This window comes from Ammospiza nelsoni, chromosome Z (assembly GCF_027579445.1).
Source record: "Ammospiza nelsoni isolate bAmmNel1 chromosome Z, bAmmNel1.pri, whole genome shotgun sequence".
NCBI classification, from domain to species: Eukaryota; Metazoa; Chordata; class Aves; order Passeriformes; family Passerellidae; genus Ammospiza; species Ammospiza nelsoni.
Window position 1 is genome coordinate 49820928 of NC_080669.1, and position 144179 is coordinate 49965106.

The following is a 144179-nucleotide window of genomic DNA, read 5'->3' on the forward strand; positions in this document are numbered from 1 at the left end:
TACTATTGCAATGTCTCACTACTTCTAAGATGAGAAACATTTTAATCAGGGGTTTTCAAGATATAATTAATTAATTCATTGGCAAAACTTCTCTCTGAAGGACTACAGGCTTGGGCAGATGGGTGAGGTTTTAGCATACACTGGGAAGACGGAAGATGCCTCCTCCACACCAGGTTTAGTTGGGACAGTTCTCTGCCTGAGCAGGGCCGTGGTGGAATGCTCTACTCCACGTGGGAGAGACAGTAAAGAAGTGGTCTGTAGACATCTGCAGCCATGGAAGAAAAACTCAAAATGAATAAGCAAGTAGGAAAGACATTTTCTGGAGGAAAACCACAGGTTCAGAAGTGGCAAGAAAAACTGAAGAAATAAGTGAAAAAGGCATATCTCCCTCAGCATTGGTATAGTGAACAGTAAGTAAAAGGAGAGAGCTATGCAATGAGTTCTGAATAAAGTCCAGGTTTGGCTTTGCCAATATCCTGTGTGTAAAAACATCTAAATAATTTCATCTTCCCTGTGGTTTTTTTTCCCATCACACTGTGGTAATGTCTCTTGCTCCAGGTTTGCATGAGTCCTGGTTCCAGCCAGTATACAGTTAATTTTTTGCAGTAACTGTAATGCGGTGTAGGTGGAACACAGAGGTTATTCTATACCATCTCTTGTCATTGCCAGGAGCAGGGGAAAGGAACTCTCACTTCCAGAGAAAAGGGCTTGCTCCTAGTCAAGAAAACGTGGTGGAGGGAGCTGTCCAGTATTCTCTATTATTGGGGGTGTTTGTCCATGTGAATACTTTATTTTCTTATAGCCTTTGTTAATAATATTTTTGCCATTACTATTTGTTTTCTTATCTCATTGCTGTTTCCGGTAAATTGTTCTTATCTCATTCAGGCCACGATCTTTGCCTTCTGTGCCTCCAGTAGGAGCAGCATATGGTTGGGAGAGTCTCCATGGAGCAATGAACTGGGGAAGTACCATTCCTATGCCACAGCAGCATGGTTCCAGCACAGGAGAGCCTCAGGTTTCCTGGGGCCTCCAGACACCATGGCAATGAAATATTACCTCACTGAAACAGAAGTAACAGAACAGAGGCCAGGTCCAAGCACGGGCCTGGAAAATGAAGGTAGTAGAGAGGAAAAACAAAAGATATCCAGAAGCTTTTCTAGGAAGGAGGGGTGCTCATGGCCCCTGAAATGTCTGGATCTCCTTTTGTTCATCCTTTCCTTCTTGTCATTCCCCTTGTATTGTACCTTCGTTTTATAGTTATCAGCCAGCATCCAACAGCTGAAATCTACACGTGTTGTTCTCAACTAAGACTCTCACACTGCTAAAAACTACCTCTCTGTTTCCATGGAAATGAAAGCTAAGAGCTACAACAATAAAATAGGAGAAAACCATCAAAAGAGAGCAGTTGAATACCTTTATTTTAGTTCTACTTAGTGGTAGCAAGAAGGCAAATGCGTTCCATCTACAGCAATTTCCAATGGTGGATGTCAAAATTCTTTCCAAGAGTAACTACAGCTAGGCTCAAAATGTCCTTGAGGAAATAGTTCTCCCTTTTCCTAATGGACAAACAGGCTTTTGGGGCTCCCTTCCCATGTAGGTGTGAACATCCCTGTTTGAGGCTGGGCCTTTCAGACATTACATAGCAATGTCATACAGCATGTGACTTGACAGGACTATATCAATATGATCAGGAATAGTTTCCTATATGAGATGCCTATCTCATCACTTTCCCTCAAGAACAATCTTCTTCCTAGGTGCAGAAGGAAGAAAAATGGCCTTTCCTGGCTTTGTGGAAATACAGATTGAAATTAAATACCACCAAAAATAACAAGTGGGGTGTCTGACTTTTATTCCCACAACCATTTTCAGACGAAAATTAGATCAGGGAATAATAAAGCCTTTCAAGCTCCTTTAAAACAATTGCCTATACCATATGCCTGGCCTCCCTTCTCCCATTTCCATGGAAACAGAGCAGAAAAAATACAATAGAATGGGACAGAGGACAGTTATGCCAAATATATGTAATAGTTCTCACTAATAGTTCTCACTGCAATTTCAGATGGGGTGCATTTTAAAGAAGGGGAAAGTTAAAATCTGATGGGTATCTAAAGCTGGATCATTCACCAATATAAATTTTCTGCAGCTAGTCAAATCTCTTTTTCTTTATGATTCACATCACGATAAACTTTATTGCACTGATGTGAGAGTGACTGAGCAGTGGAACACAAGGCCTATAGAGGCTGTAGAGTCTCCTTCCCTGGAGATATTAAAAAATTTCTGGGCACAGTCCTGTGTAATGTGGGCTAGGGGACTCTACTCTACTCTAGATGTGTAGGGGACATCTTGACCAGGGAGGTTGGTCTAGATGGCCTCCAAGGGCTCTTTCAACTTTATCCATTCAGTGATTGATAACCCTCTTCAGCTTGGTTCTTGGTTAGACCAAAATTGGCCTTGTGGAACTAATGTATTAGAATAGGCATAAATAAAGACCACAGCCTTAAAATATATTTCAGACACAGAAATAAGCCTGTCTATCTATTTGTGGGTCCATGCACCTTTGCAATACCTATGCACTTCTGTGTTTCCACACAGGGTCAAGCCTGTAGCACTGATTTCAAATGCCAAATTCCATATAATTATCTTTGCTTTCTGGAGTGATACAAATGTTTTAATGAATTATATTAATCATTCTGGATTATACTGCAGCTTAATGGGAACACAGCAACATTTTTCCTGTTGGTAAAATATGCACAAACGACAATCTGCACATCCATCAACAATCCATGGGAGGCAGCAGGCTCTAGATTTTGGCTTCTGGTGCAAAAGACACTCAGCTTCCTCCTTTTTTTTTTGGTAGAGAGATGAGGAGAAATTGGCGATCATGGGTTCACACACACTTGTGTCACTTACAGAAGCAACAAAAAATTCCAGAGCAGTCATTAATATACAGCTGTAATATTTTAAATAGATCAAACTGACATTGGGGAAAAAGAAGAAGGAAAACCCTTCCAGAAATTTTTGATGTCATCCTGGCATGCAGGTGCATGAGATCAGACATCTGCATGGTCTGACTGTTGTGAAGGTCTGTTTGGGCTCAGAAGTTTGCATGGGGGAATCTTTGTTCGTTTTTCAAGTTAAACCAGTCAAGAGTTTTCCAATTAAACCCTCCTAAATGAGGTATATTCTCCAGAAAAGCACATTATCTTACACAGGGGAAGAGGGGGACATGGACTGTTAAGACTTTACCCAACAGACTCTGACTCTCATGAAAGACTCTGAGCAAGAAGACCAGGTCGCCTTAAACAAAAATCTTGTAAGATACTGTAATTCTTCATTACATCTGCTTCACAGCAACTTTGTACTCTCTTCTGTCCTTGCTATGGACCATTTGGCTTAGAAAATACAGGAAAAAATACCCTGAGACCAGTAGCAGCCTCAAAGTCTCTTGTTAAAATACCCAGTATTACTCAGAAAAGGAGACTGAGGACTTTAGTGGGAAAGGGGGACATGAGATGCAGAGTCTTGGGGAAAGAAGAGCCATTTAAGGCTCTTACAAAGAAGAGTCTGCTGGCAGGAGGAGGAAGGGAGCAGGTCACTGAGTATAGTCTTGCAACATACTCATTGGGAAAATGCAAACAGAGTAAGTGAGGGGGAGCTGTGGTCTGCTTATGGATATTCTGGAAGCAGACAAACAGGCTGATTTAACTGGATAAGTTATTAACCATGAATTGCTCTTTCCACCTGGATGATTAAAAACTCTGTTTATCTTTGTAGCCCATTTTGTATTTCTCCACAGACCTCACAGGCAAATTCAGAACTGGTTACTTAGGAAAGGCGTTTTGATAAAGGGACAAGGTAAATTAGTCAACTTGATTACAGTGGCTTCCTGCCCAAGGGCATTTGAGAAAGATTACATTACACAAAGAAATAATTCAGATTTGCCTCTGAAACAACCACATGACTAGCTCTGACCCTTTATAAGAAACCTTGTCAGTTGCTTACCTGCACAATTAAAAGTCTGTATCTCACTTTGGCCTGAATAGAGCTAGTTCAACTCCCCTTGAACTTTACTCAGAAAACTCTGAATTTAGACAAAGATAAAGCAGCTGTATCTTTACTGACGAAGCTGAGATGTTTTTGTAAGTTTGATCTGAACTGAAGAGAGCTGTTAAGTAATGGTGTCCTTTCAGTCCAGCAAAGGAAAGTAGGAACTGCTGGATAATTTATTTATCCTAAGATACTGCAAAGAAAAAAACCTGCTGTCCTGGGAGAGTCCTACCTTTGGTGCTAGGAAACAGTCAGAGCAAGGTAGGTTTAAAAAAAAAAGAAGTGCAGCATTAAAATACATCTTCACTTCAAACTGCTTAGGTAAGCTTTGCTTTCTGCCCCATCTAACTGTGCAATAAAGTGAGATCACAGCAAATCAAACAGGTTTTGCCTGGAAGCCACCCAGAGGAGTCTGCTGCTTCTGAAAAAAGGAAGACAAAACTTTGCTCTTGGTCTGATTGCCATGGCTATCTGCTTCTGCCCTGCTAGACCTGCCGATACATCTGTGAGGGACAACTGCCCCCAGAACACCCCTTCAGATCCGGTTTGTACTAGGGGCTCTCCAGGCGGCCTTTCAGCCTGAATAGCTCGTTAGTCCTCCTCCTCCCATTATCACAACTCTCCTGTGCATTGGCCTCCTTTGTTATTGTATCCCACACTGACTGCAGAATTGAATGTGTAGCTCCCGCCACCACCAGTGCTACGATTTTTTTAGTTGCTTACCAGAATATTTTAGGTCTGGTAACAAAGATTCTTCATGTATGAGAGGTGAGAGTAGGTGACTGATGTTAGCTCCTTTGCTTCTCGGCTTTCCCACTCCTTGCTCTATGCCCATTTTTCAGTTAAATATCTTCTTGTTTCATGGGCCAGCAGTAGTTTCCCAGTCACTTGTCTCCCAGCTGCCTAAGGAGGAAAGTGCAGGGAGTCGAGTACTGCAGGGAGGAAGGCTGATGTTCACCCTTTTGGGCTTTATTTTTCTTGCTCTTGGTTAATACTCAGGTGCAGTACTTATCTTCAGACCTAGATGGTGGTGTCTCTGCTCTCTTGTAGGGGAGCATGAACCTCTTTACCATGGATGGTTCAGGTCCACTCCTGTGGGAAAGGGATATCCTGCAGTGGGTTCTGTGCTGCAGAGTGAGGCTGCTTATGGCCCACTAGGTCACACTGCGATTGTGCCTTGCACATGATTCTGGGAACCTATGACAGGCTCCTTTCTCAAAAAATTCTCAGACATAAATTCTTTCTTCCAATGACCTGAAATTAATCCACCGAAACTTCAAAGAAGGCATACAGAGGATTGAGGTATGGTAAAGTTGAGGGTGCTTTTGCTTGACTCTATTTTGGAAGTCATGTGGCTTTTTTTCAGGAAATCCTTTGGGTCTTTTGAGGAGAGACTTGGCTACTTAGAGAGAGAATCCTGGTCATCCCTGGATCTCAGGGTCCCAGGAGCTGCTTCCAGAGCTGCCTCTTTGTCTCTGAGACCAGCTCAGTTCTAATCCCTCTGAGGTGCAGTGTCTCCAGACTGCCAGACTGATGTGGCGCAGTGTGGGGTGGTCCTGCTGGGAGGTGGCACCAGTGATGCCATGCTCAGAAATCACAGCTATCAGACTATGGTGAATGTGGGTGAGGGGCCATCTCCTTAAAGAGATATAACTGCAGCCCTATTACTTTGACTTTTCTGTTTATGAGCTCAGGAATGTAACCTTGGAAATGCTGTTCAGTTTTCCAAATATTACCTTTTGCTTCCAAACATTCATCAGTAATCTTATCAGCAGTGCTGTACTGTTTTTGCAGTGAGCTAGATTGCCAAAATAGTTTTAGTTGGGTTGTGACTCAAAAGATCTGGTGCCTGTCCCACACTCTGCTGCTAAGATGATCTGCAACTGTGAGTAAATCCCTTCTGGCTGTAATACAGTGAAGTGAACTAACAGCAAAGTGAGGGAATTTAATGTTTTGCTTACTCAGATGCAGTAATTATTATGCCCCCATAACATGATAAGAAGTAATGCAATGAGTGAAAAACACAGATAAGGTCTGCAAAGCTTCAGCATAGCACCAAAGAACACAGAAAAAGAAGACCCAACCTTCTAGAAAGTTCCATCTAGTCTTTCAGGTACCTGGAGCCTGTTGAAATGTTTTAGCATTCATCAGATCATGCTAATATTTAAATTTATTTATGAAAAAGCTGTATAGTTATATAGTTGTAATTATAAAAATAGGTTGCAGTTTTAAGATGGTTTAAGCCTCAATAGTTTATACATGCATGTATCTCTACACAAGCATAACTGGAGAATCACACACTCTCTTAGATGTGCATATCTGTTTCTTTCTGTTTTAAAGGAGTGAAGACCAGGATAATATTCTTGGATCATATTCTATATAGTCTAGTATAATAAAGATCTCAACTGAAAAAAACCCCAAACAAACACAAAATCAGCTCAAGTTTAACTCTCTGCCTTCTAAAGGTGGTAGAAATCAACCAATCTACTAAAAATATACTGAAGAGACAGCAGACCAATGTCATAATCTTCATTTAGAAAACCATGCCAAAAATCAAACTTAGATTTCCAAAGACTTTTATAGTCCTCACACTCTACCATTTAAATAAGAAGAATTAATTATTTAAAAACATTTTTCCAGAAAATATTCTCTATCAATTTTTTTACCTTTCTACACTCTAACTTCATAGTATATTTACTGTGTTTCACACTTGTCTCCAAATCTCTGCCCCTTTACTTTTCACTGTTTAAAACAACTTATGAAAGAACCCATTAAAAGTCAGCATAGCCTCAGACTCAGGTCAGTGAGACATTGGATCAGCTCCTCCCTACTTCCCAGCTTTATCTTGGTCTGCAAAGCAATTTGCAAATTAAGCTTGTGTCCCTGGCTGATCAGTGACTGTACCTATCGTGTGAACTGATTGTGTACAGCTTGTGAAAAGACTGCTAAGATCATCCACACACAATAAACACTAAGGCCTTTTGTGACATTGCCCGAAAAATCCACCAAAGAGTACCATGAAAGTTGAGCACATAAATACACAAAAAGAGATAGTCAGAAACAATGAAGAATATGGGAAAAGGGCAAAACCACTAAATGATTTTATTGTCTTGTTTTGACATAGAGCATTTATTCCTTCTAATTAATCCTCATTACAGAACTGTTTCGCATTATTATCTACATGGGATAATTAAATTTTTTCTTATTCTGAAGAAAAATGTGAACATATTCCTTGTTGTCACTGAGGAAGCTTATCCAAATTCTTGCTCAGATTCTCTGTGAAAGGATCCAAAGCTGTTCCCTCAGCTCTCCAAGCCTGGGCTGCTAGCATATCCTGTCCACACATTTTCAGCAGTGGTCATGGGACTGACTGCATTTTCTGGGGACATTCTCACTAAAGAGATACCCAGTAGTGTTACTTCTGCATTCCACTAAATTTTTATGGACATAACTCCCTAAAGTAGCCAAAGATGCAGGACTGAACTGTTATAGAGAGACTGCTTGCCATCTTCATGTATTCCTGAGCACTATCCTTGCCAGGGGCTCCAGCCTGGCTCCAGTGATATTACAGAATATTGAAGGAATTCAGCACCTTGTATACAGAGTTTGGCACAAATAAAGTATTTCATTGCCTTTGGATGAAACAGTTTAAATTGACTTTTTTTGGAGCATGAAAGACACATTCTAAACAGAGTGAAATAGATACTAGACTAACCAGGAAAACTGGGGAAAATTTTGTTTAGGACAATTTTATAATTTCAAATAAAAAAACTTTATGTATTCATGAAACCGTTGGTTTTGTATAATATTTTAGTGAACAGGGCTTGAGAGTACCTATTACTATCTTCAACAGGTTTACATTTCTTGCTACTTCTCAACCACAAGAGCCAGTGCAAAAGGTTCTTCTTAGTCCTACCCACACATGAGTACCCTTCCTTTTCTCTCTCCAGTCCTCATCTGTGATCCTCATTATCAAATACACCTTAATCTTCCAGGCCTTCTAATTCAGCAGCTACAACTCTAGAAATACCTTCTGTCTTAGGTAGTTGCTTATATGCTGTGCAGGTGCTGGCTTTTAGTCACATCTAAATCCTGTTGTAGCAGCCTTTGTGCACTTTGCCCTGCCTATTCCTCTTCTCTCCCTCTCCTCCAATATCCTGCCCCAACTCCAGTGAACTCTGTATAATGACAGAAAATATAGACGTTACAAATATTTACAACACCTCACATCTACTATAGATTAAAAAAAACAAGTACTTCGCTTGTTTTTTCCTGAATCCTATTTCTTTAGGTCTTTCTGCTTTTAAAGGTATTTCGCTAAACTTATAGTGATAAAGATGAGTTTTTAATTCTGGTTTTGCATCTTGTTGATGATAGTGGATTGTGTTCACAACAATAATATAGTAAGTTCTTAGTGAGATGACAATGGTTTTATACACAATAGGACAAAATGAAGTTAAATAGTGCCAACATGAAATAAACATCATGATTTTTGGAGCTTACTGGTAATCTCTCATCCGAAGTCATTAGTTGATCAGAACCACCAGAATAAATGAATGATCAGATTTTGTGGACTTCTCAGTGTTTCAGCAGCTGTCCTATCAACTGCAGAAAAAGAACTTTTGCCTGAAGTTATTCAGTTACATAAAGAACCATTAACCCATCAACATGCAGTCTGGACTACTGCAAAACAACCATGTGCCACCTCATTTTTGAGAGTATGTGTTTCTCTCCTTCTCCTTGGCTGTACTATTAGTCCTCAATCTGACAACATTTTGTAATCCAGTCCCAAGGGGAAAAGCAAATGAGGATATTTTTACATCGTGCAATGTTGTGAATTCCTTTGTTATAGTCCTGTTTCTCCTTTTTACAAGAAATCATCTGCTCTGATTCTGCTTATGAACACCCATTTAAATAGGAAAAAACCCCCAGTGATCTCTAGATTCAGTTTTGGCCTTTTCCATTATGTTCTGGAGGTGTCGGAGTATAGGTGGTCTTCCTTTTATTTAGCTATGGGCCTTATGGGGGAAAAATTTAACCATCTTTGAAATGTTGTGTGATATTAGATGGATTTAGGACCACAGTATTTAGTGAAATAAAGAATATCATATTCGACTATGTAAACAGAGAATGAGGAAGGGGAAGTGAGCACATTTTAACTTTGTAAAAGAAGTGAAACACCTCAATCACTGTGTGGAATAGCACACAGTGGAATCAGTGTGCTGTTGAAGAATAATTTTAGCAGTGTAGCCTTAGCCTAAAAACACTCTTCCTGCTGCTGCAATCTGAATTGGCTGGCCCCATATTCTTCAAAGAAGATGAAACATTGTTCTCTCACAAATTTCACGTTTATTAAAAGATTTCATCTTCTCCTGTGCTATGTTTGCTTCACAACACAAATCATCAACTTGCTTTGACCCTGACACCATTTTATAGGCTTAATAACAATAAATCTATGTCCTGAAATAGTTTCTGCAGATTACAGCAATCAATCAAAATTCAGGGAGCCTTAAACCATTAATGTCATTGGCAATGATCCAGCACCCTGGGAATCCATCTAAATCAGCCATTATTACTGAAAATGCTCCTTAAGAGCCCTAAGATAAAGGTAGTATTTGGGAGCATAAATTGCAGCTCTATTTTTATCAGCCACTGAGGGATGATTTTCATGGCAAAGTTTTTTGTACCTGTTTAGAACAAGACAAAGCCAGAACAATTCATTCTTCTGCCTCATGCAGCTCTTTTGGTTATTGTTACAGAAAAATAGAAGCCAATACATAGCAGATTGCTTTGCCTGTGTGAAATCTGTTTGTTATACAAAGGAGTCCCAAGATTTTTTTTGAAGAAAAAGGAAAGAGCTGCTGTCACAAGCCCTTGCTGTACTTCATGGAGACATTTCTAGTTCAAGGCAGTGTTACTAAGAGAAGCTGTGCCCACTTTGTGAGACTACAGACATCTACAGGTTTGGTAATTTCATGCCCTGAAGTTTTGTTATGCAGAGAAGCAATGCAAAACTTTGGGACAAAGCAAGTATTTCACTGCAAGATACATCTACAACTCTTTGTCTCAGGATTTTCTGTAGATGACCATTGGCAAAGTACCTGAAAACTTTTCATGTAAAATCAATGGCAATTGTGTAACACTGCAGAACTCACGTATATTTCTCTTTTATTGGTAAAAATGTTTACTTTCTACTTTGTGTGTAGATTTTTAAAAAGCAGTTTTCTTTTACCTGTTGTAACGTGATTTTTTAAACATTATTTTTTACTTAGCTGTTTTGATTGAGGGATTCTAGTTAAAAAGAAGGGCCATATGCTTTGGAACAGGGTCTTTTGAAATTGTCTAAACTGTGTCCTCCTAAATATTTTGCTTATTGTGCTCTGACAGCTTGTTCCCACTCAACTGTGAGCACACAATGCATCTCAAGCAAATCTATGCAGGCGCTGTGATCAGCATTGTTCTGAGAACTGCCATCATTTTATAAAGACCTGATGTCCATCACCAGTGGGAATGGATTCAAGGCACCATTGAGGACTAGGCTGGGCTCACAGGTTTGTTAGAAGCTGTCTGACTGCCCAGCAGCCTGACCCTAATGGACAGTGCTGAAGCAGTCCAGCAGTCTCCATCTTCAGCCATCAGTCTCTCAGCAGAGATCCAGCCAGATAACTATACAACATGCTAGCAAGCTAAAAGAAAAAATGCTTAAGTAATTTTGCAGAGGAGGGGATTGTTAATCAGATGATCAGACTGTCCCTAACACAAGACCTGTCTGAAAAGGAAAGAGTTTTTCTTCCCTTGATGGCCTAATTCATCCACAGGTACAGCTACACTGTTTCCTTGCTCATGATTTGAGCTTTCTGCAGAACAGAGCACACACAAACTGCATGGACAATTTTGAATCTTCATATCAATGAAACAAAATAAAAGATCACAAATAAAATCCTGTCTTGGAAACCATGTTGTGTGAGACTCAATGAAAAGCACTTTAAATTTTTATCTTATTCAAAGGAAATATATCTATAGACAGGTTTTAAGCTTCCCATTTCACACTGAAAAGTGGAATATGTAAGGCAATAATTTTCTGGTTCCCCACTCCAGTGTGACTGTTTTTGCAACTGCTTAAATTCCCTGATAAGAGGCCAGCTGAGTTTTGCACTTGAAATATGACATAGGTATTATTGTCTAATTATGGTTGAAACCAAACTTCAAGGTGTCAAGGCAAAAAGATTTCCACAGCTGACCCATCCCCCGTGAGAAATCTATAAATTTTGCTCCCGGTAACCAGGAGGTTACTGGATCTATAAAATTCTGGCCCCATCAGAAGCCTGACAAGTTTCTCTACTAGAATCTGGATTATGGTTTGCAGAGTCTATGCAGTAGAAAGAGGGTTGTAAGGAAAAACCAAACAAGTATTGTCCTTTCTAGCCTGATTTGGAGTTAATGGAAGAATAATCTATGAATATCATTACCTAAGGAGCATGCAGCTAAATCTTCTTCTCTGGTTCTTCCCTTAACCTTGTATTTCCTGAAATGGTACACTTGACCTTTTACATCTTTTAAATTTGATAGCAGTATCTTTTAAAAACAGACAGGCAATTGTGACCTTGTCAATGTCAAATAATTTTATCTACCATTAGATGCCAGTCCTTCTCATTTAACTGATTTACATTTGGGACTGCAGCTCTCCCTGAGCTGGGTGGCTGTTAATGGGGTCTGTTGCTGTGGTTGGTGATGCAATGAGCTATAAATGCTACCTTTTATCTTAGCTTTTACTATCCAAGTAAAGCCAGTTACTGGAAAAGCTGTTTGGTCAAATTTGGTCAAAGAGCCCACTTCAACTGAACAATGTAGTCCATCCTGCATCTGAAACTTTGCTACATGCGTTGCAGTTAGACAGCAAAGGTGGGGACTAAAAAGGCTCAGGTTCAATATTTGGAGATGGATAGCTGCTACTTTAATTGAGCAGTGGAACAAGCAGCAAAGTTTTTATTAGGTTATTTCTGAGGCAACTTTTCTCAATGCACTGAATGGAAGCATTCAGCTAAAAAGGAGAGGTACATGAGAAGGAGAAATTTGATTTCTTGGAGTTCAAGGTATTCCCCAGTATACAATTTTTGGCTGGTTTAGGTTATATCTCACAGCTGCTACCCACATGACAGGACAAATGCAGGTTTCTCTGAGTTCTTGCTCTTTTACATCTCTGTGTATAACACCTATCAGGCTGTATAGCACTTATTCAGGCTCTGCTCTTCAGTTCTTACTAATAGTTGTGAGATCAGTATTTGAGGTGGTGGCGTGGTGTAGGAATGAGCCATAACAGATACCCTGACAATGACGAAACCCATGGACCTGGCTAGTAACAGAGCTCAGGGATGTGTCAGGTGATGACCTAAACCTCAATTGAGGGTAAAACTAGCTTCTTTCTTAGTAGCATTTTATCTTCAGCAGAGCAAGCAAAGGCTAATGGAACCTGTATATATGCTGCAAGCAAATTTGGAAGATTAAAAACTGTGGTAAATTTTGGGATGAACATTTGAAATCTGAACATCTAACTCTTGACACAGTATCTCTGCTCTCAGAGGAGGGTTATCTTATCTAAAAGAAGTGCTAATTTGCACTGAGTTGTATTTCTATGCAATCTAAACAGGAAGAGGGTATTTCAGAACTGGGATGTCTGGTGTGTGTGGACTCCCTGTACTTACAAATGTTTACTGTTTCACTTAATGTTTGACCTTCTAGTTCTGACTGTCTCGTTCTGGAAGTCTGATCTGTGAACTCTCATCTTTCCTCTAAGCTGCAAATTAAGACATTGATACCATCACATCAAAGGTGAAAAGACGATCAGGATCACCTGCATGCAGAGTACCCTATATGGCATAGATGGTTTTTCTGGCAACTAACTCCACCTCAGAGATTTCTAACCCTCTTGGTTCTTTTAAGAAGCAGCCCAGATTCTGTCACGTTGCAGTCTGGTGAAACTACATAAAGGAGATTTGCTGACATAGTGACCATGTTTATACTACAGTAGATAACTTAGATCATAATCTTACAAGTCTACATCTGATTTTGACAAATATGTATGTGTATTCAAAAGAGAATTCCTTGCACTTAGTTAACCATATGCATAAAATATCTCTAAGAGCTGAACTTTAATTGTTGAATGTATTTCATGCTGTTCTATATTGTCACAGATTTATACCATCAAGAAAGTGAAAAACTCGCAGTTGTGGGATACTCCTGAAGATTAATAAAGACAAATTAGTATAGAAACACCTAGCTCTAAATTATATATGTCTTTCGAAGTAAATCAAACATGATCTTTCTGACTTCACATTAGGTCAATCTTAGCAGATTCCAGCTTTCCCATTTACAAGTTTTAAACTCTAGAAGATTAAAAACTGTTATGTTGCTTCAAAGAGCTTTGAGTCTGAGTTCTGATGGTCCCAGTGCCAATCAGAAGTTATGCCACAGGGCATCCCTTCCCTTCAAGTGCATGGCCTAGCCCCATGTCTAGTGCAGGGTAAGAGGCTCCCTAGGATTATCAAGAATCCTCTGTAGGAGCAGTTAGAGGCGTGAAGTCTTGGGGAACTTGAAATAAAGAGTACAGATCAGAAATGGCCCTGAGCTACCCAGGGGTTGTTCCTGCCTACAGGAACTAGGCCTTTCAGATCTGCTACAAAATAAAGCAATCAAGCCTACAAGTTGCCAGGTTGTGTTAAAGAGAAAATTGGAATGTGGGCAAAGAGCTAAGTATAGTAATGTGAAAATGTACATTAAAAAAATCTTCAGCATTTCTGGAGGCTTTTGCGCTCCTAATCTTCAAGCCTAAATCATGTCCTCGGTGAGCTGGTTTTCCCAGTACCTGTCTCAGTCCTTCAAATTATTTCCTCAGGGGATAAGGACCAGAGAGGAAAAGCAATAGGTGGAGGCAGGGTGGTGATATAGGAGAGAGCAATACTTACACTACTGGCTTCATTGAGAGGATAATTCAAGGATTAATGCTTACTGCTTATTGCTTTTGAGGCCATTTCTGCAGCTGAAGATGAAGGGAAGAATTATTATTTTAATTATTATTCTGCTAAATATTGTAGAGAGGCATTTAATAATCTCCAAACTGTCCATGAGGAGGTGTTGGTTCTCTCCAGATTCCCAGGAGGTAAGGCAGGCTATCTGGCGTCTGTCTATTGTTTAAGGCTTCCAATGGATAGGGAAATTATGTAATGAACAGTAGGATTACAGCTCTTTTACATTAAAAAATAATGAAGATCTTGCATTAAAAAGTTGTTAAAAAGTGTCTCTGAGTCTTTCATTTCTGTGTAGCTATGTGCTGTCATTCCCATGGGGTCAAGGTGGAGCCTGGATGAGGTAAGAGAAAGCCAAGAATACAAAACAATCTTGTCTGCACAGTTGTGGAGTAATGGTCTACGGTTAGAAATTATTTTAAGCATTTCAGCTTGATGTTTAGTGAGGATCAGTACACTCAAGGCCTAATGAGGCCTGTAGAGCAGATTGGTCATAATAGAGAAGCAGCTTTCATCATCTCTTTTTTCATCTACATTATTCTAGACATAATGGGAAACAACCTCAAGGAGTTACAGCTTTGAAGTGTCTAATAAAGACAAGTTTTTCCTTCTTTGAGAAGAAATGTCAAGTGGAAGCATCTGTATTTAGGATGATAATTTCTGAGTGCAGTGAGTGAGCAGAGAGCTGACAAATATGTAGTGAAGGTTTTCTGAAAACTAGCCATGGTTTTGAATCACCAATTGTACATTAAATCTCTACGTGGCCTGACATTATGTGCAGATCTTAGCAGAGGTGTAACAGAGAAATATATTGCATTTAGTGTTCCTCTTTTAGACCTTGCCAGCTGTTGTGTAATTCCTAGTGGTGACAAAGTCTTTAAATTCCAAGAAGTTAAAAGGATTAGTAGGTGCTCAGCATCTCTTCTCTGAGAGAACTTAGTCAACAGGCTCACTGCAAATCAGAACCCAGGGCAGTGCTGGTAGGGAAGTGATAACCTGCTGGTGGGCAGAGGCTGAAATGTCTATAATCTCAGTGATCAACACCTCTACATGTAGGCTCATATGCAGTCCCGAGACAATGCAGCACTTTGGCTCTGTGTAATAGAGAGCTGGACTTGTCTGGACAAGGAGTGTGTGATTGAAGTCCCATCCAGCCATGGTGATCCTATGCATGGCAGCTGCAAAACAACTTTTCCAAAGTCTTCTTCACTGCAGCATTACAAACTGTGCCACACTTCACTGGTTGTCTAAGGATATGGTTTAAGTTCAGGACTAGAAATCTCACTGGGTAGAGCAAAGAGCAAGTAGCTTTTGCACCACACCTATATGACAGTTATGATAACATTCACAAACCTTCAGAATCTGGCCTGATTATTTTGTTGGGCAGAAAAGTCAATCTCCAGCATAAGTTTATCTTTTAATTTTGAACTCTGTTCCTGCTTCCTCAGAGATTCGGTTTCAGCATTCTAAAAGGTAAAATTTTGCATTCATATTAGCTCAAGCAATGCAAATCATGCAGTTCAAAGACTGTTATGTTAAGCTGCAGGCTAATATGCTCAAAAACTTGTTAACTGCTCATATTTGGTTGGAGGGTACTTAGTGTAGGCTACAATTCATTGTACACCTTCAAACTTCGCTTTGCTCTTAATGTAGCATAAATAAAACCAAGAAACAATATAGGTATAAACATATTCCAACATATTCTGCATACATCTGTATGCAGACAGATGTATATTCAGGTTCACTATCTAACTTCTTTAGCAACTTTCCAGTGACATTCAAAACAGTGATATGAGAGCCCACACAAAAGTTACAGGATATAAAAGAGTTACTAAAATATTTGAAAATTTCATCTGTGTACTGCACTGGGCTTTTCAATCACCCTAAGTTAACCTAGCTACACCTTTTCTATTCCTAAAGAGGAATGAAAGACCCATGATCAAAGATACCTCTTCCTTATTGCTGAACTGTGATTAATGACATTAACCCGACTGAATAGTCAAATAGTTGTGTTTTGCTTAAGTAAGTTTATACAAGATACACATTTTCCTACTGGTCCTAAAGCACATAGCAGCTTGATGGAAGTAAATTTGTACAGGGATTTGCTTCCTGCTTTCTGATTTCAAACCCAGAGTAAGAATCAAGCCTCATTTTTCAAAGGGTTTAGGATCATAAAGTCATAGAATGGTTGGAATTAGGAGTGATCCTAAAAAATATCCTGTTGCAGCTCCCCTGCCATAGTCAGAGACAACTTTCAGTAGACCAGGTCGCTCAAAGGCCCATTAAGACTGGCTTTGAACACTTGCGGGAATGAGGTAATACAAAGTTCACTTCAAACTGAAGCTTTCCTTTGTGATGCTAAAGAGAAAAGGGAGCTCTTCGGCCCCACTCTGCAGCTCCTGCAGCTGCACAGAGTGGCGGTGCCGCCCCGCACTCCCGCCGGTCCCTGTCGTGTCTCCAGCTGCATCCTTCTCTGGGTCTCTTTAACTCTGTGTCTGCTTTAACTGGGGCTTCCTCTGCACTTGGACAGCGTTGGGCAGCACAATCCTGTTCGGTGCCCCTCTCTGGGTGCTCACGTAGCATCCGTGCCCGTAATGTCCTACAGCCAAAGGGAAGGCGGGGCTGTCCTTGCTCGGAGCTGGCCAGCCCTCAGAGTGCCCAGGCACAGAGTGTTCCCTCGGCCTACCTGCTGCAAGGAGGCTCAGGAGGAAGGGCACACTGCCCTCACGCTCTGATGAGAAGGTGTTGCTTGCCAATCAAGCCATGCTCTGTGTTGCAGCTGACTGCCACCTCGGTTCATGGACACGGGAGCACTAACACGGGGCTTCACAAAGCCAGGCCCGGTCAGCGCTGGCCCTGGTTGCAGGAACAGGACTTGCCTGGATGGTTTCCAGACGCCCCCTGAGAGGGCAGAGCCTGCAAGGAATGCCAGGCAAGTCAGGCTGGTCGGCAGTGCTGGCGTGCCCCGGAGCTCAGAGGGCTCACTGCAAATTCGGTCACAGAGTGGCTTCAGTGCCACCACAGTTGGAGCCTGGAGGAGCCACGGGAAGGATTCCTGCTGCACCGGGGACATGGCGCGGCTCACCAACCCTGCAGCAAATGGACACGCTTAAGCGTGGAAAGCTGCCACATCCTCAGGCTCCTTCCCACACAGTGTGTCCTCCCAGCTCAATTTAGGCACTTGATGGTTAGAGCTGCCCCAAACCACAGGTGGCTGCAGCCACGGGGCAGGACACGGTGCTGGAGGCTCAGTGTTGGCCTCCAAGACACCGGGCAGGGGCTGGGAAGGGACAAATAGAAAGGGAACTTTGGCTGCTCCCAAATGATCTGCAGAAACAGCAACACAATTACCATCCATGAGACAGTCATTTCATGGCCCCAAAGCTGCAGCCACACTGCTGTTTTTAAAAAGAGGACATAAATGGAAGATCAATTCATGATTTATCACAAAATGCAATTAGGTCTATTCCTTAGTTATAATGGCTCATGAGGTCATCATGGCTTATGCCATACTCTCAAATTTTGTCTTCCTTGAAGAGATGCTCTACAGCAAATGAAGTGTCTGAAGTGCAGAATTTTATGTGCTTATGACTGTGCATTTTTCCTGACAGAGACATGAAATGACCCTCTATTCTCCAAGTCCTTGCATTGCAGGGTTCTTGGTGGACCTTCCTCCCTCTCCAGTCCCTCCCTCCACCCAGCCTCCAACAGAGTTTAAAAGAACTACAGGAGGGGATTTTTACTGCTCTAATCACCCCTCATTTGTGCTGGAAGTAGCTCATGGTCAGGGCTGCTTTACATCAGGCCTAGCAGAGGTCAGGCTGCTCAGAAGATCAAGCAAAGCATGGCTTACCTCTCCCTGGTGCTGTCAACTTTCTGAATATTCTGAGTTGGATTCCCCTGCCCACTGCAACCACCACCATGTTTTAAAATTTTGGAATTGCTAATGCTTTTCTTTTCAAAAGGAGAGCACTGCTACAAACCTAAGCCCCACCTGCAGCATAGCCTGACTGTGGCGTGGTGTGACCAAGAGCTGAACACCGACTGGCAGTGGTCCAACAATGAGCATGGTGATGGTGCCCTTCCCATGCACATGGACACCTTGTTCTTGTCCTCTGAAGGAATTGATTCCACGCACATATCAGGGCAACAATTGCCACAGAGAATTTCATTGTCAGAGAAGCAAAACAGGGCTGTGGAGAGCCAGGGGCCCATGCAGCAGGGTGGAGAGAAGCTGGAATCTCAACACCTTGTGCATTGTCTCAGTTTCATCCGTGTAAAAATGAGAAGCAGAGCTGGAAAACTGAGGGCCTGGCAAGGCCCTGCAGTTTTGGACATCTGACTTGTGTGGTGTGGTAGAACTACTCTGGCAAAAGGTTCTCCACTGCTCAAATGAGTTCTTCTCAAAACTTAACTTACTCCCCGCCTGAAGGGAGTTTTACACTGACACTTAAACACTTCTTAGGGCGTTACTGAGGCCCAGGGCACAATAACCACCTTAATTACTTCTGATCACATATTGGGACAATTTGACTGCCATTTTTGCTGGCCCTTTTTTTTTGTGATCTTTTAAAAAAATAATTTTTTTAAATTTCTGCGCAGTTAAAGTAAAAATAATGATGACAAATTGCCTAGTGAGGGATGGATTGGAGTATTGGTACTGCTGCAAGCCCATTCCAAGCATAAAATATGATGCTGATTTTGCTTCCCAGTGGTATTTTGATTGCTGATAGGGCTTGCTGCGTCAGTGTTTCAGTTTCTGTTTGAGAAAAACTGCAACCAACATACGTTATGAAAACTAAGAAAAATCCCTTTCAATGCAAAACTATTTCCTAGTCCAAACTGGAATAACAACCCATGTGTACAGATAATTTCCTAAACTATACCCTGCCAAGCACCCTTTCCCACGAGAGAGACTCCTGTATCAGCCCTCTGTGGTTCTGTATCTGTGCCCAGTGCCGTGTGCTCATTACTTCCTCCTCAACACAGCCTTCGCCACCAGCAAATCTTCTTGAGTGCTTTCTTCAAAAATCTAACACAAAAAATAATCCAGAACACTCTTTCAGTCTCTCCTATTAGTCATAGCTTTAAAACATCTAAGCAGTTTATTTTAAGCCACTCCTTCACCTAATTCCATGTCTAACCAAATTATCCTGCTGTTAGCTGTTCTCTCAATAATCCTCAAAAAACTGTATTTCAGCTTAGCTGATTTGTAACAAAGTCTACTCCACAGGCCTTAGTACTGGGGCCAGAGCTCCACCCTGACCTAGAGTTTGCAGTGGCTTGAAAGTTTTCTCCTGGGTTTGTTTTCCCTGAAAGAGTCAAGATGATGCCACACTGCTGACTTGCTCCCACAAGCAAAGCCCATTTCAGAGGACTTTAAAATCCATTTACAACAGCTATTGACTTTGTGAGAAACGACTGCTCAATTTTAAAATTTTAAAAGGTTTATTAAACCTTAACAAAAAATACGACAAAAGGACTAAATAAGGAAAAAATTACAGTGCTGGGAATGGAGCCACGCTAAGCCTCACCCCCATGACTACCAGCCATGGGCTCATCTACAAAAGGAATGCTCTGCCTTTTATACCCTTAGCTCTGCCCAAAGTTTTGTCAGTCAACTCCTTCTCTGCCATCCACTGGTGGAGATCACTTTCTTACACCTTAATTGGAGGTCAGGTGTTGTTACACCGCGCCTCCTGGTAACAAGCCCGCCTTCTCCAAATGTCCTGGCAGCTGAGGCTACTACAAGGGCAAGGGGGAAAGGGAAAGGGGAATATGGGACGACATATTGCCATAACATCACTCTACATTTTAACATCCACCTAATATCTATCTCTTAATTGTGAGAGCCGACTGTTGTATTACTCACCTATAACAACTTCCTTATATGTTCCAGAAAAAAGGTATCAAATGACATAAGGAAACCTACCAGCTGGGATGCTTTTTTCTTGCCACAGGAATGGCATTGTTGTTTGGTGGGGGGAAAACCCAAGGGAAAGGAGAACAGTCTTCTGCTCACTAGAATGGCTAATTGCTAATGAGCTTCTGTTCCTGAGTCAGTTTAAGAAATCAAAAAGCAGCTTGTCCACAACGTAGTGGAGTACTCTCGCCATGATGCAGCCACATACTTGAAATATGACTTTTCCAAATGAAAACTCTCGTTAATATTATTAAAGTAGATAAATACTGTCTACTAGGGCTTATAAATAATTAAATAGATGCTAGAGAAGGATCTTGTACCTTGTCTCTTATATCCCTCAGTGAGAGATCTAGCCATTGTGCCATCATATCCCTCCTAATTGCCTATCATTGCTCTCGGCCAGTGAATGTTGAATTATTTCCACAGTGAAGAATAACTCCCACAAAAGAGGCTGGTATTGGTGGAGTATGGTAATGATATTACTTTGCTAAACATGGTGTATGATTATAATAGCACAACACTCTTCCAGAAGTACTGTGTCCTTGGTCATTTCTCCCAGACATGGAAAGTGGAAGCTCTGCAGTCACAGAGCCTCACCAAAATGCTTCTTTTAAGAGGTTTTTTTCACTTTTCATTTGTGTGTCTAATTTTTTACATTTTGTTCTCTATGGATTGAGTGTTCTCTCATGCCTTTCCTCCCTACCTCAAAGAAGCTTGTGGTAGAAAGCTAAGAGATAAGGCTCTGCTAAAACAGAGAAAAGAAAAAATGTGACCAATTGCAATAAGCTTGCACTGGGTAATTTAATACACTCACATGAATTCTGCTTTCCTAATATGCTATGTTAGTTAGTGCATAGTCAGATGGCCACAAGAAAAACATCACAGAAGAAAAAAGAAAGAATTTGAATAGGAAAAAACCCACCTATATTCCAACCCTCCCAGGGAAGGGTGAGTAAATTTTGGGGACTCAGATATTTTAGGTGAATTATTTCTCCTTCCCAGAGTCATCTAGAGGAAAGGAGACAGGCTGATGAGAGTGACTGAGCTTTCCACAAGCAGCCTGGTCTGACGGAAAAGTGTCCTTCCAAATAATTTCTATTAACATAAGGCCAAAAATGAAGTACAGTGGCTCTAAGGCTACTGGGTGAGACTGAGGAATTGAGGAATAGACAGAGTTTGACAGGCTTGTCTAGCACAGTGGATCCTCTCACAGGGCTTCATCTTGTGCCTGGAATGAATTCCAGATGTATCTGCATTCCACTGAACAGGAGGAACTGCAATATCTGCCTTGAAAATTAATCAGGATGATATAACTTTGTACTAGTATCTTCACAGCTGGAGGGAAAAATTGGTTTGTCACTGTGTTAATCTGAAGGTTGTTACTTTTTTTTTAGCTTTGTCTAAATGAGGGGTTTTTTAGTTTCATCTCTTTGTTATTGTTTTTTTTTTTCATTTTGGGTTTTGGGTTTGTTTTGTTTTTTGTACCTGCAGTGTCTGGAAATAGAAGGAGATTCTATTTTCCTCATACTTATTTGAGTAATGAAGAATGAGAAAGGAGACAAAGGGCAGGAGGGGATAAAAATTCAGAAATTCATCAGGTGGAAACGCAGTGACTAATCTATGATAATTCAGGGATTAATAGGCTTAATCCAGCATGATCGTAGGGCTTTCGTTTTCTCTCCTTTCACTTCAAGACAAAACTTCCCCTTACGGCTAAACGTAGAGAAAGAATGAAAAAAAAATCTTCATATTTTTTCTTCTTGGTGAGTGTTTTCCAGAATGGAAAGGAGGAGGAAGCCCTGTTTGAATGACTGAAAATTTAAAGGACTAAATTATCAGGAAGATGTTTCTAACCAAATAAATGTTATTTGCATGCAGCATGAGTTCTGAATATATGGGCAGGCAACTACTAAATGTCTTATAGTCCAATCCATTTTGGATAGCAGCTAAAGAACTCTTGGCTTCAACATGTTCAGATAGAGTAGTACCTTAATTCTTCTTCCCCTTCCTGTTAATGGGAAGAACAGCAGCTGGGAGGAACATTTGCTGTGGGCAGAGCGTAGACTGCATTAAGGATCAAACATTTAAGCAGAACATTTCAACAGGGATGCAGAACCCATTTAGATTTCAGCTGTGAACATGTTCCATCTTGTTTAAAACTGAGCCTCTTAGAATACCACTGCAAAAGCTGAGAAGTGTTAGAATTTAAGATTGCATTTACCCTTGAAGCAAAAGGTCATAAGAACAAAATAAGAATATTGTCTTATTTGTTTGTGTTAACAAATATGTGGCGTAGTTATGGTACTGCACACTCCAGAGTTTGAAAGTGAGTCTCACAGACTCTTGAGAGAAAACTCTTATAGATTTTTCCAGAACTTCTATTAAATTTCTCATGAGCTCTGGGAGACTTAGGAAGAAAAAAAAAAGAAAAAGTATTATTCTAAATGTGAACCAAAATTCTGGAAAAATGGCAAAGCATAACAAGACCTGACATTTTTGAATGTAGATCTATGTGGAGTTGATAACCACAGGTGACGCTATAAAGGGTCTAACTCTCAAAACCTTCAAAAATTTGGCATCCAGGTCTGAATGATTTCAATATCTTTTTGTTATACACTTGATTAGTCCCTTTATAATAGCTTCTGTGGTTTATCATTCCTTCAGTTCTACCTGCAGTCTACAGGTTTTACTGCCTCTAATTGTAGCAGCAGTTTTTCATTCAGTTGTCTGGCTGTATTTGACTGCAATGAGTTTGCCTTATCACCCCTCAGTATTCATGGTTTCCCAGCTAAAGAATTTCACAGTGCATCTATATATTATTTGTATTCATGTGTTTTAAGTTAACCACCTGTTCAGTTTGTTTGATGCCCTCGGACCTTGTGTTCTAAGAAGCAGTAACTAAATTTTCTGTTTGCCTTTTCTCTTTTTCAGAAGTGGTTGTACCTATCACACCTCCTCATCAGCTTCTTTGCTGAGCAAAAGCACCCTATGTCCTCTTTCAGTGAAGCTATGCCACACCTTAGACCACATTTGTCATGCTACCTCTACATTTGCTAGCTTTTTAATCTGCTTGTCATCTGCTTTTTTTTCATAATGAAGAAGACAGTAACCATATGTAGTCAAAGACTCCCACTATCTTTGAAGCAGCTGAGTTGTTTACCAACTTATGAACTGAGCCTCTTTGAGATGGGTTCTATATAAGGGCTTTCTCAAAGGTTCAGGTTTGATAAGGCAACACTGAAGTGTGAAGTTCCACTACCAGCCCATGAAACAATAGGTGTGTCTGTACGGGTCTTCGGGCTGATTGTCGTCATGGTGCCGGAGAGGCTCTAGCAGTGACATTTACTTGTTCACTTGTCCTATGTGCCTGAAGAAACACTTGCAAAAACCCACAAAAAAACCAAACCAAACCAACAAACAAATACAGCCAGAAACCCAGCAGCTTTTAGAAGCATTGCAATTTTAGAAGAGGAAAGGTACACCTCCCTTTGCCTTTATGACTAATGAAAAAAGCCACTTCCTCCCCACACCCCACCCCAGCTATCTCCACAAAGAAACAAGAGACAGAAAATATTGAACCCTCCAAAATAAGGTAACCACGAGACAATTTTCTCACCATCCCCTGAAATTTGCTCTTGTACCAACTGCTTGCCCCATCCTGAAAGAGTGGGGCTCCTGATGACTCAGTGAGACAAGCATCTGATCAGACTGGCAATTTGCTCTCTCTCCTTCACTCCCACCAGTTTATTTTTCAGACAGGGAGATGAACATGCAGAAGAACCTAAAAAGACAAAATCCACCTTGTGTGAAGAATATATAAACAAAATTTATAGTTCAGATTCAAAGGACAAAGAGATTAAAAAACTTGATCATCTGTAAGAACAGTCAAGCTCACTAATTAGGAAAGACAAGTTCTCTTCTCCATTGCAAATATTATTCAGGTGCAGTAGGTGCAATCAGTCAGGCACAGAAGGGGAAAAGGTTTCTATGACACTTGTACAAAAGCTGTCCACAGGAACGTGTGGCAGAAAAATTAGGTGAGACAGATAATTTACAAAAGCACTTACAAAAGCAGTATCATCAGATCTAGATAAATTATTGAAAAAGTTGTCAAATAAATAGCCTAATGGATATGATAACCATTTTGCTGGTTGAACAGCATTTGAATAAGTGCCCCTCCAATAATTTGTGAAAGGAACTGTCTGAGTGAAGTTTTCATGTGACTTTCCTTCTGCTAAACTTTTTGAAATTAATATCCCTGATGCAATTTTATCACTCACTTGTAAGTTTTGCACTTTGATACTGCTCCCTTGGAAATGATAGGAGAAGAGTTTCTCCTTAACAGATGATGCATGTTTTCAAGACTGGGAGGTCTGACCAGTGATTTTAGTTCAGCCACATTTAAAAATGTTAGTAAAGAAAGCAGAAACCATGTAAGAATATTCTAGTGTAGCAGATAGGCAGGGCTAATCACTGTAATTTAACACCAAGAATAGTGACCTGAATGGCAGCCAGATCTACCTATAGGGTAGGTAATTCTAGGGAGACATTTTGTGCTGGGATTAGATGGGATCAGTGAACCTAAAGAGAGTTTTGGCACATGCAGCTCCATCATGTATATTTGTCTATTTCTAGTTCACACCAATTTCTGTTGAGATGGGAGTAGTCTGGAGGGAAGAGGTCTGAAACAAATAGGAATGGGTCTTTTCTAATTTGGAGTTTCCAATCAGTGTAATAGCTAGTTATGTTATATGGTTAGTCTTATATGCAGCCATAAAAGATTCTAACGTGTTCATTGGCCTTTTTTTATTGCTATGGTCAAATGCTTGTGTTTCTGATCAAAAAGACTAGGCAGTATTGAGTTTTTCAGTACAATGGAGCCAAACCTTTGATTTCTAAATGGATAAGATATGGTTATGACTATACCAGTCCAGTCTCGTTTCTGTGTCATACTCAGATCCAGCTAGGTATGGTTTCCTGCTCTGTTTTTAAGTTACTTATGTCCAAAGCAGCAGGTCTGTTATTTCTGTGATTACATGAGAGAGCTTTTAATGGTCAAAAAATCTCCCAGACGTTGATACTTTGGTATCCAAAGCCAGACTCACATTGCAGACAAATTAAGCCTTAAAATGTGGATATTGATCTAAAAATACTTCTGATCTAGATATCACTTCTTGGTCTGTAATACTCAGTAAAAACCAAAGAACTCAAACTGCCTATAGAAAAACATCACCACCTTTATAACTATACAATTACCCATATCTACCCAAAGCCTGCCTAGTTTTCTTGCTCTAGACATGCAGTAATTATTGAAGCAGGGATGTGAATTCAATCTTCCCTTTTATCTGCTGAGTGACAAAACCAGGCATTATAAACAGTTTTCATTATCCAAAAAATATATTTTATTTTATTTTATTGGTGGACTAAAACCACCAATGAATTGAAACTATTTCTGTAGTGTGGTGAAAATTGCATAAAGCATTCACCTGGAGCACCTTCTCTCTGACTTCAGCCTCTGCTCACTGAAGACTCTCCTAGATCTCACATGGGCTAAGTGGCTACAAGGATGGTCACTGTTGGCTAAGAGGCTTTCTTAGATGGAAAATGAAGTCCTGCTTTTAGTTTTGAACCTTCATATGGGCCATTCACTTCAGAGTTGGACTTGATGACCCTTGTGGATCCCTTTCAACTCAAAATATTCTGTGATTCTGTGATCTGTAAAAGAGTTCCTCTAAATTCATAACTCTTTTGGGGATTTAATATAAAATAAGTGAGGTTTTAAAAATAAGAATTTCTATGGAAGAATGATTTTTATCAACTCTAATTTGTGCATACTGAGCCTTTCCTTCCTAGGGTCTTTCAAGGTTCATGACTAAATTAGTTTCTAGGAAAGGACAGAGAATTATGACATCTTGCTGCTAAGTGTGTCATTTATATCACACAGGAATATAACCTTGGATTATCAAATGCATCAGCACTAACAAATACACCAATAACTTTGAATTTATAAGGATATTGAGCTGGAAGACTTATCCTCTATTATCTGCAGAGCAAAATTAAAAAGATAAGTAAATCCAAGGTTTTAGAAGACTGTGTGGACACCTGGACATGTTTTCGTGCCTTCACTCTTCTGTTTGCATTTAAGAAGTTCCACCAGGAATATAATCTACTGCAAATGGGTAGCTCAGGAAAATTATGGAAGAAAACTTGGTTTTTCATGTCTTGTGGTCCTCCGCTTGCAATGAGAGCTAGTTCTCAGAACTCCAGAGCTAGGTTCGCATCAGAAAATGTAGATAAACTTCAGATGAAAATGTAGATAAACTTAGAGATGAAAATGTAGATAAACTTCAGATGTGAATTATGTGCTGAAACTCTGAAGATGTCAGCTCAAAGAAGAAAACATACATGTTGAATTGGGCATGGACGCATGCCAGTTAAGGGCTACATATGTGTTACCAGATGGGAGAGTATTTTTTGTAGTTTCTGGATCAGGCATGTTTTTCACATGCATCCTGATTTCATATTAGGGCATAAGTCAGCCACCACCTTCCCTCACAGCTCTGTTGCCACAGAAAACAACCCAGGTGCATGGGTGGGAGTAGCTTTGGCTGCTTCATCTGGTTTCCCAGTCAGTGGCCAGAACACTAAAATTTGAGAACAGTAAAAAAGAGCACAGCCCTTGTTTTTTGACTGGAGATAAATATATCAGATCTGGTCTAGAAATAATAAATATTGTCATGGTTTGAAAGACAGGTGTCTTCCAAGGAAGGTGGGAACCTCCCCTGGAATGGAGAATATGGTCCGCTTCCATCCGAATCATTGCAAATCTGAAAATAAGGGACTTTCAGGCAAAGATATGGAAAAGGAATAACAGTTCTTTACTGGTTGATGTATGCGTCTAACAAGGCAAACAAGTGATAACAACAAACAAACCAGAACACCCAATCAAGTCTCCTCCCGGCCGTTTATCCCATTTCCCCTCGGTGCAGTTCCAGTCACAGCCAGCAGAGGCGCTGCTGGCTCCGGGCCGGGCAGCGCAGTGATTCCCCCGTGCCTGCAGGGGGCGCTGTGCCACGGGCTCAGGGACCACGTGGGGATGGCGGCTTGGCCCAGATGGGAAAGGATGGAAAAAAGGTTTTCTTTACAAATTCTCAGGGGTAGCCAATCCAGGTGCCCCTCTAGATAGTGTAATGAGTTGTAGCTGGGATCTCAGAGCAGCAGCTGGAACGGCAGGGATCAGGAGAGTCCCAGAGTACTAGACAAGATAGATCAGAAACTCTGCGGCTGTAGCACCAGGTCTTGGCAGGCACTGGGTGTGGGGCTGCAGTGTAGTGGGGAAAAAACCTGGAGCAGTGGCAGAGGGGTAGTGGGGCTGGGCAGTAGCAGCCTATCTCCTGAACATGGCAGGAAGAAGTTCCCTTGGAGGGGGAAAGGGGCTCAGGCATCCTGGGATGCTCTGAGGGAGCTGAGCAGACGGGGAAGGCTCCCCTCTCTGGTGAGGTAAGGTGTTAATAAAGTCCCAGTGCTTTTTATGAGCAGAGTTCTGCTCATAAGAAGCATTGGGACTTTATTAACATCCTATCAATGCTTCTTATGAGCAGAGTTCCACTCGTGGTAGGAGGCAGCAGAAGACACAATCCCGCAGTTGGTGGCGAATTCTTCTGACAGTGACCCCAGCCTCTCTTACCCCCGAATGCTGAGAGAGCAAGACAGAGCTAGGAGCTGCAGCCAGCCCTTTCCCTCAGCCCCAGTCTTGTGGTATCTCTGCCCTTTGCAGGAGAATGCCCTCTGCTACCATAGTAAAGCCAGCTGCACTCCATCCCTTTCTCCATGGTTATTTCTTTTCTTTCTCCTAAGTAGCAATTGTTATTACTTTTTAGCAATAAAATGGGAGAAAATGCCCTAAGAGAAAGAAAACAAAAACAGAAAAATCCTAACCTCTAACAAATATGTACAATAGGGACAGGATCTATCAAGCTCCACAAGTGTCTGTTCTGGAAAACCTCTGCAGCAATGTGCTTCACTTGGGCATCACAGTTACTTCTTTACTTAGGCATTGACATGGATTTCTTTGGCTTCTCCAGAGGCTTTTCCTCAATTTTATACTAATTTCAAAGGATGTTTGAATTTCAGAAATTTGGGAAGAGTGGCATTTTGAAAGGAAGACTGTTCATTGGCATGGCTTGGCTTAAGAATCTGAACACACTTGCCATAAGTTAGCTGGTCTTCAGACCTAAGGTCACGTTATTGGGTGTATTTCACTAAGAAATGTCACCTTAGGTGAGCCTTAGGTCATGGATGTTACAGTCACTGTGTCTCCAACAGAGACATACTGAAGGGAGCATGTGCATGTACACTGGTATAGTGAAAATAAGGGAGAACTTGTTCATGTAATTGCCGCAGCTAGCTGCCTTCCCCAGTAAAAGGAGCTCTCTCCAACCATCTTCATGGAAAATGTGTTCTTCGGTATGTGACGCCAAAAGGAAAATTCTTACTATCAAAACTTTAATAACAGTCCCTTTCTTTTCCTGGCTGCTCTCATGTTCTGGAAATGGCTGTTTGGAGTCAGGATTACTCAGGAGTTGCCTCAGACAGCTGTCAGAAGGGCACACAGGCAAATTGTGTCTGGTCTCTGGCCACACCCTGCTGGAAGTACATGTGGCCCAGCCAGATAAGAGGCCTTTTTTCTACTGGAGAGCCATGGACAAGACCTAGCTCATCCACGCCTGCCAAGATTACAGTGCAAATTTGGCAGGCCATGACAAGATTTCAGTTTTAGTAACTCTGTTGTTGGTTATGGAGATCAAGACATTTTGAAATAACAATGTTATTTAATTGTGTGTATTTGTACACAATTGGCCTTTTTTTTATTCCTTTAAATCAGTTTGTCCTCTCATTCTGTCTGAAATACAGCTCTGCAGGAGAGTGGCTGTATAAATTCACTCACGAGCTAGGTCAGTCTGTTTTCACCTAGAAGCAATATGTTCTTGCCCAGAAATCTACAGTGCCTACCATAAAGAGGTGCAATGCTGTGAACCCACTCTGAGGATTTTACTAACATATCCGGAGAAATCCTGGTGCTCAAGGGTTGTTTATCAATCCCTGGCTTTCTTGTTTACATTGCCTCTTATCAGTAGAGCAACACACTGTTTGCGTAGCAGCTTGTCTTCCTTCATCTCAAGACTTCTGAAGCTTCTCCCCAAAATGTTCCTGCCTTTGACCTGACACTGGATCTGCTCTAGCCGCTGAAGCTATTCAAGGCCAGATCCTCCATTTCATTGGATAAGGAAACTCCCCAGGCTGTCTGCAGGCTCTTCCCAGTAGAACACTCTGCACTGAAAGGTTCAATTTAACTGGAGAAGGTATGCATACATAATGTACCCAAAAATCACTATAGGACCTGCCACCTTCTTGAATTTTTCATGTAGTAGATGCCTGGGGGATTTCACACAGTTCTCTTGCCCTGAGGTAGAACTCAGTCTGACTGGCAGGTAATTTGACTAAAGTCCTTCCTATCTTAGTTTTACTATCACAGCACCCCACCCTGTGGTCTTGGCTATGAGCCAACTGGAAGGAAAGAAAGTCAAGTTCCCTAGATTTCCCCTGGATAAGAAAGGAAACATAGATGTGGTGATTAACAAACTGATCTTACTTGGAGAAAACAGTAGCATCTTCTTCATCCATGTCTTTTCAGTGACCACATGGCTGGCAAAAGACCAAATTATTCCTCAAAAGACAGGTCTATAGCCCTCACAAAGACTGTTGGGAGGAACTGATAAGCTGGGTCTGAGGTAGTGCCAGGTTTTTCCCTGAAGCAGTCAGGGAAGGCGGTAGTATCATGGCATTACTGCCGGCGGTAGTATCATGGATTCCTCTGTGTGGAGTCCAGCATTACATCTCCAAGGAAGATATGGGCCAGAATCTCTTTGAACCTGTCTGTCACCCTTGCAATTATTATGAAAAACCCCAAGTTCTATGAACCAATTGAAATTCCAGACCCAAATTAATTGTCCTTTATCATTATGCCTAAGAGCAGAAGACATTGCAGCTGGTACTGGAAAGACTAAAACTGAACTGCCTATCAGCAGGGAAGAGACTGAGTTCATCCAGCCTTAGCCACATTAAAGGTGCAATCTAGCATAAGCGATTTGCCTGAGCTCTCTCCATCCAGTCAATGGAACAATTCCATAGAGTGATTCACTGCATCCTAGGAATAGTGCCTGAGGTAGGTGGAGTGAATCACTCTGGGGAATTGCCTGGCTCTCTCTGAAGAGAGTTTTGCCAGACAGCTTTGATGAAGAGCCTTTCTTCATGTGCTTAAAATTAGATAAGATGAATCCTGCCTCTAAATGTTCAAACTCACTGTCTTTCTGAAACAATGAAGAGCTGCAAATTGCATGAGAATGCACACAGCTGATGTTTTTAAGTGACAGCCTTCACCCAAGGCCAATCCTTCATGGATTTCACAGGCAGGGTGGAAGGCAAGTGGACGGTGCAGTCTGGGTGGGAGGTGCTCGCTCAGCCTGCAGTGAGAGGCACAAAGCTGCTCCTCTCACCTTTGCTCCCAGGTGTGGCTCCAGTTCTGACACCTCGAGATTTGCATTCATCTCGTATTTCCACATCATGCTCTAGGAGGTCTCTACTCCCATTCAGCCATACAGCAAGCAACCTATGAAGAGTTGCTATACCTCTTAGAGAGGTAAAGCTTATTGCTCATTGCTGTGAGTGCAGTGACAGGCACGAGGGCCCATGAAAGCCACCACCTGTATGAACCACTGCCATGGGTACTGTGCAGGCAGGGGTAATGGATGACCCTGTCACACAAACAAGACACACAATTCCTGCAGAATTGACTCCAAACATTGAGTCTCAATGTGTCTTTTTCACCTAACACCCCATGGATGACTGCTGGAGGACTTCCACTAATTACAACATGAACATGTTTTGAAAATTAAATTAATTTCACAAAATTGTGGGAATTATAAATCCAGCAATATTTGTTTTATACTGAGCACAAGATTTGGGGGGGGAAAGTAAACCATGTAGAAAACAAACATTTATAGAGGATTAAATGCTCTCAGGTATGAATTCATTATCTTTCTTCTCAGGCTATGACTTCTAATGAGCTAGGAATACCAGACACAGGTGGACAGTGAAATCATCATCTGAATTAACTATATTCATGTCCAGTTTTGTCAATATTTTTTGTTGAAAGACCTGAGAATGGTAGGCTTTAGATCCTTTTATATGCTCCCTGTTAAATTTTAGTCCTGTAAATATTTGCACATTTAAATCAGTAACCCTAAATGCCTCCATTTTTAGTATGCAAAGATAATTTCTTTGTAGAGGACAGAATGGCACCAGTGGTGTCCTTGTAATGCCATTCTGGCAGAAAACAAGCCTTGGAATAGCCATGGATAAAAGCCCTTTTTTCGAAGAAGGGCATTTCTGGTTATCTCATTGCTTGATCGGAGGTCAAAAAGCTTGTCCCTGCAAAGATTATCCAAAGTTTAAATAGTGGCTGATCAATTAATATCCGTTTATCTAGAAGGTCCCAACAGAATTTCTCTTTTTGGTGGTCTATGTATTTGAGGACATAGGTCCTCAAAGGGATTAAAAGAGACACCAGAACCACGTGGTGTTCCCAGAGTTCCTGCTTTTTGTGTACCAGAGGCAATAGGGAAGCCTGATGCCTCTTGCACAGCCCACATCTGTGTGGAAGCATGTCTGACCTTCCTCCCCTGCAAGCTGTTCTGCAGAAAAAGCAAAACCATTTATTTTTAGCCTTCTTTCCAGTCAGGGATGCTGGCAAGTCCCTGCTGTTTGCTATTCCCTCAGTTTGCACCCTCTAAATGAGGGAATGGGGCCCCTGTGGTAAATGTTAGATGTCTCCTAATGGCAATCACTTCAGGAGAGTCCATAAGAACAAGAGCAGCTCTTCCCCCGTGACAGCTGGGAGGGCCATGATGAGCAGCGATAGGTGGCTTCAGAGGAACTGCTCTCCTTGCCCCTGCCCTTTTGTGCCCAGCTGCAGCCCTAGGAGCACCTGTTGGTCCACGCAGAGCCACAGAAACAGCAACAGTGAGTTTCAAAACCTCCTCCCCTTTTTGGCTTCATGGCTCAAATAAAGAGATTTGTGTGAAGTTACTTGCACACAACTTTGCACAAGTCAAGCAACTTTGGGAGAAAAAGTCCCAGCCCATGAGCATTCCCAAGCCTTTAAAATATCACATCCATTTGTATCTGCACAAAAATAGATTTAAGCAGTTTTCCTATGATTCTGTGACCATCAAAGTTTAGCAGAGGGAAAATGGGGGAGCATTTGTCTGCAGACAGTAAAAATAGAATGGCATTTTTGCAAATTACTTTTCTAGTCTGCCAAGTAATTTCTATACAATGTGTGGTACTGGCAGGAAATCTGCCAGTCCATAGATTTTTCTGGATTATGATCCATCAGTCTTAATTTCTCTCCAATAGATGATGACAGATAACACATGATTCACTACTTACCTCATCTTATTTTTCAGTGATGACTCTGTGGCTGCAGAAGCGTTTTGGTCCCCAACATTAGTTCAGGGGGCAGGAGTGAGATAAACTCAGTGTCAGTATAAAAGTGTCAGTCTTCTGCGAAAAACTGCAACAGATGCAAGTGCTGGAGGTCTAGTCCCTCTTGCTATTAAACAGGCTAAAAAAACAGTAATAGCCCTTAGTCTAAGTTTTTTGTAAGAATCTCTAAGGGCCAATGACAATGTTGTGGTTGTTAAAAATTGTTCAAGTTGGGGCTGAATATCTCAGTGAAGGGTATTTCCACATTAATGTGAGCAATATTTAAGCAAAGTATAGAATGGAAACCTTGGACAGAATGGGAATAGGAATCTCTTTTTCCAGAATAGCTGGCTGTCTTCCCTGGAGGACCTCTCTTGGGGCAAGATATGAATGAACTCGAAGAAGTCAGATACCATATACCAATAATGAGGTGAAGCAAACAATATTCACAATTGCCCTTACCCAATCCCCTCCCCCCCATACTTCTTCCCTCTTCTTCACTCTTCTGCTGGGTTTCACAATTAGATGCAGACAGGAAGCTGGTAAATGACTTTCAATGGCAAATGCTGAGGGGCTGGCTTCATGGAAATCAGTGACAAAACTCACACACTTTTCAGAAGAACCATAACTTTATCTGCACTGCAAGAGTCAGATCACAGATCATGAGTATTGTACTGGTTTTGCAATAGCATGAGATGAGCAAAACCATCATTTTGTCACTGTTTGACAAGAGATTATTTTGGAGCTACTCAACTACCTCATTCAGTTCAAGACACAAAATGGCTGTGAGTCAGCTGAAACGATATGCTCCCTAGTTCCTCTAATAATAAGAGCATTTGGGTATCATTTTCAAAGAAGGCCACATATTGACAGGAAGAGTTAGGCAAGGATGCTGGTAAATAGATAGCACGGTCGTTATTGAAGCCCCAACAAATGAACTGCAGTTTCAAAACAACCTTTATTCTGCTTGAAGACTTATTACAATTTTTAAAGCAACTCAAAAACAAGACACAGCTCCATCAACTCTACAGCTTGAACAAAATTTTAAGGAGGCATGTTTTCACTGTTGCCTTGTAAAGGCAATTTACAATCTGCTTTACTCTCCACCTCCTCAACGACAATTTTGAAACAAAGCAATCTTAATGTTTTAAAGACATGTAACAGAACAGAGCTTTATTTTCAAGAAACAAGAATAAAAAAAAAAAATAGCAGCATCTTGGGCAGCTAATGCAATCTCATCAGGACAAGTGCAATGTAACCTTACCAACTCCTACAGTTTAGTCTCAACTGCAGTAAACAGAACATGACTCTACATAAAATGTTGCACTTTGTAACCTTGTCCCATGGGAGGCATTATGCTTTGAGCTGCCCATTTCTAAAGTGAACCTGAAAAAAACCAGTATCAGGATTCACTTTCCCAACTTAATACCATGCATAGCAAAAGCACTGTGTGAAAATCGGCAGTTTTCCCCATTAGAAGCATCTGAATGTTTTCCCAAGCATTATTATTTCATTGCCAATTACAAGACAAAGCCATTTTTTTTCACTACAGAACAGTTGACACCAAATAGAAAATCTGAAGATTTGGTTTTACAGATTGCTTGACAAGATAACGGAACCATACAGACAAGCTTTTTTTTTTTTTTTTTTTTTTTTTTTTTTTTTTTTAAAGAAACTATTCAACAACACAGAAACTCAGGTTTCTAACTGTATCTGGAAACATGCTGCACCCACAAAGGTCTAGTGTGCATGTGTGTGTCTTTAACAAAGTTAATGATATCACTTACTAAATTCAGCAAAATGATCATGTTCTGTGAAAATGCATCTATATTGGGAACTGTTCATACATAAACACAGCAAGTGTGTATGAGTATGCACAGATATGCATCCCCAACCTGCAAATTTGTACTTCAGCTGAATTAAATCAGAAACTCTTAATTTTGCCTGTGAGTTTTGGTTCTCTTTGCAATGTCTCATGCCTTTCAAAGGCCTTGAGAAAGAGATGCTGCAGTGCAGCATAACTCAGGGACTTAAAATAAAATGAAAAGTTACGCAAATTAAAAAAAGGAAAAAAAAGTAACAGAGTTAAGCCCATCCGTTGATTATATTAGATGAAAAAAACTTTGCATCAATAGAAATACAGAAAAACACTGTGTTTCTTTAGTTATATCCCCATGCTTTTTTTTCTGTATATAGTAGTCTGAGATCAGATCAAAACTGGAGTGAACAATGTGGTACATTAAAGACAAACAACTCTGCAGTGAATAGGGCCTTTGGCAGGACTTAGCTCTGTGCATTAAGGAGGGAGAGAAATGCAGAGGCCACACAATATGTAAGTACCAAAGAAAACCCACTTATGCCAATTTGAGGGCGTAAATGATCCCTGCAAATTGCACAGACCCTGTGTAGGCAGAACATCCCCTTAAGAAGCCCTAAGCATTCATCATTAAAACATAGAGCTTATTTCTCATTGTTGCTTGTGCAAGAAAAGCAAGTGTCAAATCTGCACACACACTATTTTTTTCTGCTACAGCCACACACAAAGAGAAGTTGCACAGCACACAGGAATGAATTATATTCCATACTGGGCTGGGCATGCTAAGGATATGGCCCACTGACATAGCAGGGATTTTCTTAATATGAGGAAAATTAGATCCAAATGCTTTAACTATGATAAAATTTCTTGACAAATGCTACGTGAAACATCAATTCAGATTACATATATTTTGCCTACAGAGAAAAAATACAATTTTACTCTTAAAATATTTAACATTCAGAAATTAATATATGTCCAAAGAATATCTTGGATTGCTATAAGCGTTAAACTGCTGTATATTGAACTAATCTGTAACTTCAAGCCCAGTAGTATAACTGGCATGCTAGAGTAATTGTTGGTGTTTTTTGTAGTATAAACCAGTTATTTGTATAACAGATTCACATGGTCCTACAGGCCTGAAAAAGGTGTGGAATGGGAAAGGGAAGGCATGAAGACTAAACTTCTATTCAGGAAAAATATTCAGAATAATTTTCTAAGTGATGACTATCGTGAAACAATATTTGTTGGATCTTGTTTCCTGATATAAATAAGAAAATACAACTACAGGAAAGCTAAGACAACCCACCAAAAAAAAGACCACAAAGTCAAAGTAAAATCAAAAATCTTACAGCCTCAGAACTGAAGTAACAATGTAAAAATGAAAAGATAATATGAAGATTAGTGGAGACCAGCAAATTTCTTATTATTATTTCCAATAGCTTATAAAGCATTGCATACTTTGAAATAAAACACAAGGATCTCTAACCAGAGCTATTATGAGAGAACTCCATGGGTCTCATTCTTTCGATTGTGTGTGCAACTCTCTTTAATAGTAATAGATCTTATCTTTTGCATCTTGGGGGAAGAATAATTTCATATGTTCACTTAGTCAAATCTTCTCCAAGATTTCTCTGAATGTCATTACTTTATTGATTTGCAACGTGTTAATTTCCTCAGTGGTCAGGACAATAAATAACCATTGCAAACTATTGACAGTGAACTATCTCAGGATTATGGGTAACTCTGTTTTAGTGAGATTTATGTATTTGTTTCCCTTAACTGAACCATGATTTTGTCTCTGGTGCCCTAAAATTATGGAAGTGTTCACTTTGATACTGCCTCAGCCTACAGACTTTTGAAAATACATATCATAGCCTAATCATTTTAAAAAAAGATATTTTCCAGTCTTAATTAGTTCTATATTGTATCCAAATGTTCTCTGTAGACATGGAATTTTTTTTTCTGCAATACTAATACAAAAAATAAACCTAGGCAACAGATTGGAGAAACTTCCTTCATGTGAAATGAAAATACCTTTACAGCCTGACAAAAATTCTGTCACAGGAGGTCAAGAAGTCATTTATTTACTGTGAAGGTGGATTCATTCTGAGATCCAAACTATCTACACTCTACACTGCAGTAGCAAAATATCCCCATTTATTTCTGCAGTCACTATCAAAGAAGGATACATTATTTTCCTTGTCTTCCATATATAAGACAATCATTATAGAAGTCCAAAATGCTTCAAGAAGCAAATGTAGCATGGTACCGTATTCTAAAGATATCTCTGAAACAGTATTGTTGGACTCAGTGATATTTTGTAATGTTCATATAATTTTATTGAACTAAGCAGCTTTGAAGCTTATCAGGCACTGCCCAACAAAGTATTTAGTCAAAAAAAAATTATGAACTTTTTAAACTTAGACCTAGTAGCTCAATATTCTATACAATGAAAATTGTCAAATATTCCACAGTTTAAATTTTCAAGCCAACTCTTGCTGGCTCCCTGTACATTAAAACAAAACAAAACAAAACAAAACAAAACAAACAAGAAAATTATTAACAAAAAGCAATCGCCAGGAAGGATATCCTTAGGGAAAAGAAATTAAAAAAAAAAAAGAAGACAAAAAACCAAGAAAAACAAGCTTAATCTGTAGATATGCTTGAGAGAAGACTACAGCCTAAAGAAAATTCAGTATTGCATAGCATAGTCTAAAAATTTAGCTTTGAGCGAACAGAAAAGGAAAAAACGAAGCAGTTTGGTATTGACAGTTTCCATCAATGACAGTTAGTCATCCAGTACTATGTACATTATTATACACTGTATGCCATTGAAAATCCTGTTTTCTTCAGTCTTAAATATATTCTTAAAACAGGATTTTTAATCATCTAAACAAAACACTTCCTGGCACTTTGCTATTACAATTACTCTGAGCAACATACTGTAACTGAAGTCCTTTTAAAGTGTCCCTTAGAAATGAAAGTGCCACTCTGCTACATATCATTCACCAGAAACCAAAACAGAACCACAAGGCTGTATGTCTGGATCCACTGAGTGCAGCAACACCATTCCAAGTCAGATTATGACCACGAAATTCCAATAACTGAATGACACAGACCTCTTATACCTTGTGTCTGCATAATCCAATGTTCTAGCTGGTAAAGCTTCAGAAGTGGTCGTAAACAAGCACCATGCTTAAAGGCCTCTATGTCCCTGCAGGGAGATCAGGTTTGGATTTTTCTCTTGTGTTTTTCTTTTATAATTACAAAAAAAAAAAAAAGCACTTTAGATTACAAACATACATTCACAGCATAACACTGTGATCTCTCCCACTGCAGTTGTGAAGGAAATCTTTAGTTCCATCTGAAGACAAATAGCTTTGATACTACAAATTCTTGAGTAAAGCTGAAAGGAGCCTTTTCTCTCCAGAGGCCTCAACGTTGCCAAGTAATTTCTTTAAAAAAACCAACAAACAACCCAGAGTATCAGGATCTTCATCGCCTCTGCTGTGCATAAACTGGGTAGGCTAGCGTGACATTGAGAGAGTCATTGTGCTGCACAAGTGATGTGTGTTGGTAATGTAGCACCAGTTCTTTGAGCGAGTTGTACAAGTTATATGGCTCTGCAAATCCATACCCAGTAGGTGTTTTGTTTATCACACAGTGCTTTACTTCACCATCCACCCTAAAAAAAATCAAAACAAAACCAAACAATTTTTAGTTTTTGAGTACAGTAAAATTAAGATAGAAAATAAGGTATTAGTTATACATCTTAAGATGCTAGTCAGTACATAGAATTCCTCTGTTTTGTGGTGGGATAATGGTAAAAAAGTATGTTTAGTCCAAATTTGTGAATGTCATCCTAGCTTAGGGAGGAAGGAGATAGGCAGGACTTAGCAGCTGCACAGAAAGGTGAGCACACATATTTTGGTTTCCCCTCTGAGTGAGGCTCCTCTGTGGGAGTGGCACAGGTTGGAGCTGTGTAGGAAATGGAGCAGCAGTAAGAATACTCAGGAGTCCCTGAGCTGCTACTAAGCCAAAAGGTCCAAGAGGAATTGTGCATATGCAAGTGACCATCTGCCCCCAGCTGAAGGTAGCCCCTTGCATGTGGGTTTTATCATTCACAAGTTAGGGTACATACACAACAGAGCAGGCATAGCAGCCTTGTTTGCTGCTCTCTCGAACAAGGAATGTTCCATCTCGTTTTCCCCGCAGCAGATTTTCAGCTTGGCTTCTATTGATATTTCCCACATTCCACGTTCTCTCGTCATGATGGGGCAAGTCCTCATCATCTTCTACCATAGAGTATTGGCTGTTGGAAAGAAAAAATATGTTTGTGAAACACAGAACAAAGTCCACTAATTAAGTAATCTTTATTCAGTATTACAGTGATTAGCAGGATACCTCCCAGGCAAAACTGGGGATTTAAACTAAGTAATACTGCACCATTTAAACCACTGGATAAAAGTAAAATATAAGCTCTGTTTCTTATTTCTTTGAAATGCAAATTTTAGGAAGAATACAAAAAGATGATGTGTTATTTTTCAGAATATGCTGTGAGCACTTTAGTACTTCTATCATTGCTCACTGTTTTGGTAAATAGCAAGCCCAACAAAATCAGTACTCTCTGAGTCAGCTTCATTTCCCAAGATCAGAACACTTGATCAGCAGTGAAAAATCATGCAATGTATCAACTGCAGCTGCTCCTAGAGAACCTCTGAGCAGTTGCACAGGGAGGCATTAATTATTTATAGGGGAATGGCTTTGTGAAAAGGTGCAAGAAAACAGTAGAGTGCTTTCTCTCTCCCTCTCTCTCTCTTCTCCGTCCCTCCTGCCCCTTATAAGGAGATTGTTAAAATAGCATGCAATACATGCTTCTCTATTAAATCAGCCACCAACTATAAAGCTGATTCAGAGTTACAGAGAACCTTCTGAGCTAGAGCCACCATGAAAAAAGAAGCATCTGGTGCAGCTGTGTGGGTATCACCTTGGAATTCTGCAGTTGCAGAGCTCCCCAATCCCACAGTCTGCAGTGGTTGGCCCTGCCTCTCCTGTTCAGCTTGCAGTAAGTCTGTGTTAGGCTAATGCATTTAGTCTCTCTGTAATAGGCTTTTAATTAGTTTTTCTTGGTCTAAGAAAAGATAACTTCTCACTCATCCATGATTCTGTTTTTCTGAAGATTCTCAAAGTAGTCTACAGAAACCAGCAGTCGCACAGTTCTATTTTTCATAAAGAGAAAAGGTTCTTTTTGTTTCAGATAACACTATCTCCAGGTCCCTTATCCCATCTCTCTTTTGACCTGCATGACATTCACATACGTTCAGTAGTAGCTCTGTTTTCAACCAGCATTTAGAGAAAGGAATTCTTGTTTTCATCCTGCTTATTATATTGGGGAATTTTTTTCTGCACTACAACTTCAGAAGAAAAGCCATATTCTAAAAGTTTAATTTTTCAGCAGTTATCAGACTTGCCAGCAAGGAGTATCAGAGTGAGAGAAAATTAAGATTTTCTTCAAACAGTTTGATTACTATTTTGATGCTACATTAAACTGACAGAGTGTTCTTTGTCTACTGTTTAAGTGATAGGAACACTAGTCGGAACAGGTGCCTACCTATTTTACAGTATCTAATCTTTGCTAAGACTGAGAAACCAACATGGCTTTAAAATGTGTATGTCATTTTATCTCCTGCTACTACCACAGTGATAAGCACAATTTCCAGGATAACAGTAAGAATTTCTTTATTAACAATAAACCAAGCCAAATGAAAATAGATATGGACAAGGCCAGAATGCAAGGCAGAATGCACTACAGTCATTGTCAGTCTGCTGCTTTCATATTATATTCAATCAGGCAACATAAAAGGGATGCATAAGAAATTACATAGGCAGAAAATGTTGATACAAATACTACTGAGACAATTTTGATTTTTCTATTTGTTCATTTTTCACTGTTACTGTGCTTCAGATATTATTCTGTGTCTTGCTTTTGTTTAAATTTGGCCTATGTTTACACAACCCAAGCACTTTTTGCCTTTTTTTTTTTCCCAGGAATGAAATTAAATGTATTCATCAGCCTAGCCTCTGTCAGAACCTACAGTAAACTAAACTGAAAGGACAGAATACTACCCTGCCATTTTCCAGAAAAACAAATCAGACCACAAAACTACAGGATATTCTTCAGCACATACAAATTTTTCATCTCCAACCGCAATGTGACACAATGATGTGGGTACCCCTATACTGGATAACATCATGGGACCCACAGATGAGATTTGGAAAAAGCCTGCTTATGCCTAAGAGACCTTCTGAATAATTTATCCATCCATATGACATCTCTCTAAAATACTAACACTTTATGAACTTAACTTTGCTGGGAAGATAAAAGACATAGGTTACATTTCAGTGCTTTGCTACAGTAACTTGTATATGCACTTAGCTGAAAAAAGGATGAGAGCAGAGGGTGAGACAGTATCCTTTCTAATATTTGCATTATGTAGGCTGTCATGTCTTAATAGTACGCATTGTTACTGAAGACCTAGGCTTGAGATTTACTCTTTGTGATCCAAGACTTAAATATGCCTTATCTCACTTCTGTATTTAGGTGATTTGAACAACCAGAAATATCTAAATCTTTCAATACTTACTCTTCTGCATTTTCATTTCCAAGCCATTCATTTAGCTTTTTTTGCCGAACGCCTTTTTGAGTCAGCCACCTGGACAATAATTGCAAATGAAATTAATTTTTAGTCACAAAAGTTGGAAACCATTAAAAACCACACAACTTAAAATTTTTTAATTCATGATACTCACATCAAATACTGATCTCTTGTCTTCCTCAGCTGTATGAGGTCTGGCTTAATGCTGTTCATACGCTTGTCTATCTCTCTATATTCAGCTGCTTGCTTTTTTAAGTCTTCTTCTAATCTACGCCTGCTGTCCACAATTTCACTTATCCGAGACTTCAGTTTTTCATAGTTGTGCATGATCCTAGATGGAACAATGTGGCAGGTTACACTCTGATTTCATAACTTTATAGTCTGCTATTTAGGGGTGTAGACTCCTAAGAGAACAGATTCTTTCTCTAGATATAGTTATACATTTTGCCAGTTCATGTCTACCCTATTCAAGGCTTCTTTGCTTACAGCTGAACAATTTAAAACTTGCCATCTTGCTTCAATTTTAGGCAGACCTATACTTGGCATTGTTTTTTCAAAAATCATACAATTTGGGACTCAAAATCAAATACTGACCTTTGTATTTCTTTTTCATTTCCTTCCCGTTTAAATTTTTCAATGTATTCCTTACTGTATCTTTCCTGTGTTTGGCACTGCTCTTCAAATATTTTTATTGTTTCATTAAATGCCTCAATGGCTGTTCTTTTCATTTGAATTTCCTGAAAATAAAATAATTGTTATTGCAGTTGTTATCAGATAAAGGGGAAGATTTATTGGCTTGTATCATAGAAACACTTCAGGATATTGTAGAAGAATTTCATCTCAATATCCCTTCACCAAAACATATTTTGTCTGCTGAGCGTCATGGCATAGAGACAACAGGCCTGTGCAAAAGGTTACCGTGATAAGATTTCCATGATGAGGTTTATCAAGAAATAGAACTGCTAAAAAAAGAATCACTTACAATCTTTGCTTTGTATAAATAAATTGATGCTTAGAACCTTATGGCAGTGCACTTTGCCCTTTGTATGAACTCAAGTCATTAGAGGCACACCTGGCTTTCTGAAATAAAGGCAGCCTTGACAGGTTTCAGGAGGTTATCTGGTTTACCCTCCTGCCCCTACATAACTAGTTGGTAGCCAGGTCTTAAGTAATAGTTCAAGTTGGCAGCAATTCTCCAATTTTCTTCAATTCTTTTTAGATGTATTTCCTGCACACTTTTAAGAAGCATTCTTGATTCTGGGACTTTAAAACTGGACTTTCAGAGGCACTTCAAGGCATGGCTAATAATTGATTAAGCTGAAAGAGGCAGCTTTTCATTCCTGCATTTTGTCTACACATGTCATCTCTTTATCCTGTATAGGTAAACCAAACACTTCAAAAACTCAAAACAAAATGCAATGCTTCCCTGGAAATGTGCCTTGAAAACTGTAAATCAGCTTGATGAGGTCAGTATGTAGAAGTGGTGTAAATAAAGACAGTTATGTACTTGCTTTGGATGGAGCTGTCAGACTTGGGCAGAGGGTGGCTTAGTTTACAGGTGGTGGCTGTTCAAACATGAGTAAGCAATTGCACTGTTCTGAGCAAGCACATCAGGGCAATGCAGTGGTGGTGGAAGAGGGGAGTAGGAAGATGACAATACAAATTCACAATAATATTCTTCAAAATCTGCAAAGTTTTCCATTCTCCCTTTGGTTCAAATCCAGCTTACCTGAGATGTTCTTGTGTAGTCTTCATAGAGTCTGTCATATTCTCTGCTTTTTTCTTGGAACTGGGTATTATATTCATGTAATTTCTTTCCTACTGCTTCAATGCTATCCTCTTTTACAACTTGATCCTGGAATGATGAGCAGAAAGAAAGATATTCTGTAAGGAAACAATTATATTGCCCAGTTTTTCTGGATAAAACTGCTTAAAAATGCTTAGATAATTACATGGAAATGTGACTCCTCTTTCACCGATATGGAGATACACTAAATGCATAATATGCAAATGAGATATTAATTACAAAAAGGAATTTTACATTGCAAGTGTTTAGCTTTATACTGAAAATTACATATTTCACCACTGAGTGGGATAATTATTAAGATGTTTATTTCCTAACAGTGCATCTGCATTATTTAAACTTTTAAATATTTACATGCAAAGCATGGAATTGATTTTAAACAAAAATATCAGGTTTTGTACCCACATGATTTTTTTGAACAGTAACAGCTGAAGTGTTTCATGTTTGGCAAGTTTGGCAATAATTTCTCTGTTTTTAAGTGAAATGCAAATAAAATAAACTAAATTACCTGCTGGTACTTAGACACTGGATAGAGTAATTTTACATCCAGTTTAGGATTATACTGGGCTAGAGATTCATTCCGGTAGTGGTTTATTAGCTCGACCACAGAGTTGAATGTTAATGGGTCAGAGAAGCCGTATTTTCCATCTCGGTGAAAAATTTTGATTAATTTGTTATTTCCTCCTTTCCTGCAAATAAAGTATATTGAAAAGTTAGGCATGCTTCAAGTACTATTTCCTAAAGAATACCCCGCATTAAGAGCAGTTGTTGCATTTTACTATCAAGTATTACAGACCCAGTGTAACTAGTCTTACCTCAGTGTCAGTGTGTAGTCCCCATGCATTTTGGTTGAAGCATCTCGTACCAAAAAGGTACCATCAGCTGTGTCTCGAAGCTTCTCATTCACTTCTTCTCTAAAATGAAAGCAAAAGTAACCAACATTTCAATCAGTTCTCACACACTTATTCTTCCACAGTGCTCTAAATTCAAAATCAAATGTTTTGAAGTGTGTTTTAGAAGCCTTCTATGTCTCCATATTAATATATTACCTTATTTAACATTTAGAGAGCAAGTGGGATAAAATATGGCATACTCTGTGCTCTCACTACTGGACAAAATTATTATTCATACAAAGCTCTTTCTGCTTGTTCATACAAGCCTATGCAAGTGGAGCAGTCAGTGCTGGTCTAATATAGCTATATATAGTACAGATAAAAATGTTGCTAATATATGGCACTTGTTAGTCTGACTTGCTGACTATAGTGCCTACAGCTGAGGTTCTGAATGAAAGACAGGAACAAAATTCTTTCTTAGTGCAATCTTTTCATGCTAGCATTTCATATAAGTCTTAAAGTAACAGAACAATCATTTTGCATACTACATTCTTAGTGACTGCCAGTAACTTTTTAGTCATATTTGGAATAAAACCAACTGTAATATGTTTATGGTGGAAACTATAATAAAATTGCTCTTAAAACTGTGAATTTTCTATACTCAAAGCCTAATACATATACAAAGAATAGCACAGCAAAAACAGCACAAAGCTAAACATAGGAAATACATGTCTTGAGGTGATTTACCTTGAGATATCCCCCCAGTACCATTCAGCGTCTTGTAATGACATGTTGTTATTCATGCTATTGTTAGTTACGGTATTAGGTTTCGGTGGCTTAGGAGGCAGTGCTGCAAATGAAAGGGGGGCAGAAAAGTTGTAACTCACTGAAAACATTACCAAATATTCCTTGAAATTACACATTATTACATAAATTTTAAAATTCTATGAGTGCGTTAAAAAAAGAACTGGTTACCAAATAGAGTTGTCCATCATTAACAGAATTTAAAAGACACTACAGGAATCAAGAAATCTGAAAACAAAATAACTCAAAATAAAGTTTTACTGTTTCAAAAAATGATGCTATCTTGCAATAATATTTTAAGGAAAATATAACACCATACTCAACTCCTGCCCCTGTGAAGAAAGCATTTGAGAAAAAAAAAATCTGAAGTTTGTTTTTACCCTCTTTCACCGTCTTTGGGTGAACACAAGTAATAAAACATGCTGCTTTTTTTTTTTTATCCTTCTGTGTAATGATCTTAGAGGAATGTTGCTATTTTCTTACCTAGAAGCTGAGTAATAAAAGATGCAAACCCATAGCAATATACTGTAGAAGAAGCATCAGGGTTTTAAAATCCTCAGCATTCTGTGCAATGATTTTCAAGAAAACAAAAAAAAACCAAACTCAACAGTTTAAGAAACCTGTCTGTGACCCAAATATCCGTTGTGTTAATCTTTGTATCCCACAGAATAAATTGTGTTCCAAATGCCAGGACTGATTGAAAAAACACCTCCCCTTCTTTTTTCAATGTCAAAGCTGCATATGTATACCAGTGGGTGCCAGAGAAGATACTGCAGCACTGACTTAGTAACAAGGGGGACTACACTGTAATCAGGATTAAAAATCAACTCAGCTCTTTCAGTTCTCCAGTAAGTACAACATTCCTGTCCTGTATATTATGACCAGGCTGAAAAGACAATGTTTTTAAAGTTGCAAGGAATATCAGGATCATGTAATACTTTCATATTATATGAAAAAATGATGCTACAACAGGCATTCAATTAGTATTGCTAGATTTTAAAAATGTTTTTTCTTTAACAATCCAAGCCAATGATTTGGAATTACTGTTTCAGGAAATATGAGTGTTACTACAGCATCTCCTTTTAGGCACAGTGTGGAACAGAGAGAGCAAAAATAGTAATAAAAGAAATACAATTTTTACATTATAAAATCGCAGGACTAAAACTACATTTGACATAATACAATCAAAACAGAAACAGGTCAATTCAGTAAAAATTCAATTAAGTAAGCAATCAGGTATTTTAACATGTTAAGATTCTAATTACTACGACCATGCACTAATTCACAATTTTATTCTAATTTATGAAAAAAGGAAACCTATTTGTATCAATAACAAAGTAAAGAAATCCTACATATCCAGTAAGAATTTTTCAGTAGCTATTGTAAAGACCAAAATTAATTAAGTCTTCTATAATAAGACTGCAGTTTTACCTGGTGGATCCATTTCTATGTAAAACATCAAGTCTGTGCCATAATTTATATCTGTCTTAGGATATTCTATATCCAGTTCTTCCATATTCCAAACAGTATTGTACATTTGTATGAGTTTCACTGAGTAAGCTCAGATACAAGAAAAGAGTCAGGCTGTCTTTGTAATGGTGTCTTGGAATTCATTTTAAAACCTATAAGGGGCTGCACTGTAACCTATTACATCATAATCCTCAGCCAATCATGTCAAAATAATGTCAGCAAACCACTCCTGCTTTCTCATTTTTTTTCCACATTAATCTTAAAACAATTTCAGTTTTGGGAAGAATCTCTATTTAGCAGAATTGCAATATAAAGCTGGTATTACATGCAAAAGGAGCAAGTGGACTCTCCTTGCCCATATTCCTGGCTCATTTTCCTGACTTTGCAGCATGGTACAGTCCAATCCTGGCAGGATGACAAAAGGCTGATATGCTGCAGCACGTAGCTCATAGACACAGGCGCACACAACACTCACACACAGGGCAGCTCCCTTCAGAAGCAGGTTGGTCACATCTCAGGTGCGTTGTCCTGCTTAAATGCCTGAAGCTTGTAATTCAAAAATATTTAAAAAGATTCTATAACTACTGCACATATTAGAGATGCATTAGAGAAGAGCATGACTGTGTGTGTATATCCATTACACACTCATTTTACACAAACACACAGAGAGATGTATATATCCACATAGTGAAATATGGATTATGTTTTTAAACTCTCCATACTTCTACTATTTTTATGGGCACATAGGTCTGATAGAGTTTATATTATGATATAAATGTGCTTACTGAAGAGATGTCTTCCTCTCTTGCTATTCAAATCAATCTATATTAATTAATTTGAAATCCAAACCCCAAATACTGTAATCTTACATTCAGCTGATTCACTCAAACAATGGAAGAAAGTTGTAACTGAGCAAAATCTTCAAAAATGGTTTTGCTGTACATTAAAAAGGCTGTAAGGACAAAACAAGATTTAGTCTGCCTTTTCACACAGTTTCTCTGCCCTATTCTCATTGATATATTTATCAAGTTAATTGTTTTTAAAAGCAAGAGTCTCTTGTCAGTGTCTCCTCTGCCCCTTGTCAGTGTCTCCTTTGCCCCTTTATGTCAGCAGCATCCTCCAACCATTTAGAAATATTCTACCTTAACTCTCCTCATCACTGACCATAACTCTCTCTGACCACTTGGAAGAAACATGGACAGAATAGACTATTAACTATATATTGCTGTGTAACGCAATATACTTGCTATAATCTATGGGGGGAGAAAACCAGAGACAAAAAGTAACTACAATGAAAACTAGCTGTAGCAACTACCTGTGCCTTACACCTTAAGAAATTGTGGAACTGCTGAACTGTGCTCTATTTCACATAAAAAAAATTACCACAATTTGTATGATTTCCAAATATTTCACCCCTGCCCCCCTTCACCCCCCCACTGTCTGTGCCTGTGAGCAGGTTACTCCTTTCAGACAAGCATCAGCATACAAGAGCATGTCTGGAGTACAAACATATACAAAAAGATGCAAGCTAGTTTGCTTTGTACATTAAGAAGCTTCATTTTGAAGTAGACTCTCCCCTTCCTGTTGAGGTAGATAAGCTCCAAAGATTCTTTCAATTTCCAAAATGAGAATCACCCCAGACACAAGTCTAAATGCTAAACTTTGGGGTTTAACCCACCTGCTGCCCAAACAATTAACTTGCCAAGGTAATTATTTAAATTAACTTACAAAGATTTCCTACAAAAACTGCATTGTTGTTTTTAGGTCTCATATGGGAGCAGTAATTTTTTTTTATTCCATTGAATAAAGACTTTCAGGAAAAATTACTTCCCTAGAGTTTCACTGGTGGCCAAATCTAGGACTGAACAAACTTGTATAATCAGGTTAGTGCTCAGTTCAGACTAGCCTAGCCTGCAGGCAAGAAAAGACAGAAGAGGCAGATAGGCTATTACCCATTTCATATATAACCTGGAGAGGTACTGAAGTGCTAGACTTGAATTCATGTATCTCTAAAACTTTTAAAGCTCTACCTGGTAATCAGTTGCAGTATAATACTTCCACAAGATGATGAAAAAACCACAGAAATTCAAAATCACTTACTTTGTAAATTATGCATCGCAAATGATCACTCTTGTAAAACAGTTGAAAATACAATCCAATATTGGTTTCCTCTTATAAAAATCTTGCTTAAAAATAAACGCGAAAATCTCCATTTACTAGGAAGCTTCTCTGAAGCAATGAAGAAAAACTTGCTCTGCTTTCCAACCAATGTTCCATAAAAACCCCCTAGTAGAGTTGTAATTGGAATTGAGAAAAGCCAAGCCTTCTCTCTCAACTGCTTAAACCTCTGTGCTGTGCAGAAGGTATCCACTTACTCTGGTTCATCATTAAAAGTGAACCTGACTTCAGTACTGTGAAAGAAAAAAAAGAAACCACCACCCTCAGTAGCTTGCATGTCCCTCTCAGATAAAGATCTCAGTTTCATGATTAACTTGGGTAGGTTCAAATATTTGCTGAGCCAGGAATTTCAGCTGGGGGATGGGAGCCATATTCAAAGTAAAAGTTGTCATCAACTAACAAGTGGCCAATGCAGAACTAACTTTCTCATTTTAGCTAAGTAAATGAGAAGACCATTGTAAGAAGTCTTAGAATAGTCCCTATCACTGGCTGCTGCATGCAGCATTGAAGATGAGAAAAGCACCATGAACAGCCAAATACAGGAAGTGGCTACTGCAGAAAAAAATAAAATAAAAATTTTCATTGAAAAGAGCTGCATCTGTAGAAGCAGCCTTGTGCAAGCAAAATAGCCTGCTTGCAAGCACAGCATCACTTTGTACATGCTCATGCTGGATCATAAATATAGGTGCTCCTTCAAGACCCTTAGTCTGAGGCTGTGAGACTGTTTATCAATTTCCAATATACTAAAAATATTAAAAAAAAAAAAAATCTGTCTGTATCCATGGTGGTTTCCAGTACATCCGGATTGTTCATTTCCTGGGCAGGCAGGTGGGAAAAGGAATGGTACGAAAAGGGAGTAACTTAGGTTAAATCTGTTTTCCTTGCCTTAGTGTTTGGTGGAGATCAAAATTGCGAAAGGAACATAGCAGCAATTGAAGAGCCCACAGAGGTTATCTATCTTCTTTGCCAGTTAAACTTCCAAAAGGAAATAAATTCAAAGTAAAAGGAGAAGCAGACACATTAAGAAAAGTGGAAGAGAGGACTAATATTTTCCTCTCCCTTCTTGCAAACAGTGAGAATTTCTAATAAAAACACTGAGAATTTCTTTGAGATCTGCTTGTTGCTCCTCAAGGCAGTCAAATAGTATTGAAAAGTTTTTGCCTTCTTCATACTTCACATACCAAAATCCTCCTACACTATGAAACACCACTTGTACCTAATAATGAAATCCCAAATACCTGCAGTACATTTATGTTTTGCACTTGATTGATTAGCTTCATCTATAACAATCCCTTGCTTCCCTACTTTTAGCCTCTGCCTACTCGAACAATTGTCAGTTCTAAATATAATTTAAATCTGCACAGTCATAAAGGTACAGCCTACTTCAAGTGGAGATGGAAACCTGTGTTTCTCAACTAATTTAGCTTCAGACTGTACTTGATATACTTCTTTACTGGTAAAATTACAGAAGGATTTGAGAACATTTCTTTGGTTTTAGGACCACAATACAGATGTATATAGTCAGAAGAGAAAAGACAATGCAAACTTCATTCACTTTTTATCTCTAAAAAAGCACAAATACCCACACAGAGATAATGAGTTCATCATTATCCTGCAGGAGAGATACAAGTGTCTTGTCAAAAAGAGATACTGGCATGCACACACCTGTATTTTCCTTGATATATTGCCAAGTCTTTTCTTTTTATCTAAATTTCAAAAAATTGAGTGGTGCCCATTTAATTTGCAGCCTGGTATTCCTTGCAGTCATATTCACAGTGTTCCTCTATTAACACAGCACATTTTTTTTTCTAAAATATTATGTCTGAAGCAGGAAAAGAACTTAGCAGTTTTGACACGCTTCCACATGTTTTGCACACACATACCTGCACAAGGACATAACAATCTTTAAAAACGCTAATAATGTTGTACACATTGTTTCACTTTTATAAAATTCCTGCAATTAGTTATTGAGAAACATAAAGCACTGGCTTGTGTGAAACCTTAAACCAAGGATACAGCATTCCAAAGCACGGTGGTTAGCCAAGCAGTGTGGTTTCCGTTAGGTCGGGGATAAAGCCTGGCTTTTATTAGCTTAGAAGGGGAGCCCTCTGCTGGGTAGGACACGGATGCACACGGTCCCCGCGGGCGCCGCGGGCACCGCATCCGCTGTCCCTGGCACTCGCAGCCCTCTGCCCGCTCCAAACCCCGCTCGGCGCTGCTAGCAGTCCAGCCAAGACTCTGACACGATGCAGATAAGTTCTGACAACTGATAGCATTCCTACACATTTGTTTATTTCCCCAGGACATTACTGACAGGACTGTGGTCTTAGGCTAATGCCTGTATCAACAGGCATTGTACCTTTGAGGAGGATCAAATTCCAGGAGGCACTGGATCAGCCTTTACATTGCCCTGCTCTAGCTATTATGCCACCACTCTTGTGAATATTTTTTGTAGCCAAAAGCAAAGTTCTGCACTTTGGTGAAGCAATCACGACTTTCACCTCATCCCCAACAAGTGAGCAGTTACATGCAAGGCAGCCTTATTACCTCACTCATTCTTGCATATGATGCTCTGAGTAATAAAAACTGCTTCTTCAGGCTGCAGTATTTCAGTCTGAGCTGTTATTTACAATGTCACATATAGGCCTGGGAAACAGGAATAAACTGGGATAGACAGCCCAGACAAAGCAGCTCAGCTGTAGTCAGTGTACAGGCTGCTGGAGGCTTTGATTCATTGATACAAGGCAGCTCCTTGCTGCAGCTCCTCTTCTGCTCTTCACCAGCAGTGCTATGAGCTCCCCACATCCCCTTGCTCTCTCGCCAAATCCCACTTCCTCCGTGCCTTCCTTAAAGAGATATTATTCTCACACACTCCAGCTCCAGAAAGGACTCCTATCTCTCTAAACTCCCCACCAAAAATTACTTCCCAACTTTCCCTGTGTGGCCTGCTTTCACAGCTACGAGTTAAACAAACCCTGTTGCTCTCAGCACTTACTACACCTACTATGGGCAGCCTTGGGATCTTCATCCAGGGCAAGTCGCCTCCACAAAGAAAAACCAGGAGCCTCTAAGATCCTTGACAATTAACTGAAAAACTACCCCAGTCTTCTATACCTACAAATATAGCCTAATATAGCCTATTTACCATCACAAGTCTGTATGATGTGTGAGATTCTGTGAGACCTGAGCAGCACTATTTGCTAAAATGTATATTACAATTAAGACATTTTCTTCTAATAGTACTGTTTTGGATAGCACACTTAGAGGCTTGTACTTTGTTTCTCACTGTGCTCTTTAAAGTCTGTGCAGCTGTACATCAAGCTGGGATGTTTAGATGGGATACGAGAATCACCTGCCTTGCCCACCAACACCATCTTTTTTCCTTTTGTACTGACAAACTTGAAGAATGAGACAAAAACCAGAAAATTGATCTAATTTTTTCCAGCCTTTCTCCTGCAACATTACTTTGTCTTCATCTGCTACACAAAAATCTACAATTCTATTAATAAGTATTGTTAGCTTTAGTATTCTTTGTAGGACTAAGCACTATTTTAATCCACAAACTAGAATCTATAGTTTGCTGATGAACACCATGACAGGCAAAATACCCCAATCCATATGTTCTGTGGTAAGTCAAGTAATGGTCTAGGAGTAATTATTTTATTCATGTTATGACATCCAAGAAGCACCACTCTAGCTAAAAGATGTCCAACTGAAGATGCCTAATTTAAGATACAGATTTTAAAATACAGTAAGATGTAAGGTCCAGCTGCTTACTTTCTAGTGTTTTCAGGTAACAAGTATATTAGTGGGTGATGTGGAAAGGAAAAAACCCACAGCTGTGCAAAGATCTGCCTGCTATTCAGATCGGTTATCTCTTAACACCACCTTTAATGTATTTATATACTGCATAAGATACCACTAGAACTTCATGCGCAGCTTGTTTCAGACAGAATGTTCTCATCTTAACAAAAAGAATTAAGAAGGAAGGAAGCCATCACTCCAGCCCATGTGAAGAGAAGAAACCTGGCAGCACTAGCTTCCCTGTTATCATTTAGTTGTCATGACGTTATTTTCAATAAGTAAACTTCTTTCTGCTTAAGACCTCTCAAATTCTCCACTTGTAAAATTCTATTTAAGATTGTAATTCTCAAAATACTTACATGATAAAGAAGGTATATTTTATTGGGATTTTCTTTTTATTAGAGTCTATCTAAACAGTCTTTATGGAAAATCAAGCCACTAAAAGCAGTAATCTTAAAGATGACAATTCTGAAAAACGCATCTTAGAGTGCTTTTTATAGTTCTATGAGAACAATAAAAACAGACCACTCCAGATGTTCAGGTGACTGAATGATATTGGTGTGGAAATGGACTCATGACATAATCCTGCAAACTTACAAACCATATTAGTAAGATTCAAATTTGGAAAATTAGTCAAACTCCTTACAGGCCTGAGGGCAAAGACTAGCTAACCAGCACTACAAAGCCTGAAAATTTGTATCTGTGGTTTTTTTTTCCAGCATATTTGTGCATGTGTTTTACTAAATGTTCTACTAAAAAACATTCTACTAGACACGATAGACTTAAATGCACAGGGAAGGAGTTCTATTTTTGTAACAGATCACATGAAAAATCCTAGGACTGTCAAAGTAAACTACTGCATCATGCTATATTAATTAATGCAGAAGTAATATTAAAAATAATCAGGTCTTCCATTATAATTATTAATGTAGTGTCAAATAATATAAATCTGGTGGATACATTTCTTCAAGCACTCTAATGACGCTCTCAAAATGACTAGATTCCTTGTTCTCTTTAGTCGTCCTAACATCAACACCTTTCACTTTTATACTTTCCTCACATGAAGCTACTTGGGCAGATAAGCAACCAAAGTGACCTCTTAAATGAAACTTCTGAAGTTCTTGCTTTGAAACTGAAGAAACTGTTGACCCTACCTTTGTAACCTCCCAACCAGCTTCGAGACATATATATTTACACATTCCAAAGCATTTGCAAACATGTAACTACAAAAAATGCTATTAGTATCAGACTATTAGAATCTGTTTTGCTTTTTAGGTCTTGCATCATGTGACAAAGACAATAATTCTTTAACAATTAGCAGCTATTTGCTGATTCTTAGTAAAACAGGACAAATACTGTAAGTCTGGACTCTCCTAGTTGTTACAAAGCATTAGGCAGAAAAATACACAGTGGTTCTGGAAATCTCTGTTAACTACTTCACCAAAATTGAACAAAACTAAATAGCAAGCTGAAAACAGATGTACACAAAATATTAGGGAAAGTTTCCTAACTAACAGAACTGGCAAGATCAGAAAAGCCTTTCAAACATAGCATTAGGAACAAAAATTGTAGCTATTTTAAATTAATCTTCATTAGCTGATGAAGAGGATTATACAATGTGCCTACCTGAAATACAGGAAATAAAGTACTTTTCTGCTGTGTTCTAGCTCTTCAGAACTTAAGTAACCCTACAAATCCTACTGCCATGAACTTTATTTTGTCCTTTGACTACAGAGGTGGGAAAGGTATAGGATGTCCAATGTTCTATTTGCCCTTCCTTAGATTATTCTCTGTTAATAAGCTGTGAAAGGAATTGCTTTCAGCTAATATGTAAAGTTGTCTGCATTAATAATTTCCTTTGCACATAGTTAGCAACTCTGCCTTGCTTCTACTGAATACTTGATTCAAACCCAGGGATTTTGCATAAATTACCGGTGTGTTTACTATTTGTTGACTTAATTAGATGCTAACTTACAGAAGCAATACAAGTAGGAACGAACTTTCCTGGATGGGCTCTTAATATTTTTTACATTATTTATTGATATTGATAAATACATATTTTGTGTATCTGCATTAAAAAATATGTATGTAAATATGTATGTAAATAATGTCTCCATAGGGTATAGCAAATCTAAGAAAATTTGCCTGGGAGTAAATTGAGAGCTCAATAAAATCCCAAGAATTAGCTTCCCCACCACTGTATGACATGCATTCTACTTGTTTACAGGTCTTAAAAAACTCACAAAATCCAATTTGCTGTTTACTGAAAGAGAACAAAAGTCCTAATGCTGTACAAACTATAGGCACTAAAATGATTTTAATGAAAAATGTTTTATTTCTTATAAAACAAACATTACACACCACTATAAAACACACAACTGCTTAGCTCTGTAATTGTGCACTTTTGTTTTGCATGAAGTTTGATTTATATAGAAAAAATTGCAAGCATTTACTGTCATTAAGTTGAATTTTAATATTTAAGAGAACATATAACTTTTAAAATTAAAAATATTTTTTACCTGGTACGGGCTGTCTCTCGTTCCATTCACTTGTGATTAAAACCTCTAGGATTTTTATGTGGTGTTCTGTATTATCAGAGCTGCAAGAGATGGATTAGGCAGTAAGAACTAGGAGAAATACAAAAGTTTACTTTAAATTATTAAAACAAAATAGTAAGAATTTACTACAATGCCCTCACATCAGAAATAAGGTCAGAAAATTATTTAATTAATCTTATTTTGCATGTAACTAATTCATATTTACAGTACAAAATATGGTAAAGATGACCCACATACCTTGCTATCTGGAATCTGAAAAGCAGAGGGCTGAAAATTTCAGCCAGAGACCTTGCATTCAAGAGATTTTTGCTGGAGGCTTGACAAACTCTGAGGAAATGTTTGAGCAAATACTGGAGTGTGAGCCAATACTGAGGAGGTATATTTGGAGATCTGATCAGTTTCTTCAGCAACTGAGCATATTCCTCTGAGCTCTGCACTTCTGCAAGCAAACAGATAAATGGTTCTTGAAACCAGCACAGAAACATTCAAGTAAAATGAAACTATATGTGGCTCCTTTAGAAACACCAATTTTACAGAAAAAAAAAATCTGTCCTGTATTAGAACCAAAAGATATCTTTCTTCTTTTAAAATATGAGAAACACTCAGGGAAGAGTAAAGAACAAGTATTTAAAAGTCAAATGGAAACAGATATGCATTTTTGTAAAAACCACAACGTGTTCAGAGTGTACTGGTAGAAGTCTGTCTTGTGTTTAGCGTCACACATGATTGGGTAATTCTGAGATGCACTAGATAAGTCTCACAGGTGCTGTTCTAACTTTGAAGGTTACCAGTAACAATATCCTGTCCTGAGATATATAACAGAATACTTGGCCCATGTGCTGAAAGCTTATAAGCTGTACTTGTTTGAAATGACCACTGTAGATGACGAATCTCACATTCATGTATTTCTCACTTCATAATCTGCAACTCCAATGTAACACAGCACTACATGACCTCTAATACATGTACTTTGTCAGCACTGATAAAAAGTTAAAAATTAGCTTTCTGTATACAGTCCTTGATTTTTTCCCCCAGTTTTTCTATAGTGTTTCTACTTACTCAAATGAAGAGAACTGTGTTATCCTTTATATTTTACATTATGTTTGCCTAAATACCAAATAATGCAGACTAATGTCTAAAACCAGTTTTCTATGAAACAGTTTTCATAAAAAAGGGTAAAGCTATATTTATGGCTTCTGAGATGCTGCCAGGTTGTGTAGAATTTTTGCTGTTCTGTAACAGCTGAACCACCACTTATCCAGAATTCTAATAAAAGGCTTTCTGTTTGACATTTGAAATAATGTCATAATCATACCTTGAGATACAGAAATCATGTCACTGTAAACAGCTGCTGGAATGATGGGATTTGGCAGGTCCAGGATATACCTCTTGAGAGCATCTGATAAAGTCTGAACATCAAATGTCTCTAAATCTAATGAAGAGGCATCTAAAGGGAAAGAGCAACATGCTTTTAAGACTTCAGAAATTGCAAAAAATATACAAGCTCACAACAAGCCAAAATTGCTAACTTACATATGGTTCATGGGGAACAATTCATAAGAACGTAAGACACCAAGAAATGTCTTTGAGAAGAACAACACACAGAGTTCAACACCATGCCCAGTCCCTTGGCATCTGATAAACCAAATGATTTCCATAACTGTGTGTGGCCTTCTGTTGCAGCATCTTGGCAATGTTATGGAACATCAGAATATTTTTAACAGGTCTCTGTTTTATGTGTAAATATTTTGTGTAAGAAGTAAGTACTAATCAAAGGTTTGGCCAAATGCAGCTTCTACACAGGGAGCTACTTCTATTATGACTAAAAGTTTGATTAACATCTTGGGGATTCAAGTCTGCAAATATTTATGAAAGTAAGTTGAAACAAATATACACGTGCAGAACAGTGTGCTTGGTGTTTTATGCAGCTGTTGAGATTTATCTTGTAAAACCTGATACCCTTCCAGGATAGTTATGACTTGGGATAAGGTTTGGCAGTGTCACATAAAGAACTACTTGTTAGTGTTGGAGCAAAGAATATCATCAGCAAAAATTAAAATGAGAAAATACAAAAATCCTTATTTAGTGAAAGCAAGGTTAGGGTTCATCCTATAACATGAAACTCTGGCACAGTAAAGTCCTAAGTGTATACAAAAAGATCCTTATTTTGTACAAGAATTTGGAGGCATTAATGCTGATCAGCCTTCTATCTAGCAATAGTCTTGGTAAAATAACTATTGAATCTTTTTGTCTACTTTAAACAAAGGGAACAGGGAGGTAGAGGACTCAAATAGATGGTGTGTCTACCAATACTATGAAATAAGGCAGCCAAGAGGGGGTAATGAGAAACTTAGTGCTCCTCCACCTCCTTTGTTTTCCTCAACAAAGAGCTTGCAGTATGAGCTCAAACCTTCTCAGACACCCAAGAATTTGCATGAGTGAAATGGCATAATAAATGTCTTAAATTATATAAAACTTGCAGTGTGGGAATATTTCTGCAAGATCAATTATGTGTCAGAGAATCCACAAATTCTTAAAGAAATACCTTTCATTAATTTTGCTGCTTACTGGCTGTTTTTTAATTCATAAGCCAAGTTAAATCATGCATTTTCACTGTTGACCATTTCTCTGAAGTATGTCCCAAATTACTAATATGAATACATGAGTAAGAATATACTTATTCTGCAACTCTCTGGGTGTAATATCATAAACGGACCCGAACTCTTCCAACTGCTGAGCTGACAAAATGTAAATCAGCTTTGATTTTGGAGCTAGATAGGATTGTGTTAATGCTAACAGACAGTTATACAATTAAAAAACGGAGAGTATTTAAACCACTAGCAGAACAGAAGACTAATACAAGTTCATAACTTTGAGACCAAAGCTGACTTTGCTCTCTGAATTAGCATTCTGCTAATTCAAAGACAGCAGGCAGAGGAAACAGATCTGCCTCTATCCCTGTATCTGGATACTCACTGCACCAGCTCTGAGCTGAAGATCCTAATCCTATTTTAAAGAGAAGTCAGAGAGAGACACTTTTACTAAAGGGAAAAATTCTATTTCTGTTACTCAAAACTAACAACATTTTAAGTAGGAATACATGTAAACCATGAGTTTTTAATCTCAAGGGGCAGATAAACCTTTCAAAAATTATAGCTCAGTTTAGAGACTTAAGAAAGGATTCAGATAAATAAGAAATGTAATCATATTGATGCCACCAAAAATCTGGATTCATGCAGACTGAAAAACATAAACACAACACTGAAGAGGTTGCTGGTATCATGAGGCTGCTAGCACCACATGCCTATCTTCTCTCCCTGCTTGTACACTTACAATTCTTCACTCCTACCACAATCAGCATAGGATAGGATGCTCTTTTATTTTGAAAAAACAGATAACTCAGAGTATAATTAGCTTTGTTAATGTTTGCAATTATTAAAAATGAGGAGACTAAATCACTGAGTGAGTTTGCTTTTTTTGTCCCTTTGGCAACAAGGCACGTAACCATTTCCATTTTCTACCCCTTGTACTTTTGCACTCTTTTAGGCAAATGAAAGCTCACGCCACACATTGCATCCCAGCTTGCCAAGTCATGGTCAAACTCTCCTCCAACTCTCATACTGAAACAGTGCTGCCATGCCACTATATTCTGTCTTGAAGAAAAAATTAAGTATATCAAAAAAAATAAGAGGAAATATATTTCAGGAAACTTGAACAGGTATGTGGTGTGGTCGCATTTTACTGTCTGAGAATTCAGCCTACAATATTAATTCAATTGTCTTTCTTCAGTATCACTCTGTAGCAGGTAGATAATGGGCTGCTATTGACACCCCACCTACTGGACAAAAAAAACGCACCACAGAACTGTATGTAAACAACTGGCCATTTGTTTACAAAATAAAAACCTGCAGCCTTTCAGGACTAATCTATCTTTATCTCGATTTTGAACAAAACATCTCATTTTTCTCAGTACAGCTAAACTGTCAGTCTTTGAACAAGCCACACAACAAGAGATTAAAATAAATACTCTTAGGAAAAAAAGGTGCAGCTGAGCCATGAAAAAAGACAACTTGTAAAAGTGAAAATTACTTTTCATATCAAGAGTAAAAGTTAGAAAACTTTTTTATTTATATATGTCTTTTTAATAGTATATTATTGAGAACCAGCACATATGTGTGAGAGTGGTCTGACCACAAAATCTGTCTAGTGCTTTAAGGAAGAGAACTGTACTTACCACACTCAAAAATTTGTCTTAATTCCACTGCGCTGCTTGAGCCTTGTGCTCCATACAAAGTTGAGTACTCCAGCCCTTCAAAACAAAATCAATAGGACGCGTTCAGGACAGCATTAATATTTTGGTGACTGTTGCCCTGATGCAGCATATTTCTGTTTTGTTCAGTAAGTTCTTACAGTATAAACTAGCAACATTCTTTCACCTACCACACTACAGAATGTGATTGCTTTTTTAAGGCTGTAAGACACCTCTTTGTGCACTCAAGCTGCTGTGTCTGCAGAAAGAGATGGCCAAAGAAGATCAGAGATGCTGGCATCATATTCTGTAGAATTGTCCGCTGGCCAACTACAAAAGGCCAGGACTAGGAAACAGATTCACACTAGTGTCAGAGAAAGTATCTGTATATATCGCATAATGTGATAAAATAATTCACCTGAATTGTTAGAGAAGACATCAGTAAAGTGTTTTCACATAAAAGATATTGTTTACAACTCTTCTACATCAGTGAAAATAGAGAAGACACAAGGAAAGAGACCATATGCAGAGCACAGACAATTTAACTCTACCAGTGGTGTCTCCTGAAAGCAGCAGCTCTTTATGCACACTTGTGCTAAATACTGGCCCTCCACGCTGGTATCAGCAAGCTTCTACTCTTTCAGGAAAGGCTTACAGTCTTTTAAAGTGCCAGAGAAGTATGTTGGAACCCATAAGCCCAATGACAGCAGCCTGATTCTCGTCAGAATACCACTTTTGCTCTTGTTACCCAGCTTAAGGCCTTAAATGAGCAGGACTCACAGAGCTGCTCCTTACCTCACCAGCACTATGAAAGACACATCAGTGGAGGTGCCAGGAAGATATAAATAGGGCAAAAGAAGTATGACATTGTAAGAGAAAGAGGAAAGCTTCAAAAGGATGGAGAGACATCAACACAGAAAAGCAGGTGAGAGAAAAAAACCATAAAAATAACACTGTCCGGCTCATTATAGAGCAGCAATAAGGAATTGGCTCCTGAAGAATAAAACCAGTTCTTGAAACCTTTTCATATTTTATTATTTTCTTTTTTTCCCCCGCTTTGGGGCAAAACATTACTTTTTTTCCCTGTGCCACCAATTCAATGTTATGCTGGCATTTACATAACCAACTAAAGGTGCTTACTCGTTACAATACCAAACCCTTCTCCCTTACTTTCCAATAATACTTATGTTAATTATTAAATGCCATTTGAGGCAAGCTTTGGTTTTGCTCCTACAGTCCAAATAGCCTGTAATGAGCAAAAACCTTAACAAACGTTAAGGAGATTATTTTGGATGTTAAGTAATGTGATGCATTATCAGTTCTAGAAAGAGGACATGCCAGCTCTGGATCCAGTTCTTCACATAAGCAACAGAACATTTTGGTAGATCATTCTTCAGCCTACCTTTCTTTTCAATTGTCTCTACTATCTTGACAAGAATTGGTGGAGCAACATCAGGAGGTGTGAACTGCTCTGTAAGGTCTGGAAGTGAAAAAGCTGCAAAAAAAAAAAAAAAAGAAGAGAAATAAGCCAAGCTGCAGATGAATGCAATTACTTCTATGAAAATCATGACATATAATGCAACTAGTTAATTTTTAATCACAGAACGAACATCCTGTTGTCAGTGCTGTACGAGAAAACAAGCTCCATACTTAATCAAAAAAATGAATAAAAATTATGACAACTACATTTTTTATAGCATTTTCTTTCAGGAACCTCAGTTCTAGATTCACTCTCCATATTGTCTAGGAAAAGAAAACACAATAAAAGTTTGCAGTCTATGGATGTGCAGAAATACAATGCAAGTAAGGAAAGAAAGTCTTTCTGTCTGAGATATTCACATACACTGTGCACCAAGTGAAGGGGCTATTAAACATATAACTGGCTGTGAGTGCCTAATCCCCTGGGTAAAACAGACTTTAAAAGGCCTGAGAGAGCAGTAGAAACAACTCACACTCATACACAAGCTCAGCAACTTCTGTGCATTTCAATTTTCCAACATTATACTATTAACAGTATAGTTTACTTGAAGCATGAATTTTCTACATGGACTGGTTAGGAATAAATAGCAGTATAATTGGAAAGGGACACTTTGCAAATTCAAACAAAACTGCACACAGGTTTTATAGAAAGTCAGCTTTCATGCAATCTGGTTTCTAAATGGAAAGAACACACTCTTAAAGGTATGTTCTGGCTCTGTGAGTAAAGATCTATCTCTAAATACACAATTTTCCCCAAAAGAATAATTCAAAAGTTTTAGAGTGGTGCTGTTTAACACCTGGAAACAAAAATGTTTACATAAACTACTGCCAGAACCATCTGGCATAGTTTGATGGATTATGATTGATAAACAAAAAATTAATCATTGAAGCAAAAATTGTCCTTTGCCTAAGCAATGGTGATCTCTGCTCAATTAAACTCACCATGGACAGAGAGCAATTCTTGAACACACATACACAAAGGTGCCTATAAGGATATGCATAAATATATATACGCACGCCCTCCACCCCTATTTTCAGAAGACTGAAACAAAATGATGATGATAACTAAGTAGAAGGAGAAAAAAACCCACAGAAAATTATGAACAGAGAGTTTTTAACTAAAAACTTTGAGATAACAACAACAACAAAAAAAATCAACTGAGAAAGAATATATATCAACTGAGAAAGAGAGAGCAGACAGTTTTGGCTGGTAATTCACCCTGTTTTGAATTACATAACTTCATTAAAATGCAAACAATTTTGCTGTGGTTTAACCCCAGCCAGCAAACAAGTCCCACACAACTGTTCAGGCACTCTCCTCTGGTGGGATAGGGGTGAGAGTCAGAAGGGTAAAAGTGAGAAAAGGTTAGCAGATTGACGTTTAGATAGTTTAACAGGGAAAGCAAAAGCCACATACAAAAGCAAATCAAGCAAATCAAGGTATTAATTCATCTCATTGGCATGAAGATGTTCAGCCATCTCCAGGAGAGCAGGGTTTCATCACTGAGTAATGGCAACCTGGGAAGGCAAACACCATCACTTTGTGCATCTCCCACTTTCTTATTCTTCCCCCAGATTTAGGGCTGAGCAGTGCTCTGTGGTATGGAATGTCTCTGTGTCAGTTGTGGTCAGCAGTCCTGGCTCTGTCCCTTCTCAACTTCGTGTGCACTCCCTGCCTCCTCACTTGTGAGGTGGGGTCTGAAGCAGAAAAGGCCTTCACACTGTATAAACCCCACTCAGCAATAACTAAAATATCCTTGTACTATTAGCGCTGTTTCCAGTGTGAATCTGAAATGCAGCCCAAGGATAGCTACTATTAAGAAAATTACTTCTACCCCAGTCAAAACCAGCACAAATTTAAAAAACAGCAAGGAAGGGACAGAAGTTTGGAAGTGTAGAGAGACGAGGAGTGAAAGACAATAGTAGTAATACAAGTGAAGCGTACTGGCAAAAAGAAGGAAAATTATGGTACCATAATGATGGAAATACTTTCCTAACCCATTCATAACTGATGGTATTAGAAAAACATCTGTTAGTCATAACAGTTTAACTTAGGAGGCCTGGAAGATAACCATTCAGGAGTTTAGAAAGAGTTGCCTATGCAGATCTCTGCCCTGCTGATGCTTTTTAATGACTTGAGGAAAATAAGAACAACTCCCACAGATCCAAAGAGCTCTAACACCTGATACCATACTCTGCAAGGACAAATAACATGCCTACATGCTAGTGTCATTATAGGTCCTGGACAAAATAAAGAAAAACCTAAACCCAGGTGCATATAATGCAACAAAAGACAGCAGACAGCACTGTAATGAAGGATAATCTGCGCAGTTTTTTAGAAGATAGGTTCTTTCCTTAGTGACACCTTTGTGAGCTGAAAAAGGCCTATGAGTAGACATAATAAACTCCAAAATTCTGCCAGATAGTTGATTTAGTATAACACTCCGATTAAGCTAAATTCAATGCAAGCATGTTATATAGGTATATTAAGGTAGAACCAAGCTACTCAGGGAGCAAATGGACTTTTCAGCTTTTTCCATCTTCAAATCATTTTCAGATTCCATTTGGAACATCTCTTTTGTATCTGCTTAATGAACACAAGATGGGCTCAAATGGAAAATGCTGCACTCTAAGTAGCCTCTGCTGAGGCATACTGAAATACAGGCCAACAGATTTGTAATATTCATATCAGATGGTTATTTTCAACTCCAAACTATGTATCTATCTTATGATATGGACAAATCTATTGAAATAATAAATGAAAGATTGGAGTGATTTCAAAGGGTATGCTATGAAATTTCTCAGAATGTGAGATACCAGTAGACTCAAGTGAATGTTAAGGGCTTAAAATGGATCCCTTACATGGTAGCAGAGGAAGAATATGTTTTAGGAACAGAGCTTACATAAATTGACCTATGAAAGTAACTTTCTGGTTCCTGAGGGAGCTAGTTACATTTAATTCCTCCCTCTTTCATAACATCAACAAAAGTGCATCATCTCTGAACAAAGATGTTCATTTTCTAATTCGAGATGGAGGCAACATGCAGCCACAGTCAACAGCCTAAACTGAAACAGAGGAAAGAGACAAAGAACGATAAATAGAGACAGAGGATGGAAGTCAAAACTGACAGACAGATGGATCCTATCAAGTGACAGCTTGATGGTTCAGGGATGGCCCATCTAGGCTATTGAGCAGCACAGTGCTTTCTTCCATTAACCAAATTGTGCTTTGAAATGATGGCAAGACATCAACAAATACCTATCAAGAATATACAGAAATATTAGAAATATACCTATTAGAAAAATAATTCTAATTTCCACTTATGTAGACTTTCTACACAAGGGGCAGAGTCCAAGGAAAGCAAAGAGGAGAACCCAGCCACAGGGGAAGAAGCCCCTTACAAGGTGAAGACAATACAATACAGAAAACAGCTTGTCTCTGCAGACTTTACCTAAATTACCTAAGCAGAGAGGGCCTCTTCCTGCAGCCCTTTAGCTTAAAGCCAGGTTTTTATCATAATCTGTTACAAATATCTTTGTTGTAGAGTATTCATCAATCAGTAATATTCTTACTTATTGAAACCCTTTTGGAAGCTATGCATTTCCCTTTATATTTACACAAAATAAGTAATGTATCTACAAAACATGCCTATGCAAACAAAATGCTGCATTGCTTAAAATGAAAAGTTTCCAAAAGTTTTCTGCTAGCATAAAATATGCATTTTAGGAGTTCAGAGGATTGCTGATGTCTCTTCCTTTCTTTATCCCATTCCTTTGCAAAACTGGAAACTTATATAGCCAAAGACATTGCTGAACTTTTAGATATGACATGAGACTTCAAGTGAATGACAATGCCTTCCATAAATACATAGTATGTAAAATACTTGTGTATTTGACTGAATACTCAGGATATTCATCTCTCTTTTAAGCTCTGCAGCAAAAAGACACAAACAGGTCCAAAACCTGCAGTTATCAGCAACTTCGAAGTTAAAGAAGAAAACATCTAAGTCACATAGTTACAATGCTCAGCAATGTACAAGAAAAACATTCACTTCATCAGCATGCTGAAGACAGCATGAACAAATTAAAATAATTTAACCTCCCACCTGTTCTAGGATTTTCCACTCACTGTGCCACCTTCAATATAATTAGTGCACAACATCATACTGATGCTCAAATTTTGCTTCAAATTTCCCAGCTTTCGCACAAAATAGAAAATTAAGTTTGTTTAAAGGCAAAAGGCTTTACAAGACACATGTAGTCAGAAAAAAAAAAAAAAACCAAAAAACTCAACAGTACTCAAAGAACTGAAGCCACTTTATTACATTTATAGAGAAGACAGCCTAATTTGGGAAAAGTGTGCTTCAGTTTCAAAATGCTGAGGGGAAATCTCAGCAGCCAAACTAAGAAAACTGCACCTAATTTCTGGATTTTTTTTTTTACTCCAGGAGTCAGAATAGAAATTATAATTAAAGAAGTCCCTAGATCCTAGATTTTCTCCTGTGTACCAGGAGAAAACACAGAATGCATGTTAAGATTTGCAGTGGGAAAGGAAGACTTTTTAGATAGGTCAGTTTTAGTAAAAGACAACTGAAAAAAACCTCACATGCAACCTGCATTTAGTACCTGATTTCAAAGTTGACTTTTTCTTTGAAGAATGCTGTAGGGCAGCAAAGATGTTTGAAGAACCATATCCACTCTAAAGAATTTGGGCAAATTTGTAGATGCCTTTGCTAAAAAATCAGTTTTTCATTAAAAGCAATATTTCTCCCCAAATGCCTCTGTTTTGTTACTTTTTTTTCCCTTCCCTTAATCCCAGGGTCTCCAAAACATAACGGTTCTCAAAACTGATCGTAAGGAAGCTTACTTCACATTGTAAGGAAGTTTCTGATGACACTTTATAAAAGCTGGGTTTTCCACTAGCTCTATTTTTACCTTGCAACAGTGAGAATCAATGAGATGAACCACAAATCAAGAGTTCTCTCCAACCTGCAAACTCTTCCTTCTCCCTGTTACAGACAGGACTGAACAGCTCTAAGGCAATGGCAATGTGTGGAAGATGAGAGCATACCTTAGATTCAAGGGTTGCCAGCACAGCTACAAAGTGCAAGATGAAACCAGCACACAGCTGTACCTTTTGGAAGGGTTCTCAGTAAAAATATATAGAGTTAGTACCTGGCAATGACAAGTGGAAATTTAAAGCCGCAATTTGGCTTCAGATGATTCTGAGACATATCTTTCATTACTGCTAGAAGAAGAATGAAATTTAAAAACATATATAATAAAACCCCTTAAAATGTACAGTATGTACCATGAAAGGGAATTTAATTTCTAAATAATTACAGGAACTATATACTAACTCTACTTGAATTTAATTTTGAATTAAGACTACTCCACGAATGTTCTTATTTTTCCAGAAATGGCATTAAAGTTTGTGCATGCATTTTGCGCTTTTGTTGACAATACAGCTCTATATAAAAGTCTACTATTTGCGAGCTCATGTCTTAAGATGATCACAATACTTATGCTGCATGCAGATATACTCTTTATGTTAGTGGATACAAATTATCCATTAACATAATGATTTTCTATAGGTTTACACAGGTACCTTGTTTGGAAGTCATACAATAACTCCAGACATGAAAGGTTTTACCAGTATTTAAATCAGCTATATTAAACATTGGCATATTAATTAATGCAGAAGAAGAAATGCAAAGGTAAGGATCATGGTCAAGCAAGTTGTGATAATGCTCCAACAAGATTAGCCAACAAACTGTAAAGAAATGATGCCTGCTCAAGCACCTAAAGTACTTCTGCCAGCAGCACCATCCATATAATGCATTACCAGCTGTGGACAATGGGGGGTTTCCTACATAGTTCAATACCCATGCTTGCTATTGGAATTTCTGGGAAACACAGGAGCTTACTTTCTTGATTGAAATACTATTATTTCAGCAGTTATGTACTCTACTCTACGTATGGGAAATGGAATTCAATCAATGTGCCACTGTTATCATCCATCTTCCTTGAAACAGAATCTGGATTTCAATAAGGATTCATACTGTCTGAATTTAACAGCTTATCAGTATACAATGTTGAATTCTAGTGAAGATGCATTGGAAATGAGGGCAGTTTGGCAGTTCTGCAGGCGTTTCAGGCAGTGGTATATATTAAGCTGTCCCATGTACCCCTCCAGGGTGCTGGCTGCTAGTGACTCCCACATCAGAGACACCAGAGCTTGAGGACATTGTGCTGGGAACACAGCAAAAGCCATGCCTGTAGAAACACAAATTCAGACCCGGGAAAGCACTAGGAGGTACGCCATCATACAGATGATGGCACAACCTGAAGCCTTTCCTGGCCCTGTGGTGTCAGCTGGTACAGATGCTGAGCCTCAGCCATCACCACCCTCTCAGCACCTGCTGTAATCAGCTGGAGAAGAAAAGGCCACATGAGCCTCACATGAGCCTGAGTGAAAGAAGCCTTACTGACAAAAAACTCTTAATTCATAGTGAAAAGGAATTCTGTGATCTACTAAATGTTACTTTAAAAAGTAGTGATTCCTTGCAAAAAGTTTCCGTACAATAGTATGAAAGGCTAAAAAATCCCTCAACTCTTAACTCTGGAGAAATTTTCCACAGAAATCTGTGCTTTGGTTCAGTGTCAGACCAACACAAAAGATAAGTCTGGTATTAATTAAATAACAAGGAGCAACTCATTTGATTTGAAGAGCTCAGCCTTGCCTTGACATTTGCATTTTCAGAAAACCTAATTGTATTTACCAAAAGAACAATGCTCAGAACTGCCCAATTGCCATTAGCAAAAGGTTTTCACTGGGTAAAGATGAAAGACAAAAAGGTGAGAGTGAAGAGAAAGTCAGTGTTACTGTGTGTCTCAAATAAATCAAGGACTGGAACAGATAGCAAATTCAGCTGCAACTGTTGGTAGAGAATACTTCTTAGTCCCTACTGAGATGATTTTGTTTGGCTATAGTTAAATGCTACTTTCAATGGCTGAAATCACCATTTAAAGTGTCAGGAGGAAGAGCTGTTTCTCCAGTACTGGTTTCATTAGAAAGATTTTTAAAACACAACATCATTCATGGAAAAATATGAAAGAGACTTAAGCATCCATGAATTTGATACATCATTACAAGCAACTTAATAAGTCTGCCAACTATTACTTGTCTCTTACTTTTGTGAGATGTCATCATTCAGGCAGGGTGCAGACTCAGAATATCACAGAAGCCTTGGCAGTAGAGAAGACTAGATTCAGGAGAACTGAAGACAGGTGAAGAGTATTGCAGCACTAGAAAAAGAAATGGTCATGCCCACCAACACTATGAGCCTTTGAGCTCAGAAGAAGTCCATTTATTATGGAGGCAAAAAAATGTCTGAGACTCAGGATTTATTGTGATATGAATGACCCCAGTGCTATGAAAAGAAATATGGAAAATGATGCCTGCTGGTGACTTTAAATTACTGGGGTACAACTGCAAAGCAGAATGAAAATACTACCACTTTATAATCCTTGAATATTATGTACCCAGGACAGCCTGCTTCTTCCACTAGCTAACAGGTGTTGGGTATGAACTGGAGGACAAAGTGGTAACTTGATTTACATGTTTCCTTTTAACAGAACACTGAAGATTTTAGCCAGGAAATACAGATCTGTCCTGAGAATACAATTTATTACATCTGCTGTCATTCCTCTTTTTTCTCTGTCTTCAATGATGGAACATCTGAATAAAGCAGAACTGAATAAAGCCTTTCAAGGGCTTTAATGGCAACATTTAACTCTCATGGCAAAACAGTACTCCAAGACTTTCAGACTTCAAATATCTTTGTAAAGCATTCATAGTTCTGATGTGATCCTACATCAGTAACACCGAGTGACAACAACTTATCCAAGGGGCTTATTCCAAAACGAAGACAACAGCAGTTCTCACAAGCATGACCTACCTACTCGCCAGTCCCAGTGTACTGCCCAAAACAAAGCCAACATCTCCAGATTCCTCTGTGCAAGATAGGTACTAACACATAACCTATACCATTGAAAAAGGGACCTCAAACCGACTTTTATAGAAAAATGTACAAAACTTGTCATAATATTATGACACTTAATAGAATAAGGCAGTCATTTTTTCAGAAGGATAAACACACATATATTAAGATTGGGCCATTTATAGTCCAACCCACTAAATCTAAAAGGGTCAGAAAAAAACCTGAATGTTACTTCATTTTATCCTAATTACACATAGTACGTCAAAAAGACAAGGTTACCTGCATAAATCAATGTTGTAACTGAGACCTACTTTGCCTAGATGCTTCTCAGGGTTATCAGCACACATGGAAGCAATGCTGTGGTTGATAAAGTATCATGTGCATGGTGACTATGCAGGGAATTTTGGGGACCAGGAGAACTAATTCCTCTCTTCATTCCAGTTTATGAAGCTGTGCCAGCTGCACTCTCGGGGCTAAAAAGGACAAGGGGCGGCTATGTGAAAAGGGGTGAAACAAACCCTGGTAAATATAGATTACAAGAAAATAATTTGTAAAGAATAGATGGCAGGACTAGGAAGAAAAAATGTCTGATTAGATATTGAAAGTCTTACTCAATAAGATACCAATTCTCTGAAAGAAATCCAGGATCTTTTTACCCTTCTCTGTCACAAAAATGAATACTTGTCCTAGAGCTGCTGCATTATCAACAAAGAATTCCTCTAAGACAAAGCAAAATTTAAGTAGGGAAAGGAAGAACAAAGAGATTGTGTCTGGCTTGAGGAAAGTTTAGTTGCAGAGATAAGCAGAAAAACAAAACCACAAAGCAACATAGTATAGAGAACTTTATACGTGTGTCCTTTATAACAGTTTAATACTTTCAATAGTGGCTGATAATCATGTTTCATACTTATTAATTTAATATTTCATAAAGCCCTGTTTCTATCATCAGTTGAAAGGGAAGTGATAATGTCTGTACTGGGAAGAAACTCTGTATGTAATATTCTATCAGATTAAACCTCAATAACTTTATGAATTATGAGCTGTCAGACATTTTTCTCATCTGCTACAGAACATACTTCTTAGAAATAGAAGCTATAATTAAGACAACAGATGTTCTTTGTTGGCTTCATCTGAAGCATGGATAATTTTTTAAAAGCAGCCCATAGTTCAGACAGTATTCTGCTTCCCTCTATGGGTGAGCTTTTGCAACACTCTTTTTCCAAAAAGAATTGAATTTAATGGCTGCAACTATTTACAACTATTATTAGCATGATTAGAAAACATGAGCAGTACCATTCTGAGGAAAAAAAAAAACATTAAATAAGTAAAATGTGCCGGCATCAAGTACACTGCATAATGCCATATATAATGCATACATAGTTTTGCCAAAGAAACTCCTTCCCCCAAAAAGCAAGCAAGAGGTGGGAAAATCACTTCCTTATTCAACTCTTTTTTCAAGGATCTGTGAGATAAACAGAAAGAAAAAAATAAGCAATAAGCAAGAATGTACTAAAAGATGTCTTCTTCTAAGTAGAGGAGGCACTCAAAAAGCTGAGGAGGATAGAGTGTGGGTCAGGATATACTTAGCTGGAGCTGAAAACCAAACAGGCTAGCACTGGAACTTTGACACTGCTGGCTGCCAGGAGAGGCACATCTCACCACCCTCAAGTGGTCTGGAGCATTGGCACAGCTTGAGGCTTTTCATGCTTTTCTCAGGCGTGGCAGACTGGTGAATAATTCCTTCTTACCCTTCACTCTCAGGGATCAACCTAAGCCCTGTGTGACATGCAGGAGCACAGCAGTAGTAGTGTTCTCACATTCCCATGAGCATCCCTTTAAATGGAAGGACAGGTTAACATCTCTAAATAGAACAAGCCAGCATGGATTTCAGTGCATGATTCCAATGACAGAGGAAAAAAAATTAATAAGCTAACACCTGTTTTTCCTGTCTTGTTGACATCTGCAGGTTCCCTGCCAGCAGTTTTCAGTCAGAGAGATACCAGCAGATGAGAGGTAAGCTCTGATGTAGGTACCAAGTTACTACATCAACACATGCAAGGAGATGATAGACGACAGAAAAGAAGGAACAGGACAGGGTCAACTAAATAGCTGAAGCAATAAAGTGCAGAACTGCTTTTTTCATGAAGTGAGGCTTGTTATATTCCCTCCCCTTCCTTCAGGATGGCTGTTCCAGGACTAGAAAAGAACTGAGATCTGCAAGAATTTGAGTAACTCGGCCTGCTTAGTTCTCCTCAGAGACACTAAATGACAATTTCAGCTTCTGACAGTGGTTTGACATGAAACCGTACATACTATCAAGAAGGGAAATATATACCACCAAATGGTCAAGAGTAGTATTGATAGTGCTGGTGAGAGAACAAACAGCACATTCCACCAGCAGCTGCATCTTGTGACTTATTTATCAAGTTCCCAGTGCTTCAATGTTATTGTTGCCATTAAACATCCAGATTTTAGTGGTGGTACATAGAAGTCCTTATTAGAAAAAATTTTGATAGTTCTCAAAACAAAACCTACCTCACTGGCACTATGATTAACTAAGTATTCCCTTAGAACTGTTGCCAGCTGCCTTCCCACAAACTACCTCATTATTCCCAAGGATATTTATGCCATGATTTCTATTAACTTCTGCACTCTAGGCTTTTTTTTTTAAACTAAGTAAGACTGAAAATTCACTAAAAATATAATTTAGTGTAAAGTGACTAGATGTATGCTAATACATCTAGTATGTATTAGCAAAATTTACATGGTACTTTTGCTATTAGTCAAAGTTTACATGGTACTTTTGCTACAGTCACTCCATAAGGAATAAGCAGCAAAGCTCCCTCTGATGCCTGCCATACCACACAGACACATTAACAAAACTATATTATAAGAGCGTCAAGACCACCACCACCAAGGTCAAGCACTCAAAACTTAAGACCACAAAGAACTAAGGCTGCATGTTAAATTTCAGATCATGCTTTTGTCTCTTTTCATATAATGACATAGAATTTTCTCCATTAAATTACACTGCCCATTTCAGTGCACAAAGACCAGAGCTCTCAAGGGATAAAACTCAGCTGAAGAACTGAGTACTTCAGTACCTGGAATATTATCTAGACTGTACAAGGACACATGGTCATGCAGTAGGCTTATATTCTCCTGTTTATTTTCCTCTTCAAACCTGAATTTTCTATCATCTCCTCTTAGAATGGCTTCCCATGTAAAAGTACTATGGTCCACAATTTGTTCTTGAGTTCTTCCTAGCAAGTGGGAGAGGAAATACGTATTTGGTTTTTCCTGAAAACATTTGACACATAGGAAAGAGGCAGTTGCCTATCTTTTTAAGGGAAGGAATGCTGAGGTCCATCTCAAAAGGCACTTGAAAATTGTGGTTCTGGCTGACTAGTGGAAAGCCATAGTGAGACTATTTCAATGACCTCTATCAGATAAAACTGCATAGATAGAGCAAGTTCATGTGCTGAAACCATTTTCATTTAAAAAGTAGTAACATGTATTTTAAAAAGCAGTATCATGTCTGGTGCTATCCTACAAGGACTACTAATATCAATTCCCTTTCCCCATATAAATGGTGACAGTTAGAAACTGCAGTGCTCCAGCAGCATCTGCTCTTTGTAGCCAGGACAGGTCATGACGGTGGATGAACCTTCACTGTGAGATACCATGGTCACTGCAACACTGTTGAGAATGACCTGTCCTATCTCTAAAGGATCCTTGTTCCTTACTGCTGTGTCCTTTTTACCAGTAACAAAGTTTCTTATGCAGGGCAAACACGGGTCTGCGATAGTATCTCTGCTTGAGAAGAGCAGAATTTAAAGCATTCTCTTTTTATTCAATAACCATAATACATAAAAATTCAGGGCAGTATGTTGTTTTGCTCTGAAAGAATGCTTTGTTTTGTTACCTTTTTGCTGTGAAGAAACTAATGGGAGAAGAATGACAACAAATCCCTGTCAAACTATCCACAGACAAAAAAATCTAGAAGAAAAGAATAGGCTCTTCACAGCTGCAAGAAAAGATAATGCATATTACTATGCTTGAGAAGTCAAGTTGTTTAGATCTGGAAGATTTACATAAAAGAACTGGCAGAAGCTGCTGACAGATAAAAGTCAACACTGCTCCTTCATCTTTTGGGAATTGTGGGAAACATTTGTAAGTACACAGAAAGTTAAAAATAATGAGTGTACAGCAGTCACCCAGAAAAAAAATGCAAACAATGGCAACAGCTCTCCAGCACCACGACTTTTATTCAAAAATTGAATGTGTTTCCAATCAAATCAAACATGTTTCCTCCTCTAAAAAAAAAAAAAAAAGAAAAAATGAAAAGCTTAGAGCTGTAGCTGTAGCAACAGAATACAGCAATACAGCAATGCTGAAAGGCAGACTTATAAGAAAGTAAAACTGGGTTAATCCTTACAGCCATTAAACCATTGGGTGATCTGACATAGTTACAGAAACAACATTATTAGGAAAATCCTGGACTGAATCTATAGAGAGGTAATCCCACCATCCTCTTTACCTTCAGATGAAGAAGAAAACTCTAAGTCTATATGTAATAAGATTTTTTGACCCATATCATACTCCCGTGGAGATTTCTCTGCATAGCAGTATCAGTGTTATTTTCTTATTCCAATATATTTCATACTACCAAGATCCCAAACAAAAAAGATGTCATACAATATCAAGTACATGTACTTAATGCATGAACCTAAAGATCTCTCTTTCATTAATCATTGTTTCTTCACACTTCTCTTCTGAGGTAGCTTTAATTCAGACCTTAGCACTTAGGGAGACAAATGAATTTCATGAACTTTTACAAAGCTGTCAGGGCTCCAACTGGTTAACTAACTCTAACTGGCAAAAAACCTTCATTTGTGTACTGACCATCACACTGTGTTATGAAATTCACATAGTGTAAAACCTGTTTATAGAAAGTGTATAAGAAAATTGACAATGACAACAAAGATGGTGCTCATGAAAAACTGGCTGTTTTTACATCACCATTTGCAAGCCAAGGATTAACTGAAGTCAGGGTAAGAAGGTATGGAGCAGGATTTCAGTCTGCAGTGGGTGCATTCATTTGCAAAGAGACCAAAAACAAGAGACAAAGCCTCTCTAAGAAAACCTAAACACTTCAAATCCAAGAAATCCTTTTCTAACCTTACAGTGTTAGAGTGCCTTGTGGTCTAAAACAAAAAAAAAAGTCTCTCTCTTGAAAACCAGTGGTAGATGAGTGAGACTGAACAGAATAGGATGAAATAACTGAAAGAAAGATTTTTTAAGTGAACTTGGAAGGTGTAAGCTACAGAAGGGCAAAAATAGAAAAACATAAATCTGGTTAAGAACTGACAACATGTTCCTAATGATCTTTAGCTCAGGTGAATCAAATAAAAGCAGCTCTTTCATGGAGTAAATGAGGAGGCAGAAGCTCTTTTTAGGTCCTCTACAAAGACCCAAGAGATGAGCAAGAAGCATTTTTGATCCACTGCTTCCATTCCTTACTTCTGCTACTCAGCAGATGCCCTACACTGACCTACTCCAGCACAGTGGAATGTGCTGTAGACATTCTCCAACTTTCTTGTAGAAAATTCATGGGTAACAGGATCAATGCTATCTCTGAACTTAGAGGACTACTAAGTGTATACATGAGAATGACAAGAAAAACTAATGTCTTGAATATTTAAGTACTGCTCATGTACCACTCCTCTAGAGGTCACCCACATAAAACATATAAATCAGTTTTTCCACCATCCTGTGCCTGCCAGGAAAGTTAGCTGGTCTTCTAACCCATATCTGAAAATACAGTGGCATTATCTATCTATATATTTATCTCCATTTCCACATATGTACCAAGCTTAAAGCAAAAATCACTCAATTGACTTGGAATGTTGCTTATAGGATGCAATAAAGGAGTAAAAATACATTCCTGACTTGAGCAAGATGTGATCAAACATGTGAAAAGGCCTTCTAGCTATGACTCACTAAGAAATGGGTGGGGGATTGAGAGGCTGAAAGGCTGCTGGCTGACTGGAGTAAGCCTTCCTCCACACTGGCCAGCAAGGACTGAGAATTGTCTATTCTGTCAAAATGCCAGGTATATATTGCTTGTTTTCCTGCTACCCTACCGGGTGTGGGGGCTGGGGGAAAGAGAGAGAGAGAGAGAGAGAGAGAGAGACAGAGAGAGAGAGAGAGACAGAGAGACAGACAGAGAGAGAGGAAAGAAAGGAAGTCTTACATTCTTACATTTATGGTCTTTCTGTTATTGTGCTCCAGAGGAATCACTTGGTCATCTTGCCAGAAGAAAGAACCAGTTACCTTTATTCAGCCTTAGCAGAAGGGAACACATTTTCCTCATTTTGTTTGCCTTTTCAAATCTATCTATCTATCTATCTATCTATCTATCTATTGGCTATGCCAGAAGGCAAAAGGGTATCTCACTTGACTTCCAGAAGGAAAATAATTCCAAAAGAACCAGCTCTCTGCTGAGAACAGGAAAAAGAGGGATACATTAATTTTAAACTGACCTGATTTTTCTAAAACGCACATGACTCCTTGTTTTTAAGCACAGTTCATATGAACTGCCTGCATGAAGCTGGAAAAACTTGTCTCCTAAACAGTTCACATGTGGCAACTTCAGACAACTTTACTGAGGATTTTACAATATAAAGCTCCTCAAAAATGGCAGCAGACAGCTAGTCTAACTCATCTAAACTCTGCTATGCCACCACCGTGGACCTTTTTATTGCAGGACCTATTACCTCTCAAAGGATTCTAGTCTTTCATGGTAAATGTGCCACTTGTAATCTCTAAAATAATTTAGATGTATCAGTATGAGCAATCATCTCAACTCTGGCCTTTTTTAAAGGGAAATTCCCTTTTATTTTTGCTTTTTTGGTGGTTTGGGTTTTTTCAAATAGCATATTTCTTGATCTCTCAGGGGAGTCAGCCCTTCTGCTTCTCTTTTTCTTGTTTCAGTACATCAGTCTGCTTTTCACCTGTCAGCTTCCCATACTTCAAACCTTGCTCTCAAACTGAGAAGTAAGTCTTAGGGGACAGAGCAAGGTGGCTGGTTATTCTATAATGGCATTCAGGTAGGAGTGAGCAATACAAAAAACCAAGTCAAAATGCTACTCTGTGTTGCCTTAGGTTGAGGAGCAAGACATCAAGAAAGTCCAATGCCACAGGTGTACACTTCTCTAGCTACACATACTCAACTTGCTCGTCTGCTGATTACAAAGCATTGCAGGATAGTTTCGTTCCAAACTTGAATGCATAAAGACTGGTTTGGTTGGGAGTTTATTTTATTTTTTTCCCAGAATAGCTACAAATTACATATCGCCAAATTAAATGCAGAAATTTAACATCTACTGGGAGTCAACAGTGGAGTTTTGAGTCATGCTAATAAAGAGAAGAACAAAGTTTCATAGCCTATTATAGCAGCCACCTATGTCACAGTCTGACAGTGCTCTGTAAAAATCCTAGACAAACTGTGATTTTTTTTTTAATTTGAGTCAGAAAATAAGCATGGATTAAAGATTTCTGACAAGCTGCAAATAGGTAACCAAATAATACTTAGCATGATAAAAAACACAGTATTTTCCAGAACATTAACTTCATACTGAAATAAGAGAATTTCATGTTTTTACTTCTGCATGGCTATCAACTTGAGCCCAATAGAACAAATTGGAACCATATTCAAATCTATTTTTTCCTGCTGGCTTTATAGCTTCCCCACGCTTTCTGCACATTACATGTTCCCTCTCTTTTGCTCTCAGCATTTGGACTCTCTCCTTCAGGCATTCTGTAATCCTGCCAGCCAAAGAGCTTTGCTTTTAGTGAGTAGATCTGCCAACTTAAACACCAGTCTCCTAAGGCAATCAAATAATGAAACACACATGTATGTACTTGCACATAATCTGTCAAATACCTCTCTAGCCCACTACAAATGATTTTTGCAATCTGGGGTTTTCAGAGGAGCATGCATACATACATAGTTTTCAAAGATCAAATGCCATGGCTCTCCAGAGTTCTCTCTTGTTTGTACACTCAAACCCAATGAGCCTGCAATTTCCATATTAACATCTAAAGATATGAAAAATGAAAAACTTAAAAACAAAAAGATCTTTGTGCAGAAAACTTCATAGGGAGTAAGAGCAGAAAACTTCATATGGAGTAAGTATACCCTTCAATTTCTCCAATTTGGCAGAAGTCTCCTGCAAGACAGCACAGATTCCTCCATGGCAGAACACTCTTTCCACGTTTCTAGTGCATCTGGAAAGTTAATGAATAACCATTCCAGGTGTCAAGAGTATTTTTCATACCTCCCTCATTACTCATCTGTCACCCACACTTGATGTCTTGACTTCCACTTTCTAAACTAGTGTTTCCTGAACGAGGAATCTAATGTATGATGCTAGCAACAGAGTAGCCCAGGAAAAGCTTTGAACTTTGTCATACTAGGATAAAATTGTGCTGCCACACCTCTTGATTAATTAAGGTTGCAGCTTACTACATGGCAAGATAAAGACGGGAGCAAAGGCATCTTTCAAGGAAGCAAGTTATTGATTAGTATTACAAGAGCAAAGATCTAGTTCCCAGAATGGTAATTTACTATGTAATGTCACCATTCACAAAATATTCCTGTATTGTGAATCACAACTATGATACAACAACATCTCAAAACTAATAGAGATGCACCATAAAAACCTAAAGTAAGAGGTGCTTAAAACATGTGTCACTGAAATGTTCTATTGCAAGGCATGTCTAACAGGAACAACAAACTACTGAGAATTTGAAACTCTGGATTTGCAAAGTCATGGAACAAATAAGCCAACACTAAATTATGTTACCATATATGTTGAATCTGTGCATTCACGTTCTAGTAATTATTTTGATTTTGATGCTTATATTTGGATTCCAGCTGGTGCAGGAAGAGGCATGCCAGGAAGATTTGTTCTGCAAGGAATTGTTTTGGACATCCAGTACATAGTAACTGAAGCCAGACACGGAGTGAGAATATGGTACTCACTCCTTGTGACAAATAAAGATTTGCAGAGTCAAACCTAATCCATTTCTGGTTCCTGGGTTTATTTATCTCAGTGAAGTGTAACTGCTAAGGTCCTCATATGTTAAGAATTTTTAAGAGTTACTTCCTAGGTTCACATTTTTGAAGTGAAATGTACATGGCATGAAGAGATTAACCTTAGACTATCCTGAAGCAATAGGTTTGTTTGTTTGGTTGTTTTTTTAATTGTCTGTTTTGTTTACCTTATTCCTTACAGGAACGATGATAGCACCTTTGCTCACAAAAGTGTCCTAAAGATGACTTAGTACTTGTCATTATGAAGTTCTGTGAAACACTAATTAGTCATGTCATTGGAAAGAGCACAAGTATCAATGAAAAAACCTGTTTCCAGAGAGAAGGTTGAAGGCTGTGAAGAACAGGTGGCTTAATACTAGGAACTGATCAACCTGAATTAAGCAATCTTAATTCAGTGAAGACCTTGGAAAAAAGAAAGCAAGAATAAATGGGGGAAAGGGTGAGACAACTATATCAATAAAAAAAATTGCATCAGATGGTATACACTGAAAGAAGCTGTACTTTTATGTATAAACACAAGATTTAGATGCAGTTTTGAAACCCTAATGTTCTCCTACTGTAGTATGCAGCTCTGTGTCTATACACACATACATCAAGGTGATAAAACTCTGTATTTATTCTGAGTATAATAATTTGTTACAGTAAAAGAATTTACAAATAAAACTGTCATCATATCACTTCCTCAATTATAAGAAACCCTATTACTATCACATTATTACCCAAACAGGCAGCCCTAAGGAAAACATCAGCCCTGCCAAAGTATCTATCACCCTAGAGCAAATTTTTAACAAGTATCAGTGAGGAGTTCTGAATATATAGGAAGAAAATAACCTTGTCAAAGCAGTTTCTATACTGTCATCACCAAATACAATTAAATTTATGTAGTTTCCTAAATGAAAACATTTTACTACTAAATTCACAATTCTTATCATGTGCTGGATACTAAAGGGATAAAAAGTTAAGTAATCTACACTAAATATGTACAAAGGAAGCAGTTTGGACTATTTAATAACAGGCTTTAAATTCATCTAGAAGTTAGGAGCTTCAAGCAGGAATAACAGGGTGAAATTACATGCCCTACATTAGCCCAGGACCTCAGAAGAGATGCTCACAAGTCCCTTACTTGTTTTCAAAATTTATGAAAGGACAATCAGACTCTGCTCTTTACACCAGTGTTTGTAGTGTAGTATTTAATGCACATTCATATTCTATGAATCTGGTATACTGGAATCTCTTCCAAAAAGAGATAAGATTTGTGCTCCAAACACTAAAAGTGTTGTGAATTTTGCCAAAAAGAACTAAGAACTATGTGATTTTTCCCAATGCTGCTAAATCTTGACTATAGGTCTGATCCTGTTCCTTCTGAAGTCGAGATGGGTTTTGCCACAAATTTAAGAGAAAGTAGCATAGTAACTTATGGCTTTGTGTATGAACAAGTTCTTGAAGTAAAGGAAAAAAAACCCTCAATCATGTAGAGTATTTTCAAGAACATCAGTACTTTACAATAATTTTATTTTTAGTTTGCATCCAAAAGGATTTTGAAGAAAGGATTTTAGTACTCTATTTAGAACAGAGCAGCTCACATTAACAAGCATGGGCATGTTCCATCCAAACTACTAGACAATTTACCACCGTATTTGATTGACTGGCTATTTAGTTCAAACAGACATTGAGAATTAAAAAACAAAACCCACACAAAACCCCCCCAACAAAACAACCATACTCATCTAATTGGCATGTTCTTACTGTGTCATAATAAAACTCTACATATTTGTCTTAGAGGAAACATCTGGAGAAAAAGCATAACAGTTGGTAACTGTCTTCCCCTTTTTTGCTAAACTGTTCATGCAACTCAAAGTCCTGCATTCTAAATCACTCTGGAAGTCAGCAGCAGCCCACTAGCACCTTCAGTGAAGGTTTTAGTATCAAAAATAGATGAGACTTTCAATTTGCTAAGAAGCAAGATTTAATGCTAGTTGCTCTGTAGTAAACATTGTTCAACCAGTGGTTTAATATTATTCCCAAATCCTGACAATAATGAGATTGTGAAAATCTCTTATTTCATGTAGGGGACTGCAGTTTACACAGGCTACCAGAAAGTTTTTAGAACTGTAAGCACTAAGTTTGATCCAAGAAGTAGTCAGAAAAACATGGAAGTTGCAGGGAACACTAATTTTTCAACCAACAGTAATTAATTATAAATACAGCAAAGAGAATTCAAACATTCATCACTCTGTGCCCTTAAGAAGCCCTCATTCAATGAACAGAGGTCCTATTTTTGGTTCTTTCAGAAGAAATTTTTGCTACTTGCTGTTTAGAATTTGTTCCTTAAAATTCTATCATTTGGCCAGGCCAGATTACAAGGATGACTAGAAAAATTTTTATGGCTAGAACAGGCTTGCACTGGAGCAAAAAAGGCCTCCCTTAATTTTCTTATTAAGGAAATTACTTATTTGGGCTACTGACTTATTTAGGCTATACTCATCTGGCTTCAGAACAATTGAGTAGATTTGGACTGGCCAGAATATATTGTTAACTGTACTTAAACATCTGTACAGATTTTACTCCAAAGTACCTAAAACAAGCCTTCACAGAATACCCATATACCAGCAGAGACTGAAAGGCCAAGCAACAGATCACACCTCGCTGCACCCCATGGTGTCCTGGCACCTCACAACTCTTGGCAGATCACATCAGGTCAGATGTCTCTCATGCATGTGCCAGTCAACTAAGAGCAAAGCAGGAAATGATGGAGGGTTTTGCCACAGTCTCTGTTGCTCCTCACCTGTGCCAAGCAGCTGTGTCTTGGCAAGGAGACAATTCAAGGGTAAGGTTGAAAACACAAGTGACGTTTTCCTGCTCCCTGCATCCAAGCGCAGCACATGAAAAATTGCAGTGAAATTTTCATGACAAAATAGCACCAGAGGACTGGAATTTGTGCTCACAGTGTCGAACACCATGTGCAAATATGAAAGCGACTGAAAATTTTTCCCCTTAACTGCTTATTTCTGAAATGTTCCTGGATAGAGAGATAATGAAACCACATACAGCTGTGCAGCCTTATCTACTATGATGCATAATTAGTGGTTTCTTTCATTAATTCCCTAATTTAAGTGCCTTCATCTACCTCCAGCAAAAAAGAGCTGAGGAAGAGGACTGGGAAATAAAAAAGAGTAACCTCACAAACTAAGAGGCTTCTCCTTGAGAGAGACAGCTGGAGAAGTTGTAACATGCTTTGGAACATTGATTTGCAGTGTACCATTCAAAAGTTTCTTTGCCAAGAATAGTCCTCCATGCTTATCTGCTTATCTACCAATGTTATCCAAGCAGGATGAAGAGATCTTGGAAAAATAGGTGATAGCATTGAAGTTTTCTCTCCTGACCCCAACAAATAAATTCCACTGTTATATCTGTAAACAAGACATACAAACCTGGTGCAGCCATGCCTTCTGCTAGGTTGTCGTTGTAACTCTATCCCAGCACAAACCAGCTCAGAGGTGCATTCCCTCTCGAGACTACAGATCTCAGGTTGCAATATGCTTCCTTTCTTCCCAGGTGGCGAGCAGGAGGCTATGGAACTGGAGTGTTCAAACATGATGCATCCAACAAATACAACTCCAGAGAGAAGAAAGAGCAAGGTAGAGACCACTTGAATTAAATGTTCTAGAGTGGAATAATTTGGCTTTTTGCCACTACCTTTACAACCTAAGGTGTGCATGTGTTTTACAGGAAAGCATCAAAATGTTCAAGGAAAGTAGAGCTTAACTTTGTTTTTCTAAAACACACACAATAAAAAGAAAAAAAAAGGCAAAAACCCACAGAGAAAAATCAACCCCATCTATTTTACTGGAAAGATACAATTGCTGCGTCGTAAATGGACTCAAAGTAACTGCCATTCCTGCAAGAGGTCTCCCTTCTGCAGGAGCATCTTCCTGTCCCAGATGCCACCAAGTGATTTGCCAGCAGAGATGGAAACTGGCATGTTTAGACCTACCAAAGGCAGATCTTACTTCTTGCTCTCAATGTCCACAACCTCCAGTGAAGAAATTATCTCAGATACTGACCTCTGGGAAATGTTCTAGCATAGCAAATGATGAAGAGCACATACAAACATTAGTGGATTGAATGAGAAAATTGTCTGACAGCTAACTAAATTGTAAAAGACATTTTTCACTATTCATGTCATAGTTTACATAGTAGTTTTGAAGTAAGAGACAGTCTCAAAAGACATTTTTGAAGTGTAGAAACCATATGCAATCACATCTTTCCCTGGATCAAGGCAGTAGTGAGTTTTTGAAAATCTGCCTTGTGAATCTTGTTACCTGAAAAGCCATCAGCTTAAATATAATTTTTTAATGCTGTTTTACATACAAACTATTTTATAAAGTGGGTCAACATGTGAAAATAAGGAACAAAATTTAGGTGCTACCCTTGTGGACTGCAGCATACAGCATTTATAAAAGACTGAACAAAAAGCAGTCTCATTAGTACAAAAGGTTACACCTGCTAACACTTTATGAAAAGATTTCAGGCAATGTGCAAGGGTGCAGGCATTTCTACAAGACAGTAGAAAAAAGAAAACAAACAAAAACAAAAACCCTAGCAAAAAAATCTACACAAGCACCTTCTCTTAATGAAACCATCATAAAATAGAATTGCATTTTAGACGTGTATTTTGATGAAGACATGAACAAAAGTTAGCAACTATTAACCAACTATTTTTTTAAGCCAGAAATTCTCTTTAAGTTCTCTCAAGCACTTAGATTCTTACCAAAGTATTCTCAGGACTTAATACCCTTCTCCAGTATGAAAATAAAGAAGTTCTTTGTATTCTAGACTTCAGATTGATTTCATGGATGTTCATCATGGAGAGTGGCTTTGGTAAGACGCAGATGTGAAACAGTGCACAGCCAGCTGCAGTTACAGACTTGTGTTCTTTCACACAAGAAAATCTGGATGCATATATGGCATCACACAACTATTTAAGTGGGCACGGTTATTTGCTCAGGGTGCTGAATGATCCATTCTTGGCAAACACTTAGTACCGTGTATTGCTAAAACTCACAAACTGATGTTATCACATGCAAGCCTAAGTAACAACTATTTGCTAACCAGTGAAGGTTTTTTCAGATGTTCCTGGATCACAGCTACAGGACAAAGATGATTCCAATAAGAGTGTAGGCCAATTCACCTTTGCCATGCTTTACATCTGCCCCAGTTTTCATGTCAGCACAAGGTATTAGCAGACTAAATCAGTATAACAGAAGGCTAAGAAAATGTAAGCAAAGTCACTCAACGTAGTGACGCCTTTGTAATCACAGAAAGGCATATTAAAATAAGTATGACACAAAACAGACAAATATTTGTTACAGCAGCTAAACAGGAGTGTCTTATTATTTCAGCTTCTTAATGCAAAAATGTGTAAAATAATGTGTTAGATTAATTAGATTGATACAGTCAGGGAAAAAAGATTCATTTCAGTAACACAAGCCTTTTCAGTCTAAGATCAACCTTGAGGATTAAAAGGGGGTTCTGTGTACTCCAAGCGATATATTTTTCACAGGAATATCTATTTTTCAATTCAAGAATAATTTTAAAAAGCTCTCTCTCTCACTTTAATTTTTATCCTGTGAGGATTAAAATGTAACATGGAAGACAGTGTGTTTGAAGGTCCTTCCTCCCTCTTGCTTCCTTCCTCCTGTACCAGCAGGTGGGGCCACGCATCAACCATGAATTTGCCCAGGCCCTCTCTCCACGTGCAGTTTGTACTCAAACTTGCAAAGCCTATCCCTGTGCTTCCTGTGGTGCTTATAAAGGCTTTTTTAGTTATTATCAACCCTGATATTATCGCTGTGAAAAAAAAATGTTCTATCTCACTTCAGTGGAGCTTGCAAAAATCTTTGCCATCATCAGTGATAAAGCAGTTGGCAAGGACTCTGTTTTCAGATGCATGCACTTATCTGGCAACTAGAAATTTGCCTAGAAGTGTTATCACAAGCAGCCAGCAAGGCTTTACAGCAGGAACTTGCCCCATTTCCCAGTGCAAGTCAAACTCAACTGACGTGAAAATTCATGTCTGCAATGAAGTTCTGACAACTGCAGCAGGGCAAAGGCTTATACTCCAACTGGTTCTAAAAAGAAAGAATTCAAGGGCTCTGGCTTGAATGGTAAATATATTTACCATTTGTATATGTCATGAGATAGTGGCTCATGATCTCATAATTTCCTTTTTCCATTTGCCTAAATCATCCAAGATGACTGTTTTCTTGCCAATGGAGGCTCCAGGTTCACTGCATTTCACTCACTCTTATGTCCCTCAATACACAAATCTGAGTAATTTTCACAAATGGATCGTTACACTTTAGAGCAAAATTAAAGGAACAAATCCTACAACACACTCGGTTAAACCATGCACAAACGGTTTTATGCCCTCTGTCAGTTTGGAACTCTATCAGATATTGCATAACCTGGTTGGTGAAAGGAAAGAGTTTCCAAATGTTATGTGTCATTATCTTTGTGTAACTTGATGATCTGTATCTATTCTAGAAGAAGAGTGAAAAAGAGTTTGGACTTTTTCTTTAAAAAAAAAATCTCTTTTATAGTTTCACCACAAGAAGGAAGAGCTTCAGATTATTTTTAGGCTCAAAATCAGCTGAAATAGTACAAAGTGTCAACATAAACAACCCTTTTAAGTTATACAGGAAGTTACAGGAAGTGCCAAAACAGCAAACCAGACAAATTATTCATATAAAGTTTTGGTCTGCCCTTCTGCAATCTGATCTTCATTTCAAAGTGAGAATTTAGCATTCTGAGTTAAATCTGTATTTCAGTCCATAAATCAAAGCTTAATGCTCCAAAGTATGCTTAAGATCAGCCTTCACAAAACAGGTAGGGAAATGATACTGTATGAATTAACTCTAAATATATATGGCCATATCAGATGAGTTGAATCAACGTTTGAAAACCGTATCTGAACTTTGTACAGCTTATGCACTTTCCATTTGCAAAGAATTGAGGAAAACTGGGATAAGCAAGAGGAACCAGCCTAATGTAGCTTCAATTAAAATAAAAAAAAATCATTCCAAGAGAAAAAAACCCAGTCTTGCGAAATCTTTACTGTTTCACATAAACTTCAGATATCTGCTGGGGGGAATAAAAATGACCCTCTACTGTGTCTCCACTGTTGCAAGTACCTCAATCCTCCCAGCAGCAGCCAGGCACCCTTGTCTGGGAAAAAAATGTGGCATGTTGGATCACTTGGAATCTCTCAACAGTGAGAGGAATTACATCTGCCTTGCCATAGCTCTGACACTACATCATCTGACACTGAGACTAGAAGGTGCTAGAGACTTCTTGGGGCTTTTGTTTCTCTTTTCTTTTTATGTCTTTTCAGATGCTATTTTAAAAAAATCCCCCAAAAATCAGACTAAATCTAATTCTTTACTGACAAAGAAAAGGGGAAGACAGGCAAAATATAATAGTCCTAACATTTCAGCCAAGGAATGCTAATTCCTGTCTTAACCAATGGTTCAAGAAACTTAAAATAAGTGATGAATAAAATAAAAATATGGGGAAAGAGTTAAGTGTTTTAATGGAACTTAAGACCACCAGCAAGGGGGGGGTTGTTTTCAGATTGGCTTTTAACATTTAGGAAGCTCTCTGTTTTTAAGACTGACTGCGTAAGACAGGTCTGATGAGCAGACCTCTTCCCATGTCAACAGCCTCCTTGACTGCAAAGTGTGTTCAGATGTCTATGATTATTTGTTTCTGAGCATTATGAGTACTGGCAGCATTGTGCTTAAATACTGCAAATTATACCCAATATAAAGCAATCTGGACATTGATGAGCAAGTGATCAGGCTTAATAAAGACAAGGGGGAAAACCATCCAGTAATTAAGTACCATTCAATAATTAAGTATTAAAGAGTAGTGAAAGTATTAAAAAGTTTTCTTCAAAAAATAAACCTAGGTATATGGCAAATTAATGGAACTTCTTTGATTATGCATATATATTCTTTGAAATCGCAAGTTTCTGATACTCTTATTCAACATATACGCAACAGGAGTACATACAGAATTCCCTCTTTACAGAATTAAAAAAGGATACAGATTACAAATAAATGAGGTACGTTTAAGTAGTTTTAAATTACAGTTCCCCATTAATTTGTCATTTTAATCCACAGTACTTTCAAGTAGTGAAAATGTAAACTTGACTGCATTTGGTCAAGCAACTTCACACTACACCTTAATTTATTTGAAATACACTCTAAGGGTGTAGAGAGAAGTATCATCTTGGGAAGAATCTCTTGGCCTACTGCCCATTACATTGGCTGCTGGACAATGTTAACTGTGCTATTCCCTGCCCCAAATAGCACAAACAAAAATAGTGAAGCCATCTGAAAATCAAACATATATTGCTACATTGTTCTTTATCTGAACTGTATTTCTGTCCTCACCTCTGATTTTACCCTAACTTTTGTAGCATTTTGCTAACTTAAAAGTCTTACCTTCATTTTGATTTTTATAATACTATTTCAGTAAATTTCCAAGTCTGCTTCTAAGATTCAAAGCACTCTCTGCCTCAGATCTCTTCAGGAAAAAAAGATCTGTAAAGAGACTACTTATAATTACTTTTCCTAATTTCTTTTAGGAAAGCATACTTTATTTAAACGTAATTAAGCCTGAAGTTCAAATTTCTATTCAGAAGGGTCTAATCCCTGGTCTTAGGGCATTATGGAGGTGTCTAGCCTCTTATATGAAGCTTAAAATCTTTAATTCAAAACCAGCTATGGGAAGTCCTTTTTTTTTTTTTTTTTAATCAGAAGAAAACAAGGTTGGACTGCAAGCTGATTCTTAAGCATTTTAGAACACAGCAGGATTATGTGCACAGGCTTTGAGATGAAGATTCTCAGTTAAATCAGAACATTCTCTTGTTTCCAATTCCCAGAGTCCGATGGTATTAAAAATAAACACATTGTATGTAAATAGTACTTTGTCTACAGGCAATAAATTTCACATAGAAGGTTACATATAAGCAGAGCCCCCGCAAATCTGCAGCAGAATTTCCCAAAGTAACTCCCAGCAGCTGAAACTCCCATAAATGTCTGTTACAAACACAGTCCTGAGGCAGGCTTGGAAACAGCAAGATTAACACCAGGACTTCCCAGTGCAGTGCTGCGGCCAGCTCACAGCATGGTGCTGCGAACAGAAGCATCGAGCAAGCATGAGCACAGAAACTAAAGAAGTTACAAAGTGCTACTTTTTAAACCAATAAACATCAAAGCCAGGACGCTCGTTGCTTCACCACACCGCAGGACATGTAAAGAATGGTATTTTCTTTCCATTCTCTGCTTCTCAAAATAACCTGTCAACTTTGAGGTGTCTATCCAAAAAAACATATTTCTTCTGCAGTTACACAGGATGATGATAACTACCTCCACAGGTGGGCTAAGAAAACAGTCAGTGTCACTTGAGCAGCATAATTAATATCCAATAAAAGAATGATCAAAGATATAATAGTTTTTCTTTTAAAAGGAAATACTCCATTTTCAGAACTATGCCAATGAAAGAGAAAACATGAGGCTCTAATGACTAGCAGGTAAGAGTTCAAGGACTTCAGAGATAGGGACAGCACAACTTAAAATCCCCTACAGCCTCATCTGCCCTCAGCTTCATCCTAACAATGATTTACATCTAGGCACTGCAGACTTGTAAGGAATACCTGCTGCAGTGCTTCAGAACACTGCTGTATAAACCACTGCAGATTCACTCTTTGTTAAGTCCCCACCAACCTAGAAATGCTTCTGCCAGGTTAACTTGGTTGCCACATACATTTTTGTATATTTCTGCCCTTATATTTGCTGGTTACCAGCACAGCTGAATATAAAGTTACAATATGCACAAAGGGATGAAAATTGATAAACTGATCCCACAAATTTGCAAGTGATGCTGCAAACATTTCTGTGTAGGAAGGGCAATGATACTGTTCATTACTATGGTGTCACTGTAGTGACACCATAGTAATGAACATGACCACATACTACAACTCTTATTACCTACAGTTAGAAACCCAGAGAATTTATGAAGCATTAGAAGCTGAAGAATTAAAAGCTAGTCTAGACTTCTCCAATAAGCTGTAAAGTCTATTCTAAAATGTACTTGGCTTATTGATCTGTAAAACCCAAATCTGAATGTCAGTAGGTAAAAGAGACAAAATCTCTTGGAGAAAGAATTTTTTTGGGGTTTTTTTGGTTTTTTACCCCAAAGATTTTCCAATTATAAAAGACAAGACTTGTTTCTTCTCTTAACAGAAGAGTTCTGATAAAATTCCAAGTTGTGCCTAGCATCCTGTTGCAAATAAAGCTTAAAAAGCAACTTAGGAAGATATTTCCTCTGTTTAACCTTTTTTCATATAAGGATATCTTTTTCTACTGTATGCCATACCCCAAATTATAAATCTGAATTTCTCTTTATTATCATTTCATTCTTAATTTTAAATTATTCAATTTTACCTTTAAGACCACAGGTAACCCCCCATGATGAGACTATTTATCTTCTGCTGGTAGCAAAAGATTTGTGGTAAGAACATGCTTTTATTTAGAATGCATAGTATTGGACTCACCAAGAACTTTCTCAATAGTGAGTTTGATGAACCACAAAAGGAAATACTTCCATCCATTTCTTAGAAACCTAAAATAAATGTTAACTGGCTCATTTTCCACTTAAGGTTTTAGAGTGGAGAATTAGAAACAGACTTTCTAACCTGTGAGATGTACCTCACAGTAAGTCACTGGTCCTTGTGCCTGAGACAAACCATACAAAACTACAAAGTGTGGGAGCTAAACATTACAATGTAGAAACAATTCTTAATTGACTGAAATGAGCTGTACACTAAAACAAGGTAACCAACAGGTGCCATATACATGAAAGTACACTCAGACAAGACTGTGAAACAAAAATACTTGAAACCATGCACCTTTTGAATACTGACCTTGTTGCTCACTCTCTGATTCAGCTTTCGCAGGACTTGGTGCTACTGGAAGAGGCCGAGGAGGACGAGGCTTTGGAGTGGGGGGAGATATTTTTTTTCTTCCAATGTACTCTACATAAGTTCCTGGGAAATCCCCCCTCTCCCCTGTGGTTTCATTAAAGCCGTTCAACCAACCAATTTCCTCAGGCTTTCCTTCTTCCCCTTCACTGAATCCAAGTGCTAGTAAGGTACCTTTATTCACAGTTAATATATCTCCTAAGTGCAAGTCAATATCTTCTTCTCGCTCTTTTTTGTAGTCATATAAAGCTCTGTATTGATATCCCTCAGCACTCATCTTGGCAAATGATTTAACATTCAAAAGTGTTACTAAACAGTATTGAAATGCAATTGTCCAGTTATAGTTTTATGTACAGAGAAATTCAAGATTAATTAAATGGGATGATGAAAACGTCTCTTAAGTAATAAAATCCAAAAGATATGAAAAAACAGTCTGCCTTTTCACTGCTGATGTTTTTACCAATGTATATATTCTTAGTCACTGTCTGTTGCAGAAGTTAAAAGTTCCAATTCTTCTGTGTCTAGCAATATTCTTCCAATTAATTCTTTTCCTGGGCTTCCCAGCACTTCTTTGTCTTCATACACAAGTTCAGACGACTCTTTAGCCAGTCACGCTTTCTTCAGATGTATTTGCCACAGACTGCCCACATACCTTAAATATTCTGCCACCAAACTCTGCACACATGCTTTTCCTGGAAAGAGAAGAGAAATGTCATGAAATCATTTCACATTCACTTGATGATTGTGAACTTGGGATTCTACCTCTGGCTTAAGCTTTCTGCAACCCTGGCAAAGACTCTGTCCCACACAAGAATCCTATGTGACAATAAAATCAAGCAAGAGCACAAAAAATATCTACAGCAAATGTTTGCATTTTTATAAAGGATATATGTCAAATTACTTGAACCAAATTTGTAACCCTGCAGTATGAGGCACACTTCCTTCTCTGTGACTTACAGCTACTGAAAAGCCTCAGAGTGAGAGGGCTAAGCCCTGGAGCTGTTCCTCTCCACTCTAGTGCAGTATCTAACCAGGCAGCAAGACTTTATATACTATCTCCAGAAGCCAGACAGCCACACCCCTTCTCCACAAAAGGTCTGTCAAGACAGAGGAGGAGCTTACTGTAATTAGCATTGACCACTGGGGTATCCAGTCTCCTCCTCTTTATGACAAGGGTGAGGATGGGCAACAATCCCCATCCTGACGCCTGTATTTCAAAAACCTTTTGGAGGAACGGGTCTTCTTGTAATCTGTAGAAGAACCAAAGACTCAAAATAACTTTTACTTGATGACTACCATATTTCCCCTTTTTCTTTTTTAAAGAGGGGCTTTAACCACTCCCCCATCTTCCAGATGTTTTCTAATGTGTTTATGGTATAATACTAGAAAAACAATCAGCAACTGAAACAGGCACACCCAGACCACCTAAGCAGCCCTAGCAGGAGTGAAATATCAGGGTACAGGCTTAAATTACATTAAAGGCAAGAGAACACAGGCCTGAACTTTTAGCTCAAGGTTGCCCAACCATAAAGTAAAAGAAAAATATGACTAAAACCCAAATCTATTTAGAGAACAGTTGCTTGAAGACATATAGAACAGTAAAAGCTTTCTAAATATTATTTCAACTGTTACTCATTTACATCTACTTAAAAAGACAAGCCAAATCATAATTTGAAATGCTATACTGGAAACCAGAAAGTACTAACTACACAAAGCTGCAATGAAAGTCCTAAACTACATCTGAATAAAAGACTTGAGAGAGCTGTGTAATACCAGCAGGTAAATATTGACTATGTACTTTGCATTCAATGTATAGAAAGCCCTTTTGTGTTTTTTTTTTTGTAAAACACTCTCTTTTTACACTGTAAAGAGACATCAGTAGACAGGGCTGGAACAGGGAACATCTGACAGCTCTTTTCCATACCATTTTTTCTAATGCCTCAGTCATCAAGTCCTTTGAAATGTGATTGACAAGCTAAGAAGTGTTTATAGGAACGCATATGGACTTTCTGTGCCAGTGAATAAACCTGATCCCTAATTTATATGTGGCTCCTCTTCAGCCCATCAGGTCCCTGAAGCATGTTGCACAACATCTCTCGTGACAGAACACAGAAGAAAATCTTGTTGAGTTCTAGAAGAACTTCCTTATCATCCCTTGCAACCAGTTTTTGTTGTAGGAAAGAATTATGTGGGCCTGAATTAGACTTCCTATTTCAAAAAGCTTGCACATAAGTATTTATTTTAACAAGTTGCAAATCTATCCACGTGTATTAGGCACCCAGCTCACACCAAAGTTTTAATTAGAGATTTCTGCAGCCACTTCTGAAAAACCAAGCTATGTTGCCTACCTGACTGATGCTACCAAATATCACAGACTTTGTAATTCGCATGAATAGTTTCACTTATATTTAATTTTGACTCTTCTACCAGAGAAAATTCTACCGACAAAAACTGTGGAAAAAGTACAGGTACCAGTGTATCAACTAAATAGCAGAGAAGCCTTTACAAAAGCATGGATTTCTCCTGTTTCATGTAGCAAGAGAAAAAAAAATGCACTTTAACAGTTTTGATCCAAGCATTATGATTAATACAAATGTTTCCAATCAAAACCAACCATGCATACAGCAAAGCCTGCTAGAAAATTACCACTTTGACTACTTTAAATACTCTGAAATATTTATTTTCTTTTTAAGGAAGGTTCAACAAGTGCTCTGCTACAACTACTTATTTAACTCCTACTGCCTGTGGGCATTTTGGCAGCCAACGAAGTCTTCTAAACACTGCATAATTCAACTGACTTGACCTACTCCTCTGATCTTTTATTATCAAATGTATGATAGCAACTTTATGGCCATATATTTAAAATGAGTACTTCTGTCTCTTATTAATCTCTTGAACATACAGAACTGGAAATGTTGTAGTAGAACTTCTTATGGCAATTTTAAAGCATATTTTAAAAACTCAAACCGTTAGAAAAACTCAATGAAGTTATGATAGCAAAGTTTCCTTGGGGCTCAGAGCTGCAGTACCTGTTCATGCTCACTTACCAGCACCACCCTCAGTACAGAGTACCCAGGATCTGCCCTCCTGATCTACGGTTCATGTACCTGGAGACACTCCTGTGAGTCAGCCATTGTGAACTCCTTGGATTTATGCCTTTTTCTATTGTTACTGTGTCTCAGGTTCAGGGATGAACTAAGACTCAGAGTTCAAGAGCCTTGCATATAGATCTAACACAGGGACAAACACCAGTTTTCCTCACCTCAGTAACACCACAGTGTATGCAAAATGCCTCTTAGAGTGCTTGGCTAAGATCCTGCATTAAAAAAAATTCCTTTTACTCCAATTGAAATTACACAGTCTCTACATTCAGGCATTTTGACTCAAGCTGACTGGTCCTAAAATATATAGCTTGAACACCATCTTAAATAGATTGAAACAAACAAACCAAACACTTCAGGGAAGAAATACTCCTATATTTGAGATGATTTTATTACTGGATTTCCATTTGGCTGGTCAAATGGAAAAGGAAGAAGAAGTACAGGAGGAGAATCAATGTTCATTTGTTTTTTATTTACTGTCTAAGAGCATGATGCCACTAAAAGATTCCTGAGTTCAGGCAGAATTCTGATCTCTTAGCAGAATCGTTTATATTGAGCATTTCAGTAGGGAAAAAATTTAATATTCAACAGAAAAACTCGAGACATTCCTACGAATTTAGGTGAAAAACAAAGGGGACATGAAATCTGCCCCTTCTCCCTCCCTTTCTTCCCCTGTTAAAAAAGACATCTGGCTCCCACTTCACTGGTACCCAAGGGTTTCCTCCCACACAAGCTATCATGTCTTTGGAGCTGGAGAATAAAAACTTCTACACTGCATTTGCATGCACAGTGATACCAGAAGGGTGGGCTGTTACTGGTACAGCATGCCTAGTATAAGACGCAAAGATTTTCTTCACCTTTATATTAACAAATTTAATAACCATATTTCCTGCAGTGCAATCTCTCAAACAATTTCCAAAAATCCCTAGAGAAATCCCTGCAATCCTACCTGCTTATCCATTGCAGGATAAGCTTGGTAGATAGAAGAGCTGACTAACATACTCAGGGGGACACTGAAATAATGAGAATTGTGGGGTAAGCAGGGAAATTTGCTTGGAGACCAAAATCTTCTCCCCACTAGGTGTCTACACACCTGTGACTCAAACTGCAGCTTTCTCTGAAATATACTCTCCAAGTGGAGACGACCAAGTACCACTTTAGAACACTATTTTCTGCAAGAAAGTGAGGTCCGTGATGTATCACGTAGTAATACCTTTATACCGTTTACAGTCTGAAATAATTGTTTTGAATCTGTGGAGATTCTATCACAAGTCTTTAAACGAGTCCAAACAGATACACATTGAATAAGTACTGTAAGCACTATACACCACATCTCGTTCTGAAACATCTCAAAGACCTTATAAAGGCTGCAAACTATGGACGAAGGGAGGTGATAATGAAAAAACTCAGGAAAGCAGTACAGTCTGAACTTCCGTCCCGTTGAAGAGGCCGGCAGGTTAACCACTCCGGAGCCCGCGCCGACACGCAGTCCCCGCCGCAGAGCAGCCGCTCTCCGGGGCCGCTGCTCAGTGCCTGCTGTCCCTCCACCGCCGGGGCAGGGCTGCACCGAGCCGGCACTCGATGGCGGAGGCCCGGGCACGGAGGACGCCGAGCCGACCGCTCCCGCCCCAGCGCTCCCTACGGACACCCCTTTCGCCGCCCGGGGGGGCTGTATCCCGGCGCGGGTACCAGCCCGGCTCCCCACGCCACCCGGGCAGCCCCGCGGCGGCCGCTCGCCCTGCCCGTCCAGGAAGCGCCGGGCCGAGCCGCCCCCGGCCGCGAGGGAACAGGCTGCCCCATCCCCGGGGCTCGGCCTCGGCCGCAGCGGACGCCCGCCCCGGCACGGGGGAAAAAGTTGCGCGGGGCGGCGCTGCCGCTCGCGCTGTCACCCCACAGGGGCGGCCGGTGCCCTGGCTCCGGGCGGCCGCACGGCCCCGCGCTGCCCCCTCCCGCCCCGCACCCGTGCCCCCGGCAGCCGCCCGAGGGCCAGCACCAGCTGCAGCGGACTCGCTTTACCTCAGCGGCAGCAGCGGTGGCAGCAGGAGCAGCAGGAACAGCAAGAGCGGCGGGGCCGTCACCACCTCCCTCCCACCGGCGGGCAGCAGCTACCGCCGCGACGCCCCACTCTCCGCCGTGCGCCCCTCCCGCCGCGCTCCCCACCGCGCTCGCCGCCTCAGTGCCTCGGCGGTGCCGTGCCCGCCGCCGGCTCTGCCCCCGCCCCCGGCGCCTTCGCCAACCCGCTCAGGCACCGCCTTCCGCGGCCGCTGACTGACGGCGGCACCGCCCGCCCCCCGCTCCGCGGGACCTCGGCACAGCCCGGTGCGGAGCCCGGGCGCCGCCGGGTGTCCCGCAGCGTCCCCGCCGTGGCCAGGGGCCTTTGGGTCGCCGTCGGCGAGCTTCGGGCGCGGCGCCTAGAGATGCCTGCAAGCCTCGGGCGCCGCCTCAGCCCGGGGACGCCAGTCCAGGCCGGGAGGCGGCAGCGAGAGGAGCACGTGCTTCTGGCTAGTTCCTCGTTGGGGATTTTCCTCCTCTCTTCTCCTTCCCGCCCCCTGCCCCGTGTTAAGGTGGTGTGTCACGCTGGTGAATTGTGAAATTGGTGAAGTCCAGAACAATCCAGCCACCGCGGGCCGCGGGTGCCCGGCTGTGTGTGGAGCAAGGCCGTGCAGTATAGCCGGCTGTCCTCCCTCGATAGACTGTCCGGGGCTCCCGCCGCGACACTGCTTGGTGGCCGTGTGGATTTGGGCCCACATGGGTGTGAAAGAGCCCTGCACGGCTGTGTGCTTGAAGGTCCCGGACCCAGACCCTGGAAGATGGTAAAAATGCCTTCAGTGGTCTACCTGGCAACCTAGAGACGCAGAATTGCTTTTTAAATTGATACTTCTTTTGGAGTAGAGACTGTTGTTTGTACACAAGTAAAAACATTGCTATAATTTAAATAGTGAACAGTAAATTTTTTGAGGAAAATGTCAGCTCATACAGGGTTTTTTTGGGGGGGGTGGTGGAGGGGGAGGGTGGGTTTGTGGGATTGAAAATGCAGGCAGAAGCAGAATTAAGAAATAATGTTTCATTTCTTCTGTCCAGACTGCTGTCTCTGGCATTTGCTATTGCTGAAGGCAAAAACAGCATGGATTTTGGAGGGGATTAGGCAGCCTGGCTGGTTGGAATGCCAGTCCTGGGCGCTGATCTAACAATGAGTATTTAGGGGAAATAAAGATCTCCAAAGTAGCATTTCCCAGCTGGTGAGATAGACTTGTCCCACAGGTGAAATGCAGGGCTAGAGTCGATGTCTGTGCTCCCTCCCTGCTGGCATGGTATCCCTCGGTGGAGGGAAAAAGTCCCTCTGGGAAGTTCCAGGATCACCTCACTTCCCTCTGCTTCTCCAGAGTGTGTGGGTCTGCTTTTTTGACGAGTTTTCTTCCCTGAGCCTGACTTTGGATTTCACCTTGAGCATCTAACTTGCTGCTTTCTCTGTCAATCAAAGAAAGAAATGGGCCCAAAAGAGGTAGGCAATAGCAGCATGTAACTTTGATGCTTTCCTTGCTGGCTTTGCTGTCTTGTCTGTTGTGACTTCAGTCTCAAGGTCACTCCAGCTCTTTCACGTCTCTTTCCCCATAGATCCCAGCAGTATCCCAGTGTTTCCAGGAATCATTTCCTATGTTTAATCTTGGTAGGTGAAATTTATACAACAAGGTTTGCCCTAGGAATATTGCAAAGCAGTACCCCAGGAGACAGAAAGAAGAATGCACAAATTGAAAACCATGTTCCTTCTTCTATCAGGTACTTTTCAGAGGGTTTTAAGGACTCCATAAAGCTTTTGCATATTAAGTTTACAGTGGGCTTTAATGCATGTAGATGTCTTTGATTAGTTCTAGGTTTGTTGAGGAGGATATTTTTGAGAAATTGGAAGGTTAAGTTATTGAGGCAGCATGTAAACAGGAAGGATTTTCAAGGCAACGGTCAGTGAAAAGCAGAAGACAAAAGTGTAAAATATAGGTGAGAGGGTGGGATCATCAAGGTACAAACCATACATACATGTATTTGCTAAGACAACTGTAGTCTCCATCTTTCAGGAGACCTTTTGAGCATTTCTGCTAGAAACTGCTTAGGAGAAGGCAATAAAAAAGTGAGCAGTTTCTTTTATCAGTACTAGTAGCATAGATATGAGCCTTTGCATCTTATGTCTGTGTAAACTTTCTGTGGTAAAGGTCATGCAGCACTGGAGAGGATCTACACTGGGAGCTCCCTTTCCTCTAGGAAAAAAGTTCAGCTAGATCTTACAAAGGAAATTTTAAAGTATGGAAACTGAGAGGAAAAAAATGTGCTCATCAGAGGATTTGTGGGGAAAGCAGAGTTTCCAGAGTATAGGATCTCTTCCACTTCAACTAACAAACTCCTTTTTTTTTCTTTACTGGCACATTTTAAGCAGGCAGATTTCCTTCTTTTCTTATAGGATGTCAAGGCAAATCCATTTGCGAAGTAAGATGCCTACATTAATGGACAGTGTTAAGTTCGTGGTTGGACTCAATGATCCTAAAAATCTTTTCTAATCTAAATAACTCTATGATTTTACCAGTGCTGGATCTGGTCTCCTGGGGCAGATAGACAAAGGTGGAAGAGACTGTGCAGAGGAGTTTTACTGCAATATACCTTAGGTGTGATGAATGCTAATGGCACATACCATTTACTAAGTTCAGAAGAGGGTCCTGTGACTTACTACATATTATCATACCATCCTACAGCAGTGGGGCTTTCAGGTAGCTGATTTCAGGGAAGGAATTGGAGGAGAATCAATGCAGACATCCATTTTACTCCCAAAGATGAAAATTATTTCATACAGTGTAGTTATACTGTTCTACTAGCACACATTGCTAAATGACTCATGTAAAATTCCCAAAGGAATGGGAGTCCCTGAAACAACAGGAAAAACTATCCATAGTTATTGTAGACATGAATTAAATGCAAAATAAGTACAATGGATCACAAGAAGGACAAGCATCAAAGACTGTGAATGGTGATGTTTTCCTGTCATAGCCAGGACAAGGAAACATTGCTCTTCAGAAATGTAGCTTTAAGTGTGTTTCAGAAGTCAAAACAGCACCATGAAAAGCAAATTCCTTCACTGCTTTTAAGCAAATTCCTTCACTTACATGCTTCTAGCATGTAAGGGAAAAGAATGAGCTAAAAATAAGACAGAGAAATTCAGGAAATAAAGAAGCAAAACTTGCTATCTCGTTACGAATCAGAGAAGTAGGCCTGACAACTTTCATTTTAAAACTGGAAGGAAGCTGATTAGCAGCATGCTAATCATGCTGGGCATCACAACGTGATTTGGTTTGAATTTATTTCTGTTCTGTGGGAAGGATAGAATGGTTTCTCTCTGGCCAAAACTCTGACATCAGCAATAAATTTGGATATCTCAGCTAATCAGACAAATCTGCCTTATATATTTCCCCTTTATATTCATGTCATGGTTGACATCTAAGGCTGTTTTCCACTATTCAAGATACAATGCACCTGAAGAGGCAATGGAATCTCCATCATTAAATGATTTTTAGGAAGGTAGTCATATATCTGCCCTGCTGAGACAATGGTTGTCCTGACTCAGCCAAAGAGAGGTGGCCCCTGGAGGCCTTCTGCGATTCTATAAGTGGACATATATACAAATTATCAGAAGCAGGCAAAAACCTTGAGAAATTATACTTTCTCTTAAATAAATTTTCCCATGAGAATCAAAGCGGCCCAAAATTTGCTCCCCCAGCTTCCACCCAATATCTGAAAGACGATGGCTGCAATTGTAAAACAAATAGGGCCTTGCTTCTGCAATATGATCTTTTAGCAAGGAATTTCTCCAGTCTGCTTTAGATCACATTTTAAAACACAAAAGTAGTGGGAAATAAGATTTTTGTGTGCTAATCACATCTAGGAAACACTTTGTGTTCATGAAAAGTCTTCAAAATATTTTGCTTAAAAAAAACCCCAAACTATTTTCAGCTATCTGAAAGATGACTTTTTGTTTAATTTTTTTCATTAGTCTCATAATTTTGACTAAGTGTATGAAAATATGCATTTTGTCAAGAAACTTTTTAAAATAGGTAAGGATTAAGAAATATAAATATACCAAGTTTTTCCATATCTGAAGCACAGCACAATTGATAAAATAATGTTATAAATATAATATCTGCAAATGCAACATCTGTGTTTATCTTTCAACCATATAAAATTACATAAACAAAGATTCTGCTTTTTATGAAATCTATGAGTAATTCCTCCTCTGCTCTTTCAGTGCTTGTATGCTAAATGATAGAAAAGTCAGGTTTGACAGCCATGTAAAACTCACGTCTTCAGTGTAGACAAGTGATGCAGAGTGAACAGAAATTTTAGGAGTTTTCTCAGGCACTGCATCATTTTTGCACTGACATCTATACCGATGTTTCAGCTCTGTCTGAGTAAGACTGCTAGGAATAATAAGACCTCCATGTGTAATAATGTACCTATATATCCAGGGTCGTTTGTAGCTGCATTTTCTATTGAGACTGTTTTCCTAAAGATGCCATTTGTAGTTTTTGATATTGACACTGATCACAGGGAAATTTTAATTCTGCAGAAATAAACTCAGACTAGGATTATGTTCCACTTGAGACCATTTAGTCATTTTGTATCAGTTTTTACAGAGTAAGAGTTGTGCCCTTTCTTTAATAACATCAAGGTGGAAGGTGTCACATATTGTTACAATTTTCTGAGATATCCTGGACCCTTAAATCAATTATTCAGAGTCACTTATCACAGTACATCTCAGTATGGGTATTTGATAGGTGGTACACTCCCTTCTCTTTCAAAGTGGATAAGATGCAAGACCAAGCATCAGAAAGCTTGCCAATTTAGATGTGTTTTTGTAGAGCTTGTGAAACCCACTGCAATATGTGCATGAATAATCCAGATTCTGCCAGGCAGGAACATGTGCTGTTGCTCCTACATAAAATGCATCTAAAGTGACATATCAAGCAATTACAGTACTAGGAAGCAAATGCAAAATTAGGGCTCATCCTGTGAAGCTAGTAGGAATTCAGGGTCAAAAGAAAAGTGTATTTAGTATCCTCTTGCTTTCTGGACTAGGAAAGGAGGTGGGTTTTTTGTTTGGTTGGTTGGGTTTTTTGTTTGATTTTTTTTGGGGGGGGGTGGTGTTTGTTTGGTTGTTTGGTTTGGTTGTTTGTTTTGTTGCAGTGATAAATAAATTATTTCTTGGTGTTTAAACTGATAGTCAGAGCTATCAAATTTTAAAATCGGAGAGAAATTTGCAATGTGATTAATTATATGTATCGATGCATTCTACTGCTAACTAAGGGTGCAGCTCCAACATGTCAAGCTTTTTATTGCAAATATTATCACACAACATGACAATTGTCATTTGAGCAAGCTCAAAATGATAATGCAGGAGCTGTGAGCTGCACCTTAGAAAGTCAGGCTTCCTTAAATCTCAGTTAGTTGAGAAGGCTGTGAACATTTCCCTTTCACTTTTTTGGGGGAAATGCATGGCAGCAAATTGCCTTTATTATTCCTACCTACTCCTCTTCCAAAGGAACAGCAAACAGAAGATTTTCTGTCCCACCTTTCAGCTATAGGACAGGATGATTCATCATGGTTCTCTGCAGTGCACAAGCATACCAACCAACACATATGCACATATAACTGATCATTATTTCTGCTGCCATCTGAGTAGGGCGTTTGTGTCATTTTATGGCAACAGCATAGTTGCTGTACTAAAAAAAGATATGTCTTACTGTAAAAATGTCACAAAGCTATTAAATTAATGTCACTGTAAAATAAGCAATTATAGGAACAATTAGTGTTTGGAACCTTTTTCTGTTTACATGATCTAAATTTGAAGCTAGCCATGCTTGGAGCAAATTACAAAGAATGGGCTGAATAGCCCCCAGTGGTCCTTTCCAACCTAAATTATTCTGTGAGTCAGTGATTCTATGAAATTTTAATTTCTTTCATTTTGACTTGGAATGTGAATACATTATATGTAACATGTCTAGAAGGGTATTTATTTGGTATATACTACTAGGAAATCTTTTTAATGAGATAAAAATAGGATTTTACAAATGCATGGGAGCTAATATATTTCAATATAAACAGAATAAATGTTTAAATTGTACTTTCTTTGAAAAAATAGGGAAAAGAATAAAATTTTTTTGAAAGGCTCATATCAAGAACATTGCATCTGGAATTTACTAAACTGAAAAGCCCAACCAGAGAAGCCCTCAGTTACTAGCAGAAAAAGAAAATGCTATCCTTGGTGTTCAGTTGTCATTTTCATACTATCAGCAAGCCTCAGAATAACAGAATTATTTAATGTTTTTTACATGCAGTGAAAGTGGTGAAACCTCCTCCTGTTCTGACTTTATCTGTTAAGCCACAAAGAAAAGCGGGGGGAGCCTTGGGGGAGGGAGAGCAAACCACAGTTTAAAGCAAGATTTTAGGTCTAAGAAAAAGAATGGAAATTCAAAGATAAGGATAGTAGTTGTCTACCCATTACCCACCAATTTGTACATTGTTGTTACAAGTTTCATATGAGAACAAGTATTTCACTTCTCTATGACTTTGGAAACAGAATGTATTTGGGAAAAGAAGCACCTCTTAATAACCTTCACAAGACAGGAAAATGAACCTTGAACAGAGCCATGTAGTCTCCAGCAGTATTTGTTACTGGTGTATGGGGTTTGTTTGATTTGTTGGTTTTGAACAAGTATAGGTTCAGATGGCAAATAAAAATCAGTGTCTGGTGCAAAGATACTATAATCTCCTGCAAATTGTGAAGAAAGTGAGTTATGTTGTTGCTCTTACCATCCTTGTTTGAGTGTGCCAGCTGCCTGAAGCAGAAACTATGTTACAAAGGGCAACGTATTCATGCAACTTTCTGCTGAAAAGTACTCCCTCGATGTGATGCAACTGGGGCTTATGGTAGGGTCAGCAGCCTCTTAAGAGACACTACTGCTCTCTGGCCTGTTTTCTTAAACATAGCTTTCTAAAGTAAAGCAATTTTGGGAACTTGTAGTTCATCAACTGTGTCATATCGTAAATCAGATCTCAGAGAGATCTTGTGATAGCCTTGAGGATGTAAGAACTAGCTGAACTCAGTACAGAAGTGGACTGAGACAATAATCACCATAAAATGTGACAAAGAAAAATCTTGACATTTTAAGACTTTCTTAAAAGAAGCAGAAAATGCTGATGGCTTGAGTTTAGGAAAAACCATGCAAAATATATAGGCTGTAGGAACAGAGGGATATGGTGAGGTAACTGTAGGAAACATCATGGTTAAATGCGGGAGAGGAGAATTGCTGCTACAGCAAAACATTTTCTTGGAAGATGATGAGAGGAAGTGCTATTAAAGCAGTGTGACATGTTCTGAAACTGTGGCTATTCTTGTATGAGTCTGAATTGAATTACTGACAAGGGTCTGAACTGTGGGAAGATAATCTCCTGTCTCAGATCTAGCCACAGCACCTGAGGACTACAGTCTACATTTTTTCTGGAAAGCCAGGAAGTAGAAAATGGGGGGCCAAGGAGGGCCAGCATCTCTGCAGGGTTGTCTTCTCACAATGCTCACTCAGCACAGATGCCTTAATAGATTCATAACTAAAGTGCCACACAGAGAAACTCCAATCTGAGTGAGCCCATGGTGTGCCTTGCTCAAATTTCATTTATGTGCCTTAGTGCAGCCACAACAATCTCTCAAAATGGAAAGAAAATGAAAGAAGCTGGAGAGCATAACTGTGGCTCATACAGATCCACAGGAAAATTGAAGTACAGAGGTAAGTGTGGTACCTTGACCTCTGAAAAAAAGTTGTAAGCAGTTGTCCTTGGAGAGCATTTCTTCTTTGAGTAGGGAGAGACAGAGGGAGGTCTGAGCGAACCACCGTGCATGGTGTTTCATGCACTGCTCTACAGTGTTAAAATCAGGAGAGCTGAAGGAATATGGGGCCTGTTGAATTCACCATCAAAAATCTCAGTTTTACTGAAAGCTTCCCCTATGGATTTTTTCTCTCTGTGTGTGCGCATGTTGTTGCTAATGGTTGGTAAAATGTTGCAAAGAATGCTGGAATAGCATTTCTGTGATGGAGTAGGGAGCCTTATTCGAAAGAAAAGTCAAGGAGATTATGGTTTGCAAGAAACTATAGGGTTTTTTTTGTGAGCTGGGAGTCCTCTTTTATTTCAAACTGGACAGTATCATATGAATTTTTTAAAGAACATTTCAATTCTCTGCTTTCATACAATGCAACCTTAATTTGCTTCCACTGCTTGTAGTAGGGACAGGGTCAGGCTGCATCATCTATGTATCAGAGTTCTATACATTAATGTAACAATTAAATGGGAATGAAGTAATTCTATTGAGCCTGGTAAACTTGTTTGCTGCACAGTGCTAATTTCATTTTTATGCCACTCCATGGAATCTCAGTGAGCCTCGGCAAGAAGGGGAGGCAATTTCTGGGGGTAGGCTGAGATAGACTTCCCTTTCAATAGGAGTTTTAATTCTGAAGCCTCAGTATTTCTTGAAGACTTCACCCTTCTTCCATGAAGACAGCAGGATATTCAGTTTGTTGCCCTGACTGTCTCTGTCAAAGGACATCTCATCATGTCAGCTGATGCTGGTGGTGAGGCCAGTGTGCTTATAGAAAAAGAAAAAACATTCTTTCACAAATTCCAAATGAGATGAAAGATATCTCTATAGTAGCTTTGTTGCAGGGGTGTCTTCACAGAAATATATGTGATCCATAGCTCTTAATTTTTGCTGGATTGTATCCTGTAGTTAGATGTATTAGTGGGATCCAGGCCCCTGCTATGCTTATATTTGAACAGGCATTGCAAAAAGAGGGTCACTCTGGAGACCTGTATGATGAGAGGTAGGTAAAGGGCTTAGGCCAACCAGTTCCTCCCTCTGTGGTCAGTACTGTTGGAGTGCTGCTTCTCTTTATGCCTTCATTCTCCATGAAAACCTCTGTTGGCTTGCACACCTTGACCTTGATTCAGTATTGCTGTGAGGCAGGGAAGGCAGGAATGGTAACCCTCAGGGCTGTTGCTATGACTGGACAGTCAGGCTTAGAATCAAGTTGGGGACTTTTATAATGAAAAGCCTGAGTCTCACTGCTTTCCCTGCAGTCAGATTCCAGCTAGTGGCAGTTACTTCTGTTCCATAATGCATCAAGGAATACACAGATCCAATGGAGAAGAGCAGTGCAATGCTGAGAAACCTGCTAGGATTCTGCAGAGCCTCGTCTTTGGCCAGTGAGTTCACACTTTACATATTAACTTTATCCTATAGCAGTAGAGTAGGTGTGCAAATTCCTTCTTCCCATATGTGCTCACAGAACATAGGCCTCAATTAGCAGATCTGCAGCTTTTCCAGTTCAACAGTCCTAATGTCTTACCAACCTTTATTTTTATTATAATCTGAGCAGAAAGCTTTAAGTTCTGTGCTTGCATTATGTCCAGCTCACCTGGCTACAGCTTATGTGGTAGAGTCTTCTCATCTGCAGAAGAGGTGAACAAGATCTTGGTGTGGTACTGTGATGGATCACTAATTCAGTCCATTAGGGTCTTGTTTCATGTATAATAAAGAAAAAAGAACATTCTCCGACTTTAATGTTCCAATACAATTTTTAATTCATAGATCGAAACTCCTAAGAAGCAGGTGCAGCCCTCTGTCATTTCAGAAAATTGTAAGCTGATCCTTTATTTACATATGTTCACTACCTTGCATGATAAATCTGGATGGTGTACATTCCACTGAATATTCCTTCTAATTTCAGAACCTACTTTACCTGTGTGAAAAGTTATTTTACTCCTTAGAAAATTATTGTCATATCTTGTCCCACAAAGGAATCAAACCACAGAGTCTCATGTCCTTGTGTTGAGTCCCATTAAAGCCTACTTGTAGATTCTCAACTGAAGTGAACCAGCACATATTTGTCGAAGCCATTAATTTATTTATGTATTTGAGTTTATTGCTAGCAAAACAATGCAGACAAATCTGTTTAAAGTATTCCCATTCTGGAATGTTATGAATTAAAGTGTTAAATATTCTTGGCATAATTATTAATCCAGTCAATAGGCAAGATTTAATTGCATTTTATTATTAAATTACCACACAGACCTATTAAATAATCACAAGTGCACGTAAACATATTCTCCGCTACAGGAAGTAAGAAAATACCTATAGGCACTAAATACCACAGAAATAGTATCCTAAACACTATGATCCATTTTTATACTACTATGTAGGAAAATGAAGTCCTCAGCAAATCTTTTTTGTTTTAAGAGTTATTTCTTTGAAGAATTATTCCCCAAATCTCGCCACTAAGTGCTAACATTGTTCCAGGTAGATTCCACTTTATATACTAGAGTGCTAAAATTTACAGTGCATTTTCTCATTTGTTTTTAAGCCATCATCAAATAGCAGTTAACTAAAATAGTTGATCTTGTAAATGGAGTATAACAGTAATTAATAATTTATTTTTTTCTGATTCCAGTGTGCAAGAATGTGAAAATGAATGACTAATTTGTTGTTGATATGGGAAGGAATTTTAATCTTTTATGAGAACATCTTGAGTGTTGGTATGCTTATCTCTGAGAGAGAGAGTTGGAATTCTTCAGTGGGCAGTCTGTGAATATTATTGAGACAATTTTGAAAGTAAAAATAATTGAACAAGGATCTAGTAAAAATTTCCTCTTCCGTATCTAAGATCCTTATCAAGAACTTTCTAAGCAAATGGCTAGCCCATATTAAACAGATATAAACCATTCATTTATTCATTTATTGATTGAACATTAGTTGCTTCTGCAATAGGAGACATTGTTATAAACAAGCTAAAAGAACAATTTGGCTCCTTTTTAATAAACATTCTCAAAAGGATGACTTAATGACAAATATAAGTGTCATTGCTACTTTAATTAGGATTTCAGAAGAGTGGTTGTCCTTTTGTATTCTGGGGCCACTTCCCTGTCCCCTACTCTTAGGTTCATGCTTCCACTGAAAGTTCACCAACGTGATTGAAAATCAGACCTGGTGATTACTGGGGCAAACAATCTGTCCTCATCACCAGCACTGCCTGCTGCAATACTTTAAGTATATTTTTATGCAGCCTCCCTTTTAATGAGTGTAGCTGGTAGACAGAATAAAGAATGAAGCCCTGGTCAGCTCCAGCAGTCTCAGCTCTGTTGGTGCAGATGTGTAATCCAGAAACATTCTTCCAGATGTGTACTTCCAAGAAATAACTAAAAGTCATTGGTACTGAATCATTACCCTCTGTATGCTCAGTGAATCAGAGCATACAGAGGGTAATGAGTATAAAGCAATCTCTCTCAAGGTCTTTTGGTACTACTGTTGATGATATAGTGCTCAATAAAGAAATAGTAAAGAAATATTCCTAGCAAAACCCAAGAACAGTGATGTGACTTGCCCCTTATACACATGCACGCTCATCCATACTACCTACATCATTTTCACACTCTGCCATTTTCATGATCTTCTCCTGTACAAGCTACTCTTTTTTTCAGAGAAGAACTGAAATGACTAAATGTGCTGCTAAGCCCATAGACATTCTAAGAAAAGTGCCCATTATTTTCTTAGGCAGGAACACTGACCTGAGACCTGTTTCTCAGCATCTTTCTTTGGTGTGCTGTATGTAGCTGCTGTCTCTCTGTTCTTCTCTTTCAGCTCACTGGTCACATTTTCAAAGCACTCATTTTACCTTACAATTCCTGCCCCAGTAGGAGGATACCTTTCTTTGTGCTTACATAGCACCTAGGATTGTGAAACTTCTGTCCACTCAAACCTTCTTAACGATGTTGTGGTATGAGTAAGCAGTGAGTGCTATCTTAGCTGGCCACGGCACTAACGCCAGGAGCTGAGGCAGATTTCCATTATTTTCATATCTTTGCATCCCTCCTATAGTGACAACTAGAATTCGTAGATCCCCATATATGGTGACTCATGAAAAGTAATTTCTTGGTCCTCCTCATTGCAGCTGTCTTCTTTTGTTTGAGAATTGGCAAGAGCAGGAATAGAGAGGAGTGTGATGGACCCACCGCTGGCCAAGGCCAAACCAGCCAGAGGAGGTGGTAATGCCTTTGTGATATCATACTTAAGAAGCAAAAGAGAAGTTACAGTGCAGATATAACTGGGCTCAGAGAAGAGCAGAGTTAGAGTAAGAAGAGCAGCCCTGCAGTCATCAAGGTTGGTAAAGGAGGGACAGGAGGTGCTCCAGGCACCAGAGCTGAGGTTCCCCTGCAGCCGTGGTGAGACCATGGTGAGGCAGCTGTGGCCCTGCAGCCATGGAGGTTCCTGAGGATGCAGAGATCCATGTGCAGCCCCTGGTGGAGACCTACACTGGAGCAGATGCATGCCCAAAAGAAGGCTGTGACCCTGTGGGAAGTCTGCGCTGTAACAGGCTCCTGGAAGGACCAGTGGATAGAGGAGCCCATGCAGCAGCAGGTTTGCTGGTGGGAGCTGTGACCCTGTTGGCCATGACCACTGGAGCAGGCAGTTCTTGAAGGACTGCACCTTCATGAGGACCTGCAGCCCATGGCAATGATTCACACTGGAGAGGTTTGTTGAGACCTGTCTCCTGTGGAGGGACCCATGTGGGAGCAATGAAAGGGCTCCTTTCCCTGAGAAGCATCAGAAACAATCTGTGATGACTTGATCATAACTCCCATTCTTCATCTTCCTGCACCACCGGAGAGGAGGAGGTAGATCCTAGAAATCAGGAAGGGGTGGGGGGGAAAGGTGTTTTTAAGATTTATTTTACTTCTCATTATTCTGCTGTGAATTTGAATTGTAATAAATTCAGTTAATTTCTCCAAGTCAAGCCTGTTTTGCCTATGACAATAATCTGTTTGTGATATTTCTTGGTTCTTACCCCATGAGCCTTTTGTTATGTTTTCTCTCCCCTTTCCAGTTGTGGAGAGGAGTGACAGAGTGGCACCTGTCATCCAGCCACGGTCAATCTGTCCCACACAATCTTGTCAGCTCTCTATGACTGACTTTGTTTTCTCTTTGGAAAACAATACAACTGGAAATTAAAACTATTTTAGTAAGAAAACTATAAAATTTTAACATTTGCGTCGGCATCGATTTTTATTCTTCCCTTTTTTGTTTTTTGGGGGGAAGTCTGTTCTTCCTTTCTTCTTGCAGTCTAACATGACTACTTCTATATTTGTTTGGCTTTAAATTTAGTGTTTCCCTTTACTAATTTCATAGAGTTTCACTTCTTTTACAGAAATGTAGAAAAATATTTTGTACCTTTGTTAGATTGTAGTGAAAGTGGGAATGGAAAATGCCCCTTTATAATTCTAGTTAATGCTCTTCATACCAAAATTGTTGCATATAGATATTCTCAAGAACCTTGAGTAATAACATTTTAAGTGGTTCTCCCATTCTTCTATGAAGGGTAGCATTTACATTCCTGTAGACTTCCCTGCTATACACCTTTATTGAGATGTCACAATAATTCAGATACACTTCTGAGAAGTCACCTATGTTTGTGCTTACAATAGGCAACTTTCTCTTTTTGTTTTAAGGAGTCTTATTCCAATAACTTTCTAGATTGGTGCAAAAAAGCCCTGAATGTGAGCATTTCTTTTTGCATGCTCCAGAAAATGGCATCAGAGCATGTAGAGTATACATGCATTTTATGCAAGTAAACTAGCATACAAGTAAGTATGAACATTGCTACTGCCCTGTTGATTTTACACTGCAGAGGAGATGCTATTATTGGCTTCAGACTCAAATGTCATCTGGGTTTGGAGTCTTCCAGATTATGATTTCATCTTTGTAAATTCTAGTTTTCATAAGCCTGTTTATATGCACTGTAAACTGAAATATTCCATCTGAAATAGTTACAGACATACAATGCTAATCAAAACATTTTATGGTTGAGTTATGCCTGCTTTTACTCTTTTAAAAATTCTGCTTGGGAAATCACAGCATTGTATTTTAGATTAGATGCCTAACATTTCCTTGTTTGTGTACTTTCTTTACCCAGACAAGCCACCATATTCAGTTGAGCTGGGCTTAGGACTCGAAAAGGGACGTTATTTTTGGATAAAAACCAAATAAAACAATGCCAATTTTATTCTTTCCAAGACTAGCTTATCACTACTGATTTTATTAGTTTGAATCATTTGCCCCCTTGAATTTGCTAGCTACCTTTAAAGATCATGCAATTCCTTCAAATTCCAGGATAAATGCCATTATAAGATGGTACAGAATGGGGATTGGTGAGCTTTTGTATGTCTCAGTGAGCAAAATAGGTGACAGGAAGCAGTTCTGCTTCTTAGACATTCATCCAAGTCTCGCTATAAGGACTGGAAGGACATCCATTGACTTCACTGGGAACTGGATGAGTCTCTAAGTGTCAATAAAATCAAAGAATTCTCACAGTGAATCAGCCTATCTGGCACGCATTAAAATAAACTATTGTAAATTTTGAAAATGACTCTTCTTGCAGCATAGGCCAATTTGTCAGCTGCAAATTTGGCACAGCTGTGCAGCATGTGTCCTGGGCAGTCCACAGGAACATGGTGTTCTTTTTCACTCCTGAGAGCTTTCGAGAATGAAAGAAAGGACTCAACCCATTGCTGAAGACTAAATGCTGAAATAATGGAGCTAAATAAAGAAATCAACAAAAGGCTTACAAAGGTAACATTTATTTTGGAAGAAAATAAATTAACAAAACCTCAAAAAATGAAACATTTAAAAGGCATGTGTACTGCTTAATTGAGTGTTCTGGAAAGAAAAGAAGAAAATTCTCTGGCAGAAGCTGATGGAATTTGACCTTTATATCAATGCACTGTAGAAATAAGGCAGAATTCCTGAAAAAAAAAATACTGAGCATGTAATTTTCATCCTTTAACCATCTGTGAGGGGAGTGAAACTCATCCAAAGCGAGGAGAAGCTACTGAGCCCTAGGCATCCACACTGCTATGAAGAAGTGCTGCTGCTGTCTTCAAATAGAAGGATGATTTTGCAGCACAGACTCCTAGGGGATGCATTTAAAGCCTTGTGCAGTGGGTATGAACTCTAGAAAGAATACATTTTCAACTGCATATAAAGACAAAAGAGCAAAAAATTACAGTTGAATATTGTTTTTCATGTAATAAAGCACAGCACATGCACACTTAGGCTTTAAAGCAGCCACTGAAAAACTGGTTTTGATTGCCCTGATTTCCCACAAAGGAAGCTTCTCATGCTTAGAAAGCTGGACAAATGTCATTAATAGAAAAGGAGCTTCACCACAATAAAAGAAATGTGAGATTTAGTATCTGTACCATGCTGTTAAACACTAATCTCAAAAGACCTTAAGTCTAGCTCAGCATTTTGCAATTACATAGTATAAGATGCTTTGGACTTCCTTATTTAATGTCTTTGGGGATAGTCTGCACTGGTAAAACAAAATATTACAGAATATATGATTAGTAAATAAATATCCCTGAAACCTAGAGATAACTATTTCTCTCCAAGATAAGTGAATTCCTGAAGAGTATTTTTGCAGTTGTTAAAAGGTATTAAAAAGTCACTCTTTAAAAAAACGTAATTTTAAATAAGCATTTTAATTCTGGGGGCTTTAGAACCCCAAAGTTTCATCTGTGTTTTGTTTTGCTTTTTACTTCCAGCATGTGATCTGCATGTGATCTGGAGTTCTCCTTCTCTGCTTCCCTGCTGGCTCTGAATGATTTCTGACTGCATTCCACAAAGATCCAGTGTGACAAGAGCAGAAGAATACATTAAAAGACTTTTTTTAGAGGTGATCTTAAAACTCTGGTTTTTGTTAATTCAATCTTTTTTTTTTTCAGTTAAAATATCTGACCACTAGTAGTTTAATTTGACTCATTGATGCTAATGGTCCATGTCCACCTCTGTTTCTATGGAAATTGATGCCAGCCTGAAGAGCAAGGAAAGATTTTAGATATATTCTTCACAGAAGCTGTTACTTATTGGATATCCTTTATTGCTAAAACCTGACTTAGAATGTATTCAGGTAGCAAAACAAAAGCACTGCTAAATAGTTTCTAGTAATGCTAGTTGAGGACCAAATTTACTGAAATACATTTTCAAGTATATACAGAAGAAAATCCCAGGTTCACTAGCTTCTTGATCTTGATTTGTTATTGTTTTGCATCAAGTACAGTAATTCACCAGATCAGAAAGAGTATATCAAATGCTATGAAAGTAGGATGGGTGAATAAATTATTACCAAAATGGGACAAATTTGCTTCATTGTTCTTTGTAAACAACCAGGTATGGTGAGAAGGAAAGAAGGGTGAAAAATGGGCAAATTTCAAATATCTGCTCTTAAAGGGAGCATAGACATTGTTCTCCCAAGGGAACATTGGCTCTCCATAGAGGTTTTGCAAGTAAGGTTTAATGCAACATTTCTCTCTGAAAGCTATCACTCTGCAGGAGTATTTCCTTAGGCTGAATAGGTTAGTGTTGTGTTGAGGTTTTTTTCTCATGGGTAAAATTCTGGTTGGTTCAATAAGTAGTATTTACAGCTGAGAGCAAATTTTTTTCTAAAGATATAGGCAAAACTTGAAAGTCTTTTCTTTTTCCCAGCAAAAGATTGAAAGACTTCATTGAAAATATCCTATTCATGTCTCCCGTCTGTATATACATGCGCACACATGATCTTGGTCTCATATAAAACAGTGAGGAAGGATAACATGGAATGAGTATTTACTCAGAGTAATATAATGAATACAAGTCCCTTCCACTTTTTAATTAACTTCTCTGGCACAATGTGTAAAGGCAGAACACATGTCCTGGCATGTATGCTATTTCAGCAGATTGTGGAATATTGTCACATGCTTGTTTTCATGACTTTTTTATGGGTTCTCCCATTGGCTATCACCTGGTTTTAGGTTATTAAGTGTAATCTAACATGCAGCATGTGTATTTTAACATCTGTAACTGGACATACTGTAGTGCCTCAACAGCATAGCCTCTGATAGATAGATTATTATTATCAATATTAACATACTGAGCATTTTGTATAGTGAATGACCCATGGATTCCATATGTGCTTCTCATCATCTGAGCTCTTGCCCTTCATGCCTCCCTCATTGTGTACTTTGTCCATCCACTCCATTGATCAAGTGGCAATGGGCTTCATTGAAAACAGTGCTGAACAGTTTGCCCCTGGTTTGAGCAGGTGGCTTAATATTGATCTTAAGACAAAGAAATATTTTTGACAATTTGTCCCAAATACTTTCTCTGAATAGGACTTTTGTCCTGGGACAGTTCCCACCTAGAAAAATGATGTATCATTATGTGACAAACTTGGATTTTCAGATTCACTGGATGGACTAGAGAAAAATTTTTTCCTTGTTGAATTTTTTATGTTTTCTGAAGTGGAGTAAGAAAAAGAAATGTGGTGAAGACTTTTTCGCCCAAATGCTATGGAGGTTGTAGGTCCTGTCACAAGCTACAGACCCTCATTTCCCTCAGTGAGCTGCTAGGATGTATTACAAGAATCCCTGATCTTATCACTGTGGAGAAAATTGAAGTCACAGGACATGAACATTAGCATATATTAGATCAATCAAATTTGGCAATGTTGATAGTAGAAAGATTCAGCTGAAAACCAACATTGTGTTTAAAAATTAGTTGAAAAAACAATTTTCTGTTGAAATGAAGTTTGTACAAAAAAACCCTACTCTCAACCAGTAATATCTGAAAGGCCAATACTCTGCTGATGGCAAAGTATTTGGTTGTTACTTTTGTACAGATGGCCGCATAACATTCACAGAAGGAATGATTCTAGAAGCCAGTTTTTCAAATGTCATCTTCTACATACGTAAGTGCAAATGGGTCCCAGCATATCACTTGTGCATGCAAATGATAGACCTAGCATTTGCACATCAAGCACAGATCATCTTTGGGCATTATCCTACAGATGGACAGATACAGTGTGAATCACATTTATTCAAAGAAAGGCAAGCTAAAATCCCTTTAGAAAGGCAGTCTCTTGGTTTGTCTACTCCCAACAACACACAGTTGCTGAGGTAAGCAGTTACTCCTCCACAATCTTGTGAAAAGAATTTTTTCATCCTCTGAATATGCTCTTATTAATCCTATTTTCCGAAGGTATGATACCATTTTATAAGGCTGTGCAGTGCAGAAAATAAGAGAATTTTAAAATTAATATTGGGTTGGGCTGTCAATATTACACACTTACCTCTGCACAAAAGTTGACAGAAAGAAAATATGCTGGGTCAATATCAGGAGACTGGATTTTTAAAAAACATTTTGCAATATTGTTGTCTTTAATCTGTCATGTCATTAATGATGCATCGTTGACTGAGGAGCTAAGGCACATTATTTATGGTTCTGAAAGGGGTTTTTTTCTCAGACTATTTATTTGTGAGGATAGATTTTTTTTACCAGAATAGCTAAGAATAAGAAATTTTGGTCTCATCAAATCTAAGCTGATTCCACTGGTTTCTATACCAATTATTTAGTCATAGATTGGAAATAAACACCTTCACAGTAATTTGGAATGGTGTTAAATTGCTAATAGTATGCTATGTATAGATGTACTAATACAAATGTGATAGCTGGACATGCATCATACATCATCTCATTGAAAGTTTTATTACTGCTTCAATGCTAGAGAAGAAACTAAGGTTTTACTCTGACTGAGAGTAGGAACAGTTCTCCAAACAGTACCATTTAAAATGTGCAACATGCAATAAATTACCTTTTGTCTGAAGGATTTAAATTGTATTTATTTTTCAAAGAAAAAATGACAAAACTTTTTCTTGTTTAAACATGATTCTTTCCATGGTATCTTTCTGAAAGAAAGGGAGGTTGAATATATAATTTTAAGCTTTTGTAGACATTTACTGAAGCTTTGCTTCAGTATTCTAGATATTTTTTAAGGAACTCAGTTAAAGGTGCCTTATTAGCTACTTTGTCAGCTGTTTGATGCCAAAAGTGTTAACACAGGTGAAATAAAGTTCATGGAAAATATTGTATTTCTAAACAACAGACAGCTTAGCACATTCTCTGTTGGTCTGGTCATTTGACAAGGGGGCCTTATCAGGACAGGCTTGGTTTTATTACTAGAGGTAAACCTTTTTGTATGTGGTGAGCTATTTGACTGTTAGGGTACTGCATTTTGGGTAGTGAGCCATAAACATGTTTGTGTGCTTTCAGATGTATAAAAAAATCGAGGACTTATATAATCACCCATGAAGAAGAAGAATCTAGTATGATTTTTGTTTGTATTCTGTAGGGAGTACAGCTCAGATGAGTGTTCCCTTTCTGACTGAAGACAACACAGGTTTTAACAGCTTTTAGATCTTTACATGTCTGTAGCTAACTTAAGAAGTCTTCAAAAGGCTTTCAGAAGATGGTGCTTTTTTTTTTTTTTTTGCTTAACAATGAACTTACAGCACTTAAACAATGTAAGGTGATGAACCATGTAAGAAGATACTGGAGGAAATCTACATCATCTGAGTCCAGGGAAAAGGGCCAGAAGACCCAAAATAGTGGACAGAGTGTGAAGTTTTCCTAGAAGTAGTAACACACCAACAGCAAAGCAAGATGTCAAGCTTGGTGTAGCAATAACTACATAAAATTAATATTTCCTTCCTCTTCTCTCCACAAATAGGTTCAGATAAAAGGACACTGTGACTTCTTCCCCTTTGAACTTAAATTGTTTTTATTGTTTGTCAATTTCTGTAGCCATCTGTAGGGTGAATATGACATAAACTCTGCTAAGAAAAGTGCAAAGAAATTGAGTGCAACTGAAATTGAAAAATCTTCAGTAATTAATAATTTTGAATGGGAAGAGAATGGACCGAAGAAGCATGACAGGAAATAAGACATGTGTTGACATGATTTTAATGTTTTATTACATAGTTATCTCCAAAGACAGGTATTTATAGTGGAGTTCATCATCTAAGTCAGTTCTTAGACAGCATCTGAGAAGAGCATTTCTCTCTGCTATTCCCCTTAAAGTCCCACCATGCATTTTATTGAACATGAAAGACAAACATCTGTTATAAATAATGAAATCATGTTTCTCCTAGTTTGAAGCAAAATACTGGACCACATAATCTACTGAGAATCCTTCCCTATTTCCTTTTCATTGATTCTATTGTTGGAGGCAACTTCCCTGTGTTCCTACAGCTTTCTTTGATGCAAAAGCAAAAATACAATTAATTAAAATTAAAGTACTATCTAATTTTCTGTCAGAAATTCATTAATCAGAAAGTAAAAAGCAGGAAAGAAAATGGTCTCTGTCTCTTCTTGGATCAATGTCACTCTATTGCCAACAAGTTAATTCGTTGGTGTGGAAATGCACTTCCTTCTTTCCTCAGTGTAAATCCTAGTTCAGGATTTGTATTGCCTTGCCAATAATAGGGGTCTGATGAATTGATATTTGATATGTTTTCAGCTAAGTAAATTCAAGACCAGTCTTAACCAATAATATGGAACTGTGGAGCAGATTTGGATTCTGTGCTGGGCGGAACATTTCCAAGATAGGCAATTCATTTAACTTTATTTAGTGTACCTTTTACTTATGAATTCTAGGCATCCTCCTGTCAAGTATCTACAAAAGATGGAACTGTATCCAAGAACTGACAGCTATTCAGAATGGGCAACAAACTAATGTGAATTCAAGTTTTTGAAGTCACCAAATGCCAAGAAAAGTTATCATAAATCCTGCCAAATTTTCAAATTTTATACATGTGATAAACAAAAACCAGACAGCATTCTGCGGGCAGATATGATCGCAAAAAGCAAAGTCTGCTCCTTTTCTTTCCAGTGCTGTTGCTCCATATAGTGGTAATTGGGCCACTGAACTCTCTGTCACCTTTCAATAGTCTTTCCACGTACTGAGTGCCAGCTTTCTCACACAGAATTCTTAAAATGACAGGTATCCTTGATCAATACTTAACCATCCAGATTTCTTGAACTCAAGTTCTTTGACTCACAGGTTGTTGCAGTTGAGATGGACATGACATGACTCCGTGGTTCACGCAGCAACAGTGAATTTTTATTGATTATAGCTCTCTTTTAATATGGTTTTCGAATAATCTCACAGTTGATCCCAATTGACTAAATTCTGGTTACCACTCAGCTCACTAGGCAATAGCTGCCTGTGTCCATGCTTGTCAGGGATTGGCTGGAGTTGTTTGAATTTGAATCTCCCAGCTTCTCAGTGCCTTCCTCCTAGGGATGTTTACTTCTTCTCTTTAACAGCATAGACTAGTTGAGTTATAGTTAGGGCCACCTATGACTGTGAAGCCTCCAGGCCACCTGTTGGCCCTTACAACTCCCCCTTTTTGTTTTTAAATACAAATGCAGTGTCTGTCACTCTCTGCAGGGCCCTTGCAGACAGGATGACAAACATGGCACAACATGTGAAATAATTATGATGGCACAAATGACAAGCCTAGTTTGAAGGAGGCTCTTCAGCCAACCCAACAAGCCTAGCCTTACCAGCCATTTATCTATCCCACATACTATCAAAAAGTTTTTACTATCATTTCCAGGAAATATCAAAAATAAGCACAGTTTTACAGGGTGGTACGCTGCACACCGTTCACATCTATGGCTGAACTGCTCAAACTAAAGTTACAAACAAGTCAACTAAAAAAACTGTCAAAGGTAACATTCAAAAACTGTAAGAGGTAACATTTCACTATCTTGTCTCAGTTTCATCTTACAGGTCATGTCCAGGTGTGTAATTAAAATTTACATGTCCTTTTACTAGTAATGTCCTTAAATTATTTCACTCTTCAGGTTAAAGTGAAGTAATAGGTAAATTGTCTTCCAATTGTTGACAACATCCAGTAGCTGTTGGTTTGTTAAGTCATATTGAATGTGACTGAGAATTTTAAGAATATCCAAGGCTTTTGTGGTGGGTATATACTATCCTTGCACTCCCCCTTCTTTATTTTTACAACAGTATATTTTAACATCATTATTCAATGGCAGTGGTGAAAATAATGAATCTTTTCACTTTTCAAACATTGAAATCTGAATGTCGACGTTGTTGAAAGGGCTTTTTTCTTTTGTTACAGCATAAGCTTCATTTCCTGTTGGTCCATGGATATAATAGTGATAGATATATGCCAGCTGGCTTGTCCAAAGATGAAAGTAGTTTTTCCAGTACTGCTTGTGATCTGGTTATGGAGCTGTCCAGGCAGGGCCAGCTAACCCATCAGGTCAGGTATTTGAATCCTAGTCCTGAGCACAGAGTATACACAGCTGCACAACCTTGGTCAACAATGTTTCAAATCTGAGAAAGAACGGTGTCTATTTCAAGTACTGTGAAATAGATGAAAGTATCTGAATGAGGAGGCAGGGCTCATTTTGTAATCTAGTCTTGCCTATTATACTGTTTAGGTCCCTTCAGACTTTGGAGTCCTAATTATTTAGCCAGACCATAGACCACATCCTTTAAATAAGTACCAATATCCATTTAACAAGTTCCTTCACAACTTAACAGTCAAGTGCCATTACCTATTTTACAAGTAAGTTAATTGAGATGTTGAACACAGTGCAATCCCCCTGTAAATTAAAATAATCCCTCACAACTGGCTCAGACTTGCTGCCCTTCAAATACTTGCACAGAGATTTAGAAGAGGTAGCATATTTAGTGAGGAGATGAAAGGGAGGGAGAGATGACTAGTCTCTTCCTTTGGCTAGTGTTTGTAAATTGGTCATCATACTTGACAATTTTATACATTGCACTGTGTAGGATACACTGTCAGGCTGAGCACCTGAGTGTCTCTTTCAGGCACATGCAGTTTGCACCCATGTCCGTTGTAGTTAATTACAGTGGTTTTGTGTGGATAGATATATGTACAAAGCTTTGAGATAGAAAATATAACTTCAGACTTTGTTAATTATTACTAGTAGATTAGGAGTGCCTTGGTTGATCTGATTTTGTGGGGTTGTGGTATCTCTTATTTTTAAGGCAGTCTGTAAGATACAAACTCTATCCCACACATAACGTCTTTAAACAAAGCAAAACACTTTAAAGAAAATTCTAAGTTTTTTGAGAGTTACAGCCATACTTGTTTATCTATGGTAATTATTTATTGAGTTAGCACTACCAAAAGGCAGATTTGGATCCCAGGCAAATGCATTAGATAATTGCTAGTCCATTTGCTCTTGTGCTGTTTTGTGGTATTTTATGCTGTGTTAATGGCATCACCTGAGATTCTTTGAGCACAAAATTATTTTAAGCTGTGGTCAGTAATAAATTTTCAGGAAATGCTTTTCAAATTCCCACAGAAAGAAGCTCTGTTGAAAATGTTGAAATGGCCAGTTTATAATTTTGAGATGGTCATTAGAGAATACTGAATTCTAGTTAATTTAAACTGTATTATATATACATATAAATTCAGCCATAATATATGGAGATATATGTAACTGTTGAGACTTAAGCATGCCACTGAGAGGTTATTAAATACAACACACATTCCAAGGACAGCAGGTCCAGTGGAAGTGTTCACACATTTTCAGTCTATACCAGTATGAATAACGCCAATGCTTGTATCAGCATCATAAACTGGTTAAATTGCAAAGTCCTGCTAAAGAGAAACATTGCTATGAGTACAGCCATGAGTGTGACCCTTTCTTGAACAGGCTGTAAATGAGTTCTGAGTAGGTGTGTGATGGCTGCTACCTGAACAGCAAAGAATGGCAGTGCCCAATTCTCCCTTAAAGGGATGGTGAATTCTACTGCTTATAGTATCTACTCTGGCTCTGAAAAGAAATCACTGTGAAGGTTCTGCAAGTTACCCATTGTTTCTGTACCTCAAATGATGTATTTCAGCTTCACTAACTGTAATATACCAGCAAGATGCCAACAACTCTGAAAGCCGTCTTCCACTGAGAAGCCAGCTTGTTACATACAGGACAATGGCCTAAACTGCTTGAAGTCCAAACAAAGTGTAGATATAAAAATAAACGGGCACTAGGTATTGCTGAATTGGAAAAATCCTAGACAGAATGCTGAGAAGTATCCCCTGGTAAACATTCATTCTTTCAAGTATGTTAATTGTCCTTAGATTCAGTTCTATTGTCACGTATGAAACCATGTAAATCTTGCTGTATGGAAGCAGCCTGAATCATCTGTTTGTAGTAGGAATAATAAAGTTCACACTTGGTTCTGAATGAAATTTCTCTTGATATTTGAAAACCACATGTCATTTTCATGCAGTGTAGCCACATAAAGAGAAGTAAGAAGTCCAGGAGGTTACCACCCAGCTCACTGGCCAATACCTGCCTTGTGTCCGTGCTTGTCAGGGATTGGCTGGTGCTACTTGAATTAGAATCTCCCAGCTCCTCACGGTCTCCCTCCTAGGGATGTTTACTTCTTTTCCCTGATGGCATAGACTGGTCAAGTTATAGTTAGGCTACCTATGACTGTGAGGCCTCCAGACCAGCTGTTAGCCATCACAACAGGTGGTTATAAATGGCTTAGGAGAGTTTCAGAATAAAACACTTGTGGTTAGGTAAGGAAGAATGATATTTTAAGATAAATAGCTCCAGAAGAATGGGTCTATAGATTGTCCATTTAAACATCACTGCTCTTCAAATATGATAAAGAAAATAAAGCTTTGGCCTGAGAATCTGAGATAAGCAGAAAGAATAATAGTTATTTTTTCTTTGTTGGGTAAGGAATTCTACCGTTGTACTCTTTTGACTGTATACTGAGAATTAAATACAGGTATGGAAATTTTACAATTGTCTCAGAGAAAAATTCAAGCATGGATATGTGGCAGAATGGAGATTGTTTGTTTGTTTTTTGTTTCTTTTTTTATTTTGATGGGGTTTTTTTTTGTTTGGTTCTTTTTGGGGTTTGGGTTTTTCTGTTTTGTTTGTTTTTGGGGTTTTTTTTTGTTTTTTTTTGTTCTTTGTTTTTGGGTTTGTTTTTGTTTTTTTTTTTTAATATTTCAAATAGGCCTAGAAGGTCCAAGAAAAATTACACGTTTTGTCCTTGAATTGTTAGGTGGATTTCTGCATATGGAGGAGAGAGGCAACAGCAAGAATGTTTAGCTTCTTATCTGGGATTGGGCCCACTCCATACAAGTGGTCACAGATGCCACTTAATGTTTTTAGCATCCACTATTACTACCTAATTTTGTGACTTGTATCTCTTATTCAGACCCTAGTTTTAATAACTTCTTGGTTCTTTCTCTCATGTACATCTTTCTGCATTTGTCTCTAATGGCAAAGTGAACAGTGGTCTCCGGTACTTGACATGTATCCTCTTTCAGAGGGTAGCACCACACATTTGGTGGCATGACTTCATAGCCTCTATAGTCAGTCCAAAACAACAGCCCCCTTCATGTTTTTCTGTACTGCTGGAGCTCTTTGGAACTTTTTCCTGGGAGTGGAATGCAGACTAATAAAATTCCAGAGTACATGAGGTTTATAAATAAATAAATTAAAGTGTTCTCATCTGAAACACTTAGAAGGGTATTTGTGAACATTAACTGTATGCGTGCACAGAACTATACCCTCGCTCTTCATCTCTTGTTGACTTTAAACAGTTCATCCATCTGCTGGTATACATGTGATACATGTGTAAAACACTTTCTCTCTTCACAGCATGCATTGCTCAGCATTTTAGCAAACACCATTTAGAATCCCACTGGCAGATGCTTCTAGAGCCACATAAGAAAGAAAATTCCGACAGTATACCTTGGCTTCTCCAAAGACTATTACAACTTTCAGGTAGGGAGTAATATGTAACTTCCCTGCCCTATGTCCAGTTTTATGAGTATTTCAGTAAAAGAGAACTAAAAGAAATACACTTATCCAATCCCAGTCGAGCATGTACAATTAAATCTATGCAAATCTTTCAACCAAGGAAAAAGAACTGTCATTTAAGGAGTGCTATATATCTCATCTTCTTAATGCTATCCCACAACTACTTCAGTCTTACAAGCCAGTTTACAGCTTTGGGGGAAAGGGAAAAAAAAGGCCAAATTGCAGATACAGTAATCACTGAGTGATAAACAGATGTTTTTAATGCATCAATGTTGGACAAAGAGAGAGCCTCTCTTCCTGTCGTAGTAGACTCTTTTCTGGTACCAAATTTGTGCCAAGGCTTGGTTATCTGTTTGGTTGCATTTTTCCTGTTCTAAGTCAGAAATGTCAAATAATCAGTATACTCAACTTGATTTTATTTTCTAAATATGTTTATAGTTTCTATTGTATCAGATCTTTGTGATCCTATTGGAGGACAATAGGTAAGGCAGAATGAAATCTCTGGACCTGGGAGACTGATGAACTGTACTTGTGCCCCACTGTGCAGGTTGTAGGCCAGGCTGGTTTCAGGGCATAAAGAAAAAGTTAAATCCCATGAACGTTCACTCAGGATTTGTGCAGAGAGAGCCAGATCTTTTTAAGGAGTAGATGTTGGCTCTAACCTGGATTGTTCAATACACCTTACCCCTTCTTCAAAGGTAAGGATGTTCTTCAGGTACAATGGAAGGACACTAAATCCCAGCTCTCACTGCAGAGCATTGTACATCTCAGTCCACCGCTGGCTGTATTTCTGTCTCAGATTTACTACTGCCTCTTGAGCAGATACTTCTCTGTTTTGATTTTTTTTTCTCATTTGGCTCCATCATCAGGAGTTTCCATTTTCAGTCTGTAGAAGAAAGCTGCTACAAAATATGTTCAGTTTTCAGAACACACTGAATGTTGAGCTTGTCAGATGGAAGATTGTGACTTCAATAGTTTTGATAGATGCTATAAATACCACTTATAAAATAAGCTGCTCTTATTTAACAAGTTTGTTTGAAAAATGCCTATGATTTACTGGCACTAAAAAATGAAATTAATGGAGATTTACAATTTCAAATCAAAATGGACTTTTGCCTTTTCCTTTCTGCAACAGGGTAACTGTAAGATCATGGAGTTTTATTCACTACAGAAACAGATGACAAAACAAGATGTACTAAGCAACCAACTAGAAGATGGCTTTTTAAGTGCTGACTCCAAGTGAGTTTGGAAACATCCCCAGTGAAAAAATGATGGCCAGAGGCCAGAAGAACAGCTCATCAAGAGAGGTGGGAATCAGGCTGTAGAATGAAATAAAATAAAATACATTAAATTTCTTGCGGAATGAAGTCTTAAACCCCAGATGATTGCTTCTATCACTGTGTAAATTTTGGTGTTGTCACAATACTTTATTATAATTGGGATTTTTTTTCCAAAAGTATAAAATAGTAAATATTAAAGGCTTAGTTTAAATCAAATTGTTACAGTAGAAAACTGCAGAAACTCAATGAAGTCCAAATAAAGTATTTTGCTTTAGTTGAATCAGCATGTTTTGACACAGCATATGTCAGTGAGGAAGCTTCACATCTTATGCCAATGTACTAGGAATAATTTTTGTCTTATGTACCCTAAAAGCCAGAAGGTACAAATGTGACCTTCTATTTAACATATCTCTTTTTTTTTCTGGATCAGACCACTTGGAAGCCTTTGCATCAGTGAACAGCAAGTTCTGAAAGAAATTATTTCACTTCATTTAATAAATTCATTTCTACTTTATCTGAAATAACTTTTGAAAGTCAATCTCTCTAGGCTTTTGAAATGTCTTCCAACATTGAGCTCTTACTGATATCACTAACAGAAGAGCAAATTGGTGCAGAAGGCAGCATGTTCCCTTGGCAATACTAAACCTGTTGGTCTTGTTGTTACCTTAGCCTCCCAAACGGAATGATTTTTGTATCAGTGAGCTGTCCTATATGGCATCAGCTATATGAAGTAATTGCTCCCAGAACAGTTAAAGTGTTCTACAGGAAATATCTCTGCAGTTATGGATGTTTCCAGTAGCTGGAATCCTGTTTGTAAAAGGCAAGGCAACTCTCATTGTCTGCAAAGTGTGATACATTTACCCTCCCTATGTATATTAATCTGAATGGTGGTTTAAAAATATTTAATCTCCATAATAAGGAAAAAAGAGTTGTCAACGAGAACCTGAGTTCTCATTTCTAGGTAAAGCTCACAAATTCAAATGAAGAAATTGGAACTGGAAAATGGGGATTTGGGGCGCATTCTCCATCCACTAAAGTCATTGGCACATGTCCATTGCTGTTGGAGAGCATACAGAAAGACACCATCTAGGGCACTTTGTATTGCATTTAACTTGCCCAAATGAATAACAATGAATGGCTTGAGTCCCTGGCTTAGTCCATTTTGAGGTAATGTCCAAAATTAGCTTAATCTTCCTGCATATCCATAAATAATTAAAGAACAGCTACATCAAATCTGGTCCCCATGAAAAACCTGGGGATTAAATCTGCAGGACCTACATGGCTAAGTGGATGAATCTGGCTATGCATCCTGAAAGTAAGCATGGATTGCAGATACTTATATAAGTTCCCATCACCTCTAAGAGTGTGAAGTACTTCCAGCTCTGGATGTCTGGTCCTAAGTTATCTAAACTGGGATTTGCAGCAAACTTTGCATATATAGCCAAGGCAGAGAACCTACACTAGGTTGGTTACTATACCTCCAGCCTTACTACAACTGACTTCAGTATTTGCACATCTACTTTCTCCTGATTGAAATCAAAAGAAGCACCTTTTTAAATTACATAGACATAACTGAATACATCTTGCAGCATGACCTCTGAAATGCTTTGTTGACACGCGGCAAATCCACATCAATTACTCTGTCCCTGGACAGAGGCAATGCTAACTAAGTGAAGTGATATGAAGTCCAGGTATAGAGCCCTTAGCTAGTTTCTATGTAAGTACCACATTTACCCTCATGCAGACTTTAGTCTGTGTGCATTCTTGCGTGTTTTAAGCTGTAACGGAAAGTGGCTTGAGCTGAAGTATTTTTAATCTTTTTAATACTCAAATTAAAAGTTCTTTGAAACACTTTTGTATCTTTCAATCGAACCATCCACCAGAGATGCTCATTGCCTAAAAAAAAGAAGGTCTTAAGTTTTCAAAGCCAGCAATACATTCACCAAGAGAGAACCTAGTTTAAAGTTTTCTATTTGTGTTGTTTTCACCTACTTTTCTAATATCTCTTATTAAAGAGGTATTTTTGTCACTCTTGCGCCGGGGTCAGGGCAGGAACAGACGAGAGTCAGGATCGTAGAAAAGGCAAAGAAGGCTTTATTCAAAAGAGCTGCATGGTTTTTATAGAGTGGTACAATAGATTCTATTCTATTGGCTAACTAACAGAAACATCTTTCTTACGCATTGTTTTTGAGAGGAACAGAAAAATAAAGTAGAAAAACACCACTTGCAGATTGTTTATAGTCAACATGTTATCTATCACATCTTTCTAGCTCTTTAAAACTTCTCACAAGCTGCTGTGAGAAACAAGTTGCTGTTTTTCTCTCTCCCTGTCCCATGGCATCCACAATTTTCAGTACTATAATTTACACAACTACAAGAAATTTTTGAAAGGTAGCTATAAGAAATTATACTTGAAACTTCCAAATTCTTTGGGGTTTTTTTCATGCTATGACATTTTAACAAGATCTTCAATGATAAGATAAGGACAGCATCGAAGTATAATTTACTTATCATACTTCTGTACCAACACTGATATGTCTAGTCCTTCTTCCAAATATTTGACTCATTTTTCTTACTGTTGAAAAGGTTAATAAATGTTTAGTAACTTAGTACTGTCAGCTTTTTACCACTCCTTCCCTGCTGTGTAATTTTTTTTTCTGCAGAATTGCAGAAACAGCATGAATGATGCATCACATAAGCCAGTCATAGTGTTATAATCTCTTGGTTACTTATTAATACAATTCATCAACTACTTAATGTTGCAGTGTGAGCTCATTTCCTATTTTACATTTCCCAGTCCCTTCCCAGGTGCGGCAATACCTCTCCCATCCCCCTCCCCCTCGCCCCCTTGCTGGGTTGTCAGTCAGTCTTAACATTCCAGCAAGGCATGTGGTTGTCAAGTTCGAAAGATGCCCCTCAGGCCTGGGGTCATTGGCATAGCCAAGTGTCGTTTATCCGCTGAGACCCTCCTCCTCCCACCTGGTTGGTGCTCACCTGTCCCTGCCCCTGCCCCTGTCCCGGGGCTTTAAATGAGCCAGGACCATGCGGTCAGCACTCTGTTGGAGCTGTTACCTAAGATTCAGGTGTCTGTGACCATGGAATAAAACTCTGGACTAAACCGTCTGCAGAATCTGTCTCCTTTTCCTCTTCACTGCCGCCTGAAGCCTTTCCACCAGAGGTAAACTGAGTTCCTCCATGCCTGGACCTCTTTCCAGTGCCCAGCTGCAACCTCCAGCCAGCCAAAGGTGTCTCTGAGGTGAAACACCACAGCTGCCGCCTTTGGCCCAGCAGCAAGGGTCAGACGAGCCCACGCATGTTCCACCTTGTAATATTGGGATCATATTCCAATAATTTAAATTCCTTAGCTTTGTTTTCATTGTAGTAACTGTAGGATTTTGAGTCTTCTTTCAGTGAAAAACTTTGGAATTTTTTCTGGGAAAGAAATACAGCTTCACTTCTCAGTGGATCCAAAAACTGGTTTTCACAAATGCTCTGAGCAATGAAGTTCATTGGTCATTAGTAATGCTTAGCATTTATTTTAGCAGGGAGAAGGATGACAACTTGAAGCTTGTTCAGGCAGAAGTGGATGGAATACAAAATGTTCTTCCTCACTTCATGTCACATATAAATTATTAACATTCCTAAAAATTTCTCTCCCCCTCAGTCACCTCCTGTTGTGCATGAAGAGTCAGATTTTTTTCTAAAACTTTCCTTTTTTATACAGGCCACAGTAAGAGACTTAGCTGACAAAATGGAGGAATTGTGCCAGCAAAATTGCAAGTACAATAAAGTTTCTTCATTTGAAGAATGACCCAAGTTCTCCAATCTCTTCTCTATTGTTGACTCCAGTAAACAACTCAGGATGCAATTCAGGAAGTAAAAACCATGCCCTAATAGTGAACTTTCATCTAAATCATAGATGAACTGTCCTGGTCCCTTCTCTTTCTGCCCATCTCCTGAAAAAAACAACCAAAAACAAACTGAATGGAAAAGACGGATTACTACTTCTCCATCATAACAGAAACTTCTGATAAGCACTGGTGATAAGTACTTGTGATAAGCATGTGCATCATTACCCCTTGACATCCTCTTATGTGGACAAATGTTAACCTAGTACTGGATGTCAGCTACTTGTTCTCCAAGTGACAGATCCATGTAGCTGAGCAGATACCTCTTGTATGGTAAGGGTTTCCAAGCCGGCAGTGTACCCAGTGGCACTTGTAAAAACCATTTGCTATTGCACTGTCAGTGCTTCTGGGCTGAACTAGCAACTGTCTTCCATGCTCAGTTCAGACTTAAACACATCACTGAACTGAGCATGGAAGACAGTTGCTAGTTCTGAAAACTACCTGACCTGGAATTTTCCCTACTGCCGTTGAGGTGATAATGCTAACCGCATGCAGTGTAGTTAAGCAGACAGTTTTAAACAGGACTTAATAACCCCGGAATCAGTCTTCACGTAGTTCAAGAACACGAATTACAAAAAGTGCCTTCATCAGGGGCTTGGATGCAGAAGATGAAAACCTCTACAGAGCCAGAACTGCAGCTGACACTAGCCTCAGGCGTATCCACCAAAGCTAAGGCAATTCTAGATTGAATCATTCCCTCTAAAATTTTGTTTTCTATCTGGCATCATGCTACTCAGACCCTAAAGCAATACTCCCGAAGATGTTTTTGTGTTGTGCTGTGATCTGAGTTCACACTGCACTGCTGCTCAGCAGAGAAGGAAACCCTCCGTGTTCCAGCTATGATGGTGTCTGCAGCAACACTTCTCATTTTGCGGGTTTCCTATCAACAGCTAGCAGTTACCCACTGGCCTCAGAGCACACCTCGCCAATTCTCAGCCACATGCCACCACATGAATACTGCTGCTTATCTCAGCAGTAACGGCAGCTGGTTTCCCAGTCCAGCTGCAATCAAATGGTTTGCTGATCAGGTGTTATAATCATAAATATGGCAGTTAAGGCTGACAGACACTGCAGATGCTGCTCCTTTTTTCCTGTGCCACAGGGCAAGGTAATTTTTTCCTCCAAACACTGGATCACCACATCTCCATCCTGCTTTCTTTACTTCACACTGCCTCCTTCTTCCCCTTCTTACCTTTGCTCTTGTTCCATACTAACCAGAGTTATTCTTTTATTCTTTCCTTCATCTGTTCTTGTTCCTTGAAAGATTCCTGTAGAATTGAATATATCTCTCTCAGTTTGTCATTAAAGGGTGAACAATTATTTTCCTGAGCAGTCTAATCTTTAAATAAGAAGCCCTTAATGCCTTTAAGTTAAGCATGGAGATCAGGTTTTCTTGCCTGACTAAAATTTGTCAATCATTTTTGGTTTCACATAAACTGTGTGAATCTTTCTGTACTACCCTTCTGTCCAGGTTCACAGTTTGCAGACAGACACCTGTATTTTCTCTGCTATAGCCTGAAGGCTCCAAACCAGGCCCCAGATGATTCACAGCTTTTTCTTGTCTGTGAGCAAGATAACAAAATCTTCTTGTTCTTACTTCTTATCTTTCATATATGTCCCCCACTTTGTTTTGTAAATAGGCTCGGATCTTGTTTCAGGTGTCTACAGAAGCATGTGCAAACGACTTGAGATGACTACTGCAGTTTTTGCTCAAGTCTTTTCTCAGCAGCAGGTAACTCAAAGCCAGAAAACCAGCCTGAATTTAGAAGGGAGTGAGTAAGTAAGGCCTGTACTTGTGAAGTGGGTACAGACTATATATGAGGTGTTTTGTCTTTCATAAGCTCTCACACTAGTTTCAGGCAGAATTGCATAAAAATCATACTCCTAACAAAATTATAATCTATTTTAAAGGTATAGTTGCAGTTATTTTCTACAACTGTGTCTATACCAACATGGCTGGGAACAATTTTCAATATGCACTTCTGTCTGCCGGTTTTAATCCCATTCAAAGACAGGACACAAGACTTTTATAAAGACAGCTCCTTTTCTTTTCTCTTCCAGTTCTTACAGCATACTTCATGCTGCACTACTGGCAGATGCCAAACTCTGGCATTTATTGAAGTATTCCCTCGTATTTTACTTGGTGGCTGGCATAATTGAACAGCAAGCATGATATGCCTATACTCCAGCCATGTACAGGGTTAGCCCACGCAGGCTCCCAAGATGCTGGATGCTTTACAACCATCATGCTACAGCATTTATCAGACTCCTGCTTGCTATGACAGCATGATGTGACTTGCTACTGATCTGTGCTACACACCAGCTAAAAGCAAGTTGCTGCTAATTATTCAGATTCTCTCAGTGAATTACAATCTCTGCAAGTTCCTTCATCTGCTCTTGTTAGGAAATGTCTGAATCCATTCTCCTCTGAAGAAACCACCACCAGAACTCAGTCTACAAGACAAATCCAGATGCAATCTACTAACACCTTTGGTCTTTGGTGAAAATAAAGACTGATTCTTTGAAGACCTGCAGAGTCTCCTCTGTAACAAACAAGTCTTGAAGACATGATTGCTATACAATACCTCCCCTCTCTTTTTAATCATAACTGTAAATATCCACTTTGGGAAGACTGAAATTTCGGAGTAATGATCTGAAACCTGTAACATCCTGTGTATTTTCCTATCCATATGGAAGAATAGTTCTCTGTGATTTTTGCCACTAAGTTCTTAGAAAGCCACAGCAAGATAGGAGAACTGTTTAAACATATTTTAATGTAGAAATAGCATGAAAGAATAAAAAAATCTGTAGCAACTCTTCATTACAGTTTAAGATCAAACCTTACCCTATGAATTTCACTAGGAACTCCCTTCCCCTTTTTCTCCTTCTCTGCTGCTGCAGGCTGCTTCCTAGGAAGCTAATGAGCTGCGTGTGACTATGCCCTTTGCTGGCTGACCTTTGTCTCTCCAGCCTGTAGCCCCAGAACCTTTCACCCTGGCTGTGACCTGGCAATAAACCTTGCCACATGTAGTTAACTCATCATCCCTATCCCGTATTTGAAATCCCATTATTAGATTACAGCATTAAAACCAGCACAAACAGCGAATTAACTATAGATTCACTTTTAATTAATATCTGTACTTTTATAGGCAAGAGTTGGATTATTCACAGAGTAAGAACATGCAACAGTTGCAGTTGCAGCTGAGAAATCAGTGAATGAGTTGTAATAATATATTGGTGGGAAAGGTTCCTGTTGTTTGTGCTTGGGTAGACGTTGTCATGAGATATCATAATATGTACTTCCTAAGTCACATATGGTAACCATAATGTACTGGAACAGAGCTGTATCTATTTTGGTCATCCTTTGTGCTTGACAGCACTCAAGGTGACACCAAACTATTCTTCTGATCTCACAGATTCCTGGGGAGCTGCTTCTCTATGTTAATTTAAGACGTGAGAAGAGTTTCTCTTGAAGCGGTATTGTCAGACAGCATATGGAAGTTGGACTCAATGTAGCTCAGCTTTGCCCCATGGAATCAGATTCACTAAGGGATTATTGAAAAACCTTAAGTATCTGAATTGCAGGTGTTTGAGCTTTGTATACGTGTTATGAATACATATGGCCAGCCAGCTTTCTTCACAGAGACATTTCTTCAAAATACAATCTCTAGAATAAAACATAGTCTTGAAAATATCTCAAGTTAATATTTTCAGAAGACACAAGTGATATATATGGTACACTCTCTGATGAAGCATGTTTAAGCAAATCTTACTGCATTTCAGAGGTCATCTGTGACAAATAATAGGTATGCACAGAAGGCCTTCAATATATTTCAGAGTAGGAAGGAGTTTGAAAAGGTTAAGTTTTCATCTCAGAAAATGCATAATATGAGAAAACCGCAGACATGACAGCAATCCATGTTTGCTATTTCACACGTGTTGAGGTGTGTTGGGAAATTTAACTAAAATGAGGTAAGATGCTGATATAAGGTGAGGATTTGTCGAAAACTTTCATTAGTGTAGAAAAACAGGGCTTGCCACTGTGAATGGAAAAACAGGACAGCCTGTGGATAATCAGAAATAGTTTATTAGAATCCCAAGGGGTCCTCAGCCTTTTATTAATGCTAGTCAGTTCAGAGCATGGTTCTACATAACGCAGGGCACAGTAGGTAGCTTCAGCTACATCTTAATTAGGCATGTCTTAATATATTTTAGAATTGCTTGAACAATGTATGTTTAAAACTAGCTGCTCTAGCAAACCAAATTCACTGTATGTGAATCTTCCTTTCTTAGAAAATATTTCTTCACAACAGGAAGGGAGGTTAGAACTTTTGAGAAGCAGCAGAATTTGTCTGGAAGGTTAGTGAGGAGAAAGACCTCTGGCTGGAAAAGATCAAGCTAGTGACTGTAATATGAAGGATGTGACTCAGAACTCAAGCTCAGTAAGAATTGTGAATTAAAGGATGTCACAGGTGACAGGATTTAATAAGTTGTCTAGAGTGAAAATGAATTCACCAAAAACAAAGCCAGGGGAATCTGAGATAATGGGAATAATGCCTGATTATATATATATAATATATATTATATCTATAATAAATATTAGAGATATTATATATATTAGAGATATTATATATTATATATTTTATATTTTGTATATATAATATATATTATATATAATATATGTTATATATAATACATATTCTGGCAATTACCAGCTGTTACTGATGCTTGATTATATCTATACATTCTGTCCATTACCAGCTCTTACTGGTAACCCTATGTCATGTTTTGACGCTGGCACAATGCCAGTGCCCCCATGAAAGTACCTTCTCTCTGGTGTCTGCTGTGACATGCGACCAGGAATAAGCAAAGCAGGCTCCCACTTAGAAATAAAGAAGAATTTATTAACTAAACTATAAGGGAAAGAAAAAAAAGAAACACACAAGGAAAATGAAAACTTCACAAATACAGCTCCTCCTCCTCCTCCCCACCAAATTCCCAATATAATACATTCCCCCAAATCAACGACTCTTGGTCCGGCACCACATTTCAAACAATCAATTTTCAGTTCATCAAGAGGAGTCTTTCTTGTGCCATCGTGATCTTTTCCTTCATGTTCAGTGCTCTCACCACTGAACACGGACCAGAGCTGCTTCTAGGGTCGTCTTTTAAGGATGCCTTTTCTCATTGCAAAAAAGGGGACAGTCTCTCCTTTGGGACACTTGTCTCCCCCACATTTTTTGCACTCCCTGGGGCCGAGGGGTACCCACACTGAACCCTCCTGGTTCTGAGGCACTGCCCCCCCCTGGAAGCAGTCTCTGTATCACAAGGAAACAGCCCATGGCTATACAAAAAAAAGAGTCTAGCAAAAATGCTACTCCATCCTCTCAATTCTTCTGACATCTCTCTCTCTGGCCCAGACCTTCATCACTTGCCCATTTCCTTCTTCATCCTCTACTCTTATCACTCTTCTAGGAAGGGTTAATGTTCTGTAAAGTTTTCATTGTCCACAAAGGGTTAAAAGCACCTACAAGCGGCTGGACTCTTTCTTGGTGCACCCTCCCTTCCTATCCTTCTCAACCGTGCTGCCTGCTGCTGGCACATGTTTATCAAGTTTCAAGGTGACAGAGTCACAAGCACAGGCTGCACTCTCCCGGTACTTCTTTCTTCCCGCCCTGCACCCTCGGGGTTAGGCCTACCTCTCCCGGGCCACATGGCCTTCCCCTCCCCCGCCCAGCAGTGCAGAGCTGGGCAGGGGAGGTCCGACCTGCTTCCCTCGCTGGAAATCCAAAGGGAGCCTCCCACGGGAGAGCTCTGCTTTTAACCCTGTGTTCTCAGAGGCGGATCCAATGTTCCAGTGGCCAAACCAGGTGCCAATATTAAAATCTGAGCACCCATTGGCCTGACCACAGCATTTCAGCAGACTCATTTCCTGTCAAACCACCACGCTCTAGTAACAAATTTCGCTAGAACTGCTCAGAAATGTCCAAATGGATCTATTTCTGTTAAAAAATGTGAACTAAATAACATGAAATCCACTCACAAGAAAATACTAACCTGGGAATCTTGGGACAGACTAAGAACACTTCCTGCAAGGAGAGCTGCCAAGATTGGCTGCCAGACAAATTTCTATCGGGGTTTGCCAGTTTGCTCAGCCGTATGCTTGGCATGTACCTATAATGCATCCTCAGGTTTTTGACCTAAGACTCAATGGGTTGGCACCCCTGAGAGCTCCTATCCTGTATGTTGCCCTAGAAATCAGCAGTCCAGGAGTGTTTTCAGCTTTGCCAAGTCCCAGAGAGTAGCACTTAAGAGCTGCTGTTACTTCTGTTGTTGTTGGGGAGTTTGATTTGAAATATCTGAAATGAAATCAAATATTAATTTTCTCTTTCCAAAGAAATGTTGAAACTTCTGAAGACATTTCGGGGCAACGTGCAATATCATTCTCTTCCAATTTGCTAGTACCTTATAGAGAAGAAATTCTTACTTTTCTCACATCTAGAAGCTTTATAACAGAATAAAAACAGTCCCCTACTCACTTGCTTCGGCAAAGAAAAGGAGTTTTATCAAAAGATAAACTTGTCAGTGTTAGCAACTCAGGCCATGCTTGACTTCACTAGCTTGCCTTATGGTGCTGTGTTTCAGCTTTTCACTTGCTTTTTTCTTAATATGCATCGGTCATGTCTGATTAAAAGCCCTCCTGAAAAGTGAATGCATAGCCATTGGTCAGCAATTAGCAAACACAAGAGAAGACAAAGGCACCGGGGTAGGGAAAATATGAATTATTGAGAGTAAATATAGGCCAGGAAGGGAAGTTGCTTTTGAAATGATAGTCACTCAAGCTGAAACATTCTGTCCATTACAGCTGGTACCTCTGTTAAGTTCTAAGCATAACTTTTTTTCCAAGATTTGCTGAAGTAAACTTAGAGAGAAACAGGCAAGGAGATTTTGAAATGCTGGACTTTTCTGGGTAGGAAGAATAAAGAGATAAATATTATCACCCAATTAGTTATAAAAAAATGCCCAGACAAAATAAGAAGAGTTTCTACCTAGAAAACCTTTAAATAGTGAAGAAAAGCAACTGAAATGCTGGGTCAACATAAATACAACTAGAACTCCCTCACTGAAAGATGTCATATAATCTGTAATAATATGCTTATAATAATAATATTTTGACTAGGATTGCAGAAAACGATTGTATTTCTTTGTGGTGAAGCCATACAATACATATAAAACATGCTATGTACTGTTGTTGTGGCTTAACAATGAGGACAGCTGATTACTCAGGAATGCATGAAGATTTCTTCTGCATTAACATAAAGTTGTTTACCTGTTTGCATGTCCATTGAGGATCGAAAATCTTGGATAGGTACCCCTCTTACTAACATTCAGGCTTTGTCATACAAATTGTTAGCAAAACAAATGTTGCAAAGAGTATGCACTCCAACAGCTGGGCAATTGCCTTCTACATCTGGACCCCAATCTGAAAAAAATAGTGTGGAACTAATTCACCTTATTTCCACTTGTCCAAACATAAAGAAAAACACAGTGGAATATGTCTTACGCATGGCTTTAGCCACATCTATTTCTCACAAGGAAAATGCAATGTAATTAGACTTATGGTTGAAAGAGGAAACAGAGGTTTCTTTCGGCTCCCTCTGATACACTAAAATGTCCTTCTAAGAAGCTGTGAGAGTTTGTCCAAGCAAGATGATTATTGTTTCATGTTAAGAGAGTAATTCAGATACTCTCTTTCATATCATCACTGATAATGCTGAGAATTAAATCATGAGGTTGTCAGCAATATAAATGTTTGTAATCTCAGTTATTTTCATGAACTCCCATTGTCTATGAAAGTAGATTTTCTCTATATACTGCAAGATTTTTTCTGCTCTGTGTCATTCATGATATTGAAAATAGGAATGTGTTGCCCAACTTTTTGATGGAGGATGACATCGGTATTCTGGGATTCCTTACTCTCAGTTGGAGAGAGAATAAAAAGGCTGGAGCTGTTACCATTTTTGATGTTTTGTTGTTTTCAGCTTTGAGGAAAACAAATCCAGTATCAGTGTACACAGACAAAATAACATTCACAGCCTAAAAAATACTTTTGCTTGCTGCTGTAGTCAGCTACTGAGCACTGCTTAGGACAGTGCAAATATAGGCTCTATGTCATATCATTGGCTTTCAAGGCACGAGTATAGGATTCCTCATAGTGTTAAAGCCTTTCACGGTAAATGTCTGTGCTATAAATTTTGATGTACTTCCCAGCTGAATGGATGCTCTGAGTGGAGACAGACTGGCTGGAGCTAAAGTAGTTAGGTTTGATTTACCTCTTCTTTATTATTCAGTTCTGTCGAGAATTTGGAGGAGTGATATCAAGGCATGTTGATTGACTTCAGTTTGTAGATTGAAATAAAGTGAGTGCTATTTAACCTTGGCCAACACCATACAACCTTATAGTGATATTATCAGGATGAAGTAATGTGTAGATTTGTAAGACAGACAATGAAACCCGATCTTTGCAAATAAATCCATTGACAGATGAGTTTTTCCTAATAATCATTCAGTGTGTATTTTTTGTGGAAGTCCTTATGGGATTTCCAGAATTAGAGAAGTACTTGTGAAAAGTCCCTGTGCATGCCATTCCTTAAGCACTATTTATATTTAGTTTGATTTGTAAAGTTTGGTTTGGATATATTGGCCATATTCATGCAGTGCATTCCATCTGCTGCTTTTTCTAGAGCTAAAACAGTTCTTGCTCTCCAGCATTTGCAGAATATTCCTTCTTGCTACAAATTTTCAGCTGCAGTTGTAGTGAGTGTGAGATAGCTATTAGTGTGCCTAAAATGAATGATGAAAAATAATTGATCAATTTTCTAAGTCCTGTTATGACACTCTGTAGGCTTCTTCATAAATATCTATATTATATCTAATATCAGAAGTATATTTATTACTTCTGATATTCCTTGTCAGATGGAACAGTAGCTATTTGTGGAGTCAAATAATTCCCTCACCAGTTTCCCTCACCTAGCTTCCTCACGAAGAAGCAAAGTATGATTTCTCTTTTCTTCTGGAATCAGGCAATGATATCAGGATTACTTTCCAGCTATTAATGAGACTCATTAACAGTTTTCAAGGCATTAATCCTGTGAAAAGGTCCTGTGTTTTGCTGCAAATTATGGGTGGCTTTTAAAGGACTTCAATACTGACGGTTTAAAGTGCCATGCAGTAAAAAGGGCAAGCAATGGTGGGAAAAAAAAACCAAACCCAAGACAGATGTGCAACTGTCCTGAGAAAGACCAGGGGTCATAAAATTGAATAAGTCCTTGCCAGCAGTATTTCAGAAGGTAGTGTGATAGTTATTTGTGAATCCCTAGGGGCTTTCTGAATGGGAATGCCTGTCAACTGTGGCAGCTGTAAGTTACAGTCCTCCAAGCACGTATTTGGTCTTCTGCATACTTGTCATGCAGTCTGGTGGCCCAAGGTTAAGCCAGAATTAGGATATTTATATCCTGAATATCATTGTCACTAAACCACACCAGAGTTAGACACAGTTGAGCTGTATTTGGCCATTGCATTAGACTCCGCGCACTCGAGGGAAATTCCCAAAAAGAGGAGGGGAAGGTCTGAGTAGTATCAGCTGTTACCATGCAGCAAAGCGACAATTAAACACTCAGTGTGTACAGTTCTGGTTAGTGTCTATGCATGCAGAAATGTGACCAGCACTCTCAGACATATCTGCTGTTACTGTGCACCATGCCATGCTGTTCTTGTTCAGACAAAACTGTCAGCCGCTGAAGGTGGAGCATGATCCTGTTATCCAAGGCCTTACTTTTTGAACACCATATCCTTTAAATTAACTAGTCTAAACAAGGTGAAATATAGAATCCTGGCTGGCTTTTACCAAAATAGAACTCTATAAATGAATCTCAGTTTATTCTTTTCCATCTCTGTTGATTTTCTGAGACCAACCCTTCCCACAGATGACAAAAATGCTTAGCATTCAACTGAAGAGCTATATCAGACTCCAGCTGAATTTGAAATAGTTGCAACCCTTAAGCATTCAGGTCTTTCAGAGACTATGAAAATCCAGAGAGTGTGTGCAAAACAGACCCTGCAGAGTGAAGTTGCAACAGGAGGTTTAGTCTGTCTCACATGTCCTGAAGATTCATACTTGGGTTTTTATTCCAAATGAAGAAGTCTACATACAATTGGAAGGTTATGGAGTAAAACCACATATAGCCTACTGAGTTATCAAAGGAGTGTGGTTCTCATTCATTAGTTGTAATGGATGGGAATTCCCTTTGAAGTTCTAGTATTACAGGTTCTAAATTATTTGTTGTAAGTGGCTGGCTCTGTTTTGAGTGTTTTATTTAATGCCAGGTAGAATATTCTTGTGATGGTACTTAGGAAAAAAAAAAGTAATTGTACCTTTTCTGTAAAAGAGAAAACCATGCAGCCAAGTTCAATATTCATCAGACAGCCCAGGACAGAGTGGAGAAGATGAGGAGGAGAGACCTCACAGATGCAGCTCCACAGATGTAAAATGAAGAGCTGTGCTCCTGACCACATCCTTTGAAGTGGTTTCTAAACCAAATCAGTTTGAAGGAGCCTGGGAAGATCTTTCATCAACTGTCTCCTTGCTGCCCTTCCTTGATTAGTGTCAATGAGTTTGAGGGTGAGGGCTGAAAAAGGTTTGCCAGTGCAGCACTCCTTGTTCTGTCCCTCAGGCAGAATTCAGGGAAACACATGCAATGAATTGTCTTTACTTCTAAGTATTTTTCAGGTGAGACTAATATAACCACCTATCCAATGGCTATATACAACACATGAAACATATGTGTTGCAACTGACACAGTTTTGTACTGGCAAAGTGCCAGTACCCAGTATAATTTAAATATCATGGACTCAGTGTTGATCAGTAGCTTGTCTCTGAGAAGAAGACTGTGCTGATATTTCTTGTTAGTTCTTGCTACAAAACTGATTTTTAAATCTAAGGTGGCCCAGTTCTATGAAGTAGAGTGTGAATATAATTTGCTTAACATTGCCATTTTCCATGATTTTATGAATTATATTTCAGAATTAATAATAATTACCCAGGAAGACAGTTATTCTCATTTATTTGTCTGAATGACTTGAAATACATCTTGGAATTACCAAACCATGGAGATGTAGAGGACAAAAGCTAAACTACAACTCTATCATAGTATGAATCTTTGGATTTTGTTGGACTATTCTGCTTGTTTTATAAACTCTGTTTTTTCAATGCCATGCTTTTTAACCTCCATAAATAATTATTCCATATCAGCAGCTGCGGTAATTTTGCTAAAGCCTATTCAGTTGCCCACATGCATGAAAACCTTACTGCTATTAGGAGGAAAAGCATAGCATCATATTGAGCCACTAGGTACATCATTTCTAGTTCCACATCACATTCCATAGCAGTCTCAGTGTTCTACTTAGTGGGTATTTTTATGTACATATCTTTCTAAATCTGTCACTACAAGTTTCAGAGGCAATTGCTGCTGTACTTTCAAAATCTACTCTAAATGTCAGAAGTTCCTCAATATATGTTCCAAAATCTACTCCCTAAGTCAGAAGTTCTCACATCAATGATAATGACACACCATTTTGACACTTCTCACAGTCTAACATATCTCTTAAGGATCTAATGACTACATCATAATCCCATCTTTCACTAAAAAAAATGTACATAAATAATATCATTCCACAAGCTGCCCTATTGCATAGAACATGAAAGAGGAACACTGCAAATCCAAACATCTTTAGGTAAATAAGCAGCCCTCAACATGCATTTTTATTTAGTTCTCATTGTTTTTACCAACACCTTCAGCTTTTTGTGATTAGAATTTTTTCCCCCCCTTTCTCCTTTCTCTTCTTCTTTGATCACTCAAGGTTGGCACCAAAATCACAGAACCACAGAATCATTTAGGCTGTAAAAGACCTCCGGGATTATCAAGTCCCACCTTTAAAAATACCACCCTCTTAACTAGATCACGGCATTAAGTGCCACATCCAGTCTGTTCTTTCTTGATCACCTCCAGGGGTGGTGACTCCACCATTTGGATGGTGACTCCACTGTTTGGATGGCAGTCCATTCCAATGCTTAACCACCCTTCCCATGAAAAAATTCCTACTGCTGTCCAGCCTCCCCTGGTGCAGCTTGAGGTGACGTCCTCTTGCCCTGTCACTGGTTGCCTAGGAGAACAGACTGACCCTCCCAGCTGCAATTTCAGGCAGTGGTAGACAGTGATAAGGTCACTACCGAGCCTCCTTCTCTCCAGGTTCCCTAAAGCCCTTCTCATAGTATTTGTATTCCAGACTCTTCAACATCTCCACCACCTCAATGTCCTTGTAGTGAGGACCCAGAGCTGGACACAGTACTTAAGGTATGGCCTCACCAGTGCAAACACCTGATGCTGCTCCATGAGAAGAAATTCTAAATCCATTCTAGCTCTCTAGTTTTAGAAGTGAAAAAATCATCATCAGTCTTCCAGTAGTAAAATTTAACTGCCCAGATTACTTACACATAAGCATGTTTCTGGAACTATTTGAATTTTACTGCATAAAATTCATTACTTTTGTTATATGTCTGATGGAGAGACAGAAGGTGATAAGTACAGATGGATTTTGGTAAGTAAATGTATAAGGATATACACCACTTCTGCAACAGAAGATAAAATACATACTTAAAGTAAGAACAGTTTTCAGTTTGAAGAGAAATGCAAAAAGTTTAAAAAGTCTCAATACATAAATTTCATTTTCTGTTCACAAAATACATCTATGTTTTCTGTATTCTTATATGCCTAATGTTAGGTAGTATCATTTTCCTTGGAATGGTATTTTTTGATTAAAGATTGTTTAACTATGGGCAATTCTGAAACCTAGACAAATACTTCAGTCATTCTCCTTTGGCAAAGTGACCTCTCAGTGGTGTGGTTTTAAAAATGCAGTTGCAGAGGCTGTGTTGCTTGATGTGGAAGAAGTAATACACCCAAATTTTCTCTGCATTAGGCAAGGCAATCCCATGAAGTTTTTAGCAAGTCTCATGTCAATCACCAGAAAGAACAGAATGAGGATGAAGAGTCAATGGTAAGGGCAAGCAAAGATTTTGTGAATTTACTGTAAGATTTTCACATTTAGGAAGTTAAGCTTCAAGAGATCCTCCTGAAATTCCTTTAATTCCTTGTTAGTTTAAATTAGGTATTTTTTCAGAATGTCCTTCATATTTTTGGTGCTGACTCAGATGTAAAAAGATCCAAAGGAATTATATGAAGCTAGTTATAAAAATTATGCAATCTGCAATAGACTTTTTTTTGGCACAACTGTTCAAGATTTTCTGTATGTGGAAAAGCCACAGGGTACTTTTCAGAGCACAGAAATCCCTCCACGCTAAAATTTCTTAGCACTTCATGCCATCAGAAACACTGTGATAAAACTACTCCACATTTTTAGAAGAAAAATAATTTTTTTGTAATTGGATTATGAAGAATTTTACCCTGTAGTGACCCTAATAAAAAGATCCATTGAAAATGACTTGTGAGAAATAACAGCTTAGTTGAAGTTGAGTAAAAAGGTGTTATAGGCGTGCAATGTGATGCAGTCAGAAACAAAGGCAAACACACTGCTGGTGTGTATTAGAAGTACCCCCATCAGAAATGGAATGCTGTTACAGTCAGACCCCTCCACTTGTCACTTGTGAGACCCCACCTGGAGCACTGCACCCCGTGGGATGATGGCGAAAGATCCAGCAGGGCCCAAGGCTTGCTGCCTATGGCCTGCACTGTGTACCTGCTTCGTTATCCTTGGGGATGGAGACTGCATAATGAGCATCAAGAACGCATGAGTTGGCTGAAGGACAAGGTCCTGTGCAGGTTGGATGGGGAATGGCTCTGATGAACTGCACAGAAAGCAACAGTCATGTGATTGGAACTTCAAAGAGCACCATCACCCAAAATGTAACTTTTAGAATCATGAAGTCATAGAATGACTCAGGCTGGAAAAGACCTCCAAAATCATCCAGGCTTTTGACTGATCATCACCTTGCCAACTAAACCATAGCACTCACTAAGTCCAGCTGTTTCTTGAGTACTTCCAGTTTGTTCCAGTGCTTGACAACCTGTTTAGTGAGGAAATTCTTCCTGATGTCTGACCTGAACTTTTCCATGGTGTAGCTTGAGGCCACTTTCTCTTGCCCTGAATTTGTGCATTAAAATACATGTCCTGCAAATACTAGTAAGTATAATGAAGTACATGCTTCCATGCGTATGACCATATTACTCAAACTGTCTGCTTAGGTCATGTTGCATGTAACAGGGAAGGAGGGGATAAGACTGGGTTGTACATATGGGTAGGAATTTCACCTAAGTTGGGAGAAAAACTCAAAATCATCTTACCAACAGCTGACTGACAACCCTCCTCTCCCTCCTCCCAAGGAGAAACACCTTCTTCCTGAGCTTCTTAGTAGGATGGTTCTTACTATTACCCCAGTGAGCACAGTATTATTGTTATTAGAGCTCTATTGCAGCTATTGCATTCAGCAGCAACAATGCTGAATCTGTATGTCTGTTGCTTCAATAAACCACAGTATTTGTGAATCTGTGATTGCAAAGTTATTACTGAAGCGACTGGATCCAAAGTTTCTTACTGGTCAATTTCACCATTCATGAATCTATGATACCACAAATTCTTATTGAACATGACGAGACTTCTAGTACCAAATGGATTAAAATCAGAGATTAAGCCTAGTCACACCCAGCCTCTTTGATCTCCGAGGACCAGGTGGAATGCAAGGGGGTTTATGTCCTGGCCAAATTGCTTAACCTTAATGCAACAGACTCTCAACATACCCAGGGAATGGACTCATTGAAGCAGGTCCAGAGGAGAGCATGAATATAATCAGAAGGATGGACACTTCTCCTATGAAGACAGACTGAGGGATTTGGGCTTGTTCAGACTGGAAAAAAGAAATTTTGGAGACACCTCTCAGCCCCCTTTCTAAAGGAGGCTTACAAGAAAGCTGAAGAGGGACCTTTCAAAAGGGAGTGTAGTGAGAGGATAAGGGTTAATGGCTTTAAACTGAAAGGAGGCAGGTTTAGATTGAATGCTAGGAAGAAATTCTCATTGTGAGAATGGTGAGAAGAAATTCTTCATTATGAGATTGGCAAAGCACTGGAAGAGGTTGTTAAGAGAAATTGTAAATGCCCCATCCCTTAAAGGCCAGGCTGGATGGGGCTTTAAGCAGCCAGGTATAAAAGGAGGTATTCCTGCCCAGGCAGGAGGGCTGGAACTAGGTAGTCTTTGTCCCTTCCAGCCCACACCTTTTTATGATTCTATGATTAAACATCTCTTGTACAAATAAATTCGAACTTGGATGTTGTATTTAGGAAAGGTTAGTTTGGATTATAATGAGAGAGGAACAGAGAAGAAAGAAGTGATTCTATGTTGTAAAGACACTAGAGTAGTCTAGTTCGCTTTACATTGTAAAAACACAAACTATGAAGGAATATGTTCATTTTCTAAAGCAAGGAGGAAGAAGAGTTGTATATAACAACAGTTTATGCTGGCAGAAACCCAAGCATAGCCATGGTTCACAGCTTTAAATTACGGAGTCTTTTCAAACAGAACAAAGGAGCAAATCACCTTATACTGGTGCAGACTACTGTGCATGCAGTTAGAGAAGTCTGGGGTTCAGCACTTAGGAGGTCAATTCCGGCATGGCTTGCTATGAAGACCAAACAAGGAAATGGAAGTGGATTTGGAATTTTTTTCAGTGAAATCTGTTTCTCGTGGGAAATTCTAAATTATCAAACAAAAAAATTCCCACTCTGGCTTGAAATTTCTTTTTACTTGAAACTTTCAATTCCTTTTTTAATTCCCCTCCCCAAGATTTCATTCTTCAGCTTGACTGGGCATAAGCATTTTTTGTGTGAAAGGAAAACACTTTCCTTAGGGCTTTGTTAGCAGCCATACTTGTGCATTGCCTGGCTGTACTGAGAGGCAGTGATTTACATCTCTATTCTATTGGCTCTTCAAGATTTTGATTCTGTTTCTCTCTAAGTACACTTCTTTGTGTATCCTCTGTAACAGCAAATACATTTTTTCTGCTTTATTCTGATTTCAAGACAATATACACGAAAGAATTAGATCTCCATGTTATCAGGATTTGATCAGTGATGATTGGATATTCAATACTCAGACTTCAAAAAATATCTAGAATCACAAGTATAGTAGATGACAGACCTCTCAGGTTTAGAAATCTATCCACAAAAAAGGATGAAAGAATGACAACATGCACGGAAGCTGTACTACACATGGGCAGACTGCCCATGAGTCAAGAAGAAGTAATGATGGAAGTTTTTTCACTAAAACACTTTTTTATGGATGCAGGAAGTGTGGTTTAGTACAGGTGATCTGACTCTTTTATTCTTTCTTGTTTTAAAAGTAACTTTAATGCATTTTAATTTGAAAGATTGGAGAGATCTTCCATTGATAAGTGGGGTAGGCTACATGACAGACTTAAGAAGTGCTGGACATATCTGCAGTCTAAACATTTGAGCTGGCATACAGCTGCTGACACTAGACGTCCTGAATTTCTAAATTTTGGCTATAAGTTAAGACACTCTAGGCCCTGAAATTCCTAGTAGCAAGGAAGTTCTGTGGCAAGGGCTATACATCTTCCCTGCAGGGCCACTCCCCTGGCACATGCTGGATTCTCTCAGAGACAGCCCATGCCTTCAGGATCTGATTGTATTTGCTGGAAGGAGGTTCTCTGAAAATCTAAATTATTAAAAAATTCTGTCTCTGAATTATATCTAATTATATTTCTGTGAAATGTTTTGGATGGGGACTGTTCCTGACCACAGTTTTAAAGAAAATTCTCTATCTGACTGGAGAATGGGAAGACATGAGGTCATGCCAATGTACAGCCTTAGACAGTAGCGCATTACAGAACTAGATAAACTGTAGTTTGTTTACCTTCCCCTCTCCATTCCTCCCATCCATCCACTCCACTGCCTCCACAAACACAAAGTCCAAAGAGATCTTCTGCCCTCCTCAGAGCTACAGTTTTTATTGGTGTAAAATGCTTTCACTTACATTATCGGAGAAGTACACGGGGAAAGTTCTGATTTGCAGCCCTTTCTGGCATGAAGAAATAACATACTGAAAACATGTTTAATTGCCTAGTTGAGTTGGAGCTGAAAAAGCTGAAATAACATCACCAATATCGCTGTTAGATATCTTTTGTGCTAAAACATTGCTACCTTCTAAGCATACATTAAGACAGCTGGCAACAATTAGTTAAGCAGAAACAAGCAGTAAAATCAGACTGGCAGATACAATTGGAATTGCCTGCCCTCTTCTTTTTCCAGATTTGGATTAATTTTTAGCTGTTAATTTTTGATATTTCCCTATGCTTCAATTCCCATTTCAGCATGGGAAAAAATGTTGCAATCTCTCAAAAACTCCTATGGAATGGAAGGATACTTTTTGATTTACATTTGGAGAGCAGATATAATACGAATAATACTGTTCTTTCCTCTTCCTTTAGTTTGTCTTTCCCTGAGTTTCTTTTCAGTCACGTGAATAGAGCTAGACTTCTTACAGTGTGAAGTGTCAGAGTTCACTGACTCAGACAGAAAACATACATCTTCCTGCTACATGATTGAAATATCCTTTTAATATAATTTCTCAACTAAATATCTGGGATTACAGCACATGCAGAGCTTTAAAAGTGGAAAAAGGAATGAAAAGCTGGGAACACAGTACATATAATGCTGTGTTCAATTCCAGAATGGCAAATTTTAAAAGCCATCTCACCACATCCCGCATGTTTTTTGTTATAGCTGAAGCCTTTTGGTTAACGTAAATGACTGTGCAGCTATTGAAACTGGTATACCCAAAACAAAAAATTAATTCATGATCTGAAAGAAGAGAAAGCTACTGCATTTTTCTCCTCTGACTAAACTGAAAGTTGTTGTTGTATTTACAATATGCAGCATTCTGGAGAGAGAAGGAGGTTTGTGTGGGACTGGCCTCCCAGACAGATCAAGCAGCAATGGCAACAACAACTTTGTTGTTTAGTGGTTTTCAGAGACACATTCAAAGCTCTTACAGGAAGAGCACATGAAAAAACCTTTAAAGAAACACAGTCAAATACTAAATTTAAAGCAGAAGTGAAAATGTGGTTTAAAATAGACCAGGAAACACGTTCCAAAGAGACACCCTTCAAGGCTCTTGAATTATTTTAGAGAAGATATCTGCAAGCTAGGACTGAGAATGGTCTTGACAGTAATACATTCAAACACCATGAAAGTGATTCTAAGAAAGATTTTTAGGATATTTTTTTTTTAAATTTTGTACAACAACACTAAGTAATTCTGTACAATGCTAGAGCATGATGTAATTGCTAATTAAATGCTCTTCCCAAAACTCACAATAGTCACATTGGCTACATTTACATTATTACATAAACAGGGGCCAGGCAGCAAACAAGAGCCTTGGATTCCAGATAGCTGAGACAGATTGACTACTGATTCACCTCTCTGCTCTACTTGACTGACCTTGTCCAAGATGAAGCTAGTCTTGGTTCTAGGGACAGGTATCTTAAGGGAACATTCCCACCAAACCACAGCGTAGGTGTTGCATCAGAGTTGGCTCCCTCTGCAGTACACCATCCTCCAAATCAACCCTGGAGGGGCTGCATCCCCTTATACCCTTACATGCCTCCTTGCTACACTCAGGGGCATACAGCCATTACCTTGAGTTTCAGTCTCTAAAAATCCACTCTGGTATAGCACAGTCTTCATTATGTCACACAGTCCCAAACCCTCTTTCCAGAAACTTTGTTCACTGGGCCTCTTGTGTTTAGTTGCAGCGACATACCATCTGAGTCAGGTGAAGGTCCGCAAAGCATAGTGTCCACTGAAAATATTTGCACACAAATTTCTTTGGCTAAGAATATGGGAGCAGGAATATAAGCACATGCAAAGCAATCAGGGAATGATAGCTCTTGAGCCCTGATACTTTGTCCTCGGGGATTTTCTGAGGTAGAGATTATTTACCTCTGTTTAATAGCTCCTACAACATGAAAACTTGCCCACGATTACAAGAAACCAAGCATGAACTTTGATTTGCCTAAATATGTGCAAATTGTTCTCCAGCCCTATTTACACCCTTGCTGGGATTTGGGAAAGATTAAAAGAAAAAAAAAAAAAAAGAAGAAGAAAAGAAACAGACTTTAACGGCTTGTTCAATGGTAAACCTGGAGAGTTTATTTTAAATATATATATTCCACTGCCAGGAAGACAACCTTTTTTTATTTTGTTGAAAAAAAATTGTATTTCTGAAGCAGTCATTTAAGTTTAGCAGCAAAGGCTTTAGGAAGATAACCAAACTATCATGAGACTTGGACATTGAGAAGGACACAGAGCATAGGACCAGAATTCGGAGGTTTCTTATCCAGCCTTTTACTTTTTTGCTTTTTTTTTTTACCAAAGATTCTTGAGGGCTTTTAAAAATAATATTGTATAATCACTTGTATTTGGTAGTTTATGGAAACCACAAATTTTTTGAATTTTGGGTTTTTTTTTCAATTTGTAAAAACTGTCATTTCTTTCTTGCCTGAAATGTTAACACCAGCAAGAGTGTTTCAATCAAGTTGAAGCCTGTTTATCATCTCTCTTGGCACAGCCTAAATCA

At 38.8% G+C, this 144179-nt stretch overlaps 1 protein-coding gene across 6 annotated transcripts; it reads right to left on the reverse strand.

The window, feature by feature from the left end:
• Positions 1-33477: 33477 nt before the first annotated feature.
• Positions 33478-93628, reverse strand: PIK3R1 (phosphoinositide-3-kinase regulatory subunit 1). 6 transcript variants are annotated; one of them, XM_059492985.1, is made up of 16 exons: positions 93478-93628; positions 88304-89052; positions 60113-60205; positions 58696-58770; positions 55777-55908; positions 54699-54900; positions 54423-54502; positions 44395-44497; positions 43630-43728; positions 43323-43503; positions 42740-42865; positions 41605-41747; positions 41165-41341; positions 40999-41067; positions 38496-38666; positions 33478-38039 (listed from the first exon to the last, which is right to left on the reverse strand). In XM_059492985.1, exons 2-16 carry the CDS (start codon positions 88635-88637, stop codon positions 37850-37852), a joined length of 2175 nt encoding a protein of 724 aa, XP_059348968.1. In that variant the 5' UTR covers positions 88638-89052; positions 93478-93628; the 3' UTR covers positions 33478-37849. The 6 variants fall into 6 exon arrangements, with proteins under 6 accessions (XP_059348968.1, XP_059348969.1, XP_059348971.1 ...); XM_059492986.1 differs by lacking the exon at positions 93478-93628 and adding an exon at positions 89318-89373; XM_059492988.1 differs by lacking the exons at positions 88304-89052; positions 93478-93628 and adding an exon at positions 80745-80870.
• Positions 93629-144179: the final 50551 nt, after the last annotated feature.

Coding starts and splice junctions, on each gene's coding strand:
- PIK3R1 (XM_059492985.1), bottom strand. CDS start 88,637: ATGAGTGCTGAGGGATATCAATACAGAGCTTTATATGACTACAAAAAA. Junction 58,771..60,112: donor AGAGACAATTGAAAAGAAAG/GTAGGCTGAAGA, acceptor TTTGTTTTGAAG/GGCTGGAGTACTCAACTTTG. Junction 43,504..43,629: donor GACTACACACTGACACTGAG/GTAAGACTAGTT, acceptor CTTTATTTGCAG/GAAAGGAGGAAATAACAAAT.